Source organism: Perissodus microlepis, chromosome 6 (assembly GCF_051167445.1).
Source record: "Perissodus microlepis isolate ML-2025 ecotype Zambia chromosome 6, ASM5116744v1, whole genome shotgun sequence".
Classification (NCBI taxonomy): domain Eukaryota; kingdom Metazoa; phylum Chordata; class Actinopteri; order Cichliformes; family Cichlidae; genus Perissodus; species Perissodus microlepis.
Window position 1 is genome coordinate 1405204 of NC_140466.1, and position 143458 is coordinate 1548661.

The 143458-nt window shown below is 42.5% G+C and overlaps 7 protein-coding genes and 1 long non-coding RNA gene across 8 annotated transcripts in view; 5 read left to right on the plus strand and 3 right to left on the minus strand.

The window, feature by feature from the left end:
• Positions 1 to 20251: 20251 nt before the first annotated feature.
• Positions 20252 to 23520, plus strand: LOC146384769 (uncharacterized). The gene is made up of 4 exons (XM_084929846.1): positions 20252 to 20353; positions 20637 to 20752; positions 21019 to 21054; positions 21383 to 23520. The coding sequence occupies exons 1-4, from the start codon at positions 20285 to 20287 to the stop codon at positions 22131 to 22133; spliced, it is 972 nt and encodes a 323-aa protein (XP_084785972.1). The 5' UTR covers positions 20252 to 20284; the 3' UTR covers positions 22134 to 23520.
• A 6338-nt stretch (positions 23521 to 29858) lies between these two features.
• LOC146384770 (uncharacterized) lies at positions 29859 to 33736 on the plus strand (the record flags this gene model as incomplete). The annotated part of the gene is made up of 6 exons (XM_084929898.1): positions 29859 to 30180; positions 30350 to 30664; positions 30823 to 31140; positions 32095 to 32208; positions 32301 to 32356; positions 33671 to 33736. Coding segments are annotated over 6 exons (1191 nt in total), but the record flags the coding sequence as incomplete, so codon positions are not given.
• Positions 33737 to 36467: 2731 nt separating this feature from the next.
• On the plus strand, positions 36468 to 48500 carry LOC146384771 (NACHT, LRR and PYD domains-containing protein 12-like). Its single transcript, XM_084929760.1, has 14 exons — positions 36468 to 36522; positions 40286 to 42189; positions 43091 to 43267; positions 43445 to 43693; positions 43774 to 43944; positions 44054 to 44227; positions 44798 to 44847; positions 44917 to 45479; positions 45562 to 45617; positions 46521 to 46735; positions 46854 to 47113; positions 47241 to 47357; positions 47437 to 47578; positions 47717 to 48500. Exons 2-14 carry the CDS (start codon positions 40373 to 40375, stop codon positions 48034 to 48036), a joined length of 4311 nt encoding a protein of 1436 aa, XP_084785886.1. The 5' UTR covers positions 36468 to 36522; positions 40286 to 40372; the 3' UTR covers positions 48037 to 48500.
• Positions 48501 to 49093: 593 nt separating this feature from the next.
• LOC146384772 (NACHT, LRR and PYD domains-containing protein 12-like) lies at positions 49094 to 89803 on the plus strand. The gene is made up of 15 exons (XM_084929759.1): positions 49094 to 49435; positions 49801 to 49921; positions 58234 to 60137; positions 61158 to 61334; positions 61467 to 61715; positions 61799 to 61969; positions 70585 to 70758; positions 82112 to 82161; positions 82231 to 82796; positions 82903 to 82958; positions 84548 to 84762; positions 84881 to 85140; positions 85268 to 85384; positions 85464 to 85605; positions 87724 to 89803. Exons 3-15 carry the CDS (start codon positions 58315 to 58317, stop codon positions 88041 to 88043), a joined length of 4320 nt encoding a protein of 1439 aa, XP_084785885.1. The 5' UTR covers positions 49094 to 49435; positions 49801 to 49921; positions 58234 to 58314; the 3' UTR covers positions 88044 to 89803.
• Positions 89804 to 90819: 1016 nt separating this feature from the next.
• LOC146384773 (myosin-8-like) lies at positions 90820 to 99429 on the minus strand. The gene is made up of 15 exons (XM_084929899.1): positions 99229 to 99429; positions 98676 to 98819; positions 97362 to 97518; positions 97269 to 97296; positions 97065 to 97173; positions 96892 to 96984; positions 96740 to 96803; positions 96557 to 96655; positions 96375 to 96478; positions 96159 to 96297; positions 95955 to 96073; positions 95397 to 95546; positions 95140 to 95310; positions 94008 to 94296; positions 90820 to 90908 (listed from the first exon to the last, which is right to left on the minus strand). Exons 1-15 carry the CDS (start codon positions 99427 to 99429, stop codon positions 90820 to 90822), a joined length of 1956 nt encoding a protein of 651 aa, XP_084786025.1.
• Positions 99430 to 129467: 30038 nt separating this feature from the next.
• On the plus strand, positions 129468 to 132792 carry LOC146384774 (uncharacterized). The gene is made up of 2 exons (XM_084929870.1): positions 129468 to 132007; positions 132213 to 132792. The coding sequence occupies exons 1-2, from the start codon at positions 131968 to 131970 to the stop codon at positions 132767 to 132769; spliced, it is 597 nt and encodes a 198-aa protein (XP_084785996.1). The 5' UTR covers positions 129468 to 131967; the 3' UTR covers positions 132770 to 132792.
• A 206-nt stretch (positions 132793 to 132998) lies between these two features.
• On the minus strand, positions 132999 to 135425 carry LOC146384775 (uncharacterized). Its single transcript, XR_014800365.1, has 3 exons — positions 134901 to 135425; positions 134694 to 134813; positions 132999 to 134618 (listed from the first exon to the last, which is right to left on the minus strand). It is a non-coding gene; the product is annotated as an uncharacterized LOC146384775 (long non-coding RNA).
• Positions 135426 to 136083: 658 nt separating this feature from the next.
• The window catches only part of LOC146384776 (CD48 antigen-like), a 7672-nt gene continuing 297 nt past the window's right edge, over positions 136084 to 143458 (minus strand). The window contains exons 2-6 of the mRNA XM_084929853.1: positions 140456 to 140758; positions 138261 to 138554; positions 138063 to 138185; positions 137412 to 137461; positions 136084 to 137158 (exon numbers count right to left, since the gene is read on the minus strand). Of these exons, the coding sequence (XP_084785979.1) occupies positions 137075 to 137158; positions 137412 to 137461; positions 138063 to 138185; positions 138261 to 138554; positions 140456 to 140758 (854 nt within the window). The 3' untranslated portion in view covers positions 136084 to 137074. The remainder of the gene's footprint in view (positions 137159 to 137411; positions 137462 to 138062; positions 138186 to 138260; positions 138555 to 140455; positions 140759 to 143458) is intronic.

Genomic DNA, 143458 nt, shown 5'->3' on the forward strand with positions numbered 1-143458 from the left:
TTGTTGCTTTGTCTGTAAGTGGTCATGTGATTGTTTACCACGACTACTTTATTCTTCCTCAGCCAAACAGCAGCACTCGTGCAATTGTTTCGCCCCCTGAGCTCCAGGTGTTGTGCCAAAAAGTGATCATCAGGCAGAAAGTGATCACCGTCCGCGGGAGCGCGGAGCTGCTTAAAGCTGTAGCGCCCAGATTATTTACAGCTACTTCCGTGCAGCTGATATAAGATGCAGTAAGCTGAACACAGCTTCAACCGTCTTTGTTGAGAAATAGTAACGAAACGCATTTTCTTGTTAGTAACTGTAACGGCGTTGTAACGATAGGAATAGTAATTAGATTAATCGTTACTGAAAATAGTAACGCCGTTATTCCCATCACTGCTGACCAGGCATCCCTGGCACTGCATCTGCCAATTTTCTATGACGAGTCTAAAACTAAACATTTCTACACCAAAACAGCTGCAAGAATAAAAAGGTCACTGTCTGAGACAAAGTGGATAAAAGGAGCTGCAGTGTCAAAAGTCAAATGAAAAACTGGTCGTTTGTCTCCACTGCTCAGCTTAATCATTGAATCAGTACATTTGAATGCTTTTGGAGTTAAAAGGTAACAGATAAAGGTGCTTTAAATATGGCCTCATTCACCTGTTTCTCTTATCTCCTGAATTCAAATAATACTATTTCATATAAGACAAAAAATACTTTATTGTCCTTGTGTAATATATTCAAATTGCAGAACAGAAGCTAACTGTCATGGTCAAGGGCAGCTCCAGTGTCCTCCACCTTGGGCGGAGCCCTCATCTCATCACCTGTGCTACCCACCTGCGTCCTCATCTCTCCTTCGCCAGTTTGTCGCCTAACCACTAGGGGTGCAACGATACTCGTATCGATATTGAACCGTTCGATACAGTGCTTTTGGTTCGGTACGCATATGTATCGTACCGAACCGAACAATACAAAATTTTTAATTTATTTTATCAACTTTTCTTCTGACGATGCTGTCTGTGTTGAGCGCTCAGCGGATCTGTGTTCGACTACTCCGCCTAGGCTGCACTGTCGAGCACAGATCCACTGAGCGCAGCGCAAGCTAGCAAGACAGAAGCTAAGCTCGTTGCAACATGGCAAATTGAACCTCCCCCACCCTCATTCAGATCTGGCGTTTGGAACTATTTTGGTTTTCATGTGAAGTATGACCCTGAAGGTAAGCGCGTCATGGACAAAAGTAAAACAGTATGTTGGATGTGCCACGCAATGCTCAATTACATTGGTGGGAACTAGTGTGTTAGCGCAGTTAGCTCGTTAACGTGTTGGCCGTCCAGCCCCACGCACGGGGCGATCCGCGGTAGCTCGTTAACGGAGATTTGCCGTGTTGTGGCGTTAACGTCATTTCAGATTAACGCTGACAGCACTAGTGGGAACACAACGAATATGACTGCACATTTACTCCGACATCATCCTAGTGCAAAGACAAGTGGAAGCAGACAAAAACAACAAGCACGCATGCTACAAACTTTACCCGAGTCATTTAGACAGCCGTTAGCACAGGATTCTCCTTATGGGGACCTGATATGTTTAATATGCTGCTGAGAATATAGCCCAGAAGAAGCGTATAGTATAGCTTTTATTTTGGAAAGAGACATTTCTCTGTAATAAACTCTCTTTTCCAAAGATGAGGGATTCCTCAATCAGATAGATTTATTTATTTTCTATTACTTTGTTGTTTCAGCAACATTAAATTTAAAAACTGTACTTTTGAGTTAAAATATATATTTATAATTTTAATAAATGACAAATTAAAAAAGCATGAAAATTTTTTTGTATCGAAAAAATATCAAACCGTGACACCAAAGTATCGAACCGAACCGTGAATTTTGTGTATCGTTGCACCCCTACTAACCACATGTTAGTAACCGACTACCTAGCCTTGTGTTTGCTGTTTAAAGACCTGCACTTACCTGTTGTTCTATGTGAATCTAGTCTCCATGTCTCCCGTCATACCTCATCAATCTGAAGCTCAGGATTCAGGACGCTGGTCTCTACGCAGCCATCACTTGGCTGCGACCCACGTCTCTTCAGACACACGCTTCTCACCTTCTCCACCTGCCTGCCCTCCTGCCACCATCTCTCACGAGTCACTGAAAGGATAATGTTGGAAACGCTTCTCTCATTTCTCACTCTGGAGCTCATCTGACCGAAGCAGTCTCACCTCCCCCACCAAGTAAGATTTCCTCATCTCAATCCTCACATCATCCACCAAGTTACCTCTGCAAACCCACCTACCCTTTCCCTATTCCTCCCCCTGCAGTCACGACCTGCTCGTCAGGAAAAAAAAACACCTTTGTGTAGCCATCCAGTTGTGTGTAGCTGTGAAGAAAACTTTCCCTTGTGTAGTAACCAAATTCACTGGGCCTGTTATAAAATAAATCAAAGAAAATGGTAGACTACCACCAAATATGAACTCTGCAAATATCAGTCTCTTACTAAAACCAGGCAAAGATCCTGTATATCCCTCAAGCTATCGTCCAATATCCCTTATTAATATAGACCTTAAAATAATCTGCAAAGCTCTCTCAAAGAGATTAGAGAAAATAACCCCCCTTTTAATTCATCCTCACCAAACTGGTTTCATAAAAGGTAGGCACTCATCAACAAATACACGTAGATTACTTAATTTGATAGACTACTCATGCTGTAAAAACATTGAAACCATAATATTGTCTCTTGATGCAGAAAAGGCATTTGACAGAGTTAACTGGAAATTTCTATTTGCAACTTTACACAAATTTGGTTTTGGATCCTCTTTCATAAACTGGTTAAAAATATTATATAATTCCCCAACAGCTTGTGTCAGAACAAATGACCAAACATCCTCCATCTTCTGTCTCCTGAGGGGCACCAGACAGGGATGCCCACTCTCCCCTTCACTGTTTGCAATTTTTATCGAACCACTAGCAGCAGCAATTAGACAGGCTACAACAATTAAGGGCATAAAATGCAAGAACGTGGAACATAAAATCAGCCTTTATGCGGATGATGTGTTACTTTTTCTCCAAAACTCACAAACCAATATCTCTGGGGTGATTGAATTGATAAACTCTTTTGCAAGAATATCAGATTATTCAATTAACTGGTCAAAATCTACAGTCCTTCCGATTAATTGCTCCTTCCATAATTCCTCTTCTGCCCCACTACAATCTGGAAATATTAAATATTTAGGTATTAATGTCTCTCCTAAGCTTTCAGAATTAACTAAATTAAACCATATCCCACTTTTAAAGACAGTAGAAGGCGATCTGGCTAGATGGAAATCTTTACCCATATCACTCATGGGAAGGGTCGCCGCTATAAAAATGATGATCTTGCCAAAAATAAACAATTTATTTTCATTGATCCCAAATAAGCCATCACAAGATTGGTTCAGATCTCTAGACTCGTATATTTCAAAATTCCTTTGGAAAGATAAACCCCCACGTATCAGCTTAAAAACACTACAAAGGACCAAGGATAAAGGAGGATTAGATCTGCCTAACTTTAATCACTATTTTTTAGCCAACAGGCTTCAGTTCATCTCTAGATGGTTTAAACACACCCGCTTAGATGAACCTTGGATAGATGTAGAACAGGCACTATGTAATAACCTAGAAATTTCAGACCTACCATTTATCAGCTCAAACATCCAACGACATGAATGCTTTAAAAGCATCAATATTAGCTCTTCTCTGACAGCATGGTGGGAGTTTCTAAAATTGACGGAGTCTTCATTAATCCCATGCAAACGTACACCTATCTGGAACAATCCGGACATATTACAAAACAATAATATGATAAACTTTCCAGATTGGAGTTGCAAAGGAATCAAATACTTTGAACATATATTGGAAGGAACAGACTTTATTTCGTTTGACAGACTAGTTACACAATATGGGATCAACAAGAAACGATTTTTGGAATATCAACAAATTAAATCCATAGTAAAAAAGAAATTTAATCCCAGTGAAGCTGAATTACAAACACCACCAAGTGTGGTACAATTTTCTAATCTAAAACCCCCCAAATTATTGTCTAAAATATACAGAACACTTTCTAAAATAGATGAATCAATATCCCTTCCTATTGCAAAATGGGAAGCAGATTTATCGATCAGCTTAGACCAAAACCTTTGGTCTCAGATATGCTTAAAAACCTTTCAATGGATCAGAAATCCCAGTTTGCAATTAATACAATACAAAATATTACACAGAGTGCACTATACTGGTCATAGGATGTTCAAGATGGGCTATACGCCTTCCAACAACTGCTCACACTGCACAGCAAATACACCGGACAATTACATCCACGCTCTTTGGTTCTGTCCACCAGTTCAGAAATTTTGGCGTGAGATATGTGAAGACTTATCAAAGTGTCTGAAATGTAACATTCCAGCCTCCCCTTTAGTATGCTTGCTGGGCAACTTGGATGAGGTCACTGCAGAAATAAACACAACCCATGTTGTTTTTATGGCCCTATGCATTGCCAAGAAAACAGTCCTCATTAACTGGAAAAATAAAAATAATCTTAATTCTAACCAATATAAAAACCATCTAATAGATCACGTGGGGGGGTCATGGTTTGGTCCTGCCTTCGCTATTGTGGTTGATATGGGGGTAGGGACGGCCTTAGGGCGTCTGGGGAGTCCCTAGGGACGTTTCCCTAGAGGGCCTAACCTGGGGGATGTGGCCATGACCTGGTTAGGGGCTCTGGGGGCTCTTAGATGGTGTTTTCCTTGTGGCTGCGTACAGCGGAGATGGGGGAGGGTCTGTGCTGGCGGACGTTGATTACTGGCCTGGTAGCCTGGCTGCCCCTGGGTGGGTCCGGGACGGGCGTGGAGGCTTGGGGGTCTGGGGGTGCTCCGCCCCCCGGTCTGGGGTGCTGGCTGGGCCTTGGGGGCTTGGGTCCTGGCTGTTGTGTCGCCGGAGCTGTGGGCGAGTGGGTGCAGGGGGGCTCAGCCCCAGTGCAGGGGACCTCTGGTGCATCGGCCCAACTAGGGGGCTCTCTAACTGGTGGGGGGGTTGTTATATCTTTGCAGGTGGTCTCCTCACTACAGGAGCTCACTCTGCAGGTGGGGGGAGAGATATAGGAGAGGGGGAGAATGAACTCAACCTGGGTGTCTATTGTCTTGTGTAGTTTGGGAGATGATTGGATGATGGGGTGGGTGCAGTTTTCTCTGGGGTGGAGTCGGGTGGGCTGCCCCGGACTCTGTGGGGCTGGGCGGTGCTGCTGCTGCAGGCCCCGGTCCGGATGGGCCTGGGCCCCCTTGCCCTGGTGGGTTCCAGAGTGTGGGGGTGCCTACTGGGGTCAGCGGGGGAGCTGGCCCCAGGGAGGGGCCGCTTGCCCCTCCCTTTCTTCCCTCCCCATCCTCAGCTGCCTCCCTATTCCCGCTCTACCACACCCACCCACACATGCAGGGCTTGGGGTGCAGGTATGTCACCAGGGTGCAGGGGAGGCACTCCCCCTCTGTCCCCTTCTGGCCGCCTGTGCCTCAATTTTATTCTGCAACCTAGACATCCACATTACTCACACTCTCACATAACACATACATATAGGGCTTTGGGGGTGGGCACGTTTTACAGCATCCAGAGGATGGTCGTTGTACTCCAACCCACCTCTGGCGCTGGTGCCCTACCCTCAATTTTAAATGCATTTAGACACTGAGGGTTTTCGGGAGGAGCCGTGCTGCTCTCTGAGAGGAAGCTAGTACCATGCTCTCCTGAGTTTTAAATGCACTTTAGAACAGCACACAGCAACACTACATATGAGCGGGCGTAGGGAGGTTTGAGGTCTTCACTCACCCCGGTTCTGTTAGCCGTCAGGGCTGGGGGGCTGGGAGGAGGTGCTGGCTGTCAGACTGGGGTCTGGGATGCAGGGCCTCCCTGCTACTGCAGATAAGGAGGTGGTCCGCTTGCCTCCACCCCAGAGAGAAGGGTTACATCTCCTGGGTCTGGGTGCAGCTTGCCCCTCTGAGGGCGGGGGTACCTGGACCTGGGATATAGAGTATGTTTGGGGAGTGCGACTGTCTGTGCAGTGTCTATTTGTGTCTGTCTACACGTTGGGTGACTGCCGAGTATTTGGTTGTGTATATGGGGTGGGAATGCACGTCTGTGTCCGCGTGTGCCTGTTTGTCTGTGTCTATATGTCAGGTTGGGTCTTAGACTCAACCTCTCTGGGTACATCTCAGGCCCTCTAAAGTACGGAGGCCTATCTCCCCTCACCACACTCCCTGCCGGTGGCTGATGCCCTCAGACGTTGGTGTGTTGGTGGTTCTTGTCGACTGGGGCTGGGCGCTCATGCATGTACCGGCTCACTCCTGGTGGCCGATTGGCGGGGCCGGGCGCCTGCGGCCCGGCTGGGCTCCTTCCGGGGGGTGGGATGCCCTCAGGCCTCTGGCCTCTGGGCCTGAAGCTCGGTCCTCTCTGGCACAGCTGGCTGCCGGCAGAGCCCGTGGGCACGCCACTGCAACCCCCTCTGGCCTCTGCTCCGTGGCTGCTGGGTGACCTCTCATTTGGGGCTCTACTCAGCTCTTCCCAGGAGGGTGGCACGGTTCCCCCCCCTTTGGTGGTCCTCCTTGGGTCCTTGTACTCTAGGGCCTGGATCTCCTCCATACCTGCTTCATGCCCTGAGGGACGGGGCTATGGCTCCCTACACTCCCTAGCAGATCGTTACATGGAGAAACCTTTGGAATACAAGCGCGCTGATCCACACAGGTATGCACACAGGTGTACACACGGGTGTTCACAGACACAAACTACACCTTTCTTGGCTGCTACCTCAAAACACGCCGTCGATCTTGTGTGCTGCACAATATCGTTTATTATTTAGTATCTACTGTTATCTACTGCTAGCTAGTTTATTGTGATGGTGCTGTATTTATTATGTTGCTCTTTGTTGTTTGCTTTCTCTTCTGTTTTTTTTTCTCCATACAGGTGATCCAGGTGTTTTCTTTGTTTTTCTTTCTTTCTTCCCCCCTTTCTCACCGTCTCTTCTCCCCTCTGGTTTTCTTTCTCTCCCTCTCTTTCTTTCATTCTTTCTCCCTGTCCTATCCCCCAGTCCTGTCTGTCCTGTTTGTGGCAACCGAAAATAAAATAAAATAAATACATAATTATAATAAAGATCAATCAAATGGACCAATATGGCAAGGCCATGATGATCCACTTGGTAAAGTAAATCCGCTTGGCATCTTTCCTGGGTTTAAGACAACAATTCTGATGGCTAAAGATCCAAACGGGACAAAAAAAATAAAAAATAAAACACTTAAAAAGTATTATTGCCTTCCGTGTTGCATCTGCTCGTGTGTCCATATTCTCACACCAGCCTCCGGGCCACGAGCCACTAACATTTCATGTAATAAATCTAAGAGGTCGGTCTCACATAGCAGCATTGTGCATTTACAGTATGTCAATAGAAAATTGTACTTAGTAGTCAGTATAAACTTTTAATGATATAAGTTTGCATATGATAGAATACTGCATGTTGACCTTGATGACTTAGACCAGGCTTAGGCAACCTTTCTGATGGCAAGTGCCATTTAAAATTTCCTCAGAAGTCAATGTGCCATATGATTGCATTAGCAATAAATTTAATAATGCTCTTTATTAACAGTTACACACTATATAGAACCACTTTATAGAATTATATTTGTTTGCAGATGTTGGCAGCTATCAGCGAATAGTTATCAGCTATTTTGAAACAAAAAAAAGACACTTTTTATCCATAACAGCTAGGGCTGCCACGATTAGTCGACTAGTCACGATTACGTCGACTATCAAAATCGTCGACGATTGATTTAATAGTCGACGCGTCGTTTGAAGCTTTGTAAGATCACAAAAGGCGCAGGAATAAGTAGTAGGATTTAAGAGTGTAATAACGGACTGAAACAGAAGATGGCAGCACTGCATGTACAAGGATGCCAGCTGCCGTTAAACCCCGAAGAAGAAGAAGAAGCTGTGTCCCAGAATTCATAGCTCAGCGCAGCTCAGTTTACAACAATGGCGGCAGCTAGTTAGTTTTAATATTACTGTTATTATTCTTTCTGGGTCACAAAATAAACGTTTAACATATTTTCAGGCGAGAATGTAGCTGTGTAAACCTCAAATATCTGCTCAGTTTATCAAGACACCACATAATTTCAAAAGCGCTCCGACGTTTTCGGAGACGTCTGTTACCCACTAGCTCGATAGCTAGCTGGGGGCAAGGCTCACTAGAGCCGTGAGAACACCGGACTCCCGGCAAATAGTTTTCAAACCCACCGCCGTCTTTCTCAGGTTAAATATATATAAGCCACTTAGATAACTTCAAAATGTTATTGTTTGGCTTTTTTTTAGTATTTTATTTGTTCCTGAGTAAATCGGTTTGGCTGAGATTAAAGTTATAGTTTTTACACAGCTGAATAAACGTCAAGCAGACAACTGATTATCAGAAGTGTGAGATGCTGGAGAATATACTCCGGTGTCCCGTTATATTTTAGATAGCAAGGAGTTTATTAAACTTCACCGAAACAATCTGCAAATTTCATTAAAATTTAATAAACTATCATCTTGTCTTTATTTTTAGTTAGCACATACCGTAAACACTTAAAGCTGTAAGCTAATGATAGTTATATAAGAGCAGATGCTGCTGGTGCAATAAGCTGTACGCTGTACGTCCAATGGATGATGATCTGATTAGTCGACTAATCGCAAAAATAATCGGTGACTAGTCGACTATCAAAATAATCGTTGGTGGCAGCCCTAATAACAGCAAATACAGAAAATACAAATGCTATTTATGGTCTCCTCACAACAATGATAAGAAAAATAAACTAAGCCAATTTGGCATGTCTGTTAATACAGAGAAACACATGTTAATGTGATCTCTGGTCTCCCACTCAGAGACACAGGTCTCTGAGTGTCCAGCATTCAGAGGCTACCTGAGGACTCATGCGAGAGAAAATCTGCTCACACAGATATGTAGAGCCAAGTACTGTCAATAAGGCCTCTGCAATGTTCTGAAGACAGTTAAACTTGTCAGGTAGTGATGTCCAGCAGGTGAAAATGCAGCTCCATGAACACACACAGCTGTGGATTCCAGCTGCTTCGATGTTATATGTATGATTTCTATACATTTTACGTCAGATAAAAACTTTGGTTGTACGCTTCAGATAATTATTTAATAAAAGCGAGACATTTTAAATGAGATCAAGAAAGTATTTCCTCGTGCCCCCCTCTCCCTTTTAATGCCCTACCTGGCCCCCTGGCAACACTTTGCTAGACCCGCCCCTGCACAGTTACCAGCTGTCAGCTACTTAGAAAAGGATCCCGGTGTTATTTGTCTCTCAGAAACAGTTCATAACTTCCCTTCAACTCATCCATGGTAACAAGGTAAACCTGTTTCTCCATCACCTGTTCAGCTCTGATGATTCAGTAAGGACATCTCCTGGTTCCATCTTCATGTTTCCCTCTCACCAGATAACCAAACCGACATCATGACCAGCAGCTTTACAGCTGTGGCTCCAGCAAACATCAGCTGATGCTAGAAATTAATATTAAATAAATTCTAACAACAGCTGATCAAGCTTAAACGTGCTGCTGTTGTTTAACGCAACATCTGCTGGTTTCCTGTTTCTGGTGCAAAGTGGGCGATAAACAAGCAAGAGAGATAATCAGCTGATCATTGATCAGTTTCATGATTGAAGTAGCAACAGGAGAGGGAGGGGGAGAGAATGAGAGGAGAAGAGGCAGCTGCAGCGTAAAGACGCAGAATAAATCCAGCTTTGTCTTTTTCCATTCTAGCTGAAGTCCGGGACAAACTGTTCCTTTTCACCTCAATACGAAACGCGTAATATTTTCTCTCAATGCGGGACGATGCCGTTTGTACGGGACGGTTGGCAACTCTACTAACTAACCTTATGAACAAAATAAAGTTCACTATCAGTAACATCATAGCACCCACCCAGATGTATAGAAACTCCGTCATGCTAGCTAGCACGCAGTACGAGTTATTGTAACTGACTGTAAAAAGTCAGCACAACGAAAATAAACTCCACCTAAACTTGGTTTATATCTGACCAGATAGACTGCAGCTCATAACTTCTTACCTGAAGTTCAGTTCACCTGATACTCGGACCGGCGGCTGCCTCGGGTCTCTCCTCCTCCTGCCTCCCCTTTCCCTCATCCACCTGCTGGCCTCCACCACTTGCTAATGTTACTGAATCTGAGGAAGCTCCACCATAGTCACCACCAAACAACTGAGTTATTTTTACAATACAACACCTTTCATTGTTTATACCGTTACAAAGGGAAAAAAAAGTATCCGGGCCACCAAGCAAATGCCTGGTATGCCCGATGGCCAGTCCAGCTATGGTCGTGCCATCAGTTAACCCTTTGTGTGCCAACTGTGGCACCAAGAGAAGATAACACCATTATCTTCTCTTGTTCTTAACCTTTGCATAATTCAAAATTTGAATGTTCAGATAGGCTTGTGGGTCTGCTTACTGGGGGTTGGTCTAATTTTTCCCTTTAAAAATCTTCCTCCTGACTGTTCATTGCACTGGCACCTACAACCGGAACACACTGGGAGAACAACGGAGGACGGCAACAGTGTCCATCTGACATCAGTCACTACAGGTAAGAGTCACTTTAAAAATGATAATGGAAGTCTATTAAACACCATGGTTGGTTTTGTTCTGGTTCTAAGGCCACTGGCTTCTAGCAGAACACTGCAACATTGTCTACAGTATCTCTATTACACATTGTGATTTTGTGTGTGTATTTTATTAGAATAAATGCATTAAAGTCACACTTAAAGGAGGTTGTAGTTTTCTCAATCAGTAGATGTTTGCTAGTTTTATCCCCGCAATTTGAGTTAGAGGAGAAGTACAGACGAGGTCAGAAGGAGTTTCACTTTGTGGAGGCAGAGAATCAGAATCAGAAAGACTTTATCTATCCCCAAGGGGCAGTTAAGATACAGCAGAGCAGCATGACGTTGAAGATAAGGACAGGGCATAAACAGGCAGTAAGGATGAGATAATAAATACACAGAATATACAGAATATACACAGTTTTAGAATTAAAAGAACAAGAGAAAGAGAAAGCAGATAATGGTGGTGCTGAGAAGTCAGAAGTGGCAAAAGAAAGTATGTGAGGCTGGTATAGGACATGTCTGAGAACAGAGGTGAGCTGTGTGGTAGGAGTGACAGATGGATTCAAGGTGGGGGTGGGATTACATCAGGGATCAGTCTGAGCCCCTTCTTGTTTTGGAGCAGATGAGGTCACTACTCTATAGTGAGAGTAGGGAGCAGGTGAAGGTATGCTGTGGAGAGAAGAGGAATGAAAGTCAGTAGAAGCAAGACAGAATAGATGTGTGTGAATGAGTGGGAGACAGGAGCGACAGTTTGTCACAGAGCAAACACAGAGAGACAGACAACCATCCACACTCACATTCACACTTATGGGCAATTTAGAATCACGGTGCTAACCACTCTGTACTCTTGATGCACCCTTGATACTCTTCTCAATTGCCCCTTGGGGATAAATAAAGTCTTCTGAATCTGAATCTGTACCGTGCTGTTAACTACATCATGCTACTGACATTTGGTTTGGTTTTGCTCCAAACTGAAAGTTAGTTTACTTTTGCTTTGTATATTTTGTTTCTGAGTGATCAGACATCTCTGTCTACTAGTAGAAGTTGTACCTGTTGTGGTGGAGAAAGATCTGTAAGTGATGCTGGAGGCTCTGTTCAGTACGAGGTGCTGGTGCAGTGGATGTAGTTACAAGGAGGAGACATTTTTTATAGGCGGCAGGCTGATGATGGTCACACCCTGTGAATGGCTCCATGCCCTTATATGAACATGTCTTTACCACCGAATATAGAAGATTTGACCTGTATGCATTTTTGGTGAGTGATACTGGTTTGAAGTAAATATTACCAGGGTAAAATTCCCAGCTTGGCACTGGTGGATTTTCTCTCTTAACATTAAAGCTTTCAAATTCTCCACCACCATGCATAATATTTTCACGACAAAATAAAGAGCACTTTCTCCCCCTACACTAGCCAGCCCTCTATAATAATGTCTCCTTGTAACCACACCCACCTCAGCAGCACCTCATACTGAAAAGGAAACAGAGCCTCCAGCATCAGTCAGACTTTTACCAACTCAGCAGGTAACACAAATTTTACTTGGCTGAATGTAGATTACAACTTAGAATGAATCGGGTCGAGAGGTATTTTCTCCTCACAATCAAAAAATAAGAAAAATGATGGAAAATAATCATGATTTGGATTTTTAAGCATACTTGAAAAATTAAATAAAGATCTCCATTGAAAAAAGAAACGGTAACAATGTCTTTTTAATAAGACTGGGTCAATTTTTCATTCAAGGGCTAAAGTGTCCTTTAGTCGACTCAGTAACTACAAGGTGTCCAGATCATCAGCCCTCCACCACACTGCTGACACTTGATATGTTCACATTGTTTTTCTCCAAACATCTCCTCTTTGGTCCTGTCTGTCCAGAGGACATTGTTCCAAAAGTCTTGTGATTTGTTCAGATGCAACTTTGCATACCTAATCTGTGCTGTCCTGTTCTTTTAAGAGAGAAGGTGTGTTCTGCTGCAACATTTTCAAACAAAGCTTCAGTCTTTTTCTAATTGTAACGTCATGGACTTTAACAGTTCACATGCTAACAGAGTCCTGTCTGAAATCAAACTTGTTGCAGTTTCTCTGAGTACTGCATGATCTCAGCCTGGAATAAAATTGCTGGGATGTGCACTCTTGGGAAGCTTGTAGCTTTACACATGTGTATTACATCTGATGCTTAATTGAAACAATTAGGACTTTAATTTTCAGAGACATATTTAAGAACTGATGACGCCATGTAATATGTCACATATTGTGATAAGTGTTGGGCGTAATCACCTTACATTTTTCAGCAATGTAGCGTATCATGTTACTGTACTAAATTCAGTAATTATACAGTTACAAATATATAGTTAGTTGCATTACAAAGCTTTTTCAGTCATCTGCACACAAAAACTAAAACAATATAAAAATGTGTATTTCTGCTCACAATCAGCTGATTTCAATTCATGTGCAGAAGGAGGAGAATCTTGGAGAGGTGCAGTGATACAGCTTTTGAGGAGAGGCGATATGGACATTACTTTTATTTTTATTGCACAAACAAAATGAGAGTTTGGTGAACAATGTTCCCTCTAATGTTTCACGTGTCTGAGCGAACACACAAACTCCCTGAGCGTCCCTTGGACCACTGTGAGCGACAGCAGACGTGTGCACTGTGGTCACGCCAGCGTCGAATCCATCCAAGTTACATGTTTATTAAAATAATCAAATTACAGCATTTACATTTATGTTAGACTACTTTTAATTAACTGCTTTAGCCCACTTACAATGGAAATTAAAAAAAAACAATCTTGTTGATGACCTGTAGCATGTTAACACTATTGGAAGTAAAAATAACTTGAACTCCAATTTTGAAAACACAACGTTCTTTTTTTTTTTTTTTAAATAAAGCTCTGACTGTATTATGAGTCTGTGGTCTGGGAGAGAGTCTGTAACTCTGTCTGCAAAATACAGTAAATAAGACCAATGTTGGGCAATTAATTATTTAGTTACTTCTTCAAAAAAGTAACTGAGTTATGCAAACAACGGTTTACCTAAAAATGCAGCCAAGGCGTTTTTTAAATAAACATTTCAAACTATTTACAGAACAATCAGCTGTTCTGCATTAAATTTGATGCCACACAAATTATTTGTGCCACTCCAAAAAATAATTTCTGTCCACTATGAGATGAAGGAGAACAACAGCCTGATACCTGCAGGCCTGACAGCAGCAGATGTATCACTGCTGTAACACCTGTAACATTCAGGTTTCGTGCGTGTGCGCGTGCATGTTCAGGTGTGCTCGGGGTAAGCGAATTCACCTCTAAACAAGAACACCTCTAAACAAGGGGGTTAGTTTATAGGTTTTTTGTTTGTTTGTTTGTTTTGTGTTTTTTTTTTTTTTATCAGGCACAACCACCAGACTAAGTTAGTAGTCTCACCTACTAATATTATTTTATTATAGCACAATATTCAGCTTGGTTACTACTTTGACTTTCTTACTTTGAGCACATTTCTGAGCCCATACATTATCAAACTTTTACTCGAGTATTTCTGACACTAGCAGCTATACTTCTACTTAAGTAAAAAAAAAAAAATGCACTATCGGTATAAAGCTGTCTGTAATTCTTTAACAGTTCATGCAACAATTATAAATTAAACCTGCACCACAGCTAACTCTTTTTAATAACCAATAACAGGTGTATTTCTTAGATCTACTGATACAGCCAAAACACTCTGCTTGTATAATTCCATATTCTCTCCCAGCGTACCCTTGTCTCACAACAGGGGGATTCCCAAAGTACAACTCAATAAACAGAGACTCTAAAACCAGAACAGAAAGATGAAGTTGGAAGATCAAAGATTAAGGTTTGAGTTTTTATAGCACAAAGTAAACTGTCCCCTTGTCTTCTAGGCCTTGTTGTGCGTACCTTAGAAGTCAGATTATACATTAGTCATACTTCCAAAAACATTTTCGGTTCCATTTATAACTGAGATGTCAAGCTGATATCAGACATCTTATGCTCACCAGGAGCATGTATCCCCACCTTCAAAACCTTAAGGTGTCAAATTCACAAACCCAACATGGGCTCATTCAACACAGGGGCCATAAGTGCATGTCACCCTTTACTGACACACTGTAAATAAGTTCAATACAGGGCAACGCGGCTAACAGCCTTGGAAACTCTTTACATGAAATAAAACGTTTTAGAAAACCCTTTACAAGAATAAATGTGATGATCTGTTTTTCCTGAATCAAATGTATTACTTTGTTTACTTGAAATAAAACTTATTTTGGAAACCCTGTACATGAAGTAAAAAGTATCGTGTTGTAAGTTCTGGCTTTAATATTTCCAGCTGATAAGGAGACGTATTGCATTTCAAATGCTTCGTACAAAAGACTTTTTAAACATCCACTTTGTCTGTTATTACAGTATCAAGCTACAAAGCATTGTTTTTACTAAAATTCAACATTTTCAGATGGAAATTCTACTGCTTTAAAAAAAATAATTTTTTTTTACAGTAACAACCCCCTGAATGCCATTTGGGATGATATTCTTGGAGATTCCATATATATAGATATATGCTTTTGGAGTGAGGGTACCTAATACACAAGTCACTGTGTTTTGTACTACCAGCTGTGAGGGCTCATCTTTTACTTTGTCTCGTGAGTATGTATTTTTCAGAGGAGATCTTCATCAAGTTGATTTGGTACCGTAGTCTTGTTGACAAGATTAAAAGACGCGCGCATCAGAGTTCAGCAACATTTCAGTTTGATTAAAGTTTTTTTTAACTACACAGGGATTTATTTTCTCATCTGATATAGTTAGCATATTGAACATGTCAGTGATGAAAGCAAGAAAATAAAGTAAAAAATAGTAAACAGCTGTCTAATTAAACTGTTCCTGTGAACCTTAAGACCAAAACAGCCTTAAATCATCCTTTAATATGTTCGGTGTTACAAACGAAATGGTAATCAAAAATTAATCTAATTAGTTTTCAGCCTTCATTCATATTGAAATGTTGAAATCTTTCCTGCTAGACTAAATTGCAGCATTTGATACTGCTGACCATAACATTTTATTGCAGCTATTATTAAATGGAGAGTCCTCTTCACACACACTGAGGTTAATTATGAAGCTCCAAGGGCTTCTGTGCTAATACCAGTTCTGTTTACATTATACGTGCTTTAGAAGGCACAGCATACATTTTCACTGCTATGCAGATGATACCCACTTTTATTGGTTAAACAGCTGGGATATTTTAGATACATAATGAGCTTTAATTTTCTGCTTCTAAATTCAGATAAAACTGAGTTTTTGCTTCTTTCACACAACTGTGTTCTTAAATCAGTGGCCATCCCACAAACCCGATCAGCAATCGTTTATTAGTTTATTAGTTCCATTTCTGAAGCAATGCCCCAGCTCTGTCTACATGCGGCTTCAACCTTGTGTATGCTTTTTTTTTTTTTTTTTCTCGTTTGGCTCTCAGCGAAGGCGGTCGCACTTTTCTCCTCCTCCTCCTCCTCTCCCTTAGCTTCCCTGCTTAGCCTCTTGTGTCCTTGTCTTGTCTTGTGTTTTTACTTTTCCCTGGAACACTCTCTCACAGTCTGTTCTCTAAAACCTAAAAGAGGAATTATGGATTTGATCGACTGGTCCCTGAATGCAATTGACACCCTTTTCTCAATGAGAAGTCTGGGCTCGGGTGAGCCTGAGTGCTGAAGATATCTACCTATTCGGAACCATGGTAACAGGGTTCTTGCTGATCAGAGCTGGCTTGGCCCTGACTTATTGAAGAATTAAGGAAGCGGAACTGGCTGTTCAAACCCCCACAAGGCTGCCCGCTGGGATTGAAACGATGGGACGAGGCGCGACTTCTTGGAATGGGCTCATTGAGTGCAGCATGGTTAAGATCTTGGAGAAGCTTACAGCTGCCGTGAATACTCAGAATAAGATCTCTGAGCGCAAGTTGGATCACATCTTGGAGCAGCTCACTGTGGTCGTGAGTTCTCAGAGTCGGCTCTTTCAGCACAAGAATGACAACATCACGGAGCGTAAGGTTGATAACATCATGGAGAATCTCGCGGCTCTCCAACGGGAGATTGAGAGACCAGTGTGGACTGTTAGAACAGCTTTGAAATTCATATGAGTTGTTCGCATAAAAGAAAAACCACCATCATAATGCGGCTATCGCTTCGGCGCCAGCTGTGGGCTCAAGGCTGGAGCTGAACAACAACACCCTGATAACGACTGTGTTTAGTCTGTTCCTTCCCATTCCATGCAAGGCCACCTGGGTTGGCTGGAAGACTGTTTACTTAGCCTGGCAGGGCGAAGGACACTGTCTCAGCTGAACTCTGGACACACACACGCACACATATACACTGATACGCACACACTCATCCCCATTTCACTGCAAGGCAACCTGCATGTGACGAATAAAGCCTTGATTGATTGGATTGATTGATATTTCTCCTCAGGCTCACATTTGCCAAAATCTGCGTTTTGTCTGGACACAAGACATCACACACCTTCATCATGCAGCACAGAAACTCTCCCTCGGTAAATAGCCAGACTGATTTGGCTGATCTCCTCTGCTACAATAAAACTTGCTTTCACAACAGCTTCACTTTGTGATTTTGCTCTGGTGACAAACGTCTGCTGAAATGTCAGATTCTTCTTTAGCTCTTCTACTTTCTGTAGTTTCTGCTCTGCATTTAGGTTTTTCAGCTTATCCTGACGTTTTGTCTCGTAGTGCCGTCTTAAATTAAATTCCTTCATTACAGCCACATTAGCTCCACTAATAAGACACACGGGTTTACCAGCAATGTCTGTAAACAGATATTCAGTCACCCACTGGCGCTGAAAGGCTCTGCTTTCAGAATCAACTTTTCTCTCCACCATTGTGAGCGGCGAGCTTCGCAATAACAGAAGTTTGACTTGATTGACGCGGGAATGTTCCCAGGTAGCCTAGCGTTCAGCAAGGAGGCTGCAGCGCTGCATCATGGGATCTGTAGTTTGTATATTATTAGCGCCTCATATCGCCGGGCCATGCATGACAATAATAATACATCTATATAAAATGATCTCGCGGGCCGGATATAAATGTATGCCGGGCCAGATGTGGCCCGCGGGCCTTGACTTTGACATATGTGATATATGTGGATATGACATTTTAGGTTATTTAGACCAAAATACTTAATTTTTCTCTGCCGGATACACGATGGACGGGTGGCAGAACTGGAGGGTCATGTGCCTGGCGGGACTGTCGATCGAGGACGATGAAGATATCTACCTATTCAGAACCATGATAACAGGGTTCTGGCTGATCGGAGCTGGCTTGGCCCTGACTTATCGGAGAAATAAGAGAGCGGAACCGGCTGTTCAAACCCCCCCAAGGCTGCCCGCTGGAATCAAAGCGATGGGACGAGGCGCGACCTCTCACAACGAACGCAGCATGGTTAACACCTTGGAGACGCTTACAGCTGCTGTGAAGACTCAAAACAACACCATTGAGCGTATGGTGGGATACATCAGAGAGAGGCCTGCTCAAAATGAGACCCTTGAGCGAAAGTTGGATCACATCGCGGAACAGATCTCTGCAGTTGTGAGGTCTCAGAATCAAAAGAATGACAACACCACGGACCAGAAGTTTGATACCATCATGGGGAGTCTCGCGGCTCTCCAACGGGAGATTGAGAGACCAGCGTCAGAGTGTTAAAGAGCAGCTTGAAATTCTCCTGGCTGCTCGCATAAAAGAAAAATCAACAAAATCGACATCGTAATGCGGACACCACCACGACGCCAGCTGCAGGCCCAAGGCTGAAGCCAGACAAACACTCCCTGATAACGACTGTGTGATGACTATTCTTCCCATTCCATGCAAGGCCACCTGAATTGGCTGGAGGACTGTTTACTTAGCCTGATAGGGCAAAGGACACTGTCTCAGCTGAACTATGGACACGCACACACATACACTTACACTGATAAGCACTCACTCATCCCCCCTCCCCTTCCAATGCCTTCGATGCTTGTTGCCTCCTGGGAACACGAGGCGGGTCTGGGCCCGCGCTGGCGAGTCGGCGCAGTGGCAGGATGGCTGCTGTGTTGCCTGGGATTACTCCTCACCCCCCACCCAACCCTGTGGCTTGTCATGTCTTTCACAATGTTGTGCTGTGAACATTTATGTGCTTTTTTGTGCAGAGGAGTTTTTTTGTTTCCTGTTCTCGTGCTGTCCTACCATGGAAGCACAGCATGAGTAGAGGTCTCTTTTTTTCCTCTTGTACCTTCCCATTGTTGTGTACATTTCAGTGTTTTTCTGTAACGCTACTGATCTCCAACTTGTAACCCCATGTAATGTCTGTGTTATGTGTGTAAGGTCAGGGGGGTGTCTCATTTCACTGCGGGGCAACCTGCATGTGACAAATAAAGCTTTGATTGATTGATTGATTGACAAGGGCCTGATATCCCCTTACGAGGATATTATACAGCCACTGTTCTATCAAAATTTAAAACGAATGTCCTCATATGTGGATCTAATTTTTCTCAGAAACAAAAATTAGGTAAAGAAAAAAAACTTGGTAATTGTTTGTTTTTACATTCATCAGGTCCCAGTCAGCCCAAATAGCAAAGAAAAATTAAAAATGCATGCCATGAAAGAGTTCGGGTCTTAGGCGGTTAAGAAAACTAACGAGTAATCTGTAATATACTGCTTTCTTGAGTATAAACCCAACACTGGTAAGGACCAAATTACTTTTATCATGTCCCATAAAAGTTTGAAAGGACTTGAAAGACGCTCTACGCTCTTTGTACCATGACTGTATATACCACTTTTCAAAACATAGGCTGTATCCCAATTCAGGGTCTGCAGCCTTAAAGGCCGCATTTTAAGACCAATTACGTCACAGCGGCGCGCCGAAGGCTGTCCCAATTCGAAGGCTGCTCGAAATGCGGCCCTCAAATGCGTCCTTCATTTCCCTGAATTTTAAGGACGTGGCGGTGTAGACTTCGTGGCCCAACATATCCCAGAATGCATAGCGTGGCGGTGGGTGTGGATAATTTTGCCGAAAAAAACGGTGGATGAGGGGCGGCCGAAGAGTAAACTTTAAGTACTGAATATGACGTCACTTATTTATGTGCAAATGTTTAATAACTAAGAACATTAAAACATTACTGTTGGCCACATGTCGGCAAAGTTATGTGACAATAGTGACGTTTGTACTAACTTGGTTTTACAGCCTTTACTTTAAAATATACGCCGTTCAATAGCTGAGCTTAATCTTACCGAGAATGATCAAAGCTCATGTAGAAAGAAACAAACAAATGAACAAAAGATTTTCTTCTTCATTTCTGTCAAACAAAGCTGTATGAAACGTACAGCTGTTAGGATCATGGTTGCTAGGCAACCTGGGCAGCGCAACGGAGGCTAGACCGTCCCATTTCACAAGCCTCGCACTTCCGGCCTCAGCGGTCTTTAAGTGCGCGGCCCTTGAGGATCGTTGAGGCTGCGTACTTTAAGGCTGCAGACCCTGAATTGGGATACAGCCTTAGTTACTTTCAAAAGGCCTTTATGAAAAGCATGAATGATCCCAGCAACATAAACCTGTTTCAGTCCTCACACTGACTCACCCGAGTCAGTGTGAGGACTGAAAGTCAATGCTGAGAGAAATATGAGACAAATAACCTTTTATTTCTGTTGGTTTCAGGTCTCTTCTTCCTTTTGGGCAGCAGCTGTGAAGGTTTGTACTTGACTCTCGTCACACTGTTGTTTCATGAGTTTTTGGTGCACCTTCAGTTGGACTTTGAAGACCCTTGCTCCTCTCTAACATTGACTTTATTCAGTTATAAGTTGGTACTTAGGGTTTAGGGTTATTTACTGTTTATTCGGTAAATAAATTGGTGGAGCAGAGCTGATAATCTGGGAGAATTAGAGATAGTTTTGTTGAACAGATTACATTTGATGCTGTAATATATTCAGTCTTCTTATTGGTATTTTTGTCGCTGTTTGTTAAACCCACTCAGATGGCTGCTCCTTACTGGGTTTTTGTAGCGGTCGTTGTTTTGATGACTGTTACAAACGGTGAGACTGTGATTGAGCGACACCAGCTCGCACCAATTGTACAAGACATTCTGAACAGGTGAGTGAACTTTCTGTGAAATACAAAAGAAAACTGATGATGATGTTTACAGCAGCTGTTTTTAACAAAGACACTGTGAGCATCAGAGTAACATGTGGCTAATATGCTATTAAAAGTGTATCACACTGGACTCTAACACAGATCAGCCTCTGTTTAACTCTGTCGTTTCACAAACTCTCAGTGAAACAAACCAACATCGTTGTGGTTTCATGTAAATCTTTCCAAATGAAATCAACATCAGAACCTGTGTGTGTGTCTTTTGGCAGGTACACACCAGAATACACTAATAAAGCCGGCAACAGGTCAGTAACAAAGGTCACTTTAATCTGCAGCACAGTACTTACAGTGTACTTTATAGTAACGTGCCAGAAACAGAGATAAGTAGAACTACACGTAGAAGCAGAGACTGACAGAACAAATGCATCATTACAAACTCACTGTTATTTATAACTGGATGTTTAAGTTGTTCTCAATTTCAGGGCTTAAAAAAATCCAAAAAAAGAAATAGACTGATTTCCTCAGCAAAATGAGACTAAACTCACTTTGGCTGGTTTAACACTCTGGATACTTTTGTCTTCACGTTATAAAGAAAATGTTTTACAGGTGAATTTTCTCTGTTTGCTCTGACAGAATTCCCCCCATGTTCAGTGTGGCCGTGAGCGTCCCACGCAATAAGCAAACAAACATGTTTGATATGAGCAAAGTCCCTGATGATGGTGAAAAAGTGAGGAAGGATATTCTAAACTGTGATGTACACATAGGTGACAGAGTGGTGGCAGCCACAGTGCTGAGGTGGCCCAATGTTCTAACTCAGTGTCCTAAAGAACGTGTACAGTGGCCTGATGTCCTGAAAAGTTGTAAGAAAGATAAGGAAAAGGAGATAAAGACATGGGCTGATATTGAAACATTTTGTGAAATAGATTATAACATTCTGTATGCTCAGGCTGCTCATGCTGAGTTCCGAACCCTGAACTATTTCAAAGATAACGACAAAATTAGGAAAAATTCCAAAGATGATCTGATGGTTTTCTACGTCCGTGCCTCCCCATGTAATAAAACATGTACCAACCCAGACAACAATCGGAATATTCTCAGTAAAATACCAGCGATAACGAACTGGACGAATTATGTTGTTGTGTTTTCAGATGTATTTAGACCTGATGATAATAATAATAATAATGATCGTGTGAATGCACTGCGTGAATCACTTGAGAGGCTTGGGGACGCAATCGCAGAAAAAGGGACAAAGGACAAAGATAAAAGGTCAAATGGTCTTCAGCATATATTCCGATGCTACAGGCAGCAAGAAATGGATGAAATGAAGTGTCTTATCTGCAATACCAATGGTGCTGTTGCACATAAATGTATTTCAAATGTTTAGCAACCAAGGGGAGAAAGAGAATAAGACCAAGAGGAAGAGTAACATGCAGAGAGGAGGATCCATCCATGTCTAACTTTTAAATGTGTGTGTTCGTCACAGCAAGATTAACATGTGCTCCTCAAAATCACAGCTGCATCGTGCACTCTGGTCATTCTGTCGGCGCCTCTGATTGTGTGAACTGAAATACAAACAGTGTGTGGAGCGAGTGTAATCCATTTATAGCCTCTGATACTGTCTCTGATTAAAGCTTAATAGGTTGCATCAAAACATGTCACAGCTTTGTGGTGGATTTTTGTGTGATATGTATAACTATGTAACTATATACACTATATATCTATGTGAACTGAACATATATATTTTAACTTTTATGTAGAGTCTTAAGCGCAAGACATTTTGCTTCACCGAGGTTTATTAAGGTGGTACAGTAACAGGGCAGTTGATGCTGTTGAGAGTTCGCCTGAATAACTCACTCTCCAGCTCCGCTAACTAACCTCCCCTAATACACACTCAACGTCTTTCATGCAGCACAACCAAAACAGTAACATTGTAACAGAGATCCTGAACACATCACAATAAAATATCATACGATATAATCACACACACACATACTTTGAACCCACACTGAAGTGTTTTTATATATGAGAAAGCATGTAACCTATGTAGTTATAAGATTATATGTTATAAGATTGTGCCACTTGCTGTATAAGATTTAATAATTAGGATTAATGTGTGATGTTTGACCGTGTCATGACCTATTGTGATAAGCCAGAGCAAGGGGTAGTCGGAGTCCTGACTGGCCTTTGGCCAAGACCTTGGCCGCTACCTGACCCCTGCAGCTGTGTTTGGATGGGTGGGAAAGTTACCCAGCAGCAGGGGGCGGGGATACTGGTCCTTATATATTAGGGGACCAGAGGACACCCCCAGCTCTTTTTTCCCCTCTGCTGTTGCTCTCTGTCCATCTCTGTGTTGCTCTGCTGTCTGTGCTTAAGGCTGTACACCCCGGGGTTTTGCTTTGCTTGCTTTCTGCTATGTAATTCTCTTGCTAAATGTCTGTATGTATTTTTCCTGCTGTTCATATGATTCAGTGTATTAAACTCTGTTCCAAGAATTCTACTCTTTTCCAGAGCATCTTTTTGAGTGTCTTGATTTTAATTGGATCTAAAGAGGTTGGATCTCCACATCGTTGGTGGGAGAAGGTTATCGTGATGGCTTCAAAATTTGCGACCACAGCTTGGATCTGGTCTGTCCTTCTTTTAAAGCTTGATGTTGTATTTTCTGTTTCTATGATTGAATATGAAGTTTGAGGTAAAGATGCTGCAGGTTTTCTATTCACGGGTCACTCCACAGAAACTCTGGTCATACAAACTGTCGGCTCCCAAATTTTAAAGCCAACATGGTAACCTTCTCCAGCCAGTGGTGTGGAGATCCAGCTTTTTAGATCCAATTACAATCCAATCACTCAAAAGGATCCTCTGGAAACAGCAGAGTTATTGAAACAGAATAAACAGAATCAGATGAACACTGAAACAGTACAACACACAGAGCAGCAAGACAACACATAGCAAAGCAAGCTGAGCAAAGCCCGGGTGTAGAGCCTTAAACACAGACAGAAAAGAGCCCCGATGTCACCTCTGACCCTCCATAACTCCTGCAGCTGATGGGTAACTTCCCCTCCTTGTCATCCAGACAAAAACAACAGATGCAGGTCAGGAGTCGGGCCAGGCGCCATCTTCAGGTGGGCCACCTTTGCTTTGTCACAGTCGGCCATAACATGATTAAAGTTACACATCGGTCCTAATTATTAAACCTCACTACAAGCAGTGTACATCAACAGGTGGCATAAACCGATGATATATATGTGAATAATACTTGACCAAAGTTTATGCTTAACATGGTGATTCCAATCAAGGGCGTAGATTTGGTTTTGGCATTGGTGGGGACGGATGATTCAACCACTGAACCCTGCCCCGTTTCTTTTTTTCCCCTTTTTGTCTTTGCTTCTTGATAAAAGGAGAAATATACTTGCCTACATATGCTATTCTACGTGCTTTTAAACCATTTAAAATCACAATTCATATTTTTACATGTGAATTATATAATGTTAAATTACTATTAAACAAATGACTGATTAAGTATTTCAGGCTTTAGTTTACTTCAGCCATATTCCATATAAATCAGGTATCATACAAAAATAAAAATAGCTTCAAATACAGTGATGACAATAAAAGAATATGACTTTAAGGACTTAACAACATTACTTCAGTTATACTACACCAACATCTGTTATACATTAGCACTAAGGGAACACTGAATGACCTGGTGGGTTTTGTCCATAAAACTACTCATCTAAGATTACCACAAAGTAAAAGATCTCTCAGCAACATTATGCAACATTTTAGCCACACAATTGACCCTATCAGGTCAGTGAGCTGGGATGTTTTACTCTAAACATGAACTACTGTTACAGCAACAGACATGGACTACTGGTGTCCCACACAACAACTCAATGTCCACTATGTGAAGCAGCCAAACACATGCCTGCTCCTCTCGTTAATCACCAAATCATCAGTCAGTCACCTGTGACCTCGCCTCTTCACCTCTGTCTGAGCTACAACATGGCAGAGCCGCCTCTGTCACCTGATGAATAACAGTGAGACATTCCACATACATGCAGTCACACATGTGCTTCAAATACAGTCATGAACCAACAAGTCATCATCCAGTTTCACCTGTGATCTTGTGTCACCATTACTCTCTGAGATTTGTGTTGGTTCTTCTGTCACCTGACAAACAGGACATACATGACAATAAGAATAAAATGTGCAGCTGCTTCAGTGTTTCTGTCACTTTGTGCAGATCTTGACTCGTCAGTAATGTTTGTAGGCTGAGTGCATTTTTAAAACAATTTGTGCAAACTGCACTACAAGGTGGATATTTGCAAAATCATGACTACCTCATGATATTTTGTCTCAAAAATGAACCCTATGAATATGTCAGTGCCATTAGGATGAAATTATTGTGTCACCAACATTTTGACGTTAGACATATAATTCTAACAGCCTCTGTAAACTAATATCCTGGCTGCTCGAGGCTCCGTTTTCTGACAGTTTCAATCAAAATTAGAAATGCTGCTCTGAGACTGAGAGAACTAATAGTGCTGCATGTTGTGCAGTTAGTTTCCAAAACACGTTATTCATGGTTACATACAGTTTTAGATTGATGTGGGCCAAAGCCTAGCATAGCCTGTAACGTTATTGTGACGGACACATTTTATGAGTGAACTTGACTTTAAGTGACTGACAGGTTTCTTTGAAAAATACTTTCTTATATCCAGGTTCTTCCTCTTTGCTGCCGTCCTCCTCTCCTCCTCGCAGCGCAGGCTTGCCGCTGCTAAAAGTAAACAGAGCTCCCTGAAAGGCACAGCCAATCACACTGGCCATATTTGTCACATGATGTAGGACTCCAGCAGAGGACGTAATTTCTATCGGTTTTGTTTTTTTTTCCTCGAAGAGATCAAATTATTGGTGGGGACAATTCAATAATCGCTGGATATTGGTGGGGACATGTCCCTTCCGTCCATGCCAAATCTATGCCCTTGATTCCAATATATATAGTATAGTAGTGATGTGCGAAACGATACTGAAATATTGATTCCTCCGATACCAGTCATTTATGTTCTAGAATCCATCCATTCGCTTCCGCTTATCCTTTTCAGGGTCGCGGGGGGCGCTGGAGCCTATCCCAGCTGTCATAGGGCGAGAGGTGGGGTCCACCCTGAACAGGTCGCCAGTCTGTCGCAGGGCCAACACACAGGGACAGACAACCATTTGCACTCACATTCATTCGCACATTCACACCTAGTGGCAATTTGGATTATCCAATTAAACTATCCCCACAAGCTGCATGTCTTTGAACGGAAGCCGGAGTACCCGGAGGGAACCCACGCAAACACGGGGAGAACATGCAAACTCCACACAGAAAGACCCCGGCCTGATGGTGGAAATGAACTCAGGACCTTCTTGCTGTGCGGCAACAGTGCTAACCACCGCGCCACCGTGCTGTTCTAGAATCGATTCTCATATTAAAATGTCGATATCTTAGTAATTTAGGGTAGATTTGTAGTTTTTCATTAACAGGAACACAGTGGAAAGAAATGATATCATTCGGATTGTCTACATTGGAAGGAACTACACTCTCTTCCGCCTTTCATAGTAATGTGCGAAATACGGCTGTATAAATGTGTCCAGCCCCTGGCGTGCGCACTATATATATACTGTGCGTGTAGGGGTGCAACGATACACAAAATTCACGGTTCGGTTCGGTTCGATACTTTGGTGTCACAGTTTGATATTTTTTCAATACAAAAACATGTTCATCCCTTTTTAATTTGTCATTTATTAAAATTATAAATATATATTTTAACTCAAAAGTACAGTTTTTAAATTTAATGTTGCTGAAACAACAAAGTAATAAAAAAATAAATCTATCCTTCATCTTTGGAAAAGAGAGTTTATTACAGAGAAATGTCTCTTTCCAAAATAAAAGCTATACTATACGCTTCTTCTGGGCTATATTCTCAGCAGCATATTAAACATATCAGGTCCCCATAAGGAGAATCCTGTGCTAACGGCTGTCTAAATGACTCGGGTAAAGTTTGTAGCATGCGTGCTTGTTGTTTTTGTCTGCTTCCACTTGTCTTTGCACTAGGATGATGTCGGAGTAAATGTGCAGTCGTTGTGTTCCCACTAGTGCTGTCAGCGTTAATCTCGTTAAAATGACGTTAACGCCATAACGCCATAACGCCGCAAATCTCCATTAATGAGTTACCGTGCGTGGGGCTGCCACCAATAAAATTGAGCATTGCGTGGCACATCCGACACACTGTTTTACTTTTGTCCGTGACGCGCTTACCTTCAGGGTCATACGTCACATGAAAACCAAAATAGTTCCAAACGCCAGATCTGAATGAGGGTGGGGGAGGTTCAATTTGCCATGTTGCAAGGAGCTTAGCTTCTGTCGTGCTAGCTTGCGCTGCGCTCAGTGGATCTGCGCTCCACAGTGCAGCCTAGGCGGAGTAGTCGAACGCAGATCCACTGAGCGCTCAACACAGACAGCATCGTCAGAAGAAAAGTTGATAAAATAAATTAAAAATTTTGTATTGTTCATACATATGCGTACTGAACCGAAAGCACTGTATCGAACGGTTCAATATCGATACGAGTATCGTTGCACCCCTAATATATATATATATATATATATATATATATATATATATATATACTTACATACAACCCATTGTGTATATTTCTTATGGTTAGGGGTTGGATTAGTCAGAAGTCGCCGGCAAATTATTATTAAACGGGTAGGACAATTTGACAAAGTAGGACCGTTTCTCAGATCACCGGCACCTCCACTATTTTCCCGGAAACTGGAATTTCTTTTATGTTTACAGTAAGGTATAGACTCTAAGACACTCGTGGATTTAGCTGAAATTACACGAGGCTGAATAGCTCATTTAACCCTTTTACTTTATGGTAAATATTAGCTGCGTGCTAGTCAACATCTGTATTCCACCCATTTCTAGTCTTTTCAGTGGTTACAGCTGATGATGGCGACACCAGCAATTTGTGTTAAAAATCCAGATGCTCCTGCACATTGTCAGCAGGCCGGGTGAGAAGTATGGTCTTCACCAAACCTCCACAGGAGCTGCTCAGCCGAGTCTCTGCCTTCACTCACACACAGAGGGTATCCACACGCCTTCACGTCCGCAGTGCCCGGTGGTGCTTTCCGTGGCTTGTGTCTGTGAAGGTTCTCAGTCATCCAGGTCATCGTAGTCAAAGGAGCTTGCAAAGAAAAGCGTCTGGACTTCTTTAAGTTACTTGAAGACGTTTCACCTCTCATCCGAGAAGCTTCTTCAGTTCTAAGGTCAAATGGTGGAGAGTCCCAGATATAAACCTAGTGGGAGTTTCCCCCCACAGAGGGACAAAAGGACCCCCTGATGATCCTCTAATCGCCTGAGCCAAGGTGTGAAACTGGGTGTGGGTCCCAATCAGCCAGAGTTTCGGGTGTGTTCATTGTGAAACCTGGCCCCACCTTATCATGCGAATTCCTGAGGTCAGATGGCCCAGGATGTGAGTGGGCGTTAAGGCGTCTGGGAAGGGATCTCAAAACTGGATTATAGATGGCAGAGAGTTGGTGTCGTAAACCCCCGCCTCTGTTCAGAGATGGTCGCTCACAGTGGACATAGATGCTTCTTTCACTCCTCTTTCAAACCATCTGTCCTCTCTGTCCAAAATGTGAACATTGGCATCCGTGGCTTGTTACAAACAATGTGAGATATAAGAAGTAGTAAGTGCATCATATATTTAATATCATACTAGGCAGATTTACTGCACTTCCATTTACTACACATTTACCTGCGTATGTTGTCGTTGTAAACTTTCTTTAAGTGTGTAACATTGACATCCTGTTGATGGTAACGTGTATGAGTCCAGTGTACCTGACAGGCACTTTTGACTTTTTGTACACAGTTGATTTTGTAAAGCTCCTCGCACTGAATTCATAATCAAGTTCACTGATTGACTGCCCTGCAGTGCTGCTTTCCTGTATTCCTGTTTCATCTACTTTAATAAAGTGTCCTGTGTTACAGTAACTGAGTTGTGGATTTACTTAATGCCTAAGTTGGGCTTTAATCTGCCTTAGACTCACTGACCTTCTTTGAATCAGCATCACAATAATCCTAAGGGCACTGACAAAACATACAAGTATAAATAAATAAAATCTATAGAAAGAAACATGTTTTATATGTTTTCATTAAGTTACACACAAATAGCATTCTCTGCCAACAGGCTCAGAAGACACAAAAACATAACAGACCAAAACGAAAGAAGCAATGTGTACAAGCAGGTACAAAGAAAAGTTTTTGAAGTATTTGTACAACACATGCCTGAGCAACAGCTTCAGTGTTTCCTGGAATTGATTCTGAAACACTAATAGAGCTATTATCTATCTGTTATGTCAGTCAGATTTCCCGCAGATAGTCTCGGTTGAGGTCTAGTGACTGTGAAAGCCATGGTATATGATCACACCATCTTCATAATCAACTATTCAGTGAACCCTCTTGAAATACTTATTCACAGGACAAAGACAATCTCTCATAGCAACTTTGCATTGATTTTACGACTCCTTTCCCTGGACCCTAACAGGGCATCAAAGTGCAACAATGTCTCTCCATGCAGGGGCTCAAGAGTTCAGGGTATGCCTTTAATTTCTTCAACAATATAAAATTTTGCACAAAAGGAATTACTAATGTAAAAAAAGTGGTTTTATTTATGCGGTGGCCCCTAGAGACAAAACATGTACAAACTCCAAAACACATTTCTAGCATGAACTGAACTTCCAAAACAGAGCTACCTAGATCACTGAAATTACACAATTGAAAGCATGAAAGCATATGTGTATGTGTATTTATACACATGATGATGAGCTCGGGAAGATTCGGAGGGTGAAGGTAACAGTGATCCTGGTGGTAACTGGAGTGCTCAGTGACGTGACACCCCCCCAGTTAGATGTGTGGCTCCAGCAGATCCCAGGAACAACATCTGAGATGTCTGTGCAGGAGAGCGCAGACCTAGTAAAAGCTAAGCTCGATGAACAAAACAAAGACTTTCTGCACGACGAGAGGAAATTATTAGAAATGTTATTTAATTATTTTCTTTCTCCTCTTTAGGCTTTGTCCGTTCTGAAGAATCACAAATAATCGTGAAGGCTGGAGAGACTGTGACTTTACATGTTAATAAAACATGGCATCAAACTCAGGATTACCTTTGGCTCTATGGGCGACGTTCCCCAGAGACAATTACCATCGTCATCAGAGGAGACGTCACTCGTATCAATGGAACCAGATTTACAGACAGGCTCAACACAGACGTGAACACGGGATCGATCACCATCTCAAACCTCACCGTCCATGACACCGGAGTATTTTCAGCTCAGTTTTTTACACCAGACGGAGTCTTGAAAGAAGCGTTTGACCTCATCGTCCACGGTAAGTAATAAATAACTGTTTCCTGTCTCTGAATGTTTTAGAGTCAGTCGTTTGCTTTGAAAACTGTTTGCTTTGATTTTTGAGATTCTGGGATGTGTTGAAATTCTCAAATAATAACAAAATGACAATTTTCTTATTGCATTTTTTGTGATTTCTCTTTAAAATCCAGATAATACTATTGATGTTACTGATGTTGATGTTCTGGAGGGGAACGATGTCACTCTGGACCCTAAACTAAACAAGCGACTGAGAAACCCCAAGGTCAGATGGATGCAGGGTGAAAGCTGTAGAGAGGCCATAGTTGTGTTTGAGAATAATATGACCTCTATTACGGAAGGCTTGGAGGGTCTCCTGCTGCTGAACCCGTGCACTGCAGAGCTCACCTTCATCAGCATAACCAAAAACCTTTCTGGGAGTTACTGTGTCAGGATAGTGATAGAGGGGTTCTATAACAGAACGACAAAGTTTTTCATCACTGTCTATGGTGAGTAAATGTTCTTTGTGTCATCACTGAGAAGCATGATAACAGTGACTCTTGTTCTTGTTGAACCAGTAAAACCTGTTTTAAATGCTGACGTCACACATGTAATCTAATCATGTGAATGTTCAGGTACAATTCAACAGCAGCACTTTCCTTCTTAGATCCTGTTTCTGTTCCACACATCACTGAAGCCCAGCCAGATATTACAGCAAAGACCAGCATTGAAACCCAGTCAGCTGTCAGTGGGATCTGCTCTGCAAGATGTTGGGTAAAGAATTCAGACGATGTCACCCTGTCATGGTACAGAGGAAGTGAGATTATAATGAATACTAGTGACCCAGATGTCTCCAACAACCTAACCCTCACTCTGGAGATCCAGAGGCACAATGAATCCATCTACACCTGCAGGGCAGAAAACCCTGTCAGTAACAAGACTGCTGCCCTCAACTCCAGACTGTGGTGTTCAGCTCATGACACAGGTACAGTGTGTGTGTGTGTGTGTGTGTGTAATGTACTAACATAAACATTACATGCGGTTGTCTCTGAACACAGCGTGGTGGTTCAGTTACATGAGAAAAGGAGCAAAGGCTGAAGAAGAATCAATATGTTCCTGATTTTAAGAAGAACGTTTCTGTTGGGCAGCCTTTGTTGTGTGGAGCAGAAACGTGGCCGCCTGAAACACTGGAACCTGCTCTCACTGAAAAGGAAAGTTAATGTGCATCTTAAACTTTAAGCTTAGTTCTTGGATGAATAAAGCTCCGGTACTGTTGCAGAGCAGGCTGTCAGTACTCAGAGTGAGGACAGAGCCAGAGTACCAGTGCTGTGCTCACAGCCCTGAGCCGTCCATCCGTGCTAACCACCGTGCTGCTGGTTCCAAATAAATGAGCGCATCTTTCAGAAGTTATTGAAATATTGTCACTTTCTCAAACTAACAATGTTTGATTTTCGTAAACATATTTTTTCTGTATTTACTTTTGTTGGATGCCTTCAGTTCACTCTGCACTTACCCACTGATACAGAAGCATCCAGAGAGGGCGTGTCACAGAAGATCCATTCAGATACTCATATCAGTTCATTTATTTGGCTTATTTAAACCACGGGTGCATCGCAGGTGATTAAACATCCATTTGAAACTGATTTGAATAATCAAATGTCCAAAAGTATTAAATTATTTATTGATTTTTAAAATTTAAAATTAATCTTCTTCACAACTTTTGCACACATGCAGGGTTCAGTGATTGATTTTTGTTGTGCCTTCATCTTGTGACTTTATGAGAAACAGGTTTCCTGTTGTTGTGTAACTGAGTGTGTGAACGACATGAAAATCATCTCAGTTTAAAACTGAACTTTATTAAACTGAAACTAGTTTTAATCATATCTGTATCATTAACACCTTAAAGAAGAGTAAAACTAATATTTGAATTTGTTTACAGGTGACACAGGATGGATTCATGGAGTGATTGTAGGGGTGGGAGCGCCTGTTGTAATGGTCCTGGTGATTGTTGCTGTTGCTCTTTGCTACAGGCAAAGAAAGAGAAATTCAGGAAGTATGTGAATGTAAATCTTTGCTATTCATCATGATTATCTTTTACTTAAAAAATTCCCTGTTACACACATTTGTTCTTTATTTCTTATCTAGATAATAACTCTTGTTTTGAGATGCGAGAACAACCCACCAACAACCAAAACCTCCAGGTATCCGCCTCTGTTTCATATCATAAACTTGGCCAGTCTTTTCATTAAATGCACTTGTTTTCACACATGAACTTAACAATTTCAGGAAAATCATATTTTCCACAGTTGCTCTTTCTCACACAAAAATAAACTTCTTCAGACTAAATCTCAGTCCAGCAAATATTCTGGTTTAGAAAAAGAACGACACATGAAGTCCACCTGCTGTGGATTCACGGTACAAATGCAAGACTGTTGTTCGATGTGTCACAGGGACTTTGAGGGCATGTTCACCATCTACTGCCAGGTCAGCTGAGACGTAGCCTAGCAGACAGCTAGCAGCCACCTGTCAGTCAGAGAGGCCACGCCCCTGACGGTGATATTCAGTGAGCTATGTGCAGGGTGGGCTGATACTGCTGTGCCTCTTAGTGAACACAAAGGTGTTCAACTGTAAACTCTGCAAGACAACGACTAAAGCACAACACAACATGTAACCTGCTCTAAGTCCTGTAGACGAGTCCCTGTGTTGTTTCTGCTCTCTAAGAGTCTGCTGCAGCTTCTTTTGTGTGATATGAACTTCCTCTGTTCTTTGGTTGGCACGTTTAATTTAACAAACGTTCATCACTCACATGTTTTGGTGAAGGAAAAAACGTCTGTTACTTTAAATAAATCTGTGATAAATGTCCCACAGTTACATTTAGTTTGGTGACTGCAGGGCACTGAGAAATGAGCTCAGTGTCTCACGAGCACTTTGTTTTGGTGATTGTATTTATGTGATCTGGAGGGTGAGACGTGAAATGTGTAACGGGGACTTTATGTTCTTTTTCAGGGCAGTGATGAACCTCTGCTCGTAAACAGCAGAGAACGAAACTATCGAACGAGAAATGAGTGAGACGTCATCAAAGTAACAGCTCACAGACACCCGACGGTCCAAAATCAGGCTAAAGATCAGTTATATTACATTGTTAATGTGATGACTTATGCTCCAGTGTACCTTTGAGCACACTGCTAAATGATATTTTAAAACAGCCGGTGTCATTTTAACGATATGTCTAAGTGGACAAGTGTGTCCTGGTCTACAGCAGCAAACTCGTTGTATGACGGCTGCATTTGGTTTGTAGCAATATTTTTGTTTTTCAGTCTACGACCAACTGTTATGAACTATTTGTCTTACATACAGCAAACATGAGATTTTTCTTTTTCCACATTAACTTTGATAATAAGCCTTTTTTTTAAACCACCATCACTCCTGAGGTAACACTGTGAAAGCTGTCCTGTCTGCTTCCTCTGATGTTAGTTCACTTCATATGCAGACGTTCTGCTTCATTTCTGGTTTAGCAGCGCAGACTCCACACGAACACTGTCACCATCAACCCCATGATCCACGTCAAAGTGGAGAAATAGGGAACCTTCAGTAAGCAGATTTCAGGTTGCAATCAGGACCCTATCGATTTACAGCCATTTAGATTCACACTTTGAGGTAAAACTTACAAATGCTCACTGTCATGATTCATATTCCAAAGGGGGTCATAAGGTTCATCTGTGATACTGCATACAGAGATCATGCAGGATCCAATTTGGGGAACTGGGGTAAATTTAAAACATCCTCGTGTCCGTACGACACTAAAACGTTATTGCATCTCTTTATATGGAGTGAAGCTGTGGAACGGGCTGAGTGATGAACTGAAGCACTGTCCCAGCGTGACTCAGTTTAGAAAGCAAAACAGGGAGGAGGCGGGGCTTTAACCAGGCGCTCTCACCCACTATTTACACACTGTGTGTGTGTAAGTGTGTAATATATATCTGCTGATGTGTTACTGGGGTTATAAAACTAAATCCAGGTAACAAGTTGCAAGGAAAAATTTCTGAAAGCATACGACAAAAACAGGAAGAAAAGTGATGATCACTAAACAGTCGAAAAAGGGTGAGATTAAATATAAATTAAAGCCTGCACTTCTTCCTTTTTGCAGTTTTTAATTAAGATTAATTTTGTGCTTGTGTTTTGTTTTGTTTGTTGTTGTATTATGTTCACATGTTCAAATTAAAACCACATTACAATTACATACATAACAAATGGTGACTGTGCACACTTCATAATCTGATAGTTTTGCATGTGCACTTCTTTACTTTTTAACACTTGTTAGTGAATGAAGCCGTTCTCTTTGTGTATATAACGTGTACGAGCGTCTCTTTGTGTCATACTATTTTTATTCGGCTACATTTTTATTGCTTTATCTGGATGATGTTTGTATTTGTAAAGTCTTTTTGGAATATTGTTTAAAAATGTGTTATTAGCAAAGTTCTCTATAATAAAGTAAACAGTGACAGTTACTGTAGGACTGAGAGGCTGTACCAGGATAAAGAGACGTTTAGTTAGCTGCTCTTTATAAACTATGTTTCTGGTGCTAATACATAAATATAAAAACTCTTCAGGGCAAACTGAGTAACTCACACATTTTCTATTCTGTACCACTGACCCTGTCTGCTGCTGCAAACACAGCTGTGTTAGCTTCTCTGGTGCTTTCGATGCCTTCATGTCTTGCAAATTTTTTAAATATATTTTGGAATTTATGTGTGTTTTTAAATCCTCTTTTTTAACATGTATTTTTGAATTCTGTTGTATTATGGGATAGATACGCCTTCAATAAATTTCTATTATAATCAATGATCAGTGACTAATTCTTTATAAAGTCTTTTTATGAATCAGTCAGCACCGAGGCTGCATTTAAAAACAGCTTCAGTGTAACAAAGTAACAATGTAACAAAGTAATGTTACAAAGTAATGTAACAAAGTAATGTAACAAAGTAACAAAGTAACAAAGTAACAAAGTAACAATGTAACAATGTAACAAAGTAACAATGTAACAAAGTAATGTAACAAAGTAACAATGTATCAAAGTAACAATGTAACAAAGTAACAATGTAACAATGTAACAAAGTAATGTAACAGCAAAGTGAACGCTGAAAATTCCCCCTGGACATGTCTCAGTGACATCATGAGCATCCTGTGAAATTCATGAATATATCTGAAAATATCAGGTTTTTACAGCTTATAGAAGCCAAAGATTTCAGCCAGTTCTGCTCCAGTCACATGTGTAAAGATAATACATTCATCGTTTTAGTATAAAATGCTGTCACAGGTCAGACATTAGCGTATTGTTATAAAAACATCATAAAACATTAAAGTGTTTGTCTGCTCGCGATATGGCAGCCTCGCTTCTGTCAGTCTGCTCCAGGGCAGCTGTGGCTACAACTGTAGCTGCCTCCACCAGTGTGTGAGTGTGAGAGTGAATGAATAGTGGAATTGTAAAGCGCTTTGAGGGTCTCGAAAAGCGCTTTATAAATGCAATCCATTATTATTATTATTATTATTATTATTATTATTATTATTATTATTCTTCTTATTATTATTATTGCTCTTGCTTTAGTTTGTAACCTCTTTTTCTTTTCGAGAGCGTGTGAGAGTGCAGACGTAACTACATAAGTTCAAGACTCTATGTGTGTGTGTGTGTGTGTGTGTGTGTGTTCATTCATTTCATTCTCAACTACAGTGACAACAGCGCCACCTTGTGCCCAACCAGCAGAGCACTGTAAAGTTCTTCTACTGCCCAGTTTTAATGTGTTTTACTCTAAATATGTGTCATGTTTCTTTCTGCTTCTGTTTCATTATATACGTGATGCAACTGTTGTACTTTGTACTCCATGTATTTTATTTAGTTTTTCATATTTTATCATCATAAGTACTCAAACTAATCCGGTTCAAAGTTATTTCAGTGAGCTTAAAGAATTTAAAAAGATAAATCTAGATGTAAAAAATACACATTTGAATAAACTGAAGTTAAAAAGAAAGATAAAGATAAAAGTTAAAAAGAGATTAAACTTTATTATGAACTTCTATAAAATATAAATATACAGGAAACCTTTAGTCTTTGTATGTTTACACTGAGGAGTGTGTTGTAATATCTATTCTCATTCCTCGTTTTATTCCAACAATAAGAATCAAACTTTGACGTCACTTCCGTGCTCTACAGCTTTTTAAAAAATGTAAACTTTATTTTTCACACACTCACTTACAGAGGTGCAAAAACAAGGAAGTAGGATAGATTGGGTCAGCTGTGCAGTCCCGCCCAATCACAGCAGAGAGTGCTGTGTGGGAGAGAGGTGTGGAGTGACAGCAGCTGAGTGCAAAGGTAAGCTTGTTATATTTGTATATGGAAACAGCTGCTTTCAGTGTATTAAAGAGAAATCAGCACACAGACTCATGCGTGTGTCTGCTGTGTCATCTTTGCTGTTTCAGCTGTTATTGGACACAACCTGCAAACATGTCTGTGATAAAAACGAGTGAACATGGTCTCTGTTTGGGGAAGTAAAAGGTTTTTCATTTCCTCTGGTTTGGTGACGGGGACACAATCTTTTTATGTTCGTGGCCTCTCAAATCAAAATCAAATCAAATCAAAATGTATTTATATAGCACAGATTAAAACAACAATGTTGACCATAGTGCTTCACAGTCAGTAAAAGCATGAAACTCTAAGTAAGGCTGTCTCTGTGCTGTGGGGAGGTTTAAAACCAGACTGAAACTTTTCATTGATACCATTTGCATCTAAAAAGGCCTGAAGTTGTGACGTGGATCTGTCACAGACTGAATCTGCCAGAAAGTCATTTCAGGTCAGCCAGGAGCTTTTTAAAGCTTTACGCTTTGTTTTCAAATCAGTTTTGTCACAAGAGGAAGTTTGTAATTTCCTGCGTGTGGTCAGACACAATCCGGTCACTCAGCATGTTTTCTCAGTATCTCTCAAATCTAAGTATGTTCCACATTACAGAAGTCCTCATATAACAAAGCAGCAGCTCTGTGATTGTAACAGTGTTTAAATTCCTCCTCTCAGTCCTGCTGCAATGAGCCACAGGCTGGATTATCTGCATGTATCAAAATGTATAATAAACTTATGTAGCTGGAGAACTAGCTACTATTCTTATTTTAAAGAACATTTTAAAGCCTTTTTACACAAATTTTAATTAAATATTGTAAATATTATACGAGGCCAATGTTGTGACGTGTAAAACCTCACTGAGGATGAAAGAGCCAAATTATGTGGACATTTTTGCGTCTACTTTACTGTGTTTTATTAGATTATACTCGATGGTTTGGGCCCCAAGAAGACTAGCAGCCGCTATTGTGGAAGCTAATGGGCTTCCTTATATATAAGTAAACCAATAAATCAATCAATCAGTGGTCACTGCTGTGGTCCCTGTGAAATGCATTTGAGCGTGCATTGTGGAGGCGTGCACATTGAGCAGCTCATAATGACAACATAAAACCAGTACTATATAAATGAAGCAGGTGTGCCTGCAGGCAGGTGTCTGCTGTGTAGATTCTGGAAGGGTTGATGGCGACCTTTGACAGGCACCCAAGTTTAGTTTCGGATGTTCGACTGGGTTTAAGTCAGGGTCTCTGCGCTCCGCAGCACTCTATCATTTCAATGATAGAGTGAAGAATTACAACCAGTGGTTAGAATGAATAATGAGTGATGATTTCATCCCTTTGCTTCTTTTCCTTCAGTCTAGCCTAAAAGTGAAGTTTACACCTTCATCACCTCCAGCTGCATCAATACGTTTGTCCTCCATTTCTAAATGTCTGTTTGTGTCGAGAGAATCTGATGTGATTAGTTTTGATGATGCAGCACGAATAGAATAGTTTAACTTATGTAAACATGGATTCATCTGTATTCACTATGCGCGCTCAGGAAGCTTCACTTTGTTTAGTGTTGAAGCTCCTTTGGGGCCGAACCTTCAGCCCCGTCGGAGGTCTGAGAGCTGCAGGAAAAGTTCTCTTTGCAGGATCTTTGTTCTTTTCTCCTTTCAGCTGTTGGTCAGTTGTGGTTCTCTGCTGTGGTAGGTGCTGTCAGCTGTGGGACGTTATATAAACGGACGTATTGCTTTTTAAATCACGTTCAGTTGATTGAATTCACCACAAGTGGACCAACACATGTAGAAATGTCTTTAAGATGATTCAGATAAACTGTATTAGGCCTGTGAGCTAAATGTCAAGTGTCATAACAGAAGCCATGGAGAGTTTTTTTTATGACACTTTGACCTGATAGTTGTTGGTGTTGCTTTGGTTCCTCCTGCACCTCTGAAGCCCACAACCAGTGTTGGTCAAGTTACTTGAAAAAAGTAATTACTTACTAATTACTGATTACTTCTCCCAAAAAATCCTGTTACTTTACTGATTACTTTTTTAAAGTAATTAGTTACTTAGTTACTTAGTTTTCAAAAGCATGATACACAACCTGAATATGTAATAAAGCAACAGACCTTTCAGACCAATTCTATTTGTATGCATAATCTATCATATAAAATTTAATCAAATGGAAATCCTCTTTTTAAAACTGTTTCATTAGTTTTAATCTTTTAATTTTATGCAAAACTTTATGTAAATAAATAAATGACATGCAACAGTCTTTGACTTGAAAAAATTGTTGAACATTTAAACCTATTTCCTGCATATAAAATAAAATGTTTTGTGTTTACACTCACTCTTTAAAGCAATAAATAAATAAAATCAAAGATTCAGCAGCACTGAGTCCTGTCGCTTTTAAATCTATTTTTCAATTGAATTCAGTTGAGTTTTATTTATACAGCACCAAATCACAACAACAGTTTATATTGTACAGTAGATACAAAGAAAAACCCAACAATCATATGACCCCCTATGAGCAGCACTTTGGTGACAGTGGGAAGGAAAAACTCCCTTTTAACAGGAAGAAACCTCCGGCAGAACCAGGCTCAGGGAGGGGCGGGGCCATCTGCTGCCACCAGACCACAGATGAGTCCACTGTCAGAGGCCATAAGAAGATCATTTGTAACCTTCACTAAAGCTGTTTCTGTGCTGTGCTGAGCTCTAAAACCTGACTGAAACTCTTCAAATAAACCATTCCTCTGCAGATGAGGAAAGGCTTATTTGAAGAGTTTCACCTGTTTATCAGGAGTGGGGCGGGTGGAGGTTTGTCCACAGCGGTCATGTCAGTGGGGGGATCCGGGGGTTTCTCTGTGAATGTCACATTCCCGTGGCAGCGTGCTCGCTGCTCGCTCAGATTGGAAGTTTAATTTTTGCTGTAGAAAGAAGTTTTCTTCCCACGCAGAGTGTAGAGCGGACACTGATGTTTTTGTCACTTTTTATGGACTAAAACTTAAAGTAATGTGATTACTTCCAGGCTTTAAACGCTGCATGGTCATACTCTCTCCCGCACCATATTATCCATTGTTGATCTGAACACGTCTGTTGCTGCCAGTGGCGTCGCACGCTTGTACATTATTGTCATGAGACACTCTCACAATCAAAATCACAGTTTAGTAACTCAGCGTGCTTATAGGAAAGTAACAGTAATCTAATTACTTTTTTGCAATAATAATCCCTTATGTTACTCATTACTTGTAACTCTTTACTGCCCATCTCTGCCCACATCACTTTTGTGTTGCAGTGTGATGATGGGGATGACTGCATTCACTCCAATCCACAAAGTCCTTAATTGCTCCTCTGTACTCCTCCTCATGTCTAATAATTAAGCCAACTGTTACATCCTCCTGAAATATTCTGAGGATGTATCTGTCACCTAAATGGTTCCTTGTAGCACCGCTGTGAGTCTCAGGATTGTGTCAGAGACACTCATGCATGTGTTGAATGTAGAACGCTGTCAGTGCGCCGCAGGGAGGCTGTGGCTACAATGTAGCTGCCATCACCAGTGTGTGAATGTGTGGATGACTGGATTGTAAAGCGCTTTGGGGTCCTTAGGGACTAGTAAAGCGCTATACAAATACAGGCCATTTACCATTTAACTAACTATGGAGGGAAAATAAGTTTAAAGAAGTAAAGGCTGACTGATATGGCATGTGACTGATACGATTACACTGTGGTGCTCCAGGAAGTACATTTTATTTTCTCCTTGCTTTCAGGTTTTATATTCATTTTAGGATCCCAGAGACAAAAGGACAAGAGGAGACAGGAGCAGAAAGAAGTGTGGAGGAGACAGAGCTGCAAACATGGAGCAGGATAAAGTCGTGGAGCGTGTTAAACAAAAGCTTAAAGAGCATCTCCAGGAAAAGTTTACCTGGATAAATGAGGGCACATCGGATAGTCGGTCTCGACTTGACAGCGTCTACACAAAACTCTACATCACTCAGCAGGCTCAGGATTTTGGTTCCAGACCACATGAGATTCTTGATCACTTTAATGTCCCACATCTGCAGTCATGGTTTTCACCGGTGAATGATAAACAGATCGATTTCTTAAATATCTTTAAACTGGGAAGAATTCAAGAACAACCAACAAGAGACAAGACAGTCCAAAGAGTGATGACGAAAGGCATCGCTGGCATTGGAAAGACATTTGCTGTCCAAAACTTTGCTGTAAACTGGGCAGAAGGAAAATCTAACCAGCACATTGATTTCATCTTTGTGCTCCCCTTTAGAGAGCTGAACATGCTCAGAGATGCCGACTACAGTCTGCTGCAGCTTCTCCTTCACTTCTACCCTGAAATAAAACCCCTAGAAGGTACACAGCAGCTTGTTCACAAGCAAGTGCTGTTCATCTTTGATGGTTTGGATGAAAGCAGATTTCCACTGGACTTTGATGGAGCTGTGAGAATAAGTGAAATAGATCAAAGATCAACAGTCGATGTGCTGCTGACCAACCTCATCCAAGGCAACCTGCTGCCTCGCGCTCTGCTCTGGGTAACATCCAGACCTGCAGCTGCCAGTCAGATACCTTCTAAATACATTGACCAGATGACAGAAGTCCAAGGTTTCACTGAGCAACAAAAAGAGTCATACTTTAGGAAGAGATTCAGCACTGCTGATCAGGCAGAAGAAATCCTGTCTCGTCTTAGAGGAATGATCAGCTTCTATTTCATGGGCCATATCCCAGTGTTTTGCTGGATCATCGCTGAGGTGTTTAGGAAAGGATGGAGTGATGAGAGGAGCCGCGGCATCACAACGATGACAGAGCTGTACATTTATTACTTACTCATTCAAACACAAAGAGCAAGACAGAAATATGCAGGGAAAAGCTCCAAGAAGAGGTCCAAACAGAAGAAGTCTCAAGCCCAGAACTCTGCCATGCTTTTAAACTTGTCCAAGTTGGCATTTGAACAGCTGCAGAAAGGAAACATCATATTCTATGAAGAGGACCTCACAGAAAGTGGCATCGATGTTGATGAAGCGTCAGTGTTTTGTGGATTTTGCTCAGAGATTCTTAAGGAAGAACGAGGCCTGTACAAGAAAAAGATGTTCAGCTTTGTGCATTTAAGCTTTCAGGAGTTTCTTGCAGCTCTCTACATGCACCACTGCATCCTGACGGACAACTTCAGTACTTTGAAGTCTTTCCTGGGTGTCGACCCGACAGATCTGAGCTTTCTGGATTTGCAGAAAAAGGTTGTGGATAAAGCCTTGCAAAGTGAGAAAGGTCAGTTAGATCTGTTTCTGTGTTTCTTCCTTGGATTTTCTCTGGAGTCCAATCAAACAGTGCTGCAGGGTTTACTGCCACAGGTAAAGAGCAGCTCGGACACCACCGAAGAGATGAAGGGATACCTGAAGAATTTCCATGTCAAAGACATCCCACGAGAGAGGTACATGAATCTTTTCCTCTGCAAGTTTGAGCTGAAGGAAGAGAGATTTCAGGATGACATCAGAATGTATCTGGATTCAGGAGCGAGACTCTCGACCATCAGCTGTGCAGTACTGTCGACCATGATGCAGATATCAGGGGAAGTGCTCGAGGAACTTGATCTGACAAATTCTGTCACACCATTTATTGGGACTGAGAAACTTGTCCAACAAATGAAGAACTGCAAGAAGGCTGCGTAAGTAGTACAAATGATATTTAAAATAAAATATTTAATATGTTTAAACTGTCCTGAGTTCAGTTCCACCATCAGGGGTCTTTCTGTGTGGAGTTTGCATGTTCTCCGCGTGTTTGCGTGGGTTCTCTGTGGGTACCCCGGCTTCCTCCCACAGTCTGAAGACATGCAGTTAGTGGGACTAATGGGGAAAATCTAAATTGGTGTGAATGGTTGTCTGTCTCTGTGTGTTAGCCCTGTGGCAGACTGGCGACCTGTCCAGGGTCCACCCCGCCTCTCGCCCTAAGACAGCTGGGATTGGCTCCAGCGCCCAGCGACCCTGGAAAGGAGAAGTGGAAGAGAGACGATGGATGTTTGAATTTATTTCCATCAAACAGCCAAAACTAAGAGATCACATTAGCTTTGTGTCAAATGCAATCTCGCTGGTTTTGCAACAACTCTCCCTGACAAATTTCCAAACTTCCAGAAACACATTATTGCTCAGTGTCGCTTCTACTGTTTGGCTCAACGTTTTATTGATTAAATCTCACAGTTAATGTCATGTACAAAGATTTGAACCATCCAACTCAGTTTGATTTGTAGTCCATCAAAATTTTATGTGAATATTAAACAGTCAGGGACTGTGTCAAAAAATAAAGGAAACAAAAACATCGGAAAAATAATTTCAAATATTTGTGGAATTTTCAAGCAAACTTGTGACACCACAAAGACTGAAACAGAAATGATCCAGTTCCTGATGGAAGCTCTGTTAGATTTAAAGTAGAAATACATCAGGTGTGATACACATAAAACCACATTGTAGTACTTTCTATGATTATCTGGGCTTTTTATATTTATTTATTTTTGCAAATAAACCAATAACTGTAGGTGAATAAATATTTTTGCTTTTCTTCCGATTCTGCAGACTCAAGAACGATCAGTTAAGCAAAGGCTGCTTCGACGTGCTGCTGTCTGTTCTTCAGTCAGCGGACTCTTGTTTAACAGAGCTCAGCCTGGTGTATTTTTCTAACGTCAGTGATGGTTTTCCTTCTGATCTCTTTGCTGGACTGGAAGGTCCTGACTGTAAACTGGAGACACTGAGGTCAGTTTAAAAACTGTTTCTGCAGGTTAAAACTTCTTTAGTGAAATTCTTTCAAAATCTGAAATCTTTATGTAACTACAGTCATGTATCATACGACGACTAAACTACGGTAAATGACCTCAGTACATCTAAACAGTCGTCTCTACATTATTTCTAACTGGTGTGTGTTTTGCACAGGTTATCTGGGTTTTCTCTAGACTGTAGCGACTGTCACAGACTGGTTTCTGTCCTTCGATCAGACCTGTCACCTCTGACGGCACTTCATTTGATTAACTGCTTATGCAGTTATTCAGAGGATTACAGTGGATATTGTACAAATGACGTGAAGACCATTGGAAACCGTGGAGATTTCAGTGATGAGTCACACCTGCTGACTGTGATTCCTTCTGCTTTGATTGGTCCAGTCTGTAAACTGGAGCGGTTCAGGTACCTGCAGTTAGTGCAAGGATCATCTTTCATTTTCTCTCTGCAGGTTATGATGTGCAGATGTTTTTCTTTGTTTGCAGCATGCCTGGTTGTTTCCTGAAAAATAACTGCTGGCAGGTGTTTGCCTCCGTTCTCAGCTCCAACTCCCAGCTGAGAGAGCTTGACCTCAGCCGCAACGACCTGAAGGATTTAGGTGTGCAGCTGCTGTCTGTTGGACTTGGGAGTTCAAACTGTAGCCTGGAAACACTGAGGTACTGATGGCAGCTCGAGCTCCATGGAGTCCAAATACTCTGCAACATGTGTGGTAACAGTGAAGAGTAGCAAAGCCTTTTGCTTTAGTAAGAGCTATTTTCTCTCCAGGCTGTCATGTTGTGGGATCACAGAGGAAGGTTGTGTCTCTCTGGCCTCAGCTCTGAAGTCCAACCCCTCCCACCTGAGAGAGCTGGACCTGAGCTACAACCATCCTGGAGTGTCAGGAGTGAAACTGCTGTTGGAGCGACTGGAAGACCCAGAATGTAGACTGGAAACGCTCAAGTCGGTACACTGTGTAGTATATACAGGTTATATAAAGCTCCCTAAACTACGTTTTTTCTAATATGTGGGAAGTTATCCAGAAAATGTTGCTGTATAACTAGAACTGCTTAACCAGCTGATTGCAGACCTTCATCGACTGTCTTGGTTGTGTCAACAGTCTGTGGACTGATTTCTGTGTCAGGGACTCGAGACTAGTTTGACCCCAACATCCAAACCACATGGGGGTCCTCTTTGGTCTCAGTGCTTCTCTGATAAGTTCAAAACTAAGGTGAACATGTTGAACAACAGTCCAATGTGACCTGACTTCAGTCGCTGTTACCTCTGCAGCTATGAAGTTAAGTGATGCTACACTCAGTTAACCTGGGCTGTAGTAAGGAGCGAGGAGATTGTAGCAGGTCCTGGTGTCCCCATCAGCAGACCAGGCTGAGATCTACTTTATGTGAAACATTTTAAAACATGTGATCATGTTCCAAAGATTTTCTGTTCACATTCACATCACACATTCATGCTTTAAAGTTCACGTCTCTGTATTTGTTTCAAAGCTGAGACCTTTCTGCTCTTCTGCCTCAGTGTGGACCACAATGAAGAGCACTGGGTCGACCCACAGCTTCTGAACAAGTGTAAGCGTCACTGAGTTTCTCTATAACATCGACTGAGCTGAAGCTTAACTCACTGCATCTCTTTCATAGATGCCTGTGATCTCACATTCGACCCCAACACTGTGAATAAACAGCTGCTTCTGTCTCAGTGCAACAAGAACGTGAGCTACACTCATGAACAGCAGTCGTATCCTGATCATCCAGAGAGATTTGACCAAACCAGTCAGGTGCTGTGTCGAGAGGCTCTGACTGGGTGCTGCTACTGGGAGGTGGACTGGGAAGCGTTTGTGAATATTGGTGTTGCATATAAGAGCCTGCCGAGGAAGGGACACTGGGACATAGAAATTGACCGTAGTGACAGAAGCTGGTGTTTCAGCATCACCTCGGTGAAGGGTTACTCCTTCCGACACAACCTTAAGGAAACCTTTATACGGGTCCCACACGTTGACATCCAAGCCTTCCTGGTCACTCCAAAGAGACTGGGACTGTTTCTGGACTGGCCAGCCGGCACTCTGTCCTTCTACTTGGTGTCTGACGACACAAAAACTCTCATTCATACCTTCCACACCACGTTCAGCGAGCCTCTCTACCCAGCATTCACAGTTCGTTTAGGATCCTCTTTGACCCTGTGCAGGGTGGTGAAGATGGAAACTGTGAGTATTCTCGGTGCTCTCATGGTGTCACAAGTTTGTGTGACTGCAGAAAATATTTTACTTGCCTTCTCTGGATTTTTAGACTCGTTCAAGCTTCACACCTGAGATGAGCAAAGAAAGAACAGGCATTTCATACAGGTACGACACGCAAGCCTCGATGTTCCCACTCTACACTTTAAACTTGGATACAGAGTGCATTCAAAGAAAAGCATTAACAAAATGTGTGATCGTCAGATTGTGCTGGTCTTAAAGTGTGTTCAGACTCACTGTAGACCCTGTCAACGTGCCCTCAGTTGGAAAAGGTTCAGTCTTGCTTTCAGTGCTTATTAAATATTTTCAGAGCTTTACCTTCCCACCAGACCTGTAGTGAAAATGTATGATTTTATATTTATTTATGCTTCATGGTTTACCAATGCCTTACTAACAGTATCCTGACCCCGCCCTCAAAGAGCCGATGAACAGCTGAAACAGGAAACACTAGTTAATGTTGCTGCACAGTAGAAGTTTATCATCTCATCCATGTGGTGGCAGGTGTATCTACTCATAGTAAAGACGCTGGTTTGCTTGTTGTATGCATTAAGTGAATTGGTATAGCATTCACTCTCATGTTTATCCTAACCACACACTCACATGCTGTTCTGATCACACAGCTGAAAGTTCCTCCTGCGTTCTTCTGTGTTTGTTGTTTAACGCTGGCAGTTTTCAATCCCTGTTATCTGAAAATGTCCTCTTATTCCCAGGTTAATAGTAACTAATAGGAAGACATTTAGTCACCGCCATGACTACACCCAACCTTGTCTGATCTCCACCCAGTCACATGGGTAGCTGCACCTCCCTGAGCGGCCTTTCCTGTTAAAAGTTATTTCTTCTCATGATCACCAAGAGCATCATTTTATAATTTCAGTTCTCTCACTAATATTGTAGAGTTTTTACTTCGTAATTGAAAGCACATTAGAGACGAATAGCTATACAAACAGAAATTAGACTGACTTTAACAGCTACAGCAATGAGCTCCATATTGAACCGTTCTGTGTCGTTCAGGTTCCTGTTTCCCGGTCCAGGGTTGTTCCAGTGTTCTTTGACTGGTCTGGTCTTTGATGTGACTCGTGAGAGTGAGGTCACCTACAAGACTCTGATCTGGGATCCTCTGGTTCTCCAACCAGCGCACAAAGTGGCCGGAGGCCCGCTGTTCAGCATCGAGTGTCCTCAGGACTCCATACGTCAGCTGCACCTCCCACACTGTGAACCTGAGCCGGGTAAGGACGCCACTGAACCACCTGAAGGAGAATTAAACCTGCAGAAAATGCTTTGATTTGCTTTCCATGGAAAGTTTCTGGAGGCTGTTGCAGTGAATGAAGCTGTGTGTTTTCCCAGCACTGGTCTCTGACAGCATCTCTGTGGTCCACATCACGGATGATGGCATGAGCATCATACAGCCTCTGGAGATCACTGAGACTCACGTGGTCGTGGACGTCCCTCACCTCTCCGCCTTTGGCCTCGTCTGGGATCTCGTTGAGCGGTTTTTCAATTACATGACGAAACCCATTCGTGGCCAAGTCCTGCTCTTCCTGAGAAACAGGCCACGCCCCATCCTCAGTGCGATGCTGCTCCCAGGAAACGTCCCTCTGCACGACGTATGACTTTATCATGAAATCATTAAATGGCTTCTGCATGAATAAATCCTCTGATTGTTCTGTATCTGTTTGCTTTCAAGCTCTGAAACTATTCATGCACTAAGAAAATGTTGTGATGTCTCTGAAGGTGAAAGTGCAGCACGCTGCTTCAGAGTACATCGAAGCGCCGTCCTTCTGCTATTTCCACAAAGGTCAAAAGTACAGTCTGAGCAGCGCCCCGCACGACTTTAAAATACAGCCTGCAGTGAGTATCAGTCGCTGAGTGTCAGCAGACACTTTGTCCACAAAGCTGTTTTAAATTGTGCGTTTCCATTTCGCTTCAGCGTGCAGAGTTTTTTGAAAATTACGGACCAAATTACCACCCGACCTTTGAGATCATCCTGACAACGAACGCAGAGGAAGTGATGCTGATGGTGCAAGATCCCGAGGAGACACGAGTGTGGGAGCATGACCTTCATCTGCCCGGTGAGCCTTAACTCAGCACAAACTGAAACCTGACAGAGATCCAACCTGCTGTCCTGGTCAGAATCAGCGATCTGATTTGTAGAAATGTTGCTCTGAAATGTGCTCACTGTGTTTCTGACTCTAAACGTATTTTTTCAGCTTCATCCTCGGCTGATTCTCCAGGTGGAAGTCCTCTTCAGATGGGGAACGGCGCCTCAGCAGAGAAGCTGCGACTCGTTCGCACAAACTTCGTCGATAAAGTGTCGGATCCGGTTCTGAACAAGCTGCTGGACGAGCTGCAGCACGTCACCGTGCTAACTGATGCTGAGGGCGAAGCGGCCAGAGCCAAACCGAGAGGCGAGAAAGCTCGAGACCTGATCGACATGGTGCGAAAGAAAGGAGCTGAAGCAAGTTCAAAAATGATCGCCGTCTTTTGTGCCAACGATCCGTATCTGTGCAAAGAGCTCGGCTTAATGTGAAGCACAAATCTGTGATGATCACATGCACGTAGACATGAGGTTGGAGGCAAAAAAGATTTAGCTTCCAGTTCTGGAAAGAAGCTAATGTAAAAGTAGCTAAAAGTTTGTCTTCTCTGTTTCTAACACTTATTTTGGGGAGTTTGAGTCTTTATTGGAAACGACACTCGTCTTCAGCTCGCAGCATCATCACTGAGCATCATCACCTAACTGTGGCTGAGAAATAAAGTCAGCTGCTCACTGACGTCACCAAAGAACCGGCGCCGAGAACAACACCGACTCCACATAAGGATAGAAACTGGCACTGATGCGGGTCAGAGCATGACCTGTGATCAAGTGTGCCCTTTTTGCAATAAACTCGATTCCATCATGTTTTTACTTATTTAAATTTGTAATTATTTATATATTGTCCGTTTGATTATTTTTATTGAAGTTGAAACTAATACACAAACTTCCAATAAACAGAACTCCTGGATGTTTTTTGGCTCAATCATTTATTCCCTGTGTAGTGGCAATTCCTTTTGTTTGACCAACCAAACATCCCACAATTACAAGTCCACAAGCCACTGCTGCACTGAGATACTATTTTGTACGCAGGCAAAAGAAGTCCATTGTCCAAACTTGAAAGTTGCGTTTTTATGGTTTATTTTATCCAGTTTGGCAAGCAATAACAAGATCCATTTTTTTTGTTACTTCCTGCTGCTTCTCCTGCTCTGGTAAAAAACCATAGGCCCACCCCAGTGCATGCTGGTCCTATACCAGTCTCTTTATTTATAGAAACAAAAATGGCCCTACAGCTCTTACTGACTAATTTAACAAAGTAACATCAAACAAACAATGAAACAAAATATTAACCTACAAATAAACTTGTAAATAAATCCCAAAATATAAGTAAACTAACAACAAACGTTAACTAATTTCAAAATAATAAAAAATAAGAACAAATAGCTCCAACACCCTGCATTTAACTTGTCAGTTTCTACAAACACAGTATTATACTGTAATACAGACAGCAGACACAAGAGGGCGCTGTGCTGCCGGCTGACCTACTGTCAATACACTGAGCTGGAGGGATGAAGGTTGTAGACGCTGCAGGTTAATGAGTCAGTAACTGTAGTTTGGTTCTGTTTTTGTGGATCTGCACACATCCTACAGATGGATCTGAGCAGCGAGGCCCGCTGTGCTGCTTTATGGGTCGGTGAACTGTCACCTGTCAGAGGCAGCCTGGTTAAACATTAACGGGAACAACCGGATACAGGGGAGATCATTTTTCTGAATCCAGCCTTCCTTCCCTTCAACGGGAACATCGCTGCGCACATAGAAATAATGCATTAGATTGAATGGTTAGCTCAGTGGTCCACAGTGAGGAGCTGGCTCAGACAGGAAGTGCTTTTTGGATCAGGTATGATCTTTCTCTCATGTCTGATTATTCTTCTGTGCAGACAGGCATGTCTACAGTGTCGTTTGACCCTGACGCTACAATCCACACAGCTCCTGCACAAACTGTCTTCTTCAAAGTTACCTTACTGTAATTTACCTATTGTGCTGACAGCAGTTCTTTTATATAGTTACATCTGCTGGTTGGGATGTTTTTCTAGCGTGCATGTGTCGCTAAAATAAGTTATCTTATCTTCACTGTTGATTCAACAACAGTCACAGTAGCACTAACACCTGGCCACACCACAGAGCAGAGTAAAATTCTTCCATCGCCAAGTTTGAACGTAACTATAACATCACTTCCTGTTTCCACAACTTTATTTTCCACAGGCTCATACAGAGCTACAAAAACAAGGAAGTGGACTGTACTGCATCAGCTCAACCCAAACGCGGAGCAGCGTGGAGTTCATAATGACGAATCTGAGAGTTTGAAGAGTCTGTGAAAGCAAAGGTGAGCTTGTGATATTTCTGAATCACATGTAACTGCTGCTAAAAAGAAGCAACGCCAGATGCATAAAGTCATAAGTGCGCCTGCTGTCTAACTTTGCCCTGTGCAGGCTTTTATTTCAACAGCTTTACTAGTGCACAGGTCACAGTGACTAATGGTGGATAATCTGATCTCACCGGATAGTGTAGTGGAGCGACCTTTGGATCGGGTGTCACAAGTTCGATTCCCACCCGGTATCCAGTAAGGGTCCTGGCTCGACACCCCCCCCATGCTAAAAGAAAAACAAGCCCTTACGTGGCGCAGCTACGTCCGCAGCCTGTCCAAGCATTTCGTTATATCCGGTACTGTGTATGTGACAAATAACACTTGTATTGTATTACACACAGTCCTCCACAATTAGTGTGTTGGTGGTGAAAATGGCTCAGCCGGCTCACGGTTTGATCTCTCATTTAGAATTTTGCAGAAGTAAAAGATTTTTCATTTTCTCTGGTCTCGTGATGTGGACACAAACTCTTTTCTCCACAAAAATGGGCTGAAAGTTTTTAACTCGCCTCACAGATGTGGAGCTGATATAGTGTAAATTTGGCAGCAGGTTTTGTGGGAGCACGAGTTTTTATAGGAATACACTTTGTTTTAAAATGTATTTTATGATGAGGGGAAGCTTGTAATTTCCCACTGGTGGTCCTACAGAGAGATACAGTCACTGTCATGCAGAGGTGGTCGAGTGTCCAAAAATTGTACTCAAGTAAGAGTATCATTACTTTAAAATATTATTACTCAAGTAAAAGTGAAAAGTAGTCGTCAAAAAAGTTACTCGAGTAAGAGTAAAAAAGTACTTGGTGAAAAGGCTACTCAAGTACTGAGTAAGTAGCGAGTAACTGTTTGAAATGTCCGATTTATTTTATAAATAAATGCTATCAGACAAACAAAAATAAATAAATATACAAATTTTAGTATTTTCAAAAGGAATATATGTAAAAAGATCCAGAAAATAAGGCACAACAATTCTAATTTCAAGATTTCAGTTTTTCACAACGTAAAGCTTTTTCAAGCAAAACCCACAGTAAATATTCGCATTTACAGCAGCCTCAGAGAAAACATTAGAACGAGGCAACTTCAACATAACAGACTACAGCTGATGCGCCAGAATGTCATACTAGGTTCTTTTAAATACAAGGAGGGGTTAAGTAAATCAGAAACAAATGACACAGAGATGCAACAGGTATCATCAGGAAAAGTTTATTCCCAAGGCGGACAGCAGGAATTAAAAAAAAACAACAACAACAACAACAAAAAACCCCACAAACACATCTGTGCTAAATTTCCACAGGAACAGACATTCTAACAAAACTATAAAATGTTCTTTGTATACTAAAATACCCTGAAGTATAGACAGTGGATTAACACAATGTAATATGTAAAAATGTAAAAACTACACTCATAAATAAGCACTGAAATCAGAGTAAAACTAATTATAAAAGACAAATACAAATTTCCACTATGTGGATGTACATATGTGTATGGCTCACTTTACCATAAATCGTTTCTTCAGTCAGTGAAATGGTGGTTCAGCTTCAGCAGCAGTTGGCTCTCAAGGTTCTTGCTGTGAAGCTGTGACCGTTTGGCAGTGAACAGGAGGGGGGTTAGGGAGGAGTTAGGGTTAGGCAGGAGTCCTGCACGACTAAGAAGTCTTTCACAGGCTCCTGATGCAGGAAGAGCTGTATTGACTTTGATCGACAGCTTCTTGAGCTGAAGAAAGCCATGCAATAGAGCCACACCTCCAGTGAATGGACATGAAAGGTACCTCTCCAGTTCCTCTGCTTCTGGATTTCCTGACCCCATGGATCCATCATCTTCGTCAGTTAGGCTGCTGTTTGCGCTGGCCTCACCCAGCTCTGTGTCTAGGTGATGTCTGATGAAGAGGAGACCTGTGGAAAGATGTATGGTTTTCAAAAGAATTAGGTCTGGTCATTATAGTGCTGTATACACTGCCAAGCTGCAGATGTTTGTTTGGAGCTAGCCTTCAAAAGCTGCCCATACACTGTGCGATTTTTTTAGCCCATTTTGAGCCGATTTTTCAGTCGTGCAACCGTTTTGGGGATCTGCCCGAGTTTTGCCTTAATTGAGTGTGCATCGTGTAATATACATGGGGTAACGAAAAGCAGTTAACACCTCACGACCAGCTCCCAATCATCAATCGTATGGTCGCATGGTAATCAAACCAGTTTGAAATCCTGTCGCCTATCACACTGCGCACGCACAAACACAGAAATGAAAGAAAAGGTGGAGCAGCATGGCAGTGCAGCGTGTGATCTGGACACAAGAGATGGAGGCACAAGTTGTAGGATGAGGCAAGCTCATCCGAGTACGTAAGCGTAGAGCTGCCACCCAGGCAAAAGAAAAATTGAGTTATATCACGTTATAACGTAAAAAGTTTATTGTTCTAACAATATACTTTTCATGTTCATGCAATACGGAGATCGACAGACGGATTGGGGCTGCAGCTGCAGTAATGCGGACGCTGCACCGGTCCGTCATGGTGAAGAGGGAGCTGAGTGTTAAAGCGAAGCTCTCAATTTACCGGTCGATCTACGTCCCTACCCTCACCTGTGGCCACGAGCTGTGGGTAGTGACCGAAAGAACGAGATCGCGGATACAAGCGGCAGAAATGAGCTTCCTCCGAAGGGTGGCTGGCCTCTCCCTTAGAGATAGGGTGAGAAGTTCTGCCATCCGGGAGGGGCTCAGAGTAGAGCCGCTGCTGCTCCACATCGAAAGGAGCCAGCTGAGGTGGTTCGGGCATCTGACAAGGATGCCCCCTGGGCGCCTCCTGGGTGAGGTGTTCCGGGCATGTCCCACCGGGAGGAGGCCCCGGGGCAGACCCAGGACACGCTGGAGAGATTATATCTCTCGGCTGGCTGGGAACGCCTTGGTGTTCCCCCGGATAAGCTGGAGGAGGTGGCTGGGGAGAGGGAGGTCTGGGCCTCTCTGCTTAGGCTGCTGCCCCCGCGACCCGGCCTCAGATAAAGCGGATGAAGATGGATGGATGTTCGTGCAATATACCTTTCACGTTTGAACAATATGATATCACGTTCGTACAATATAATATTTATATTGTACGAACGTGATAATTATGTTGTATATTGTAATAACGTGATATTATATTGTTCAAACATGAAATGTATATTGTACAAACATTAAAAGTATATTGTTAGAACAATAAACCTTTCACGTTATAACGTGATATAGCTCTATTTTTCTTTTGCCTGGGTGGCAGCTCTACGCTTCCGTATCCGAGGCTTTTCAATGTGGCCTCACAAAATTATCACAACTACAACAACCATGAAAAGAGTTGGATGGACATTGCTGCTCAATGTTTTTCATTAGTAATTTAGCAAAGTTGGTGGTGTGTGTGTGTCTGTAAGACAGAGAGAGGGAGAGCGAGGGACAGATTTTGTATGATAAGCTTCATGTTATGGACGCACAGTTTGAGCACTCAGGTCGCATCAGAGCATCAGGCCGTATAGTGTGAGACCTGCATCGTGACCTATGAACTTCTAACCCCTGAGATTTAATTGTATAGTTTGAGCAGGAGCGGAATAACGCGACTGAAAAAAATCAGTGTTTGCCCAGCTTAATGCAGACTGTTTAAACTAAACAAGCTGCTGTTTCACATAATAAACCCTGTCAGCCGCAGTATTGCCTTCTGTTTTAACAGTTAAGCAGTAGAGACGAGCTGTTTGCATGTGCGTGGAACTCCAGCGTCATTAACCAGGCTAGCTGTTAGCTTATAGCTCACGCTAGCTAACCGGCTAGCAGTTAAAAAGACAGCTGAAGCTGCACAAAACACCCACAAACTTGTCTCACTACAACGTAGCGCCGAAAATATGACTCGCAGCTCGAGCTCGACACCGCTGCTGTAACATAAGACTGACATCCAGCTAACCACAGCTAAAAGATATTTAGAGAAAACTTACCGTTTCCTCAAGTTACACGAGCTGAGTTGTTTCACGCTGAAAAGTTGTTGTTTTGGCTCTCACTGAAGACAAAGCTGTTCTTTTGTGCTGCTTTTAAGCGAAACATTCTTTGTATGTGAGGCCAAAGGTGTTCATCCTCTTCAGCTCTAGCGTAGACTCTGCCATCATATTTCTTCTTTCCGTGTGTCGCTACTTTGAAACGCTTGGGCCGCTCGGCCCGCCACGGTCTCAAACTGGTCACGTGACTGCATGGCCACATCTTATTGGTAAAAAAGTTACCGGAAACTCCACCGGCGGCATGTTATCTAATGTGTTAAACTAATTTTTTTTAAGTAACGAGTCGAATTTTGCATATGTAGCGGAGTAAAAGTACCGTTTCTTCTTCATAAATGTACCCAAGTAAAAGTAAAAAGTATCGTGCAAAAAAGGTACTTAAAAAGTACATTTTTTTCAAAAACTTACTCAAGTAAATGTAACGGAGTAAATGTAGCTCGTTACTACCCACCTCTGCTGTCATGTTTGTTGGCAAATGCATTTTAACGTGTTTTGTTGTCTAAGTTTGCATAGTGGACCTATACTTAATATGCCACAATAACAAGGATAAAACAGAACTATACAAATGTTTGTAGTGTTATCATCTTTATCTGGGAGCAGCTGTAGCTGCAGTGGCACAGCTAACATACATGCCTTTCAGCTGTTAGGTTCTCTCGGTTCTCCCCAGATAGCAAAGTGACTCTGGACCAGATTTACCCGAGTGTGCACCACAGGCTCTATAACAGATCTGTTTACAGAGCCTGTGGTGCATCCAGGAGTCTGTCCTGTTCCAAATTTTCAGAAGGAATTCAGGAGAAATATCTGTCATTTAAAAAGATTTAATTTGCTTCAGCAGTTGAAATGACAAGTTTACAGCGCCGGACCCCAGTGTGACACAACAGCCTACAACAGTTTATATAATGTTACAGTAACATAAGATTATTATGGCTATCTTCTCCCAGAGCCAAACGTGGCAGTCTGCTGCAAATCCTCCCATCCGTTCACGTCCGATCTCTTATCTGCTCTCATTCCTGAAAACAAACAAACAAAAAACACACCCTGCATAGTCTTCATTATCTAATATTATCCTACTGCTGATTCTAAGGTCTAGTTCAGGACACTCTGTTCAGACTCCCTGACCCAGAGACCATTATCATGTGTATGTGTAAGCCTCTGCAAAACCCTCTGCACTCTGCGTCAGCTTCAATATTTCAAATCCAGACAGCAGCACTGGACGAAGCTTTTAACCCTCAAACACGGAGCGCCAGCACATTTATCAGCACATTTGCATTGTGCATAAATAAAATAATAAAACAGCTTATTTAATAATTTTATAAACAATGTAATAATTTTCAGCCCTAACAAGTTCCCTTGCATGGTTGAGTCCATTTGCATGACAGAACAGATCAGGATTATGGATTCAGAATATCCCAGACTTCATAGCGCGGCGGTGGGTGTGGATAATTTTGCCGAAAAAAACAGCGGAAGCGGAGCGGCCGAAGAGTAAACTTTTAAAAGTAAGTACTGAATATGATGTCACTTATTTATATGCAAATGTTATAAATGTTATAAATAATGAAGAACATTAAAACATTACTGTTGGCCACATGTTGGCAAAGTTATGTGACATTAGTGATGTTTGTACTTTCAGCGTTAACTTTGTTTTAAAGCCTGTACTTTAAAATATACGCCGTTCAATAGTCGACCTTAATCTTACAGAGAATGTGATGATTTCATGGATAATTAAAGTCAGTCATATATCCACAAACACAACAAGCTGAAAGTCAGTGATGCTGCTCGGTTTGCAGTCCTGAATATCACGGCACAAGCAGGATTCACTGCACTGCTAATGTTAGCTATGTTATATTGCTGCCTCTGCTCGGTGGTGTCGAGCCAAACGGACTTTAACGTGTGTTTGAACGAGCTGACGGTTCACTCGTTAAGCTGAAAGAAAGATGCTTTAATCACAGCAGTCACACATGTGTCCACTGGACCATCTGGGAACTCTTCTTGTTTAGCACTCGTAATAACACAAACACTAAATCCTCCTGTTTGTAGCAGTGTGTACACCTGAGACTGTCACCTGTCTGTCTGTCCTGCACTCTCTCTCTGTTTCTTTCTCTCTGATTGTGGAATAAAAGTATGAACATGTATTTATAAGTTACACTTGTGTTTGAATCCTGCAGCTTATCACACATTTGATTTCCATGTGTGACGACTGCAAGTGTCCAGAGTGAGGACAGACTGAGGGACCCACTGCTGCACATCATCTGTGAGGCTTTGCACCCCTGATGATCCACCAGGACAAACTCAGCAGTGTGTGAGGAAGAGGAGGAGGAAGAGCCAGCAGCAGCTGACAGATGGAGAGAATAGACAGACTGTTCCCTGTTTAAATTTCAATTGTCTTGTCAAAGGGTACAAACACTTGAGCTTGTGGTCATTTTTATGCATTAATAATAATTTAAATTATGTCTGAAAGTGTGAAGTGTTGAATGTGGATGTAAAAAAATGGAAAATCAATTTAAACAAAAATATTAAAAAAAGCAAAGCCTTCTGAATATCACTACATTATAGACTTTTTTTACACCAAGATTGAGAATCTTTACCAACACTTGCCCTCGTCCTGTGATATGGTCAATTGTTCTATCTGCATTTTTTGTCCTTCTCAGCTGTCATTCTCTCTATCCAGTTTTGAACTTCCCACAATAACTCAGCCATCTTCCATAATTACTAACTTAAAGTCATCATCGTGTAAACTTGATCCACTGCCGACAAATCTTGTTAAACTCATTCCCGTCTCTTGCCCCGCTGATTGCTAATATCGTACACTCCTCTCTTATATCTGGTTCTGTTCCTTCTTCTCTTAAAACTGCAATAATAACTCCAATACTGAAAAAGAACGGTTCAGATCCCTCCAATCTAAATAATTTCAGGCCAATTTCAAATCTCCCATTCCTAGCAAAAATTCTTGAAAAGATAGTGGCTGCACAGGTTCATCATCATCTTACTGGAAATAACTTGTACGAACAGTTTCAGTCCAGCTTCCGTTCATGTCACAGTACAGAAACATCTCTAGTAAAAATCACCAATGATCTTCTGCTTGCAGCTGATTCTGGACTTATATCCATCCTCACTCTCCTTGACCTTACAGCAGCTTTTGATACTATCTCCCACCGCATCCTCCTTCACAGGTTAGCATCTATTGGCATCAATGGTACAGCACTCGCCTGGTTTACTTCTTATCTCTCTGGCTGCTCACAGTTTGTTCAATTACTCCCTCACAGATCAGTATCTACTCCAGTTAATTCCGGTGTACCTCAAGGCTCTGTCCTGGGTCCTTTACTTTTTATCATCTATCTCCTACCCCTAGGTAATATTTTTAGGAAGCATAACATCCAGTTTCACTGCTACGCAGATGACACCCAGCTCTACCTATCCTCCAAACCCACAGCTACTCTCCCACCCACATCCATTTCTGACTGTTTAAGTGAAATCAAGGTCTGGTTTACTCACAACTTTCTTAAACTTAATGGCAATAAAACAGAATTTTAATAGGCTCCAGATCAAAACTGACTACAGTTCCAACCAGTCTTTCGTTATCCATTGATAACTCTGTTGTCACACCCTCCCCTCAGGTTAAGAGTCTTGGTGTCATCCTCGATAGCACTCTGTCCTTCACAGCACATATAAATAATATCACTCGGTCTTCCTACTTTCATCTCCGTAATATTAACCGTCTTCGTCCCTCGCTCACACCACACAGTACCGCCATACTTGTCAATGCTCTTGTTACATCTCGTCTGGATTACTGTAATTCTCTTCTCTATGGTCTACCTCATAAATCCCTCCATAAATTGCAATTAGTTCAAAATACAGCTGCTCGTAGTATTTCCAGAACTAGATCCACTGAACATATAATGGACTCAGAGCCTTTAGTTGTTCTGCCCCGAGACTTTGGATGCACTTCCACTTGCTCTACGGACCACACACTGTCTCACCACTTTTAAATCATGTCTCAAAACTCATCTATTTAGAATTGCATACATCTGATCTGTCTTAGGCCATTTTTACCTTGCTCAGTTTTTATATTTGCTTTTATACTTTTATCACTGTTTATGTCTAAATTTTATCTACCATGTTTGCTATATATACATTTTTCTTATGTTTTTTATGGTATGTTTACGTGTTACTGTAAGGTGACTTTGAGGGTCTGAAAGATGCCTATAAATAAAATGTATTATTATTATTATTATTATTACTCCATTATAATACTACAGGAAAAAGGACATTTTTTTTTCTTGCTTTCAGGTTTTTATATTCCCTTCAGGAGGATCCCACCAATAAAGTGACAGGAGCAGAAAGAAGTGTGGAGAAGACAGAGCTGCAAACATGGAGCAGGATAAAGTCGTGGAGCGTGTTAAACAAAAGCTTAAAGAGCATCTCCAGGAAAAGTTTACCTGGATAAATGAGGGCACATCGGATAATCGGTCTCGATTTAACAGCGTCTACACAAAACTCTATGTCACTCAGCAGGCTCAGGATTTTGGTTCCATATCACATGAGATTCTAGATCACTTTAATGTCCCAGATCTGCAGTCATCAATTTCACAGGTGTTTTATCAGCAGATCGATTTCTTAAATATCTTTAAACCAGGAAGAATTCATGTTCAGCAACAACCAGCAAAAGAAAAGACAGTCCAAAGAGTGATGACGAAAGGCATCGCTGGCATTGGAAAGACATTTGCTGTCCAAAACTTTGCCCTAAGCTGGGCAGAAGGAAAATCTAACCAGCACATTGATTTCATCTTTGTGCTCCCCTTTAGAGAGCTGAACATGCTCAGAGATGCCGACTACAGTCTGCTGCAGCTTCTCCTTCACTTCTACCCTGAAATAAAACCCCTAGAAGATACACAGCAGCTTGTTCACAAGCAAGTGCTGTTCATCTTTGATGGTTTGGATGAAAGCAGATTTCCACTGGACTTTGATGGAGCTGTGAGAATAAGTGAAATAGATCAAAGATCAACAGTCGATGTGCTGCTGACCAACCTCATCCAAGGCAACCTGCTGCCTCGCGCTCTGCTCTGGGTAACATCCAGACCTGCAGCTGCCAGTCAGATACCTTCTAAATACATTGACCAGATGACAGAAGTCCAAGGTTTCACTGAGCAACAAAAAGAGTCATACTTTAGGAAGAGATTCAGCACTGCTAATCAGGCAGAAGAAATCCTGTCTCGTCTTAGAGGAATGATCAGCTTCTATTTCATGGGCCATATCCCAGTGTTTTGCTGGATCATCGCTGAGGTGTTTAGGAAAGGATGGAGTGATGAGAGGAGCCGCGGCATCACAACGATGACAGAGCTGTACATTTATTACTTACTAATTCAAACACAAAGAGCAAGACAGAAATATGCAGGGAAAAGCTCCAAGAAGAGGTCCAAACAGAAGAAGTCTCAAGCCCAGAACTCTGCCATGCTTTTAAACTTGTCCAAGTTGGCATTTGAACAGCTGCAGAAAGGAAACATCATATTCTATGAAGAGGACCTCACAGAAAGTGGCATCGATGTTGATGAAGCGTCAGTGTTTTGTGGATTTTGCTCAGAGATTCTTAAGGAAGAACGAGGCCTGTACAAGAAAAAGATGTTCAGCTTTGTGCATTTAAGCTTTCAGGAGTTTCTTGCAGCTCTCTACATGCACCACTGCATCCTGACGGACAACTTCAGTACTTTGAAGTCTTTCCTGGGTGTCGACCCGACAGATCTGAGCTTTCTGGATTTGCAGAAAAAGGTTGTGGATAAAGCCTTGCAAAGTGAGAAAGGTCAGTTAGATCTGTTTCTGTGTTTCTTCCTTGGATTTTCTCTGGAGTCCAATCAAACAGTGCTGCAGGGTTTACTGCCACAGGTAAAGAGCAGCTCGGACACCACCGAAGAGATGAAGGGATACCTGAAGAATTTCCATGTCAAAGACATCCCACGAGAGAGGTACATGAACCTTTTCCTCTGCAAGTTTGAGCTGAAGGAAGAGAGATTTCAGGATGACATCAGAATGTATCTGGATTCAGGAGCGAGACTCTCACCTATTGACTGTGCAGTACTGTCGACCATGATGCAGATATCAGGGGAAGTGCTCGAGGAACTTGATCTGACAAATTCTGTCACACCGTTTATTGGGACTGAGAAACTTGTCCAGCAAATGAAGAACTGCAAGAAGGCTGCGTAAGTAGTACAAATATTCCGATTTAGTAGGTGAATAAAAGTTTGTTTAGATAGAATGGGAAGAAAATTCATTTAGCCAAATAGCCAAGATTAAGTGAGCCCAGCTGTGGATAACTGGTGAGTGATAGTACATATGAAGAACAAAACATAATCTAGTTGAAAGTTTCCGATTTTGATACATCAGAGACGCTATATGAAGTGTGCATGCAAATGTGCACCTGCAAGTAGTCACAATGGGATTTCTAGGGAACAGGGAGAGGATCTGGAAGATACTAGTGGCCTAATTAAAATCTGGTAAATTGTAATATACTCTGCTGACTCTGAACTTTTTAATGACTAAAGTGAATGAAGTATTTTGGATTATATAAATGTTTTGGAGATTATCTATCGGAATGTCAGGAGTGGGACCACGCCTCCAAACACTCTCCTTCCGGTTGTCATCTATATAGGTTCCCCCCGTTCTGCAAGCTGTTCATTCTCGTTTACGTGCCCCACCCTCCCTCCCTCCTTGTTCTCAATTTTCTAACTTCTTTATTTCTATTTAGTACATGAGGATCTGCCAGGCCCAGGAGCCATCGCCAGTCCCCTTCGAGGCCTTCCCCAAACCGCAGCTCAATTCATGTCAAAGCATCACTTTTGCCTACTAAAACGCTGTCAAACCTAAAATGAGGACGTGGGCCCAGCTAGTGAAATATACATTGTGTCAAAAACACAACAGTGCATGGTGTGAATTGTGCAAAGAACGTTTAGGCATTTCTGTTGATCTTAAGTCTGAGTATACCGACTGGATCATCCACTTCCTTTTCTGTCTTGTCCAGATTGGTGTGTTATACCTAAACCTATGTTAGTCCTGGTATGAAATTGAACAATAGTATTGGTTGCTGCATACATGTTATGATAACTATTATACAATAATGTTAGCTAATACAGTGTTCATTGCTACTTATGTTTTCTCATTGCCCAGGAAAATAAGAAACCCACCATGACATGCCATTCTCCACTTTTCTTCTGATTCAACAGACTTAAGAGTGAGCATATAAGCAATGATCGCCTGGGTGTACTACTGTCCATTCTTCAGTCAGCAGACTCTTGCTTAAGAGAGTTGTGCCTGGTGTGTTTCTCTAACGTCAGTGATGGTTTTCCTTATGATCTCATTGGTGTACTGGGATTTCCTGAGTGTAAACTGGAGATACTGAGGTCAGTGTAAATAACTGTTTCTCTAAGCTTTTTAGTTAAATTGTTAAAACATGAGATACAATATGTCCAGTAACTGAACTGCAGTAAATTATCCTTGGTATCCTTTGTTTATACCTGATATGTTTTGCACAGGTTATCTGGGTTTTCTCTAGACTTTAAGAATTGTCACATTCTGGCCTCAATCCTTCAATCAAAACAATCACCTCTGAAGGTCCTGAGCGTCACTAACTGCATGTACAGTTATCCAAAGGATTACAGTGGATATTATACAAGAGAGTTGAAAATAAATGAAAACTATGAAGATTTCATTGATGAATTAACTCTGTTGACTATGATTCCTTCTGCTTTGATCGGTCCAGTCTGCAGACTGGAGCAGTTCAGGTAAATACAATTAGTGATGGGACCATCTGCACATTTTGCTCTCTTGCATATATGATGTTCAGATGATTTTGTTCTCTCTGCAGCATGCCTGGCTGTTACCTGAAAAATAAGTGCTGTCAGGTGTTTGCTTCAGTTCTCAGCTCCAACTCCCAGTTGAGGCAGCTTGACCTCAGTTGCAATGACTTGCAGGATTCAGGTGTGCAACTGCTCTCTGTTGGACTTGGGAGTTCAAAATGTAGGCTGGAAACACTGAGGTACTGATACACCCTCTGGTCTCATAATGTAGTTCAGATATACAGGGAGTGCAGAATTATTAGGCAAGTTGTATTTTTGAGGAATAATTTTATTATTGAACAACAACCATGTTCTCAATGAACCCAAAAAACTCATTAATATCAAAGCTGAATGTTTTTGGAAGTAGTTTTTAGTTTGTTTTTAGTTTTAGCTATTTTAGGGGGATATCTGTGTGTGCAGGTGACTATTACTGTGCATAATTATTAGGCAACTTAACAAAAAACAAATATATACCCATTCCAATTATTTATTTTTACCAGTGAAACCAATATAACATCTCCACATTCACAAATATACATTTCTGACATTCAAAAACAAAACAAAAACAAATCAGCGACCAATATAGCCACCTTTCTTTGCAAGGACACTCAAAAGCCTGCCATCCATGGATTCTGTCAGTGTTTTGATCTGTTCACCATCAACATTGCGTGCAGCAGCAACCACAGCCTCCCAGACACTGTTCAGAGAGGTGTACTGTTTTCCCTCCTTGTAAATCTCACATTTGATGATGGACCACAGGTTCTCAATGGGGTTCAGATCAGGTGAACAAGGAGGCCATGTCATTAGTTTTTCTTCTTTTATACCCTTTCTTGCCAGCCACGCTGTGGAGTACTTGGACGCGTGTGATGGAGCATTGTCCTGCATGAAAATCATGTTTTTCTTGAAGGATGCAGACTTCTTCCTGTACCACTGCTTGAAGAAGGTGTCTTCCAGAAACTGGCAGTAGGACTGGGAGTTGAGCTTGACTCCATCCTCAACCCGAAAAGGCCCCACAAGCTCATCTTTGATGATACCAGCCCAAACCAGTACTCCACCTCCACCTTGCTGGCATCTGAGTCGGACTGGAGCTCTCTGCCCTTTACCAATCCAGCCACGGGCCCATCCATCTGGCCCATCAAGACTCACTCTCATTTCAGCAGTCCATAAAACCTTAGAAAAATCAGTCTTGAGATATTTCTTGGCCCAGTCTTGACGTTTCAGCTTGTGTGTCTTGTTCAGTGGTGGTCGTCTTTCAGCCTTTCTTACCTTGGCCATGTCTCTGAGTATTGCACACCTTGTGCTTTTGGGCACTCCAGTGATGTTGCAGCTCTGAAATATGGCCAAACTGGTGGCAAGTGGCATCTTGGCAGCTGCACGGTTGACTTTTCTCAGTTCATGGGCAGTTATTTTGCGCCTTGGTTTTTCCACACGCTTCTTGCGACCTTGTTGACTATTTTGAATGAAACGCTTGATTGTTCGATGATCACGCTTCAGAAGCTTTGCAATTTTGAGACTGCTGCATCCCTCTGCAAGATATCTCACTATTTTTGACTTTTCTGAGCCTGTCAAGTCCTTCTTTTGACCCATTTTGCCAAAGGAAAGGACGTTGCCTAATAATTATGCACACCTGATATAGGGTGTTGATGTCATTAGACCACACCTCTTCTCATTACAGAGATGCACATCACCTAATATGCTTAATTGGTAGTAGGCTTTCGAGCCTATACAGCTTGGAGTAAGACAACATGCATGCAGAGGATGATGTGGACAAAATACTCATTTGCCTAATAATTCTGCACTCCCTGTAGTCATGGTAAAAAAGAAAATGCGCACTCAATTCTTTGTACAGAGATATCCACAGGCAGGAATTATCGTTCAGTAGTGCATTTGGGTAATCTTAGACTCTCCCTAAATGTGCTCCTGTTACTGGCCAGCACGTCATGGTGGCAGGTATTGTTGCATTATTAATAATAAAAAAAACCAACCTGGATGAATAACACATGGCATATTACACTGTCCCATTTTTTTAATTGAACCAAAGTGCAGATGCAGTGTGTCAAAACTAAATGGGGCTTCATTCATTAGCTTGGAGAACCACTTTCAGCAGCAATAACGTTAGGTAACTATTTTCTGTATTAATTTATCATCTCTCACATCATTCTGAAGGAATTTTGGTACACCCTTCTTTACACCAATGCTTCAGTTCATTGAGGTTGGCAGGAATTTTTGTATGCACAGTTCTCTTAAGGACACGATACAGTATTTCAGTCTGACCATTGTAGCATCTTGATTATTTTCTTTTCAGTCATTCTGTTGTAGAATTTCTGGGGTGCAAAAGTTACAGAAAGCTGGCGTAAGAAGCAGTACCAGCAACCAGAGATTGATTTGGCTTGGGGTGTGGTTTTGGCTCAGCTGCCGAGGAGAGGTGGAGGGCGCATTCATTGGGCTAGTTGTATGGTTTGTACCATTGTGCCGAGTATTGCTGGCATTTCCGGGAGAGACAGATGGGGCATGGGAACCGCCTTTTGCTTATGCCAGCCAGCTCTTTGAAGTGGCAGCCCAGTGGTTGCAACCTAACCCCACTGGGCTGCCACTTCAAAGAGAGTTAAATTCTAAATCAAGGTGTAAAATCTAAAAGTAAGCAAATAATTCTTGATACAGCTTGTTCAGAAAAGCATAATACTCGTTTAGGTAAAGGTTTTTTTTAAATATCAGACCTTGTTGGCTTGTTTAAAGCCCCTTGTTATGACCTGGCTCGGAACGACCGTAACAAGAGGAGGGTGTCCTGCAACTCCCCATGCTCAAACAGACACAGCCATAGCATCGGGCTTTTTATAACAATTTATTTACATGAATGGCATTCAGAACAACGATAGAGGGAGTGTACGGCTTCAGGGTGAGCCAAGGCCAACACAACAAACAAAACCCAAATCTAAACTTCGGTCCCCCTTTGACCTCTTCAAGAAAGCAACAAAAGAAATGACAAAGTCTAACATCCCTGGTCTAACAACACAGGAGAAAACAAAACTTCCCATAATAATCGGCAGCTCACCTCTACTCACTCTGCAATTCACACACATGCCCGAATAACTAAATAGCACAGAGCCCACCGCCCGTTCCCTCATCAGAGTCATTACTGAAGTCCTGACGGTGTAATGTTTTGCCCAGTAGCTCCACCCAGGCATTGGGGATTTGCCGATGGAGCCAGGATTCCATTACAAACTTAAATGTGCTGTGGGCAACAGCTGGCACTGTCATCTCATTTGAGGGGCACTTTAGTGTTCAAGTAGTACAAAAAAAACAGCCAAACAAACAAAAAAACACACCCACAAATTTCTGAAATGGTGGAAGAGCATATGGGAACAGTTACCAGTAACCATCACAGTGGCAGACATCCATGAAAGGGTCTCGAGTATGAAGAGTTGGACAGCACCAGGCTCTGACATGGTTCACGCCTACTGGCTGAAGAAGCTGACTGCACTTCATGAGCGTCTGGCAGCACAAATGAACCAGCTGCTAGTCCACGAGAGATGGCTAACCAAAGCCAGACACTCCTGATCCTCAAGGACCGGTATGGTCCCATTCAACTACCAGCCAATAACCTGCCTGAGTATCACATGGAAGCTCCTGTCAGGCATCATAGCGGTTAAGATGGACAGGCATATAGCTCAATACAGGAGTGGGGCACAGAAAAGAATTGGCAAGAATACCAGAGGCGCAAAACACCAGCTATCTTTAGACTGAGCGGTTAGCTGAGACTGCAAGACTAGGCTGACCAACCTGTATTGACTACAAGAACGCCTATGACTCAGTGCCCCACACATGGATCCTGGTAATGCCTAGAACTAGTGGTGCAACGTATTACTGTTGATTCGTGATCCGAACCGATCCCACCCCACGGTTTGGCACAAACGTGATCCGAAGATTCGACAAAGAAAAAAAAAGTATGTTTATGGTGCGTGTGGTCAGTCTGTCAAGCGATAGTCATGGCCAGCATTAGCGGTCCAAGTTGAGGAGCAGAGGCGTTTGCGGCATTTAAGCAGCCCTTGCTGCCCAGTCTGACCGGGCTAAAGCCATTACAAAAGCTATTGGGGTGTTTATAGCTGCAGACATGAGGCTTATTCATATTCAGTTGTGCAAAACAAGGGGTTTAAACATATGATGAACGTGCTTGAGCCACTCTATGATATCCCATTGCGCATCCACTTCAGTGACAAGATTGTTCCAAGCATGTATGAGCAGGAATGTCATGCTCAGTGAATACCTCTGTCAGTGACCTGGGTCTGAGCGACCCAGGGTCCATGAACAGTTGCAGACTAATTTTATATTATGTGTTTTTCTGCACTGTGCTCCTGTTCTTGTGTCCATGCTTGTGTATGGGTGCAGCTGTGAAAGGCACCTTTAGGTCTGATGGGTGTGGCCCTGCCAGCTGGCTAGCCACACCTGAAGATCATCACACATACCTAGAGCGGATCAAGCCTCGTCGTCTGTGAAGGTTCTCAGTCATCCAGGTATTCGTAGTCTAAGGAGCTTGGAAAGAAAAGCGTCTGGACTTCTAAAAGTTGCTTGAAGACGTTTCACTTCTCATCCAAGAAGCTTCTTCATTTCTGTGAAACCTTTCCTGACCTCAGGAAATCACATGATAGGGTGGGGCTAGGTTTCACAATGAGCCCCCCGCTTCACTGCATGCTATAACCACACCACCATCACTTCACCTGTTGGTGCTGTATCATCGCCCAATCTACCGCCAGTGGCTGCTACACCACCATCACCATCAGCTCAACCGTCTGCAGCTGTGGCGCCACCGGAGGGACCCGCTCAGTCAGGTCCCTCTGGCGCCACTGGACCCATGGTTGGACACCAGAATTGCAGCGTCGACGCTGCCAGGTCCACAGTCCCCCACCTGAACCGTTTCACCACCACCGGATCCCTGGCCGCCCACCAGAGCTGCCATGTTGCTCCATCGGGCCCGTGGCAGGCCACCTGAACTGTTTTACCACTGTTACCACTCAACAGGGGGACTGTTTTGAAACCGCTGCTGGGCGTGCGGTCTGACTTTGAAATTTTTGGGATTCAGGCTCTATTTGCTTGGGGATTTGTGACAATCTCAGGCAGCAGAAACCCAACAAAGAGGAGGAAGAGGAGGAACCATAATAAAAGGGCAGGCCCCTGTATGGTATGTACCACCACATCTTGTGGTCCTCCATAAGGCAGAGCCTTCAGTTTTCAGGCCCCTCTTCTGTGGAACCAGCTTCTAGTTTGGAGACAGACACTATCTCTACTTTTAAGATTCAAACTTTCCTTTTTGCTAAAGCATATAGTTAGGGCTGGACCAGTTGACCCTGAATCCTCCCTTAGTTATGCTGCAATAGGCGTAGGCTGCCAGAGGATTCCCATGATGCGCTGAGTGTTTGTTCTTAACTCACTATGTGTTTATACACCTCTCTGCATTTACTCATTACTTATTATGAATCTCTGGCCCTCTTCCAGTGTGCCTTTGTCCTGTCACCCCTTTACCCTCTTAGATGGTCAAGAACATGTTCCAGAAGTCTTATGGTTTCAGACGCAACTTCTCAAAAATGTTAACTGAGCCTGTTGCATCTGAGGGGTAACTCAGATGCAAGCAATTTCTCAGAGCACTGCATGGCAGCTGTCTTCAGTGTCTTCCACTTGAGAATGATGGACTTCAGAACTGGCCTTTAACTTGTCCCAGACTGATAGGTGGAAACAGATCCTTGTTAAAGATAAATGCTGGTGTCTTTTCTCCATAGCACTGCATGAACATGCACCTAAATGCTCTAGACCAGGAAACTGACAAAACATTTGCTTTTGTAAATTGTGACATTTCCTGATGATCAGTTAATCAAGTGCATTTGATAATCAGTAGCTGGCTGCTACTTACCTTCTTAATTCTAATAGAAACAGTAAGGCTATACTTGATTTCCTCTTTCCTCTTTCTCTTTTGCTCTTGATGAAGGCGGTCACACTTTTCTCCTCCTCCTCCTCCTCTCCCTTAGCTTCCCTGCTTAGCCTCTTGTGTCCTTGTCTAGTCTCGTGTTTTTTGTATTACTTTTCCCTGAACACTCTCTCACAGTCTGTTCTCTAAAACCTAAAAGAGGAATTATGGATTTGATCAACTGGTCCCTGAATGCAATTGACACCCTTTTCTCAACGAGAAGTCTGGGCTCGGGTGAGCCTGAGTGCTGAAGATATCTACCTATTTGGAACCATGGTAACAGGGTTCTTGCTGATCGGAGCTGGCTTGGCCCTGACTTATCGAAGAATTAAGAAAGCGGAACCGGCTGTTCAAACCCCCACAAGGCTGCCCGCTGGGATTGAAACGATGGGACGAGGCGTGAGTTTCTCAAAATGGGCTCATTGAGTGCAGCACGGATAAGATCTTGAAGAAGCTTACGGCTGCAGTGAATACTCAGAATAAGACCTCTGAGTGCAAATTGGATCACATCTTGGAGAAGCTCACTGCGGTCGTGAGTTCTCCGAATCGGCTCTTTGAGCACAAGAATGACAACATCAAGGAGCGTAAGGTTGATAACATCATGGAGAATCTCACGGCTCTCCAACGGGAGATTGAGAGACCAGTGTGGACTGTTAGAACAGCTTTGAAATTCATATGAGTTGTTCGCACTAAAGTAAAAACCACCATCACTTATGCGGATACCCCCTCGGCGCCAGCTGCGGTCTCAAGGCCGGAGCTGAACAACAACACCCTGATAACGACTGTGTTTAGTCTGTTCCTTCCCATTCTATGCAAGGCCACCTGGGTTGGCTGGAAGACTGTTTACTTAGCCTAGCAGGGCGAAGGACACTGTTTCAGCTGAACTCTGGACATACACACACATGCACACACACACATATATATATATATATATATAATATACACACATGCAGATGTACACTCATCCCCCCTCCACCTCCAAACACCTTCGACGCTTATTCCCCTCCGATGCTGACGGTGGATCAAGGAGACCAGTGCATAGGCTGCAGGCCCGGATGTACTGTCTACATCGGCTGTCTCTCACCCTTTACCCACCCCTGCTGCTTGTCATGTGTTTCTTTGGTGTATTAAGAGTTTTTTCATGTACAGAGGTGTTTTTTTCTGTTCTCAAACTGATCTCCCTGTTGGAGCTCAGTCTGGGGGGGGAGTTATTTTTTTCTCCTTATCTTTCCTCATGTGGTGCTTTTTCCATGTTATACCTCTCTGACCTGTCTTCCCCATGTGATGTTTGTGTAATGTATGTATGGTCGGAAGGGTAAGATGGCGCTGGCATGGCTGGCAGCCTTAACCCAATTTCCCTCGGCATGAATAAAGTATGATCAATCAATCAATCAATTTTTCACACACTGCTTCTGCATTTTGCTTCATTTTTTTAAGTAAATAACAAATCAGTGTAATATGTCATGTTGTTCATCTGAGGTTGTATTTACTTCATTTTGACAGTTTCTAAGAATCAAATGTTTTATTCAGTTTTCAGTTTCAGTTTCAATAGAGGGACGAAGAAAATACAGTTATCAATTATGGAAAGGTTTCAGATAAGTGGCATGGCACAAACCTGAACCGGGTAAAAATTGTAAATCTAATTTGTTTCAACGGCTAGCTTAAACAGGTGGGTTTTTAATTGTGATTTGAAGGATTGAATGGATTCCGACGCACGGACATCAATCGGCAGGCAAAGTTTAGGTGCGGCAAAAGCAAAAGCACGATCCCCCCAGTCTTCCGTCGGGACATTTGTTGCACTAAGAGCCACTGATTAGAGGATCTAAGTGCTCTCTTGGGGATGTATAGGTCAAGGAGGTTAACTAAGTAGCTGGGCGCCAAGTTACTTAAAATTTTAAAATTGTACAAAAGGATTTTAAAAACGATGCGGTATTTGATGGGGAGCCAGTGAAGGTTAGCTAGGACAGGTGTAATATGATCATGTCTTCTGGTGCCGCTTAAAAGATGTGCTGCGGCATTTTGGACTAGTTGCAGGTGTTGGATGAGGGAAAGTTGGAGGCCTAGATAAAGAGAATTGCAATAGTCCAATCTCGAAGTAATAAGAGCATGGATGAGCTTTTCTAGGTCTGTACGTCGTATACAGGGCTTTGCCTTGGAAATTTGGCGTAATTGGTAAAAGCTGAATTTCACCACTGCAGCCACTTGCTTTTCTAATATGAGGGGAACTATCCAGCACTACTCCAAGGTTTCTAGCAGTAGAGGAAAAATGACTTGATTCCATTTGTCTCCAAGAAGGATTGTAATTGCTTAAGAAATATTTTTTCTAAGATTTCAGACATAAAAGGAAGTTTAGAGACCAGTCTGTAGTTTGAAAGGACATTAGGATCGAGATTACTTTTCTTGATAACAGGTTACACCATTGCATGTTTGAAAGCAGTAGGGACGCAGCCTGATAAGAGTGAGGAATTCATTAGAAGAAGATGCAGGCTCCAATAGTGTTCAGGGCATTATTGATAATGCGAGAGGGAAGCACATCATGATGAGAATTAGAGCTTTTCAGTTGGCCTATTATTTCCTTAAGTGTCAGAAAAGATACAAGTTCAAACTGTTGAAAGACCATTGAGGATACCCAACTCTATCTATCCATGAAGCCAGATAACACACACCAATTTGTTAAACTGCAGGACATTATTATTATTATTGTTATTATTATTATTATTATTATTATGCTCTTATGTTTAAACCAAAGAAAATAATAAGGATGTAGTTTATTTTTATCAATACTTGTTTTTGCATGTGCAAAACAAGTTCAAAGTTGCTTCAGCCGCTATGCTTTAGTAAGAGCTATTTTCTCTCCAGGCTGTCATGTTGTGGGATCACAGAGGAAGGTTGTGTCTCTCTGGCCTCAGCTCTGAAGTCCAACCCCTCCCACCTGAGAGAGCTGGACCTGAGCTACAACCATCCTGGAGTGTCAGGAGTGAAACTGCTGTTGGAGCGACTGAACGACCCAGAATGTAGACTGGAAACACTCAAGTCGGTACACTGTGTAGCTTCCACACTAAGTTATGAAAATGATTTCATAACTTCCCTATAAAGTTTTTTTTCATCTTGACCATCAAAATATTGAACTACAGAGCTAGAACTGCTTAACCTTTCTGAAAATGAACTAAATAGTGATTTTGATGTATTAAATGCTTTTAAATTGTCTTAAATAGTCTGAATTGTTTTGTAGTTTAACTCAAAAAATAGACTTTCTCTCACTTTCTTGGTTGTCTTTAACAGTCTGTCATGAGATTTATTCTAAAGACACTTCTTCAGCTGAGAGTCAGAGAGTAGAAACACACACGCTGCAGTTTTTACTTGCAAGGGCGGTCACAGAGTGCTCACACCAGAGTGGGGGCCCTGTGATGTGCGCTCTGTTCTTGCACTTGTCTTTATTTATATACAAAAGTAATACAATAGTGAATATGTCTGTTCATAGACAGAGGAATGTTAGTGCGTAGGTATGTGCGTATGCATGTGTGTGTGTGTGTATTGTGAGAATCTGAAGGACGCGGCCCCTCTTCTTGTTAGGGAGCGAAGATAAGAGTGTTCAGCTCTCCTCTTCCTGGTAGGGAGTGAAACTGCTTGTTCAGCTCTCATTATCGCTGTGGGAAGAAACTTACAAAACAGAACAGAACAAGTCTTGTAGTGAACAACAGTCTAAGTCATCAAAAGAAGATCCACATGCAGTATTCTATCATATGCAAACTTATATCATTAAAAGCTTGTACTGACTACTAAGTACAATTCTCCATTGACACAGTCCCATTGCTATTAACAGGACCCCTTTCTATGTCACTGGCTCAAGATTTTTTTTTTTCAAAAATCCAAAGGATGCAAAGTTTCTCTCTTTCTGGCACCCTTCGTCTGTTATGCAGCAATGTTAACAAAGAACAGTAGCTAAGCGTCTCTACAAATGTTTGAATAACAAAAATGTTTAATAATGTTACCATGTTAGCGAGTTCAATACAATTGCTTCATAAGGATAAAAAAGGGAAAAAAGACTCCGGCATCTAGAGATAACTTTAACAATATGGCGCACTAAAGTCAACCAGCTGGCTGCTATATTGAATAGTTAGCAAGTTCTCCATAAATGACCGATGTCAGCACAAATAGATTGACATCAGTAGTACATTTAATTGATGGAGGGACCTTTCTTCTATTTGAGAATTAAAACTTACCTCAAGCTCTTTCTTTTGGCACTTAGCAAAAACTAATCTGCTGCTATGGCTGAACTGCAACCTACTAAATGGTGCAAAATAAAGGATGTATCAAAAATAATTATCTGATTTCAAAATGCTTCAATTCTGCAGCCTTTCTTGGTAGGAATTGAAACACATACTGTTAGTAAGACAGGATTTGTGAGTTTCATAACAACAGTAGTGGCAGTAGATTCACACAGCTCAGCAAACTCAGCTGAACTTAATTAGCCATTTGTTTGTTTGTCTTTATACTAATATTACAGGACCTGCTGATCAGTCAGACAGTGTTTCATCAGTGGTTTGGGTGAGCAAAGAGACATGAAACGCTACACATATAAAGGCTAATTTAACGCACTGAGGACTGCTTTCACAAATAAGAGCTTAAAGTCAAAATTTTGAAAACATGTTTAGCGCTGTCTTCTGTCATATGGTTACGTCATATGGTTGGTTGGCTGTGGCTAATAGACTTACATTAGTTTATGTTAGCTAACTAGTGGCAGGATCTATAACTCAGAGGAAAATAAGGAGATTAAAACTAAAAAACAATGTAAGGGGATCACGTCAGTGCTGCAACAATGACTTTATGTTAAACTGAGGATATACTGTCCACTTCACTGTCTGTCTCTTTAGCAGAAAGTGGCTGTTCGCTGTTTGGCAAGCTGCAGTCAAACAGGCAAATTAGCGGTTAGCCCTAATGTTAAGGTTTGTAAAGCACTTTACAAATGAGGACTGTGTGGATAGTCTATTTGAGCCAGGTGACAGGTGGCTCACCGGACCAACAGAAACCCTCTGACCGGGGGTACCGAGCAGCACTATTTTATGCAATAAAATAATCTTTCTGTTCCCAAACACACTCAGACAGTTTACAACATACTATGGCAAACTTAAGCACAGTAGGAGACAGAGATTTCTATTTTGACCTGCAGTTCCTGTGTTCCATACATCGCTTAACTACAGGAATGCAGCTTAGAGATCTCCCTTAGAGATACGGTAAGAAGTTTGGCCATCCAGGAGGGGCTCAGAGTAGAGCCGCTGCTCCTCCACACCGAAAGGAGCCAGTTGAGGTGGTTCGGGCATCTGACAAGGATGCCTCCTGGGAGCCTCTTGAGTGAGGTATTCTGGGCATGTCCCAGGGAGGAGGCCCCGGGGCAGACCCAGGACACACTTGAGAGATTATATCTCTCAGCTGGCCTGGGAGCACCTTGTTGTTCAACTGGACAAGCTGGAGAAGGTGGCTGGTGATAGGGAGGTCTGGGCTTCTCTGCTTAGGCTGCTGCCCCCCCGACCCTGCTCCAGATAAGTGGAAGAAGATGGATGAGTGGATGAACCCCCGAACAGAACAGTCGTCAGAGGTCATTAACGAGTACAGCAGTCTCAGTCATGGTGCCCATTGCTGGCCACACTCAATACAGAACAAACAGCTGCAATAACGTTATACATGAACAATAACAATGATAGATTAGTGCAAGATAACTGTAAATTAATACATGAATGTCAAGTGAACAGGCCCATGAGTCTTTCGTCTAGTGGCTCCTTCCCTTAGCCTGCTACATAGACCCCACCTGAAGGGGTTAGTCATCCCCAACAACCCCCTCACCCCACACAAAGTCTTTCAAATTTCCAGGGGTCTGCCCTAGGCCCATTGAAGCCAGCTGGGGGAGAGTAATTCTGTTCAGGACAGGGTGTACAGCTGGCACCCCCTTCTCATACAGTAGGTGAGGTGAGTGGGTGATATGGTGAGACTCTCCTGGTGCAACACTACCATGTGCCTCCGGCGCCTCAGATAACAGTGTCATGACTTCTGCAGTCCCTTGCCAGTGACTGCAGAGCTTCGGGGAGACACCTTTACTGCAGACAGGGCAATATACCCAGACCTTATCCCCTGGCACAAAGGCTCTCTCCTGGCACTTGGTGTTGTAGGCCCTCTCCTGTCGTACTTCCACGTTGGCCTGGACCTGGCGAGTGTAATCATGGACCACCTGCAGCCACTCCCTCAGCCTCCTGAAGTAGTCCATTTCTTGCCCATCAGCAATCTCAGGCTTAGGTCGGGCTCCAAACACCAAGTCCACTGGTGTTCAGAGCAATCTCCAACCTTCCTTTCATATCAAACATCCTTGAAAGAGTAGTTGTCAAACAGCTAACAGATCATCTGCAGAGGAATGGCTTATTTGAAGAGTTTCAGTCAGGTTTCAGAGCTCATCACAGCACAGAAACAGCTTTAGTGAAGGTTACAAATGATCTTCTTATGGCCTCTGACAGTGGACTCATCTCTGTGCTTGTCCTGCTAGACCTCAGTGCAGCGTTCGATACTGTCGACCATAATATCCTATTAGAGCGATTAGAACATGCTGTAGGTATTACAGGTACTGCACTGCAGTGGTTTGTATCATATCTATCTAATAGACTCCAGTTTGTGCATGTAAATGGAGAGTCCTCTTCACACACTGAGGTTAATTATGGAGTTCCACAGGGTTCAGTGCTAGGACCAATTCTGTTTACATTATACATGCTTCCCTTAGGCAGCATCATTAGAAGACATAGCATACATTTACACTGCTATGCAGATGACACCCAGCTCTATCTGTCCATGAAGCCAGATAACACACACCAATGAGTTAAACTGCAGGAATGTCTTAAAGACATAAAGACCTGGATGGCCGCTAACTTTCTGCTTCTTAATTCAGATCAAACTGAGGTTATTGTACTCGGCCCTGAAAATCTTAGAAATATGGTATCTAAGCAGATTCTTCCTCTGGATGGCATTACCTTGGCCTCCAGTAACACTGTGAGGAACCTTGGAGTCATTTTTGACCAGGACATGTCCTTCAACGCACATATTAAACAAATATGTAAGACTGCTTTCTTCCATTTGCGCAACATCTCTAAAATTAGCTTGGGCTGGATCTCAAAGTCGTATCCTTGGAGGACTTCCAACCAGCGGGCCAACTGGCCTCCTGGGTGCTTGAAGTTTAAGAGCCAGGTTAGGGATCCATTGTCAGTGCGAAGGAGGAAGTGGCAGCCATGCAAGTATGGGCAAAAATGCTGTACTGCCAGAACTATAGCAAGCAGCTTGCATCGAGTAACACAGTAGTTTTTTTTCAGCTTGACCCAGTGCAGGGCTGAAATAAGCCACAACATGTTCTCCATCACCATTTGCTGGGACAGGACAGCCCCAACACCTACATGTTGGGGCTACGTGTTGAGAGGGGCAGTTTGTGGGGACGCAGGCAAATGGGCTGAGCAGAGCCGGTGTCAATGGTGTGTTGGACAAGCCCTGTCTGTCTGCTGCCTTTGTCAGTGGCAGCAAAGATGTCTATGCTGTTCTCCAGGAGGCACATTAACCGGTGGCGCTGGTCAGTGTTGAGGCTTGCACTACAGCGCTGCCATACGTCATGGACAGTTTGGGTTGTTTCAGTCGAGGGAAGGTTGTCAGACCTGACAAGCTGGGGTGACCAGTGGTGATATAGGGTCACTGGTGGTAGTTGGTGTGGCACCAGTGTCCGATGTCTGTTGGGCGGCAGCTGCCTGGAGACTGGCTTGTCTGTCTTTGGCCCTCTCCTTTTTCTTTCTCTGGCTCGCAGTGGAGAGCCAAAGTCTCTGTACCAAGGGTGATGGCTGGCTTCAATGTGTCAACGCTTCCCCAGCAGGTCAGCAGATCAAGGCCAATGATGCACTGGTCCTGGATGTTGGCGAGCCAGAAGCCATGCACCAGCTCCATGTCACTCACTCAGATTCACAGTGGTTTCCCTCCTCACATGTCAGTCTTCTCTTCGGTCACTGTCATCAGCTGGGTGTTGGTGTGACCAGCCTACTGCAAGTGGGCCAAATGGACCTGGGAGTACACCAGGTCATATCAGGGAAATGGTGGATCATGTGTCTACCAGGGCCCGATAGCAGCAAAAATTTCTGGCACAACTTCACCTACTCCTGCTTTGTTAGGATGAGAAACTAACAAAGCAGGAACTCCAGCAACATTTAAAAGTAAAAACTTTATTAACTGACTAACACGTTTCGGCTTGTGACCTTCATCAGGGTCTGGCAAGGCCAGTCATCACCAATTCCGCCCATTCATCCTCATGGAGGGCCTCACGGAGGGACCGAGGCATGGCAAGGCGGAGATGTTGGTGCAGCAATTCTGGAGAAAGCCCTTGCAGGAAGGCATGTAGACTGAGCTCCTCCTGGGCAGCTGGGGGAAACTCTCAGTAACCATATCGGGCATGCAACTGCACATCCTCTGCAAAGGTGTGTAAGGACAAGAAATACATTGTGGACAAAACAGGACACCCCCCATAATCTTTAGTTACAATATTATAGTTAGTTAAATGGTCTGATTGTTCAAATATGTATTTTCTTTGATTGTTGTAAAATAATGTGTGCCCCAGTCTCCAAAAATGACATAGTGCAGGAAGGGTAGTTATTCCTCTGTTACACCACAAGAGGGAGTATCCCCTAAAATGAGCAGCTCTAGCGGGAATAAATAAGCCCAGCCACTACCCATAAGGCAGTGCGCCTATAAGAGTTGTGTGAGACTGCAAAAGTGTGTAACGTTGTGCTATGTCTACATATATATTTGCAGGTAAGCAGATACAAGATGGTAAATAACTTAAAATGTATCTACAGATGAGTCCACGGGGTTGCAGAGAATGTGGGAAAGTTGGCCGTAAATCCCCATTATGTGTCATTAGTATATAAGTTATTGGTAGCGATGTGAATTAGCCGTGATGCTAACGATTAGCAGCTAGAGATAATTCATTAGTTTGTATGGAAACCTCGTGGTGCTTTTGTGGATTTATACCTGTACCGGGCTGTGATCACAGCAGATATAGACTGGTGGATCACACTATCTTTTGTTTATGTTTATTTCATTGTTGTACTGTAAGAAGTATTAGTGTTTTGAGTTTAAAAACTAACCATAAGGCAGTGCGCCTATAAGAGTTGTGTGAGACTGCAAAAGTGTGTAACGTTGTGCTATGTCAATATATATATTTGCAGATACAGTAAAGGCGAACTCACAAAGCCATGGTTTCAATTCATTTTAATCCAAGTGTGCAACAGGTGCCCAGGCTCTCTCCTTCCAGACAACTTTTGGCCAGCTGCTCCCTGCTCTGGTCAGTGGAACACCGCTGCCCACCGTAGCCTCTCCAGTGCTATGGTGAGGGCCTGGAGCTTCCACTTCTCTGCTGGGGCTAGGTCGAGAAGTACTTGCAATGCATTTCCCTCCAATGCCAGGGCCAGGTATGTGGCAGCTTCTTTGTCACTCCAGCCACTGTGCCTCGCTGCCAGCTGGACTTCTGAGAGATAGGCCTCTAGTGGTGTCCACCCATTATAATTTGGTACCTTGGCTGGCATTTTAGGCATCGCTGCAGGCTGCTGTGAGCTCATTATGGGGGCCAGTGGAGGTGGCTTGTTGATCAAAGAAACTGCACCATGAGCATCAGCATCTGTTGCGTGCAGCAGGTGTTCACTTGTCCTCCCTCTTACGGTATGATGGCGCCTGTGTTTGGCTTTGCCGCTGCCGGCTGCAGTTTTTCTCGCTCTGTTTTAGTGTTGTTTTTTTTTTCGGCCTTTTTGCTCTCCCTTTTTGTCACTGATATGTTGGCTGCCTTAGTCTATGATCGCCTGACGCTGCTATCTATTCGATCACCTATGGTGGGTCTGGATACCTGGTATTGTCCATCCTCTGCTGTCTGGATCGCCGTCAGGCTTCGCCAATGGTACCTTCCTGGGTCCGTGCAAATCGCGGAGGAGGAGAGGAAAAAGAGCTGGTGTCCAGGTGAAACTTAGACTGTTCTGCAAGCGGGGACTAGCTGGTAAGCAACAATTTCTGGTCACCTGTGCTCAGACAGTTTTTATGGAGGTGAACTTTTCTTCCGTGTCCCTGCTTGAATATGCAGGGCCTGGACCTATCAGACTGTGTTAGCTCAGGAGTGTTCATCCAGACTCTCCGGTTGTTTGGCCTTCCATCCCTGCAGTGAGTGGAATTTATGAGCGTCGCAGATCAAATCCTAAGTTTTTACATCCTCTAAATCGGGCCATTTCTGTTAATGATTTGACTTCTACCTCGCTGAGCATGGTGCTTTTTAATGCCCGATCAATAACAAATAAAATGTTCTTGTTGAACGATTTTATTCTTTCCCAAAAACTGGATTTCTTATTTCCAATTGAAACCTGGCAGCACGATGATCACTATTCATCCTTCATCTAACTTTGCCCAGGTGGGTACTCCCACATCAGCCAGCCTCGGATGTCCAGTCGAGCAGAAGGTATTGCTCTGATGTTTGGAAGCCAGTTTCACTGTTGTTCAGTAATGGTCGGACATTTTTCAGCATTTGAAATACTGTCACAACGGGACTGAACGGACTCACGCGCAGGCTCTAGGTCTTGAAAGCACAAGAGTCTTTATTACAATACACCAGGTGATCTATTTACAAAGGTGAGGGGAAAGCCGAGGGTCCACACACGAACGGGAAAGACGCCAAAAGTCACACACACACTCTGTCCACTCCTCACGCTCCTCTTCACACTCCAATCACTCAGGTAACCCAGGGGTTGGTCCAGGGAATCTGTACACAGAGACACGAAGGGATTATAAAGGCAAATCGCTGAGAAAACACTCTAGAGGTAACTGAGCTGGGGTTACACTGACGAGGGTCAGCAACGGTCCAGCGACAAGAAACACAGAGCTGCCATCTTATAAAGGAGCTGGAACACTCTCGTGATGAGCCACAGGTGCGTGATCGCAACCAGGTGCGTGGGCCAAGGGCAGGAGCCCACAGGTGAGCTCCGCCCAGGCAGAGGGAGGAGGGGGAGAGGGGAAGGGAGAGAGCAGGAACAAAAAAAGAAAATAAAAACATATGTAGCCATACTGAGCCGACCGGGTAGGCACAGGGACCCTGACAAATACAGCTTGTTAGATCTCCAAAAGTTGATTCTGTTCATCTGGACGTAGCGTTTTGTGGGAGAAACGTTTCGTCATCATCAGGTGACTTCTTCAGTCTCACCTGACTGCAGGTTTCAATCTTATAAACAGTACATTTGCATAATGACTGAAACCAGCCCACTGAAGGAACAATGGGCTGGGAGGTCAGTTCCTTAATCATAATTATGTAAATTCTCATGACCATTGATCAACAACCACTGACCAATGACCATGAGTCCCATTCACAGGGGAATGGCTGCAATTACAGGACTGTAAGATGGCGAAAGATGATGAGAGATACAGCTTGTTAGAGTTGGAAATAAAGATCCGTTATATTGTGCTGTAGTGTATGGTCCACCTAGCCTAAATGGTCAGTTTTTAAAGGAGTTCAGTGACTTTTTATCCTCCACCTTGAAGCTGTCCAGACTGGTTATAGTCTGGAATTTTAATATACACACTGACGATGACTCTGACCTCTTTGCCAGAGGTTTCCTTAGCGTCATGGATTCTTTTCATTTTACACAGCATGTGTCTGGTCCCACTCACAGCAAAGGACACACACTGGACCTTGTTTTTACTTTAGGTTTAAACATTGATTTTATTGGTTCTGGGGACATTTTTATCATCATTGTATTCTTTTTAACCTGTCTTTCCATCTTTCTCTCTCTCGTATTCGACATGTGGTTAGCTCTCGCATTTTAAATTCCTCTACTGCTGCTAAATATTCTGATGTTTTTAATTTAGTTTTACCTTCCAATAACGATATTGATTTATTAGCAAATCTTTTTAATAATCATTGTGTTTCTATCTTAGACAGTGTTTGTCCTGTCAAAACCGGACTAGCTCCTGTTTCAAAGTCGTCCCCCTGGATAAATGACAGCATTCGCTATGTTCCTGACGTAAAGATGAGCAATTGTGGAGGAAAACTCGTTTGCATGTCCATCTCTTTCATTTAAAGGACCTTTTAGTTTCTTTTAACACTTTAGTTCAAGATGCGAGGGCGGCCTATTTCTCAGACCTGGTGTCTAAGAGCAGAGGTAAACCCAAGGTACTATTCGACACCATTAGTGATATTGTTGCTCCAGCTACAGCTGCTGTCCCAATTTCATCGAATGAAGATTGTGAAAATGTTCTTTCTTTCTTTGTTGAAAATGTTAGCAATGTGAGGAACAATATCTCCCCTTCTGTGTCTCTGTTGTCTGCTCCAACTCAAGCTAGGCCTGTTATTTTAGAAAGGTTTTTACCTGTGTCCTGACCTGAGCTGGTCAAATTAGTTAATTCGATGAAATCATCCTCCTGCTCTCTTGATTGCTATAACACATTGCTTTAACACAAGATAAGTAATATGTATTATTGTAGGGTCTACCCTACAATATAAAGCACCTTGAGGTGACTGTTGTTGTGATTTAGCGCTGTATAAATAAAATTGAATTGAATTGAATAACTGGAATAGCTGTCTTAACGCTGTAACTTAACACGTGAATGTCAGGTGAATAGTCCCATGAGTCTTTAGGCTAGTGGCTTCTCCCCTTAGCCCGTTACAATACATAACTACACCACACCACAATCAGAACTGTGTTTCTTACTGATGCACGATCGGGAATCCCATCAGAACCTCTGCAGGGAAACTAGGGCAATATGACGGTATATATCGTGTGGACGATAGAAAAGTGTCTATCGTGCCATTTGTCTTCTATTGTTTCTATCGTTTCTAACCTAATTTTATAAATTATTACATAAAATATATCATTAGGGCGATCGTGGCTCAAGAGTTGGCAGTTCTCATCATCACATCTGTCAACCGTGGATATTTATTATTTGGTGATTTGTATATATTGTGCTATTTCTTATGTTTTAACATATAGTACTGTCAAATAGTCTAGTCTGTTTTTGTTAATGTTACTGTGTTGGAGCAACTGTAACCCACATAATTTCCCTAGGGATTAATAAAGTATGCTGATTCTGATTCTTTGCCAGCTGATTACACGATTTGGCCTGATGAGGAAAAGCTGGGGTGTCGGACTCCAGTTTGTTGGTCTGGTGACTCAAACAGACTCTCCTCCACACAGTCCTCGTTTATAAAGTGCTTTACAAACCCCACCATCACGGCTAACAGCTGGATTTGCCCGTTTGAGTGCAGCTAGCCAAATACCGAACAGTCACTTCCTGCTAAAGACAGACAGTAAGGTGGACAGTACATCCTGAGTTTAACATAAACTCATTGTTGCAGCACTAAAGTGATCCTCTTACACTGATGTTTAGTTTCAGTGTCCTTATTTTCCTCTGAGGTATTGATCTTGTCACTAGTTGGCTAACATAAACTAATGTAAGTGCCAACCAACCACATGACATCACGCTTGTACTGACAGAAGTTGGCGCTAAACCTGTTTTTAAAATGTTGACTTTAATCATTTATTCCTTAAATCCAGCTTCACAGATAGAGTTACAGGGTTACAGGGCTCCATGATGTAAAATAGCCTTTATACGTGTAGTGTTTCAGGTCCCGGTTAAACATGAGCAACAGAGTGCTGACTGCAGTTCAGTCAGTAAGTGTTATAAATAACAGTGGTTAATGGGATTTTACATAGAAAGATTTAAAATCTTAGGCTGTTGTTTTTTTAATACCTGTACCTGAAGGCAACATTACCGACTCCAGTGGCTAACAGCTCCTCAGCTCTAAAACTGTGAAGTCAAACTAAATAACCCTGGGTTCTGTAGATAACAAACATTATGAGAACATTGTAATCTCTTTGTCCCAATGACCAGGTCAAAGTGAGATTTGAGAAATGTACCTCACAGCAGTGCTAAAAGCTGAAATCCATGATTGGATACAGAAACAAACTTCTTTTCCTGTTAGAAATGTTTGGCTTTATCAGTGTTTACCTGCTCCTATAAATGCTTATCTGGAGTAAAGTTTGACAACACTACTCGATGAAAGAAGACCGAATCCTTCTCCACCCAGATCAAAGCCACAGGATGGAGCATGTCTCTGAGTGCTGCTTCACCTTTGTTGTTTCATATCAGGTGGTCATTACTTGTCCTCTGACCATTTTTTATTGAGTTTCGTATCTCTGATAAGGTTGTTTTCTCTCCATCTGTGAACTAATTTTATTAACTCAAGGCAATAATTTCCTGTCACGGTGCCTTGACAAAACATGTTTATCATATTAGATTATTTCATGTTTATTTACTAATAATAACAGCCTGACCTCTTCTGCCTCAGTGTGGACCACAATGAAGAGCACTGGGTCGACCCACAGCTTCTGAACAAGTGTAAGCGTCACTGAGTTTCTCTATAACATCGACTGAGCTGAAGCTTAACTCACTGCATCTCTTTCATAGATGCCTGTGATCTCACATTCGACCCCAACACTGTGAATGAAAACCTCGTCCTGTCTGAATGTGACAGGAAAGTGAGCTACACTGAGGAAAAGCAGTCGTATCCTGATCATCCAGAGAGATTTGACCAAGTGAATCAGGTGCTGTGTCGAGAGGCTCTGACTGGGCGCTGCTACTGGGAGGTGGACTGGGAAGCATCTGTGAATATTGGTGTTGCATATAAGAGCCTGCCGAGGAAGGGATACTGGGACATAGAAATTGACAGGACTGACAAGAGCTGGTGTTTCAGTATCACCTCTTCAAACGGTTACTCCTTCCGACACGGGTTGAGGGAAACTTTTATACCGGTCCCACACTTCGACGTCCAAGCATTCCTGGCCAGACGCAGGAGACTGGGACTGTTTCTGGACTGGCCAGCTGGCATTCTGTCCTTTTATTCACTTTCTGGTGACAAAAAAACTCTCATTCATACCTTCCACACCACTTTCAGCGAGCCTCTCTGCCCAGCATTCACAGTTGATCACGGAACTTTGACCCTGTGCAGGGTGGTGAAGCTGCAAATGGAAACTGTGAGTATTTAATAATAGTAGATCTACTAATAGTTCTCTCATGGTGTCACATTACAAGTTTGTGTGACTAAAAAAAATATTTCATTTGCCCTCTCTGGATTTTTAGGCTCGATCAAGCTTCGCACCTGAGATGAGAAAAGAAAGAACAGGCATTTCATACAGGTACGACACGCAAGCCTCGATGTTCCCACTGTGAGATTATGTCCTCTGCAAACACAGAGGTGCTCAGAGTGCTTTACATATGCAAAGAAGAATGTGGGGGAAAAAAAATGTTTTTAACAAATGTGTGATTGGTTGAGTCTGAATGTCAGATTGTGTATGACAGTAGATGGTGGTCACCAATTGATGGAGTATTGGGAGCCAATTAATATACTGCTGTTTACAAGGTTGAATGTCACTTTGAGTGTTTGTTTTATATTCAATTCAATTCAATTCAATTTTATTTATATAGCGCCAAATCACAACAAAAGTCGCCTCAAGTCGCTTCATAGATACAGAGAAAAACCCAACAATCATATGACCCCCTATGAGCAGCACTTTGGCGACAGTGGGAAGGAAAAACTCCCTTTTAACAGGAAGAAACCTCCGGCAGAACCAGGCTCAGGGAGGGGCGGGGCCATCTGCTGCGACCGGTTGGGGTGAGAGAAGGAAGACAGGATAAAAGACATGCTGTGGAAGAGAGACAGAGGTTAATAACAGATATGATTCAATGCAGAGAGGTCTATTAATACATAGTGAGTGAGAAAGGTGACTGGAAAGGAAAAACTCAATGCATCATGGGAATCCCCCGGCAGCCTACGTCTATTGCAGCATAACTAAGGGAGGATCCAGGGTCACCTGGTCCAGCCCTAACTATATGCTTTAGCAAAAAGGAAAGTTTTAAGCCTAATCTTAAAAGTAGAGATAGTTTCTGTCTCCCGAATCCAAACTGGAAGCTGGTTCCACAGAAGAGGGGCCTGAAAACTGAAGGCTCTGCCTCCCATTCTACTTTTAAATACTCTAGGAACAACAAGTAGGCCTGCAGAGCGAGAACGAAGTGCTCTAATAGGGTGATATGGTACTACAAGGTCATTAAGATAAGATGGGGCCTGATTATTTAAGACCTTGTATGTGAGGAGCAGGATTTTGAATTCAATTCTGGACTTAACAGGAAGCCAATGAAGGGAAGCCAAAACAGGAGAAATATGCTCTCTCCTTCTAGTCCCTGTCAGGACTCTTGCTGCAGCATTTTGGATTAGCTGAAGGCTTTTCAGTGAGTTTTTTGGACATCCTAATAATAATGAATTACAGTCGTCCAGCCTGGAAGTAATAAATGCATGAACTAGTTTTATTTTATATGTTATATTTTTGCAACTTCCCAACACACACATTTGTTACAATGTTGCTTTAGACTTTAACAATGCCTTGGTTAGTTATACCTTAACTGGTTCAAATACCAAAGTCATGGTCAATAGAGGCAGTGGCAGACCATCAACTCCTACACACGAGTAAGTAAAGTTGCAGTTTTAATTAAAAGAGAAGGATGTGATCATCTAACTGTCATCTGATGGAAACGTTGAAGAAGGCTGTTGCCATAGATGTTTCTTCCTCTTTTAGGATTCTCTCACTAGTAATAATAACATCAAGTCTTGGATTTTACTTTACAGTATGAATTCTATTGTGATGACAGTCTTGCACCATATAAATTAAATTAGACACAATTTAACAGCTACAGCAATGAGCTCCATATTGAACCGTTCTGTGTCGTTCAGGTTCCTGTTTCCCAGTCCAGGGTTGTTCCAGTGTTCTTTGACTGGTCTGGTCTTTGATGTGACTCGTGAGAGTGAGGTCACCTACAAGACTCTGATCTGGGATCCTCTGGTTCTCCAACCAGCGCACAAAGTGGCCGGAGGCCCGCTGTTCAGCATCGAGTGTCCTCAGGACTCCATACGTCAGCTGCACCTCCCACACTGTGAACCTGAGCCGGGTAAGGACGCCACTGAACCACCTGAAGGAGAATTAAACCTGCAGAAAATGCTTTGATTTGCTTTCTATGGAAAGTTTCTGGAGGCTGTTGCAGTGAATGAAGCTGTGTGTTTTCCCAGCACTGGTCTCTGACAGCATCTCTGTGGTCCACATCACGGATGATGGCATGAGCATCATACAGCCTCTGGAGATCACTGAGACTCACGTGGTCGTGGACGTCCCTCACCTCTCCGCCTTTGGCCTCGTCTGGGATCTCGTTGAGCGGTTTTTCAATTACATGACGAAACCCATTCGTGGCCAAGTCCTGCTCTTCCTGAGAAACAGGCCACGCCCCATCCTCAGTGCGATGCTGCTCCCAGGAAACGTCCCTCTGCACGACGTATGACTTTATCATGAAATCATTAAATGGCTTCTGCATGAATAAATCCTCTGATTGTTCTGTATCTGTTTGCTTTGAAGCTCTGAAACTATTCATGCACTAAGAAAATGTTGTGATGTCTCTGAAGGTGAAAGTGCAGCACGCTGCTTCAGAGTACATCGAAGCGCCGTCCTTCTGCTATTTCCACAAAGGTCAAAAGTACAGTCTGAGCAGCGCCCCGCACGACTTTAAAATACAGCCTGCAGTGAGTATCAGTCGCTGAGTGTCAGCAGACACTTTGTCCACAAAGCTGTTTTAAATTGTGAGTTTCCATTTCGCTTCAGCGTGCAGAGTTTTTTGAAAATTACGGACCAAATTACCACCCGACCTTTGAGATCATCCTGACAACGAACGCAGAGGAAGTGATGCTGATGGTGCAAGATCCCGAGGAGACACGAGTGTGGGAGCATGACCTTCATCTGCCCGGTGAGCCTTAACTCAGCACAAACTGAAACCTGACAGAGATCCAACCTGCACATAAAAGAGAAACTAGCTTAATTCTCTGAAATCTCCGTCCTCGTTTCACTGTTAAATAAATGTAAAATGATAATAAGTTTATTACGTTTACACCGCTGTGTGTCTGCCTGATTCAGTCTGCGCTCTGAATTTCATCCACAGTCAGTTTAGTTCTAAGCACATCTAACAGCAGCACACATTAACCAAAGTGCTGCACAGCTAAATGCAATAAAAGCCTCGAGGCTGAACAAATTACTTTGCTGATGACGCAAAAAGTCTTCGTCCAGATGAACAGAATCAACTTTCTGGGATTTTTTAAAAAAGATTACTTGGAGGTGAAACACCCCGTCTCATTAATACTGTAAACCAGTGTGTCACACAAAGCCAGGAAGGACTAAACAGGATTATCCCACAGGAAGGAAACAGCCTGGTACATACACACAGCATTCAGGTGCAGTCAAAGGAAATCCTGCTTCTACTAAAGGCACCTAACAATGCCTTCAGATCAGGTGACGCTCAGGCCTGCAGTACGTCCAGGGCAGACCTGAAGAGGGGCATCAAGAAGGCCGAGCACAGCTACAAGCTGGAGGAACACTTTGTCAACTGGGACCCACGATGCCTGTGGCTGGGCATTCACACCATGAATGTTTCCTCCTTCAATGAGCTTCTACGCTCATTTTGACAAGGACGACAAGGAAAAGTCTGCCAGAACCCTGCCCTCTGATGACTGCCATAACCTTCTCTTACCACCATAGATGTCCATAACGCACTGAGCAGTATCAACGCTCACCAGGCTGCTGGCCCTGACGGCATTCCTGGACATGAGCCTCCAGCATGTGCTGAGCAGCTTGCAGGAGTCTTCACAGACATCTTTAACACGTCGCTTGCCCAGGCAGTAGTACCAGCGTGTTTCAAGACCACCTTCATCGTGCCAGTGCCGAAACGCTCATCACCAGCATGCCTGAACGACTTCAGGTGGGAGAGGACAGACACCCATGTCCCCATCTACATAAATGGCACAGCTGTTGAACGAGTCTCCAGCTTCAAGTTCTTGGGGACCCACATCTCTGAGAATCTGACCTGGTCAACTGACACCTCCAGCCTGGTCAAGAAGGCCCATCAGTGCCTCTTTTTCTTGAGGACACTGAAGAAGAATCACCTGTCTTATGACATACTGGCTAACTTTTACTGGTGTGCGATGGAGAGCATCCTGACCAACTGTGTCCCAGTCTGGGAACTGTTACCGAACGCTAGGCACTGCGGTGAAAACCGCCCAACGCATCACAGGGACTTCACTTCCTGCTGTTGAGGATGTCCACAAGAAGACATGTCTACGCATCATTCTCAGGGACTCCTCTCATCCTGCCAATAAACTCTTCCAGCTCCTCCCCTCCAGAAGGCGCTACAGGAGCCTTCAGACTAAAACCAGCAGGTTTAGGAACAGCTTCTTCCCCACAACTGTCACCGAAATGAACTCACCCCCCCGCTGAACATTTCCATCCACACTCACTTAACTCCTACACCCCTCCTCCCCCCATCCCTCCCAGTGACCATGATCATGACTGTCATTCATTCTCAACGTTCACCACATGCTCACATTGGTTACTGCTGTAGTTTAGGACACTGACATAGTCTCTGTTATAGTGCGTCCACTGTTCAGAGAGCTACGCTTCCACGGCTGTAGATATATTCATAGTGCTGTTTACCACGCATCATACATCTGTATCGATGTAGCACATCTGTACATTTGGTCTCTGTATAGCAATATAAACATCTGTATATTTACTTACTATTTGTACATAATCTGTCCATAACTGTTCCCACCTTTTATCCAACGCTAATCTGTATCTAATCTGCTCCTATTGCACTTCTGATTAGATGCAAACTGTATTTCTTACCCTGTATTCAAACACGTGTAATGACAATAAAGTTGAATCCTAATCCTACAAAGTGATATGGTTTCCAAAAGAGACTCAGGCGCAGGCCAGGGTATTCCTTTAAGCGAAGAACAGTGCGTTTATTCACAGTGTAGAAATGTTGCTCTGAAATGTGCTCACTGTGTTTCTGACTCTGAACTTATTTTTTCAGCTTCATCCTCGGCTGATTCTCCAGGTGGAAGTCCTCTTCAGATGGGGAACAGCGCCTCAGCAGAGAAGCTGCGACTCGCTCGCACAAACTTCGTCGATAAAGTGTCGGATCCGGTTCTGAACAAGCTGCTGGACGAGCTGCAGCACGTCACCGTGCTAACTGATGCTGAGGGCGAAGCGGCCAGAGCCAAACTGAGAGGCGAGAAAGCTCGAGACCTGATCGACATGGTGCGAAAGAAAGGAGCTGAAGCAAGTTCAAAAATGATCGCCGTCTTTTATGCCAACGATCCGTATCTGTGCAAAGAGCTCGGCTTAATGTGAAGCACAAATCTGTGACACGAACAAAGCCAAACATCAACTAACTTGACCAGCTCTGGTAAGGACACAGGTAAAATACAGGCCTAGCTTGAGTTGGAGCAGACAAGAGAACACAGAAGGAGAGATATTGTTCCTCACGTTACTGACTTTTTCAATGAAGAAAGTAAGAACAACAACAACAACAAAACATAAATAAAACAAACATTAGGTCCAGTGTAAACTCTGCCATAACTTTGTACAGATCAGTAATGTTGGTGAAAACACTGAAGTCAAAGCTGATTATTCCTTTCACACCAGACATTTGTGGGATTATAAGAACAAAAAGCTGTTTTTATTCTGAAGTGATGATATGACCAAACTAATGAGGAACATACAGACTGAGGTCACATATGAAGCTGGGATGTTGCACAAAAATATACCAGAATAAATATGAGACTTTCCGTACACTGTGAGCTTATATGATGATTTCCTGTTTCCTTTTCCTGTTTTAGAGTCGACAGTATAAATCCCTGAGTCGTTCCTCTGCAGCTCTGTGAGTGTAAAGAGTCCAGAGTTTCTGTCCCACTGAAGTCTGTTCTTATAAATGTCCTCTGATATGTCAAATATCCCGCCTTTCACATCAGCAATAACCTTTCCTCCATATAACAGAAATGCTACGTCTTCCTCCTGCACAGAGTCAGGTAGAGTGATGTTTCCTCCCACAGTGCCCGTCAGGTTCTTCTTCACTTCCTCAGAAGCAGAAAATCTCATCACTGTAAAATATGAAGAGATCAACAGTCAGTGAGGACTTTAATGAAAGTGATCAGAGATCTTACAAAGAGCCACAGAAAGTAAGTGAGGATTAAATCCAGGCAACATGAAGCACGAGGAGGGTGAAGCTGATACATGTGAGCTGCATCAGTGACAGGAGGAACTCAGCCTCACACATTTTACACAAATCACAACAAGTTCTTACTTTTTGATCTGGTTGTGACAAACTAAACATTATTATATATATATATAACTTCTGTCTTGCTAGCTTGCGCTGCGCTCAGTGGATCTGCGCTCGACAGTGCAGCCTAGGCGGAGTAGTCGAACGCAGATCCACTGAGACTCGTTGAACTAAAATTTCCTTTCTTTCTTCTCAAAATCACGATTATGTTTCCACTGATCACACTTCTTAGAAAGGAGATGAGCTTAGACGTGAGGGGAGACGTCCAGTAAATATCCATAAAAGAGAAATTCAATTTCCAGTTCTGAGAAGAAAATTCTGCAAAAAATGTCTGAAATGTATTTTAGAAATGTTAGTGTTTGTTAGACAGGAGGACAGAGAAAGTAGAAAGACTGAGACACACCTGCACTGGGGAATGATGTGAGCTGGACTCAGATCAGTGAAGCCAGCAGAGCTCTCCTCCTGTGGTCGTGAACCATGTTTATAGAAATACAACACAAAGGTTAATAAAATGCAGCGAATGCCTGCAGTGATGAGTGTAACGTGTTATACTTGTGTTATAAAGGTTCTTCAGTTATTTGTGCAGCAGGTGGATGAAAAGAAAAAACCATCAGCTGAGTTTTTGGGACTTTCAGTCTGAATGAACAGGACGATGCAGGAAGTGTGTTTTTCATCGTGTTTATCATTGAAGTATTAAGACTCGTAACACTATATATGCAAATGTTTCTATACCTGTGAGCTGTGCTCTGTAAACTGACGCAATAACAGAATCCAGACATTTCATATGAACACTTAAACACACGAGTTCCAATAAAAATGCTTTTAGATTATGTTTGTTTGCTTTCTGTTTCTGTGGTTTAAGCGTTTATTTCCTGCAGGTTGATGTTAGACGCTGGGATGTTCTGTTCTCGATGTCATGGCAAAAACTTCAGCTTTATGAAGCAGAAGAAGCCACATGTTTATCACACGCTGCAGCTTGTGTCTATTTTTTAAAGGCTTGTTTTTTACTTATTGCTGAGCTTCAGGACAGGTGAGTTTCCTTCCCTCACCTCCTCTCCCCTCATCTTAGACCCTCCCCCTTAAGATCCAAACAGAGGAGGCGAGGAAGAGGCAGGAGGAGAGAGGAGTCAAGGCAGCAGGTAGGAGACAGAGGAGTCGTTGCTCTGAAACCATCATTCTAATGAACAAACACTTAAAACATGATATGTAACGGTAATCAGTTACATGTAACTGTAATCAGTTACAGTTACTGAGGAAGAACATGCAGTTAAATCTGAATGTTTGCTTTTTAGTCTCCTTTAAATTTGAACTGGAAAATCATTTGAAAGGTTTCCAAACCACTGAGCAGCTCAGGTGGAGCTCAGCAGTCAGGTCAGCTGGTCTGAAGTCAGTTTTTCTTCTGAGCTTTATGCTCTCAGTCACTGCTTTCCACTGCAGCTGTGCGCTCACTCAGGACAACCTGAACATCTGGCTCAGCCATCCTTCCTCCTGCCCCATGTTTTTGGTGTTAATATGACTTTTATTTTTATTTGTTCTCTCAATAGCTTCAAAACATTCATAATGTAGCTCAAATCACTAGAAGTGATTAGCTAATTATAACCTTCTGATCCACTAGTTTGTGGGATGTTTATTCATATTCTGGTCAAACATGGCTTCAGTGGTTTTTTCTACGGTCCAGATGCGGATCCAGGTGACAGGAAGTCAAAATGAAACAGGAACTAAACTTACTGAAGAGCTAAACAGGAAATGCTTTTAATTTGAAGCACTGATGATGATGAACACCTCACATCACTCTTACCTTTGCAGGCTCAGCATCCATCAGCCACACCCACTAACAGCAGCTTCCCTCTACATCACTGCTCTTGGAAAACTACTGGAATTGGTGGCCTGGAAAATTGGGCCCTGGCGATCTGTTACCCTCAGAAGGCCGGAGTAACCTGTAAGAGCCGTTTATACTCATGTAGATTAATACTCAGGTTTTTACCTTTTTTGTTTCACGAAGCGTTAAAAAGGGAAAATCCCCAACTTAGACATTAGTCACAGGATATTTTATTAAAGCAGCTTAGCAACGGTACAACAAAAAACTCTTCTTTGATTAATAATAAAGAGGATTTATTTTTAGCAAAGGCACACGTAGATAAACTCTGGTATAGTACTCTTCATCATTTCAAACATAAAAGGCTGGAGGTTGACCTTTAACCTCTCAGGTGTGATTAGAGATGAGCTGAGGGGACTTCAGTCCACCTCCCTCCCACTTCTCCTTTAAACACGATGGAGGTGAGAGCAGCAGAGAGATACTGAGCTCCCAGACACACAGGGCCTTAAAAACCAACCACTAAACTAACTGGAAACCTGATGTGATGATCTCAGTGCAGCTCGTAGACGGATTCCCATTTTAAACTCAAACTCCGGAGCTGAAGCAGAGTCTGCTGCTGTTTTGTGATTCCTGTGAGCAGTGAGTTACAATCATCCAGGATCAGAAGCATGCAGCATTTCATGCACAATCACTGATGGTAAAAACAGGTTTTAACTATGCTGCTTATATGAGAATGATGCCTGTGATCAAGTTTCAAATCTGTGCAACAATTCAGAATAACATTTGTTCCTTTGCTTTAGCTCCAATAATCAGCAGATCTGTAACAATTTTAACTGCAGAACGATTTTATGCATCCAGCTGGAGTTAACCTTCATACTGTGTGACAGTCTGTGAGCTGTGTTTAAATCACTGAGGGGTATAACTGCGTGTAGTCAGAGAGGTAATGGTAATAAGATTTATGTTGGGAAAACCTGCATGAAATAAAAAATTTGGAGCTAAAATCCGAGAGATGCTCTAAAAAACAGGTGTCGAACTCCAGGCCTCGAGGGCCGGAGTCCTGCAGGTTTAGATGTGTCCTTGATCCAACACAGCTGATCTAAACGGCTAAATTACCTCCTCAATATGTCTTGAAGTTCTGCAGAAGCCTGTTAATGAACTGATCATCTGATTCAGGTGCAAAATCTGTAGCTTGGAAACATCTTGGGGCTTAAAGGAGATATATAACTGAATATCATCTGCGAAATGTCCATAAAAGTGCTCAATAAGTGTTGAAGAGGAAGTAAATACAGCAAGAACAATAAAGGCCCCAAAACTGAACCTTGTGGCACACCATAGGCAAGAAAAGTAGAAGAGGACCTGTACTTAGAGGTAGCCACAGAAAAGGATCGTTCATGCAAATAGGATTCAAACCAGTCCAAAGCAGCCCCTGATATACCCACCCAGTGTCTCAGCCTATCTAGCAGAAGGCGGAGGTCAGGTCCAACATCAACAGAACGGAGCGTTCTCCTGCATCACATCTCATCAAAATGTCGTTGGAGACTCTAATAAGTGCAGTTTCAGTAGAGTGAGCTCTACGAAAGCCAGGTTGGAATTTATCCAGAACGCTGTTTTCATCTAGAACAGCTATAAGCTGCTTAGCCACAACCTTTTCTAAAATCTTAGCAATGAACAGTCATTTTGAAATCGGTCTGTAGCTACTGAGAAGAGAAGCATCAAGCTTGGGTTTTTTTAACAGTGGGTGAATAACAGCATTCTTACAATTCAATTCAATTCAATTCAATTCAATTTTATTTATATAGCGCCAAATCACAACAAAAGTCGCCTCAAGGCGCTTCATAGATACAGAGAAAAACCCAACAATCATATGACCCCCTATGAGCAAGCACTTTGGCGACAGTGGGAAGGAAAAACTCCCTTTTAACAGGAAGAAACCTCCGGCAGAACCAGGCTCAGGGAGGGGCGGGGCCATCTGCTGCGACCGGTTGGGGTGAGAGAAGGAAGACAGGATAAAAGACATGCTGTGGAAGAGAGACAGAGGTTAATAACAGATATGATTCAATGCAGAGAGGTCTATTAATACATAGTGAGTGAGAAAGGTGACTGGAAAGGAAAAACTCAATGCATCTTGGGAATCCCCCGGCAGCCTACGTCTATTGCAGCATAACTAAGGGAGGATTCAGGGTCACCTGGTCCAGCCCTAACTATATGCTTTAGCAAAAAGGAAAGTTTTAAGCCTAATCTTGAAAGTAGAGATAGTTTCTGTCTCCCGAATCCAAACTGGAAGCTGGTTCCACAGAAGAGGGGCCTGAAAACTGAAGGCTCTGCCTCCCATTCTACTTTTAAATACTCTAGGAACAACAAGTAGGCCTGCAGAGCGAGAGCGAAGTGCTCTAATAGGGTGATATGGTACTACAAGGTCATTAAGATAAGATGGGGCCTGATTATTTAAGACCTTGTATGTGAGGAGCAGGATTTTGAATTCAATTCTGGATTTAACAGGAAGCCAATGAAGGGAAGCCAAAACAGGAGAAATATGCTCTCTCCTTCTAGTCCCTGTCAGTACTCTTGCTGCAGCATTTTGGATTAGCTGAAGGCTTTTCAGTGAGTTTTTTGGACATCCTAATAATAATGAATTACAGTAGTCCAGCCTGGAAGTAATAAATGTAAATGTAAATAATAAATGTATAAACAATAAACAGGGACCTGACCAGAAACCAGTGAGGTATTGATAATTGTGAGCACACAGGGACCAATAGACTGAAGGACATTTTTAAACAAAGATCCAGGTAAAATAACAAGAGAGGATGCTCATCGAATCAACTCACTTGACCAGCTCTGGTAAGGACACAGGTAAAATACAGGCCTAGCTTGAGTTGGAGCAGACAAGAGAACACAGAAGGAGAGATATTGTTCCTCACGTTACTGACTTTTTCAATGAAGAAAGTAAGAACAACAACAACAACAAAACATAAATAAAACAAACATTAGGTCCAGTGTAAACTCTGCCATAACTTTGTACAGATCAGTAATGTTGGTGAAAACACTGAAGTCAAAGCTGATTATTCCTTTCACACCAGACATTTGTGGGATTATAAGAACAAAAAGCTGTTTTTATTCTGAAGTGATGATATGACCAAACTAATGAGGAACATACAGACTGAGGTCACATATGAAGCTGGGATGTTGCACAAAAATATACCAGAATAAATATGAGACTTACCGTACACTGTGAGCTTATATGATGATTTCCTGTTTCCTTTTCCTGTTTTAGAGTCGACAGTATAAATCCCTGAGTCGTTCCTCTGCAGCTCTGTGAGTGTAAAGAGTCCAGAGTTTCTGTCCCACTGAAGTCTGTTCTTATAAATGTCCTCTGATATGTCAAATATCCCGCCTTTCACATCAGCAATAACCTTTCCTCCATATAACAGAAATGCTACGTCTTCCTCCTGCACAGAGTCAGGTAGAGTGATGTTTCCTCCCACAGTGCCCGTCAGGTTCTTCTTCACTTCCTCAGAAGCAGAAAATCTCATCACTGTAAAATATGAAGAGATCAACAGTCAGTGAGGACTTTAATGAAAGTGATCAGAGATCTTACAAAGAGCCACAGAAAGTAAGTGAGGATTAAATCCAGGCAACATGAAGCATGAGGAGGGTGAAGCTGATACATGTGAGCTGCATCAGTGACAGGAGGAACTCAGCCTCACACATTTTACACAAATCACAACAAGTTCTTACTTTTTGATCTGGTTGTGACAAACTAAACATTATTATATATATATATAACTTCTGTCTTGCTAGCTTGCGCTGCGCTCAGTGGATCTGCACTCGACAGTGCAGCCTAGGCGGAGTAGTCGAACGCAGATCCACTGAGCTCTCAACACAGACAGAAAAGTTGATAAAATAAATTCAATATTTTCAGAGGTGGAAAGTAACGAATTACATTTACTTGCGTTACTGTAATTGAGTAGTTTTTTTGTGTATTTGTACTTTTTAAAGTCATTTTTCAAGTCTGTAATTTTACTTTTACTTAAGTATATTTTTTAAAAAGTATTGTAGTTCGCTACGTTTTCAATCACACCCGTTACTGAGTAAATTAAAAATAAAAAAAAACATTGCGCTTTGGAAATACTGCAGTGATGATGGGTAGTAGAACAAATTGGCACTAAGGTCACGTTAAAGATGGAGTCTGACATCGGTGTTACGGATCCAGTGAAAAAAGAAGCCCCGTCAAATTCTGCTGACCCTGAACTCGAAGAAACGGATGTGAACCAAAATTCTTGTTAATAACATTCTCGCATTTGAGACATTAAGTTTCTTGTTTCTTATTTTTTAAATCATACTGCATATAATACCTTTTCAATGAGCTCAATGCAGGCTGCCAGGTCCATGCCAAAGTCAATGAACTCCCAGTCAATCCCTTCTTTTTTGTATTCTTCTTGTTCCAGCACAAACATGTGATGGTTGAAAAACTGTTGCAGCTTCTCGTTGGTGAAGTTAATGCAGAGCTGCTCCATGCTGTTGTGCTAAACACATAAAATATGTTATTCAAGTAAATAAACAAATTTCTGTGAGATTCTGAGGAATGTACAGATATATTTTAAACACCCACATCAAAGATCTCGAAGCCGGCGATATCGAGAACTCCAATGAAATGTTGTCTGGATTGCTTCGTATCGAGCTGCTGGTTGATTTTTGCGACCATCCAAAAAAACATCTTCTCGTAGACTGATTTTGCAAGGGCGCCAATAGAGGTGTACACCTGGAAAGATGGTGAATTATCTTCATACATTGCTGCACAAAAGACATCTATGTAGTTCTTTGTATGATGTGACCTTGCGTGTCATTTTAAAGACTAAGCTGAGGAGGATGCAGCATAACGGGATAGATAGCCTCGCATCTTGGCCTCATTTCAGTATTATTGTTGTACAGATTAACAGTTGCTGTTGTTTGGAGACAGGTTGCTTCCCTACAGGCGACTTGTGCAATTGCAACCTCTGGATGCCAAGAGACTGAGGATGTTGGCCAAACAAATGTCAGAAAAAAGGAAATCAATCACCGTAGCAACTGCTGATTGTTTTACATAGTTGCAAAGAGGTTTCCATCTTGTTTTTACTCTGGTGTGACTGAGCTGTTATCAGGATGAAACGCTTTTAGATTCTGAGCTTATCTGCTGAACATTTTGCCCTTTGGTGACGCACTCATTTCCAACCTTCACTCTGGGATAGCAGAGGCTTTTCAGCAGATCTGCCGAGTTCAGGCCCATCAGATATGCTGCTTTATCAGCCACTGCAGGGAAAACAGAAGAATATAGATATGTGACCTCATTCATAGCTCTTTCTTTTGTTTGTTTATTTGTTTGTATCGCCCTCACCTTCAGTGCCCTCTGGCTCAGCCTGCTCCTCCCGCTGTTTCTGCTTGAACTTCATGTTCCCATAATGCATCACAGCGCTAGTGAGCTTATAGATGGATGCTTTCTCTTCAGAGGAGAAGCCCAGAACATCAAAAGCTTCCTGTATTTAAAATAAAAGAGGCCAAATCAGATTTGAATGAGCTGTAACTCAGCTCAGCGAGATCTGAGTCCACTCACGTCTGTAGCCATTAGCTCTTCAGCGTCATTGATGCTTTTCACACTGATTTCTCCCTGACTGATGAAGGCAAAGTTGTAGGGGTTGGTGGTGATGAGAAGTAGATCTGAAGGGAAAGAAATGAGGTTTATGCAAATGAGCATTGAGATCATCAAAGAAGTTCAAAAACAATTCATCAGCTCACCTATCAGTTCAGGCTTCTTGTTGCAAGTAAGCTGATAAAAGATGTGGTAGCTTCTCTCAGCCCGCAGCTGAAATGTCACCCTCAACTTCTCCAGCAGATCTTTCAGAAAGAAAAAACATTTTACTCTTTGTGGAAAGATAATTTACCTCATTCTTTATCCAAACTTAGTGAGTATAAACCTACACGTCTCAATATCTGCAGATGCCAGTTTACCAGTCGCACCAAAGTGGATTCGGATGAATTTACCCTGTTCAACACAAAAAAAGGGGGCATCTCATTTCTCACAACCATCTGGGAAATTAAATCAAACTGTAAAGTCCCTGAGGCTCACTCACAAAGCGAGATGAGTTGTCATTCCTCACAGTCTTAGCATTCCCAAAAGCTTCCAGCAGAGGGTTGGCCTGGATGATTTGATCCTCCAGAGTCCCCTGATGAAGAGCGGACCTTCACGTAAATCTGATGCCCACTGCACTCTGAAACACTGACTCATGACCGCTGATGAACTTACCTTCATTTTGTTAATTGCCTCTTTTTTCTTGTCTGAAGACACTGCAATTGTTGCAAAGTACTGAATGACACGCTTGGTGTTGACAGTCTTTCCTGCACCAGATTCTCCACTGAGGAACAAAAGAAATGAAAAAGCCAACATTTCACCCTACAAGTCATTCGATGCAAAGTCCTGGTGAAGTGAAACGGTCTCTGTTAAACTTACGTGATTAGTATAGACTGATTTTCACGGTCTGAGGACAGAAGTTAGACAAAAAATGTAAAGATTCCTTTTGCAGAGACGTTTCTGCTTTGGCACCTGTGAGCATGAACTGATAGGCGTTGTCAGACAGGGCGAAGATGTGAGGGGGGACTTCCATCCTTTTCTTTCCCCTGTAGGCCTGGACCACCTCTGGGTTGTAGACTGGCAGCCATTTGTAAGGGTTCACAGTCACACAGAAGAGTCCAGAGTAGGTCTGCGTGGGAAACACGGAGGCTTTCAGGTTTTCGATTGCAACATCAGGTGGCTCATTGCAGTAATTCAGCCTTCAAATCTGCATCACAGCAAAAGTTATATTGACCACATGTGGAACATTAGTCTGCTTCATTAAAACAGACTATTTCATTAACTTGGTTTTGGGTTTTTCTGTCCTTTCTTCGGGGGCTGAACATTGAGCTAATGTAGAAGTGCCCAAAACTGCAGTTCCTCTAATCTCCACACAAGGCAGACTCAAGTCCCCACAGACTGTCACGTTAACATGCCAAACTTCACAAGATTTAAAGTTTGTTTCAAATATGTTTCCCGCTTTAAAAGACTTTTATTGAGGGGTATTTTTTATTTATTTATTTTTGTGTTTTATTTGTTTTTATAGCTCATCCATTTAGATGTTGATAAAGCTTAAAGTTAGGCCTGCAGCTGCTTTGATTGACGGGTGTGCCGACACAGGTACCTGTAGCCATTTGCTATCGATTAGGCCTCCTAATGAGTGAATGAATGGGACCTTTTGGAGAACGTGTCATGCTGTGAGTTTTTAAAAGGCCTAGCAAGTTTGTGCTTCATTTACAGAAAATTCTAGCACTTTCTTACTATGTTGCTGAACAACAGTTCACAGGTATCTGTGTGTGTGAGGTGAATCTATTCAGAAATAGATGGTGAAACTTATTTCTCATTGTGCACATGTCTAAGGAGCTAAATTACTGTATAAATATGAAAATTGTAGCACAACTATCAAATTAGTTATACTGTATGAAAATGGACAATTTCTCACTTTTGTCTTTTATAGTACAGATGAAGTATAATGTATTTTTTAATGTAAAAAAAAAAACATCTCAAATTGGATTTTAGCAAATTTTTAACATTATGGATCCACTCTAATAAAGTAAAGTATATTCCTAGTTATAAAATTATAACCTTTAGTATTTTTTACAAAAATAATTCATAAAAAACGACAGTAACTCCTAGTTTAAGTTTGCATTTTTACTTATATAACTTATGAAGCCCAAAGTGAAGTCATCTGTTTCTAAACAATCACACTGCAGCTTCTGAATAATCAGAAAATCTGGTTTCCCATTTTTAACGCCTCGCTGTTTTAATTAACTCTGCGCGCAGCTTCATATTTTATGTTTGACTTACGTAGATCATCCAAGCTGCATATCTCTCCTTGAGGTTGTACAGCACAGCAGGCTCGTGGAGGTGTGTCATCATCACCATGTCCTCAATCTTATCAAACTTCGGGGGGTTCATGGGAAACACTTGGTCCTCTCTGACAGCTAAAGTCTGAAAAAAGATGAATATTGGAACATGATGCCCAAAGTTAAGGGGAAAAAAGGTCTTTCAAAGGCCAAATTCCTGCAGGATAATTACTGCCTTTACACATTTTAATAATGTGGAATCACATTTTCATTCAAATTATTACTTTTGTGGAAACTGAAGCAGCATTTAGGGCTTCAGGCAAGATTAAATGTCTCAGTTGAAAGCCAGAATAATAAAGTTCAGGAGGTTCTTTATTGCAGATTTTATGACAGCTGTATAAAATCCTTCTAAAATATTAGAAAGAATAATGTCCTTGTGAGACATCTCATATACAGAAAGCTCTTTTTTTCCCAGGCTGTGTTCAGTTGTCACCAAAGCAGTTTATTAGAGCAACACTTCAGTCCACCCACTCTGTCATCCGCCGTCTTCACACTGACTTTGCCGTCTGCACACTGACTTTGCCGTCTGCCCTTTCCTGGATCTCAGCCTTGACATACATCTCTTTCTCATCGCTCACAAAGCACGCCGTCTTGCTGTCAAACGGCCGTGCCTGAGCCTCCGTCCTCTCCTTCTCGGACTTGCGCAGGTACTGGGCAGCCACCCCAAAAATTGTCATTTCCCCATCGGTGCTCATTTTCTCCTAAATCAAAGATTTAAAAACACACCAATCATCTCATGAATTAAAAATTATGTCAACATAACACTTAAAAAATGCATCCTGAACATTATCATACTCACCCACTTTGCTACACAAGTACAGGGACAGAAACACTGAACAGTTTGTTTGTGATCAGGTCCAAACACAAAATGTCTTAGCTTTTCCAAAACTCCAGCACAGAAGCTGTTAAATGGGATTGTTACCCTGCGGTTTTACCAGTGGCACTGTCCCTTTTTATATCACACCATTGTCCTTGGTGTGAAGCCTTCTTCCTTTACATGGGCATGCACCGATAGAGTTACACAAACCTGCTGCCCATCGCGGATGAGGATGGATCATGGATTAAACACAAGGTGCAAGCTACAGTTCTATTTAGATCCAGACACCTTAAAATGTCCCAAATGGAGAATAGTACACTGGGACAAACAGAATATTTAATGTAAACTGTAAGATTTGCAACACATGAAAACACAAAAGTTTGGCACACATGAAGCTGGCAAAGTAAAAGAAAAGTGGACTAACCGTTTAAACAGTTGAATAAAAAAATAACATGATGGAACAGAAATAAAACACAAATGTATTGGGCATGTATTTACACAAATTGTACTTCTGGTTTTATATCAGATCAAAGACAGAGCTCTTAGGGACTGAAGCTCCACCCACCCACCCACTTTGTTACCATGAGACAACCAGTCAGAGGAAAATTGTCTGAAAGGGAGAGGAGCTAAAAAAGAAAGAAAGAATGAATAAGACAAAGAAGGATTATTTTGAACTATGAAAATGTAAATCATGCAAAGCTACTGTAGAAAATTCCTAAAATAGTAATATGGAGGTATGAATGAACATACCAGGTCCAAAAACAAGTAATTCGGTGAACCTTGACCTTTTTATCCTCATTTTGTTTACAAGAAAAATAATTTGTAAAGTCACCATTTAAAAGTATTAGTATTATTTAAACTGGGAAAGCCACAGGAGTACTCTCTTGAGTGCCCTAATTACAATACAGTAAAACCATAAAATGAAAAAAGCATACATAAAACCAGTACAAAGGTATTCAGTGAACTTGTAAATACTGAGAAAAGACCCTTGATTTTAGAGAAAATCTGACAGAAAAGCCATTTGAAGTCATGTCATCATTGGCCAGTATTTATGCCATGTTGTAATCGTTGTTTTGGGACACTGTAACGGTTATATACTTACTCGTGTTTTCAGACATTTTCTGGCTACACTGCACTGACATCCAAAGTAAACTGTGGTTCTTTTGGTCAAGCCTTCTTCTGTTTAATGCTTCCAAATAAACAATCATAAACACAAATTTTCATCCAAATCCTGCATAATAAAAAAAGCTCAACCCCTACATTACAGAGGTGACATGCTGCAGGTTATTTATACTATCTCCATGGGAAATAAGCTCAATGTGTCCCCTGATTAGCCAGCATGTTTTAGGGGTTTTAAACTTCTATTTTGGTGGATAAAGCAGAAAGCGATGATTAATATCCGGACACGAGCAGGCAGACAACCTTAAAAGTGGATTTGAAGAGGATTGATTATATTCCTTTTACAGGATTATTGCAGGCAGCTGGTGAGGAAATAAAGGCCATCAAAGCCTGAGTAGGATACTGTTGTTTTAACAATGAGCCGTGGCAGTGCTCCAAAATAAACAGTCAGGTGCGAGAAGTGCATTGTTGCTCATGTGAGCGGACGCTCGGTGATCTTCAGTGTGGACGAGAGCTGCTGCCAGTTGTTTGTGGCTAACGTTTCAGGAGAAGCTTTTGCTAAAGGTTATAAAATCAAAAGCAAGGTGAAGTAAGGGACGGGATTTTAACCTCTGGTTCCACTTTGATTGCAGTTCTCTTTGAACTGTCTCTCTGTAATGTTCCAAAATGGTTACAAAATCACACAACACCAGCAGATAAATAGACCTTTTAAAGCATTAGAGGTTTTGTTGAGCACATAAAAAATCCATTAAATCTGAAGGATGAACCAAGGATGTTTTTTTATTCAGCAACAGCTTGAAAGGTACCGAGAAGGAGACGAGAAGCCTGGTCGTTGGGTAACATACTTTTTTTTTAATCTGGTGAATAAATCGCTTGTCCACGATTGTGAAACCTTTAGATGTGGTGGACATTTTGACATTTGAGTCTCCACTCTGTTAAAGAAACTTCAGCTCCTTTATAAAGATTCCTGCTGGGAACCCCGGATCCTGGACCAAAGATGGTGGAAAGCAGTAACCATTACCAGCCAATAACCATGATTCTGGAATATTAACCTCCTAGGACCTGCGTCCACATATGTGGACATCACATTTTGGGTTATTTAGACCAAAATACTCAATTTTGCTCTATAAGGGCCTGATATCCACTTACAAGGACATTATACTGCTACTGTTCTATCGAAATTTAAAACGAAAATCCTCATATGTGGCTCTCATTTTTGTTAGAAACAAAAATTAGGTAAAAAAAATCTGCTAATTCTTTGTTTTTACATTCATCAGGTCCCAATCAGCCCAAATATCAAAGAGAAATTAAAAATGCTGCCGTGGAAGAGTTCGGGTCTTAGGAGGTTAAACCAACATGACACTGATCTTTCCATCAAGTTTAAAGAAGTATGTCACTGTCATGCGTCACATCCCCACATTTTAAGGTTCTTGCTTTAGATTTTTCAGACATCATACAACCTTAAACAACCAGCACTAACAAGGAAAATGTGTTTTTACAGTTTATTGTCAGGCGTGTACGAGATTGTTCCCCTCGACTCGTCTCAAAACAGCTCGTTAGTGTCTTGATGATGTAAAAGACATTAATATTAGATCTCTTTGGATCGTTTCCTTTCCAATGAGACAGCCAAGTTCTTTTGATCTACACTAAGAAAAATGACAACCGGCTTCATCACCTAGTGGGGGTGGGGGGTCATGGTTTGGTCCTGCCTTCGCTATTGTGGTTGATGTGGGGGTAGGGACGGCCTTAGGGCGTCTGGGGAGTCCCTAGGGACGTTTCCCTGGAGGGCCTAACCTGGGGGCTGTGGCCATGACCTGGTTAGAAGCTCTGGGGCTCTTGGATGGTGTTTTCCTTGTGGCTGCGTACAGCGGAGATGGGGGAGGGTCTGTGCTGGCGGACGTTGGTTACTGGCCTGGTAGCCTGGCTGCCCCTGGGAGGGTCCGGGACGGGCGTGGAGGCTTGGGGGTCTGGGGGTGCTCCGCCACCCGGTCTGGGGTGCTGGCCGGGCCTTGGGGGCTTGGGTCCTGGCTGTTGTGTCGTCGGAGCAGTGGGCGGGTGGGTGCGGGGGGGCTCAGCCCCAGTGCAGGGGACCTCTGGTGCATCGGCCCAACTAGGGGGCTCTCTAACTGGTGGGGAGGTTGTTACATCTTTGCAGGTGGTCTCCTCACTACAGGAGCTCACTCTGCAGGTGGGGGGAGAGATATAGGAGAGATATAGGAGAGTCTTGTGTAGTTTGGGAGATGATTGGATGATGGGGTGGGTGCAGTTTTCTCTGGGGTGGAGTCGGGTGGGCTGCCCCGGACTCTGTGGGGCTGGGCAGTGCTGCTGCTGCGGGCCCCGGTCCAGATGGGCCTGGGCCTCCTTGCCCTGGTGGGTTCCAGAGCGTGGGGGTGCCTACTGGGGTCAGCGGGGGAGCTGGCCCCAGGGAGGGGCTGCTTGCCCCTCCCTTTCTTCCCTCCCCATCCTCAGCTGCCTCCCTATTCCCGCTCTACCACACCCACCCACACGCAGGGCTTGGGGTGCAGGTATGTCACCAGGGTGCAGGGGAGGCACTCCCCCTCTGTCCCCTTCTGGCCGCCTGTGCCTCAATTTTATTCTGTAACCTAGACATCCACATTACTCACACTCTCACATAACACATACATATAGGGCCTTGGGGGTGGGCACGTTTTACAGCATCCAGAGGATGGTCGTTGTACTCCAACCCACCTCTGGCGCTGGTGCCCTACCCTCAATTTTAAATGCATTTAGACACTGAGGGTTTTCAGGAGGAGCCGTGCTGCTCTCTGAGAGGAAGCTAGTACCATGCTCTCCTGAGTTTTAAATGCACTTTAGAACAGCACACAACAACATTACATATGAGCGGGCGTAGGGAGGTTTGAGGTCTTCACTCACCCCGGTTCTGTTAGCCGTCAGGGCTGGGGGGCTGGGAGGAGGTGCTGGCCGTCAGACTGGGGTCTGGGATGCGGGGCCTCCCTGCTACTGCAGATAAGGAGGTGGTCCGCTTGCCTCCACCCCAGAGAGAAGGGTTACATCTCCTGGGTCTAGGTGCGGCTTGCCCCTCTGGGGGCGGGGGTACCTGGACCTGGGATATAGAGTATGTTTGGGGAGTGCGACTGTCTGTGCAGTGTCTATTTGTGTCTGTCTACACGTTGGGTGAGTGCCGAGTATTTGGTTGTGCATATGGGGGTGGGAATGCACGTCTGTGTCCGCGTGTGCCTGTTTGTCTGTGTCTATATGTCAGGTTGGGTCTTAGACTCAACCTCTCTGGGTACATCTCAGGGCCTCTAAAGTACGGAGGCCTATCTCCCCTCACCACACTCCCTGCCGGTGGCTGATGCCCTTAGACGTTGGTGTGTTGGTGGTCCTTGTCATCTGGGGCTGGGCGCTCATGCATGTACCGGCTCACTCCTGGTGGCCGATTGGCGGGGCCGGGCGCCTGTGGCCCGGCTGGGCTCCTTCCGGGGGGTGGGATGCCCTCAGGCCTCTGGCCTCTGGGCCTGAAGCTCGGTCCTCTCTGGCACAGCTGGCTGCCGGCGGAGCCCGCGGGCACGCCACTGCAACCCCCTCTGGCCTCTGCTCCGTAGCTGCGGGGTGACCTCTCGTTTGGGGCTCTACTCAGCTCTTCCCAGGAGGGTGGCACGGTTCCCCCCCCCTTTGGTGGTCCTCCTCAGGTCCTTGTACTCTGGGGCCTCTGGATATCTGGGGCCTGGATCTCCTCCATACCTGCTTCATACCCTGGTGGACGGGGCTATGGCTCCCCACACTCCCTAGCAGATCGTTACATGGAGAAACCTTTGGAATACAAGCATGCTGATCCACACAGGTATGCACACAGGTGTACACACGGGTGTTCACAGACGCGGACTACACCTTTCTTGGCTGCTGCCTCAAAGCACATTGTGCGCTGTCTATCTTGCGTGCTGCACAATATCGTTTATTATTTAGTATCTACTGTTATCTACTGCTAGCTAGTTTATTGTGATGGTGCTGTTTTTATTATGTTTTTCTTTGTTGTTTGCTTTCTCTTCTGTTTTTTTTCTCCATACAGGTGATCCAGGCGTTTTGTTTGTTTGTTTGTTTGTTTTTTCCTTTCTTCCCCCCGTTCTCACCGTCTCTTCTCCCCTTTGGTTTTCTTTCTCTCCCTCTCTTTCTTTCATTCTTTCTCCCTGTCCTATCCCCCAGTCACGTCTGTCCCGTTTGTAGCAACCGAAAATAAAATAAATACATAATTATAATAAAGGTCAATCAAATGGACCAATATGGCAAGGCCATGATGATCCACTTGGTAAAATAAATCCGCTTGGCATCTTTCTTGGCCTTAAGACAACAATTCTGATGGCTAAAGATCCAAACTGGACACAAAAAAAAAAAAAAAAAAAGAAAAAAAAAAAAGAAAAATGACAACCTAACAAAAATGACCTAGTTTTCTGTTTTTTTCTCTTTATTTTGAACTTTTAGACCAAGCAGCTGTGTACTCCAGTGACAGAATGAGGAGAAGACGTAGAACATTAGTCAAACATGGAAATTATATTTCGATTAATTTAATAAACTCATTTTGCCTAGAAACATAAAATAAAAATGTCAGTTTATGGATCAGTAAATGCAGTGTTTATATTTATATCACTTTATGCTTTCTGTATCCACACTAAACTCCAAACTTAACACACAGCGAGCTTTTCTTTCTCTTTGAATACTGTGAATTACAAATCAATGTTTTATTGTTTTGTCACTGATGGATGAAATACAGAGAAAACATGGAATATTAAAACACATTAACACTGAATTTGATTTCACAGTAATGTGTCAGGGCTGGGTTGGTGGCCCAGTGTTTTGAATTATTTTATATTGTTGATTTCTTATGTTGATATAATGTTAAATTCATGTGTTATTCTTAAGTTAAGGGGGTAGGTGAGTTGTTTTGTATTTGGGATTACTTATGAGATAATGTTACGTTCTTTTATTATTATTATTATTATTAGTTTGTCTAGGTTCAACCTTTAGTCTGGTTTATGTTTCTTCTATGCCATCTTGTCTATGTAGGTTCCCCTTGTGTCTCTCGTCTCTCACTCCCTCTCTGTCTCTTGTGTCAAGCTTGTGTTACCATGGCTATGTCCTGTTTTATTTTGAAAGTCTCGTGTGCCCATGTTCAGTGTTTTTAGTTTTTCCTCCCCTGTGGTGTTCAGGTTCTTTTGTGTCAGCTGTGTTTCCCAGGTGTTTCCTCTTCCCTCGTTACCCTTCTGTGTATTTAAGCCACTGTCTCCTTCAGTTCGTTGTCAGTGCATCTGTTTTCCTCTCTCCACGTCACATCAAGCGTTCAGGTACTTCATGATTCTGTTCAGGTCACGTTTCATGTTTTTTTTCATAGCTTCTCGCGTGCTCCTGCCCAGACTCATCTTCATGTCCTTCTGTCATAGTTATCACAGTCTAGTTTTCTGAGTTTAGTTTTCGCCCCTTTTCACTTTTGCCTTATTTTGTATTTGTTGGGTTTTTTTGGCCAAGTAAACGACTCGCCTCTTGTTAAAGTTCTGTCTCTTCCGTGTCCGGATCATAAACAGACCGGCTTCGCAGCCATGACATTAATGTGTCGTTATTGTGTTTTCAAATTGCGAACACTGAGTTTAAATGTAAAAAAAAATCACTGTTGTTTGTTTTGCTAGTCAGTATGTCAGCAAGGCTTTTATAGCTAACAGTAATATAAAAAATATTTTAGTCGACTCAAATAAGAAAAAACTCACCTTTGGGGGGTGAAAATGAAGAAATAACTGAAGCAATATTTCGTGACTATGTCTAACTGGTCAAATTTGCAAACGCAGAGCTTAAAGGAGGCACTGGGATGTCTACACGACTGTTTTAAACTTAATAAAATAAATTAAAATGAAAGAAAACAAAGCATTTTTAAACCTAAACTAAAAACTAATGAAATTGTATCATTCTGTATGTCATATTTGTTCATAACTAGTTTTTCTTTTTGATACAGTATGCATATACATACATGTATTAATACAGCTTTACTGTATTTAAATTCTTCACCGGCTTTAATTTTTGCCTTAAAATCTGCTCTCGTGCACGTTCATGCACATCTGCACAGTGCAAATTCATATCTGTGAAATCCTGCAGGGCCGGAGGTGCAGCCACAAGCATCTTTATTCTCTGAGAGAGAGACAGACCTCGTCTGTCCGAGCATGAGCAGTCTGACACTCAATACATGCAGAGCTAATTCAGTTTAACAGAAGAGAACAAGCCGGCGAGACAGAAAAGTTCCTGTTGTCCCCCTCCCGCACATCACAGCTCCGTCTGACAGTGTCCGCTTTTGTGTTTCCCAAAAACAGACTGACAACCACTGGCCTTCTCTGCTCGACAAAGCTTCATAGAAAATGTCCCGCATTGATCACAACCAAAGCATGCCTCTCTGCCAGGGCTTTCATTTGGTACAAGCAGGGAAAAAAGCCTCTTAATGAAAAAGATATTCAGTGTCTCTGCTCCCTCTGTGTCTTGAGCTGTGACCCTGGAGAGACGTTGGATCATTTTGGACAGTAATGAGCTCTAATAATCCTTTCAGTCTCTTCATTCGTTTCCACTGGCTGGATGACTGACTGCTCCTCAGCTTAACAGCATGGTAGGAACTTTATTTTAATTGCCTTATGTGATTTAAAAAAAGGAGTAGCATCAAATGGACTCTAATTATTAAAAGGAGATACTGCAACTGTGTGAAACCTTGTATTTAGTTTAGCTTTTTTACATGTAAATGAAGCAGAAATGGACACATGTAGCAAATCTTTATGATTCTAAGAAAATTGATTTAAGTTGAGGTGAATATTCAAAGCACAGCAACTCTGGCAACGACTGCTCTTTGGCTCAAGCACAAACACACAAACAGACACACAGAGCAGAAAACAATAACCCAAAAGCTATTTTTACATTCAGAAGCCATGTGCGGCAGCAGTCTCTTTTCATTTGTTAGTTTGCTGTTGTTTCACGTGTGAATATGAAGCTTCAAAACAGCTGCCACCAGGATGCCAGCGTACATCGTTGTGTTTATTAGGAAGCTGCTTGTTGTTTTCAGCCAGTGTCATTTACTGTAATAGAGGAGGTGCACGAAGGAGGATCAGCTGAAATCTTTCCATTTAGAATGAAAACGACGGAATTTGAATGAAAACAACAGAATTTGAATGAACACAATGGAAGTTTAAAACAAACAACAGAATTAGAATGAACAGAAAAGAATTTGAATCAAAACAATGGAAATAGAATGAAAACGACGGAATTTGAATGAAAACAACGGAATTAGGATGTATAGAACAGTTTGAATGAAAGCAACAGAATTCTAAAACAAACAATTGAATTTGAATAAAAAGAGTAGAATTAGAATGAAAACAACAGCATTTGAGAACAAACAACGGAATTTCAATGAAATGAACGGAATTTCAATGAAATGAACGGAATTTCAATGAAATGAACGGAATTAGAATGAACAGACCAGAATTTGAATCAAAACAATGGAATTAGAATGAAAAGAACAGAATTTGATCAAAAACAACAGAATTTGAATGAAAACAACATAACTTGGACGGGCGACTCGGGCCCTCCAGCTGGTGACACTTGAGGCCGGACGGGCGACTCGGGCCCTCCAGCTGGAGCAGATGCAGGACCAGAGGCCATTGGGACCCCTGGCTGCATAGGTAGCTGAATTGGTGCTTGCACTAATTGCTGAGTTACCGGCTGGGCGGTTGACTGAAACAGAAGTTGTAGTGGTGGTCGTGATGATGGTCGTGCTGGGTGTAGTGATGGTTGTTGAACTTGCAACAGAGCGGCTAACCGACTCTCAGCAACTCTTCTCCGGGGAACAGGGACGGGTACTGGGCCTGGCCGAACATCAGCCATCCCCACCTGAAGAACAGATACAGGTCCAGGGAAGAGCTGTGTTCTGGCTGCCTTACCCCTGGGGGCCGGTGTGGGTGCAGGAGCTAGCTGGACCGCCGCTGCTCCCACCCGAGGAGCTGAAACAGGTGCAGGAGTCAGCGGGGTCTCAGTTGCCCCCACCCAGGGAACCAGAACAGGCACAGGCAACAACCGGGCGCGCCGTGGAGCAGATACGGGTGCAGGGATGAACGGAGCCATAGTCTGCCTGGGAACTGGAACTGGATGCAGAGAGCAGAGCAGAGGAGCTGTAACAGTCACAGGGAAAACCAAGTTTATGGTACCAGACATGGTTCTAGAAAACCGAGACTTATGGCAGGCTGACCTTGGTAAAACTGCTATTCTTAAGTTGTCCAGGTTGACATTAGCAGTCTTAGAAAAGACGAGTTCAGGGGCAGTCACAGGTGCTGGAGAAATCATACAAGCGGTATCTGAAGAAACTGGGTGTGAAGCAACATAAAACACAGTCTTACAAAACGCAGCCTGGGAAGTTGCACACACAGTGTCCAGGGCTACTGGCTGAAAAGCATGGCGCACAGAGTCATACAAACATGATCGTGGAACCGAAACTTTAACTTGAGCAACCACTTCTGCAGTGTTCAAACCAAGTATTTTTGCCAGCTTGGTAACAGCAGATGACACCTGGTTGGTCTTAACCTGGACAGTCACAGAACGCATAGTCTTGAAGAGTTCACAATGAGCAACACAAACAGTCTTTGAATAAGCATACTCTAGGCTTGTGAAATTTAACTCAGGGGAGGTTATGGAAACATGAGGTTTATCATAGGAAGCCTCAGAATGAACTGGCTGGTGAGCCGCGTAACACATGGGTGAAGCAACACCAACAACAGTCTCATGAGGTGTAGCCTGCACAGCATAGATGAAATTTGGCTGGGAAATTGAACTGTCCCTGTTTAGTTTAGCAGTAGGAGAAATAGTCTTTTGAGCTGCATCTTTAATGTCCTGAGTGAGATCATGATTGTCCAAGTCAGAAATTTTCATAACGGATTCACATATATAATCTACATCTGAAAGCTCACTATTAACTGATCCAAAAACAGGTGGCTCGGAATCAACATAACCTGCCTGAGAAGCGAAAACAGAAACGCCAGTCTTTTCAGAATGAAACCCAGAAACACCACTCTCAGTTACAGGACACAAAACCTCTTTTGACTCTGAAATAAGGTCATCTGATTCCTGAATCTTCTCAAACTTTGAAGAAACAAAAGAGGGAAAATTAGAATGCTCAGAGTCCCGAAAGACAGCCTCAGAGTCAGCCATCTTGGGATCATCAGTTTCTGTCTTTGCAGACCCTGAGTTAACAGTCAAAAAGTTAACCGACTCCGAATTCACTGGCTCAGAGCTAAAAATTCCCAGCGTGGAAGAAGCCGGGTGACAACTGTTCTGTTCACTCACCACGTCCAGCAGTTCAGAGCAGGAACTGGACTCGGGTTGCGGTGAGGGACGGCGACGACGAGAACGCCGCTTTCTCTTGGAAACCGGAGCGACAGAAAAAACGGAGGGTGTCGGAGCAACAGTCACTGGTCCCTCATCCTCCGACCACATTCCTGCCAGGCATGAACCAGACGTGAGGGAGGAAGGAGTCCGATGCTGCGACTTTAGCTGCTGCAGTGGGGCTATAGAATGCTCCGTCCGCTGCGGCAGCGTGAGAGGGCTTGCTCGCTGTGACTGAGGCGGTGTGGATGAGGAGATGAGGGTGAATTGGGCCAGCTCCCGGGCTTTGACTGCCTCCTTAGCCTGGGTCAGCGAACGGCTGAACTCCGAGGCAATAGACAGCTGGCGCAGTTGAGGATTTCTGTCAAATATGGTTTATATTGCATTCAACCCAACTGAGAATGTCTGCAAATCTGGGGCGTGGCTAATGCGAGTCATCAGTCCGAGGATGCGAGCAAGGTCCACCTCTCTCTCAAGGTGAGCTGAGTCCGCTGGGTCCATGTTATGGTTGCGTCCTTCTGTCACGATGAGTTGTGTGGCTGTCAGTGGCTGGACCCACGTGCAGGACTCGGAGACAAAACATTAACTTAAACGACAGCTTTATTTGCTGGTGAGTCACCCTTGGCGATACATAAACAACAACTTAAACTAACTAGACTGGAGATGCTGAAGGTAGACGACAATGAATACACACACAACAAACGTGGAGGACGCAACAACTGGCAGGGAAAAACACAGGGCTTAAATACATACTGAGGTGATTAGGGAATGTGAAACAGGAGGAGAGCACAGCTGGGACTCATCAGACATGACAAGACAAGGGGAGGCAAAACGCAACACATTGACATAGTACACAGACTTTCAAAGTAAAACAGGAAACTGAACAGACGTGGACTAAACTAGGGGATACAGTGACAGAACAAGAGACACACTGACAGAAATGACTGTATACTAACAGAAGTAACACAGAACCACGACCTAAGAAGGACCTAGGGCATAGGTGTCAAACTCTGGCCCGCGGGCCAAATTTGGCCTGCAGCCTAATTACATTTGGCCCGCGAAGCCATACCAAATTACTATTAGAGCTGGCCTACTGGTATTATACAGCTAATATATATATATTGTTTAGTATTAAGCTTTGCTTGTTCCATATTCAGTTTTCCAGCAAAATTTATTTGAGTCCATAAGAAAGATTCATTCTTATATCTGGAGGAAGATTTTTTTTTCAATGAATATTAATGTTAGCCCGCGACCTTGTTCCAGTTTTGAATTTTGGCCCACTGTGTATTTGAGTTTGACACCCCTGACCTAGGGAGTTAGGAATACTAGCGACAGAAATCAAACCCAAGACAATCAAAACACATCATGAAATCAAAGATAACTAATACAAACAGAAAAACACTGAGTCCACAGACTCAGGACCGCGACACTTACAAAGTCTAATTTTTCTAATTATGTTAGAATATTGGAAGACAACCAACTTTTAGTGTTTTCTGCATATTAATTATTCTGAAATAGAGACGTGACTCTAACTGTACAGAAGCACTAAACAGCTGACAATCTAACACACATCATTGGCCCGAGCCGTCATGCACAGTGAGTCTGATCCTTTGCTGTGAGAGTCTGACAAGCATGTTTCTGGTCAGTTTGGAAGAAATAATATCACAATGTTGATCTTTTTTTCAATATTCCTTCTCTTTTACAACATAAACTGTGATCAAAGCTACTTATGTTCACAGCATGTAGTAATGCTGACAGTCCAGGGCACTGTGGTCTGTTGAGCTAGGGTTAGGGTTTCAGACATATGTAATCAATATTACTCTTGCTGGATATAACAAACACCCAGGAATTCGTATTATAATTCGATTTTCATGACATATTCAGTATCAGTCCTTTTATATTATAACCACGTATCCACCCAGGCTCATGGTGGGGCAGGGCTCTGTCCTGGGATGCTTGAGTGAAAGGTAATGTACACCTGACCAGGTATCCAGTCTGTCACAGTTGTTTTCAATATTTGGTTAAAAATGAGTGGAAACAAAAGTCCAACTAGGATTCTTGCATATGATGAATGAAGTCTGTCTTTGACTGTATTGTCCAGCTGATCCATCAAACCCCCAGCAGGTGAACCTTATTCATGACATGGTAACAATGTAAAACATTAAACAGCAACAGCTAATAACAGGAATCGGACGCGCGGTCCACCCTAGTCCACAGCAACCGCCATAGAAACCGCCTAGCATGACCTTAAAAACATATTCTTTATTCATAACTATCAAAAACGTGAAATGATTTGCAAAGCGTGAAAGTGTTACAGCTGCAGAGAGCTATGGCGGCATCTTTGGAAGCTGTTTACATAGCTAATAATATACGATGTAACCATGGAGACAGTCAGTCACGTGAGCTAGCGGTGCACGTTTACTACAGTGAATAAGGTGAGTGTGTGCACAGCGTCCACACGCTGCACAGGGTAAAGACATTACTTCAATATTATTTTATATTTATATATATTTGCCTTCTGTTGACCATCACCTCAGGTTCACCATCACAGTTTCAGCAGACAGATACACACTGTCTAAATATGAACACACTCAAAAAATCATGTCTCAGAAACAAGCACAGCTGTTCATGTTTGTCATTATAGTTTTATTTGTAAGAAAATTGTGAACTTCATATTGATCAAAGAACATTTGACAAGTCTGAGTCATTCATTTGCCCTACGAGAGCTGGAATAAATATATATCCTGACAGTTACAGTTGAAACAGTAGAGACAGGTAGAAATGGGATCAGATTAATCTTTGCTTAGTCAGACACCTCCTGTGTTCAGTCCATCGTATTAAAAAACAAACAACAGCACGATCCGTGTGATTTTGCATCCACTTTAAAATCGTAGTCAAGCAGCCCAGTCTCATAAACAGGTAACAGAAATGTCTCTAATGTCGACGTGTACAGTGTAGTGTAAGCATTAAAAGAGCATAAAGGAAACACTAACATTTATGTGAAACTAACTGTAATAAAAAATGAGCAGGTGCTTTATAGATTTAGAAGAAAGAATCTGAAAACAACACTTTTTTGGTCTAAGTGGTCAAAATAGAAAACAGAACTGATGTTCAAGAACAAACCGTAGCTGCACTGCGGTACACACAGAGGTGGGTAGTAACGAGTTACATTTACTCCGTTACATTTACTTGAGTAAGTTTTTGAAAAAAATGTACTTTTAAAGTATCTTTTTTGCACGATACTTTTTACTTTTACTTGAGTACATTTGTGAAGAAGAAATGGTACTTTTACTCCGCTACATTTGCAAAATTCGACTCGTTACTTTTTAAAAAAATAATTAGTTTAACACATTAGATAACATTCCGCCGGTGGAGTTTCAGGTAGCTTTTTTTACCAATGAGATGTGGCCATGCAGTCACATGACCAGTTTGAAACTGTGGCGGGCCGAGCGGCCCAAGCGTTTCAAAGTAGCGACACACGGAAAGAAGAAACATTAAAAACATGGCAGAGCCAGTCGTCTACGCTAGAGCTGAAGAGGATGAACACCTTTGGCCTCACATGCAAAGGATGTTTCGCTTAAAAGCAGCACAAAAGAACAGCTTTGTCTTCAGTGTCTTCAGTGAGAGCCAAAACAACAACTTTTCAGCGTGAAAAAACTCAGCTCGTGTAACTTGAGGAAACGGTAAGTTTTCTCTAAATATCTTTTAGCTGTGGTTAGCTGGATGTCAGTCTTATGTTACAGCAGCTGTGTCGAGCTCGAGCTGCGAGTCATATTTTCGGCGCTACGTTGTAGTGAGACAAGTTTGTGGGTGTTTTGTGCAGCTTCGGCTGTCTTTTTAACTGCTAGCTGGTTAGCTAGCGTGAGCTATAAGCTAACAGCTAGCCTGGTTAATGACGCTAGAGTTCCACGCACATGCAAACAGCTCGTCTCTCTCTTTTTTTTTTTTTTTTTTTTTTGTGTCCCGTTTGGATCTTTAGCCATCAGAATTGTTGTCTTAAGGCCAAGAAAGATGCCAAGTGGATTTATTTTACCAAGTGGATCATCATGGCCTTGCCATATTGGTCCATTTGATTGACCTTTATTATAATTATGTATTTATTTTATTTTCGGTTGCTACAAACGGGACCGACGTGACTGGGGGATAGGACAGGGAGAAAGAATGAAAGAAAGAGAGGGAGAGAAAGAAAACCAAAGGGGAGAAGAGACGGTGAGAAGGGGGGGAAGAAAGGAAAAAACAAACAAACAAACAAAGAAACAAACAAAACACCTGGATCACCTGTATGGAGAAAAAAAACAGAAGAGAAAGCAAACAACAAAGAGCAACATAATAAAAACAGCACCATCACAATAAACTAGCTAGCAGCAGATAACAGTAGATACTAAATAATAAACGATATTGTGCAGCACGCAAGATAGACAGCGCACAATGTGCTTTGAGGCAGCAGCCAAGAAAGGTGTAGTCCGCGTCTGTGAACACCCGTGTGTACACCTGTGTGCATACCTGTGTGGATCAGCATGCTTGTATTCCAAAGGTTTCTCCATGTAACGATCTGCTAGGGGGTGTGGGGAGCCATAGCCCCGTCCACCAGGGTATGAAGCAGGTATGGAGGAGATCCAGGCCCCAGATATCCAGAGGCCCCAGAGTACAAGGACCCGAGGAGGACCACCAAAGGGGGGGGGAACCGTGCCACCCTCCTGGGAAGAGCTGAGTAGAGCCCCAAAGGAGAGGTCACCCCGCAGCTACGGAGCAGAGGCCAGAGGGGGTTGCAGTGGCGTGCCCGCGGGCTCTGCCGGCAGCCAGCTGTGCCAGAGAGGACCGAGCTTCAGGCCCAGAGGCCAGAGGCCTGAGGGCATCCCACCCCCCGGAAGGAGCCCAGCCGGGCCACAGGCGCCCGGCCCCGCCAATCGGCCACCAGGAGTGAGCCGGTACATGCATGAGCGCCCAGCCCCAGACGACAAGGACCACCAACACACCAACGTCTGAGGGCATCAGCCACCGGCAGGGAGTGTGGTGAGGGGAGATAGGCCTCCGTACTTTAGAGGGCCTGAGATGTACCCAGAGAGGTTGAGTCTAAGACCCAACCTGACATATAGACACAGACGAACAGGCACACGCGGACACAGACGTGCATTCCCACCCCCATATGCACAACCAAATACTCGGCACTCACCCAACGTGTAGACAGACACAAATAGACACTGCACAGACAGTCGCACTCCCCAAACATACACTATATCCCAGGTCCAGGTACCCCCGCCCCCAGAGGGGCAAGCCGCACCTAGACCCAGGAGATGTAACCCTTCTCTCTGGGGTGGAGGCAAGCGGACCACCTCCTTATCTGCAGTAGCAGGGAGGCCCCGCATCCCAGACCCCAGTCTGACGGCCAGCACCTCCTCCCAGCCCCCCAGCCCTGACGGCTAACAGAACCGGGGTGAGCGAAGACCTCAAACCTCCCTACGCCCGCTCATATGTAGTGTTGCTGTGTGCTGTTCTAAAGTGCATTTAAAACTCAGGAGAGCATGGTACTAGCTTCCTCTCAGAGAGCAGCACGGCTCCTCCCGAAAACCCTTAGTGTCTAAATGCATTTAAAATTGAGGGTAGGGCACCAGTGCCAGAGGTGGGTTGGAGTACACCGACCATCCTCTGGATGCTGTAAAACGTGCCCACCCCCAAGGCCCTATATGTATGTGTTATGTGAGAGTGTGAGTAATGTGGATGTCTAGGTTGCAGAATAAAATTGAGGCACAGGCGGCCAGAAGGGGACAGAGGGGGAGTGCCTCCCCTGCACCCTGGTGACATACCTGCACCCCAAGCCCTGCGTGTGTGGGTGGGTGTGGTAGAGCGGGAATAGGGAGGCAGCTGAGGATGGGGAGGGAAGAAAGGGAGGGGTAAGCGGCCCCTCCCTGGGGCCAGCTCCCCCGCTGACCCCAGTAGGCACCCCCACACTCTGGAACCCACCAGGGCAAGGGGGCCGAGGCCCATCCGGACCGGGGCCCGCAGCAGCAGCACCGCCCAGCCCCACAGAGTCTGGGGCAGCCCACCCGACTCCACCCCAGAGAAAACTGCACCCACCCCATCATCCAATCATCTCCCAAACTACACAAGACAATAGACACCCAGGTTGAGTTCATTCTCCCCCTCTCCTATATCTCTCCCCCCACCTGCAGAGTGAGCTCCTGCAAACAGCTCGTCTCTACTGCTTTAACTGTTAAAACAGAAGGCAATATTGCGGCTGACAGGGTTTATTATGTGAAACAGCAGCTTGTTTAGTTTAAACAGTCTGCATTAAGCTGGGCAAACACTGCGATTTTTTTCAGTCGCGTTATTCAGCTCCTGCTCAAACTGTACAATTAAATCTCAGGGGTTAGAAGTTCATAGGTCACGATGCAGGGTCTCACACTATACGGCCTGATGCTCTGATGCGACCTGAGTGCTCAGACTGTGCATCCATAACATGAAGCTTATCATACAAAATCTGTCCCTCGCTCTCCCTCTCTCTGTCTTACAGACACACACACACCACCAACTTTGCTAAATTACTAATGAAAAACATTGACCAGGCAGCTGTGATTGAGCAGCAATGTCCATCCAACTCTTTTCATGGTTGTTGTAGTTGTGATAATTTTGTGAGGCCACATTGAAAAGCCTCGGATACGGAAGCGTAGAGCTGCCACCCAGGCAAAAGAAAAATAGAGCTATATCACGTTATAACGTGAAAAGTATATTTTTCTAACAATATACTCTTCATGTTTGTACAATATAAATATTATATTGTACAAACGTGATATTATATTTTTGGATACTCGACCAGAGGCGGAGGCAGACATTTGAAACACTTCTCCAACAGCGCACTTGCAGGCAGCAGCTGCCCCTGCCCCCTCGCTCAGTCGCTTAGTGCTTGAGCTCGGATCATACCAATATTAGGGGGGATTTACGCATAGTCATAAATTCCTACAGCGTGCACTATGTGCTTCGAATATTGTGTGTAGTTTTTTTGTTTTATACAGTTGTCATCCAGGCATCTAACTATGAAAAAATTACACTCCAAAAGACCCCGGGCTTCTGAAAAAACAACCCGGGCTTAAGCCCAGTAAGCCACCCCCCCCGCTCCGCCACTGTACTCGACCCACCTCTGGGCACCACCCAGCAAAGATGAAACTTCATTCGTGGTCACACCAGAGCAGATGATGCCACCAATCAACCGGTGCTTTGAAAGGCTCTCTGAAGTTCAGTGGGGCGTGATAGAAAATGGCACGTGCGACTCGGGCGTCCAAGCGGTGCTCGCGGATATGATTTCTGAAATCATTCAGGTCGCCTCTGTCAGAATCCTTGAAACAAACCTTCCTGTTATTCAGGATCAAATGACAAAGGAAGATCCGGAGCCTTTAGGTGCGGGGAAAATAAGCCCGTCCCTCGGAGACTCGATCTCAGCCGCCATCGCCAGCGCTCTTAACGTCCCGGAACAGCAACATGAGAGCGCTGACGAGCTGACACGGATGGTTGAGGAAGAGATCTCCGAAAAGGTCAGCTCAACAGTTGCCCTGATCGCAGAAAGCCCTGATTTGCCGTAAGACCCCGCCGTTTATGTTAGCGGCAAATTTAGTAATATTAAAAAGCTGCGCCGCATGGTTTGCCACACTGCCTCGTGCCTTAAAAGGCACGCACGTATGCTGCGCTGCCGGTGCGTGTCAAGGGGGTCTGATTCCGGTTCAGAAAGCACGGATTCAAATGTGTCAGTGCAATCAGCAATCACAGAGATTTCTGTGATTCTGTCATCAAGGAGCTCAGATGGAGAGATGACAGAAGAAGATAAAGGTTCAGATGATGAGGAGAAAGAAATTGAGCTCCCAGACCAATCAGCTGTAACAGAACAAGGCGAAATAAAACCCACTGCAGAGAGCCACAGTATCCGAGCTGCAACCCCAGTAGAACAGGTTGCAGCTGACATTGTAAATGAGATACTTGGAAACGTGAGTTCAAGCAGTGAAGAGCTCTGTGACGGCTGTAGCTTACTCAAAGCTGCCTTTAATGCAGAATTCATTATCGACAAGGTGAGAGACTTCTTTTCCAAATGTGTGCCGTCCACCTCTGACTCCGGGCTCAAAGCACGCAAACATCGCTTTTCCATGTTTGCGAAAAAACAATTTGAAAATATGAAAAACAAGCTGAGACAAGAAATAAAGACAAACAGCAAATATTTTGTTTGTCTAAAAAACGTTTGCAAGCAGCCCAAGAGTGACACGGTGCCCTCCGATGAAAGCATAGCTGTCAGCCTCTCAGGGTCAGAGCCTCATAGTCCTCGTCCCCAGAGCGCAAACCAAGCCCCTTCCCACAATATGCTTCTACGGTACATTCGTTTTTCTCCAATCGACTTTGGCGCCATTAGATCCCACGTCAATCGGTTGTTTGACAAACTCACTAAGAAAGAAGAGCTCTCCATTGAAAAAACCTTGGAAAACTTTAGAAATAGTGGGGCAACCAGAGACTTTGCTGTGGAGTTAACGGCAAAAGTGTTTGATCTACTGATGACGGATCGAATGAATGAAATCCCCGAACCTCTAATGGGTAGATCCCTCTCAGATACCGTCATCTCCAGGACTCCACGACAAACACAAGGCTCAAAGCGTCCCTATTCTGCTGAAGTCCTCTATGTCCTCGTAGAAGACGCAGTAGAAAGGTTTCTACAGAAGCTCTTACTCTGGCTGGACGACGAAGATCAAGTGATTCAAATGGACAAGGTGTCTGGGGCTGTGAATGACATCCAAAACTTTATTAAAAGAACACAGACCCCAAAGCAGGAAACAAGCACAGATTCAGCGAGCAGTGGTGAGGAATCTGTACCATCACCTCCAACGTCAAAACCTGGGAGCGTTTCTCCAGAAAAATGCTCTCTGGCATCTGAAATGTCACCTCCAAGGCCAAAATCTGGGAGCATTTCTCCAGAGAAATGCTCTCTGGCAACTGAAAAGTCACCTGCAACGCCAAAATCTGGCATTGCACCTGCAGAGCATCCAGAAAAATGCTCTGCAGGTGTTTCCTCTAAAATGTCAGAGAATGGTTCTGTGTCAGTGCCATCTTCCGAGGTTGAGAAAACGTCTGATGACCTCGCCTTGTTCCTCTTCGCGAGCGTTCTTAGAAAATCTAAATCTAAGACCAAACAGTCCGTGTCTCTGTCAGCAGAACTAGACATGGCCATCAACCGTCTGAGAGACCTGATCAAGCCTGAACTCAGCAGCACAGAGTCCACCACGAGTCTCATCAATGACCACAAACAGTTCATGAAGAAAATAGCCAAATCCCTCATCAGGGAGTTTGGCTCTCCAGAACGCGTCTTACATGCTGCGATGGAAAGTAATTCATCTTTTGATGAGGCTGTGATAAGGCATCTAAAAATCAGCCTGGGAGTCATCCCCAGTCCTCCAAAGAAATCCAAAATTTCCAGGTTCTTTTCAGCGGTGGGAAAAGCTCTGCGAAAGCCCTTTAATCAATCAATCAAGGCTTTATTCGCCAAGTGCAGGCCAATTTAGTTGTCTTGCATGTATTTGTGGCAGAATGTGTGGATCCTGTTTGACAGTTTTGTCTTAATGCTTTGGTTGTTGGTGTTTGTGCTCATTTTGCTTCTAGATGTAGACCTGCTATCTGAAAATCAGCAGCTCGCCCACTTGGATCATTTGCTTTTGGTCCAGGGGTTAGCACCTTTGTTCTTTCACTGACCTTGTGGAGTAACATGAAAACAAGCACAAAGCAGTAAAAGCATCGTCAGTTTCATTGACCTGTAGACCCTTCTGCCCCCGCTCTTTTATTGCCAACATGAATTTATGTAAACTTTTCTCACTTAGTGGAACAAATGATTTAAAAGCACTGACTGAGCTCTTCAAACTGTAGTCACATTTATTAAAGTCGGTGTAACTGCACTGGTCATGGATCGACTTTTTGTTGATGACTTACTTGGCATTTGTGTATCAGTGAAGATGATATTAGCCAAAGCTTTCACTGGAAGTCAGCTGCTGGTGTCCAGCGTTAGACATGTTCTCACTGTGTGCGTGCGCAGTGTGCTACTTTGAACAGGTAAAGGAAACCAGCATTAATGAAATACTAGTCAGATGTTCTACAAGTTTACACAACGAGACATTGAGACCTGAATTCAAACTAAAAGCCACCTTTGAGTGTATGAAGCTTGGAGATGAACAAACACTATTTAATCCATAAGAACAACTAATGACAAACAACATTTCACAGCTTCTACTGAGGGAGGCGCTACATAATCAGCCCACTGGATTACTAAGAACCTGTGAGACAGGCCACAGCATGTGAGACTGGGCAGAGCTCGCTCTGATGTGATGATGTGCAGTACAGGAGGATCTGTTAGATCACAGGAAAGAGAAACGAGAGAGCTGAGATGTTTGTGTGTAGATGGAGAAGCCTTCATGAACAGCTCACTTAACAGAGGTCTCAAACCTAAATGAGCTGTAGGCCACTCTTTGGGGAAACACTTTAGTCCAAATCATCATTAAAACAAAAATACACTACTTGTTGTAATTTCTCATTGTACAAACAAAAAAAAGAATCTAATCTAAAGGCATTTTTCTTCTTTGACAACCGAATTTGTGCACATCTGAAATTATAAGTAAACATGTTTTTCGAGAGATAATTTAATATCTTTTTATTGTGTGTGTGTGTGTGTGTGTGTGTGTGTGTTTGGGGTCAATTCATTCCAATATGAACCCGCTCGTGGCAATAAGAAACGCTTCGAGCAGAGGCTTCAGCCATCCATTTACTCCAATAATAACCCCGTCACGGCGAAACATGGCACTGTAAAGCACAATCTAACTGAAGAACCGGGGACCCTCTCCCCCGACGTGTTTTTCTCCCTAATTTAATGCTTTCTTTTAATGACATCGTTAACATTTCTCAACAAAAACACATGAAAGTATCACTGATAATTCAACAATAAAATCACTTCATGTTGTGGCCATCACACAGTGTTTTCCAAAGTGATTCACGATCTGAAAGTGCGCACATTTAACGCACATAATCCTTGGTTAGGTTTATTATTTTTATTTCACATGTAAAACACATTTATAGTTTTATTCACCACTCCTGTTAGTTTTGGATGCACTCGGCTCCAACCAATCAGACGCAACCTGTGTAAGCAAAGGATGATGGGAGAACGGAGAGACCCGTTTATAAGAATAAGAAAAAGAGGCGGAATTAATTGATTCTAATGCAGGTATGTAAAAAATAACTGACTACTTAGTAGTCATATATTTAAAGTAATAGCTTGATGTGTGTTTCAAAGTTTGTTTTTCATAAAAGCTTCAAACAAACAGAGGTGACTGATCTCGGGAACGGTTTAAAGTGGTGCTTCTGAACTGGCAGTGGGTGTGAATGTCTTTCTGTGTTGTCTGCAGGGACTTTGCATTGGATAAGAGGTAGTAGTGATGGGATTTCCGGCTCTTTTTAGAGAACCGAAAGAGCCGGTTCTCTTATACAGAGCCAACTCTTTTGCCTCCGAACTGGCTCTTCAGGTTGTTTTGTTGCTTTAATTAATTTATTATTAACAACAATATAAAATTATGCACAAAAGGAATTAATAATGTAAAAGAACTGTTTTTATTTATATATGTTTATATATAAATATATACGGTGGCCCCTAAAGACAAAACATGTACAAACTCCAAAACACATTTCTAGCATGAACTGAACTTCCAAAACAGAGCTACCTAGATCACTGAAATTACACAGTTGAAAGCATGAAAGCATATGTATATTGTTTGTGTATTTATACACAAGCACTCATATATATTCAAATAATTTAAAAAAAAAAAATGTTCATTTACCTTTTACTACCACACACCAAATCCAGTTGTTGGTACTTACTGGCTTGTGTAGCCACTAGTGATGGGTCGGTCCCCAACGAAATGGCTCTTAGAGCCGGGTCTTTGACGTGAACGACGCGAGCCGGCTCCTTATCACGAGCCGTGTTTTTTTTTTTCTTTCTCTCACCTTTCTCTCACTCGCTCTTTTTTTCCGCTTCACTCAGCATGCGAGCCTTGTGCTTTACGCTGGGATGAGGGGGGAGGGGCGGTAGTTACGCTCAGGCTACGTCCACACGTACACGGGTATTTTGAAAACAAAAATTTTCTGTTTTCGTTTATAAAAAAAATCCCGTCCACACATAAAAGCCAAAAACGAAGGAAAACGCTGCTAGGAACATGCCAAAGCAGCAGGTGGCGCTATATTCCTATCCGTGTAGAAATGTTGGCCAATCAGAAGTCAATAAGCCTGGGTGGGAAAGGGTAAACAAAGATGGCGCATAGAAGCAGAACTGAGTCGTATGTGTGGAGGGACAGTAACTGTGTGTATATGTAAGCATTTAAACACTGCAGAGAGTAAAATTAACAGTAACGTATTTTGTCTACGTCCGCCATTGTAGGAATTCATTTCACCGAAACAATAACGTGGCGCACAGTGTGACGTCAAAAAATGCGCACACCTTTGACGCTGCGTTTTCTCTGTTTACCTCGTCCACACGTAAACGCAAAAGCAGAGTTTTTGAAAATATCCACCCTGATAGGAGTTTTTAAAAATCTCCGTTTTCAGTGACCAAAAACGCCGTTTACGTGTGGACGAAAGGTGCAAACGCATAGAAAAATCTGCGTTTTCAAAAATACCCATGTACGTGTGGACGTAGCCTCAGTAGCACAGGAACAGAGCAGGAGGGAGAGACAGAGAAAGAGCCAGGGACAACAAGGTCACATTACAAAGGTATAGTAATCATCCACAACTATTTTCAGTTGCAGATGATAAAGGATTCAGAAAGTTTATTCATGCAGGCCCATATGACAGAGAATATGCATCTTCTTTTTGTTTTCATATTTTAATTTATATTTAATTGTGTTGTGGTTAGCAGTGTTTTGTGTTGTTTCACTTTAAATTTGTTTAAAAGGAAAAAGCAGAAAATTTAAATAGTTAGAAGCTGAAATGTGAATAGTTGGTTTTTGTATTATATGATTTATTTATTACATTTTATGTGGAGTGAATAAATAAAAGTATATTTACGGTGGCCCCGAGGGACAAAGCACGTACAAACTTCAAATCACGTAAAAACTCCGAAGCACGTACAAACTCCAAAACACGTAAAAACTGAGAAGCACATAAAAACTCAAAACACGTACAAAACACAACAGAAGTGCTCCAGGATGCTAGGGCGCAGTGTTGAGCTTTTGTTACCTAGTGGCTACACAAGCCAGCAAGTACCAACGACCGGATTTGGTGTGTGGTAGTAACAAGTAAATGAACTTTTTTTTTTTTAATTATTTGACTATATATGAATGCTTGTGTATAAATACACAAACAATACACATATGCTTTCATGCTTTCAATTGTGTAATTTAAGTGATCTAGTAGCAACAAAACAACCTGAAGAGCCGGTTCTCTAAAAAGAGCCGGAAATCCCATCACTAGTAGCCACTAAAGCTCAACACTGCCCCCTAGCATCCTGGAGCACTTCTGTCGTGTTTTGTATGTGTTTTGAGTTTTTACTTGTTTTTAGTGTTTGTACGTGCTTTGTCTCTAGGGGCCACCGTAAATATACTTTTATTTATTCACTCCACATAAAATGTAATAAATAAATCATATAATACAAAAACCAACTATTTACATTTCAGCTTCTAACTATTTAAATTTTCAGCTTTTTCCTTTTACAAATTTAAAGTGAAACAACACAAAACACTGCAAACCACAACACAATTAAATATAAATTAAAATGTGAAAACAAAAAGAAGATGCACATTCTCTGTCATATGGGCCTGCATGAATCAACTTTCTGAATCCTTTATCATCTGCAACTGAAAGTAGTTGTGGATGATTACTATATCTTTCTAATGTGACGTTGTTGTCCCTGGCTCTCTTTCTCTCTCTCCCTCCCGCTCTGTTCCTGTGCTACTGACTGTAACTTCCGCCACTCCCCCCTCTGCCCAGCGCAAAGCACAAGGCTCGCGTGCGGAGTGACGCGGGAAAAAAGTGCGAGAGAGAGAGAGAGAGTTTACAGTATGTTTTAATATTCAGTATAAAGGAAGAAAGAAATGTTGTTATATATATATATATATATATATTTTTTTTTTTATCTTGGACTAGATTAAAGCCTCAATGTTAAATGGTGAATTGTTCAGTTATGATAAAAAGAAAGCATCTCCTATTTTAAATGTAAGGTCATAAAAAATTTGTATGATCCTTAGCAGGTCTTAAAATGATTTAAAAACAACCTCAGATGAACTACAGAATACTACATTACACCATGTCATTATTTATTCAACAAACATTAAGCCAAAATGCAAATGCATTGTAAACCCAAGAGCTCGAACTCTACAGGCCTCTGTTAAAATGTCAAAAGTGAAAGTTTGTGATTGAAAAATTTGGAAAAGAATGAACACGTTGGCTTTTTTGCTAAAAAGAAAATAGCAGCATGTCTTAGGGTCGCAGAGTTGAATAACACAACTTCTGGAATAAGGTCCTTTGTATAGACAAGACAAAATACAGTGGCACATTTGGTGAAATTCACACACAGCATATTAGCGCAAACGTCGCACACCAATGGCAGTGGCAGAAGGATGATGATTTGTGATTGTAATGCAGTGTAGCCAGCTCCGCTGAAATTGGGTCATGTAACAGGTCAAATATCCCGAGCACAGCAGCAAATCTACAGAGTGGCTTAAAAAGAAAAGAATTAAAGTCAAAGTTCTGACCTCAGCCTGACTGAAATGCTGTCCTCAAAACTGAGTGTAAACAAATACACACAAATCCCAGAAAATTGAGGTTTATACATGGTTATTTATTTTGAAAACGTAGTTTAACATTTATTTTGTTTTTTAAATCCCGTTCACACATGCAGTTTTTAAAAAATACCTTCGTCCACATGTAAAGTCAAAAGTGTCAAGAACATGCCAAATCCTAACCATGTAGAAATCTTGGCCAATTGGAAGTCTAGAACAGCGGTCTCCAACCTTTTTTGCGCCACGGACCGGTTTATGCCCGACAATATTTTCACGGACCGGCCTTCAAGGTGTCGCGGATAAATACAGCAAAATAAAACTAGTACCGGTACCAAAAAAAAGAAGATTTATTGATAACACATGTGAAAAGACCCAGGAAAACAGAGTTAACGATAAAAACGATAACAAAATAACGCTGAAAACCGATAAATACCCTGAAAAGCATACATTTCACACCTGAGCCTCAACTCTCGCGGCCCGGTACCAAACAACTCACGGACCGGTCCGAGGCCCGGGGGTTGGGGACCGCTGGTCTAGAAGACTAGGAGGGAAAGAGTAAACAGGGTTTTTTTGCCCTCACAAAACCTTAAGTACTTCTGAAAAGTTTTTCCAAAAAGGCAGCTAATTTTTAGTTACTTTCAACTGCCTTAATCATTTCAAATGTTAATACCTAAATACAGCATTTTGGCTGGTGTACATTCACAACTTGAACAAAATGCACACAGCATACGTAATTTAATTTTTATTTTTTTTTAAGTATTCAAAACATACATAGGGATTTGGGTTGAATGCAGAAGCCACGTCCGAAGTTCGCTCTGACGCCTCAGTCTATAAATGAAAGGACAGTAACTGCATGTGTATATTTAAGTGTGTAAAAACTGCAGATAAACTGTTAGAAGTAAGATTAAGAGCAACAGTATTTTTTTTATTGTAGAAATTTATCCCATATAAACAATACCACCGTGCACAGCGTGACATAAAAAAAACGACAATGTTAGTGACTAAGGCTACGTCCACACGTACACGGGTATTTTTGAAAGAGGAGATTTTCCGTTTTTGTTTTTAAAAAAAATCCTGTCCACACGTAAAACGCGAGAATTGAAGGAAAACGCTGCTAGGAACATGCCAAAGCAACAGGTGGCGATATATTCCTAACCGTGTAGAAATGTTGGCCAATCAGAGTTCTAGAAGCCTGGGTGGGAAAGAGCGTCACGGTCGGTGATGGCCAACCGTGGGGAAGTGAGGAAGGAGGACCCAGGCGCGGTGCTCTGTGTGTAAACAGTGCATTTATTTACAGTGGAGCTAAACAACAATAAATCCCCGTGTTTTCCCTAGACTCCCGTGTCGTGTCCTCCCTGTGCTCTCTGCTCCCGTGTGTCTGTACTCCCGGTGCTCGCTGCCCTTCAGGCCTCCCACGCTCCTCCTGCAGGAAACGATAGCGGCAGCTGTCAGGACACTTAACAATAGTGATGTGCGATACCACTGATTTCCTTTCCGATCCGATACCAAGTAATATTCAGGGTGGTATCGATGATACTGATCCGATACCGATACTTTGTACAAAAAGGTATTTTATTTATTGTATCTCAAATTATAGCGTCATAATGATTACAGGACATCAGATTACTTGTTCTTATCACTTAGTAATGCAGAGTTCATCATATAGAAATAAAAAAACTGAAGTTGTGCGCTATTTGAACACCTTGCCTGCCTGCAGCACTAAAGGACTCCGTGAGAGACGTCTGTCTCGCCCTAGCAGCACCTGTCCCTGTCCTTCTCTTCAGTTCGTCTCAACATATGCTCGTCATATTCTGTGATATGATTTACTCTGAGGTGTTTGACAAGGTTAGTGATGTTGACACAACCATACATGCCAACCCTCACGATTTTTCCGGGAGAATACCAAATTTCAGTGCCCCTCCCGAAAATCTCCCGGAGCCACCATTCTCCCGAATTTCTCCCGATTTTCCACCCGGACAACAAAATTGAAAAACCATATCGCAGAATTCATAGCGCGGCCCAGCCAATTCCAGTTTCCAACAATGATGGCAGCTACTTAGTTTTAATATTACTCTTATTTCTCTTTCTGGGTCGCAAAAAAACTTTTAACATATTTTCAGGTGAGAATGTAGCTGTGTAAACTTCAAATACCTGAGCCGACACATCGTCTTCAAACCCTGCGGTCTTTCGCTACTCGGGTTAAACATGATATATAAGTCACTTTGATAACTTAAAAATGTTATTGTTTGGCTTTTTCAGTGTTTTCTTTGTTTGTGAGTAAATCGGTTTGGCTGAGATTAAAGTTATTAGATTAGATTAAATTAAATATAACTTTATTAATCCCTCGGGAAGGTTCCTCCGGGGTTTTCACACAGCTGAACGTCAAACAGAAAACTGATTAAACAGAAGTGTGAGACGGTCGAGAGTTTACGCCAGCGCCCGGTTATATTTTAGATAGCAAGGAGGGGACGGCAGTTTCAATCCACCGAGGGAGCCTGTGACGTACTGGCCGGCTTTCTTTAGACCGCGAAGGCCGGGTCCTCAGGTGGAAGCAGCCTCTGAATTTGGACACCCCTGCTGTATTTTATCCGATAAATCAACACTGTAAAATGTATGTAGTTCCTTTGAATGTAGATAATCCGAATGTTATAGTTTCTTTCCACCGTGTTCCTGTTAATGATAAACTACAAAATTACCCTAAATTACTAAAATATCGATATTTTAATGTGAGAATCGATTCTAGAACATAAACTGGATGACTAACGTGGAGTCTCACGCAATGATCCCGCGACGAGGTCTGATCAGCTGCAGGTGTGTCACGGACTTCAGGTGTGGCCAATCACCTGCCAGGGCCACACACACACACCTACATACACACATATCTACAAGCAGGCAGAACGAGGGACAGCAATAACAAAATACATATATTATCATACAAGTCCATAACTGCTCAGGGAGCGACCCAGGACCCTCACAAAGAGTAAACAAAGATGGTGCATAGAGGCAGGACTGAGTCCTGTGTGTGGAGGGACAGTAACTGTGTGTGTGTATATGTAAGCATTTAAACACTGCAGAGAGTAAAATTAATACAGGGAGTGCAGAATTATTAGGCAAGTTGTATTTTTGAGGAATAATGTTATTATTGAACAACAACCATGTTCTCAATGAACCCAAAAAACTCATTAATATCAAAGCTGAATGTTTTTGGAAGTAGTTTTTAGTTTGTTTTCAGTTTTAGCTATTTTAGGGGGATATCTGTGTGTGCAGGTGACTATTACTGTGCATAATTATTAGGCAACTTAACAAAAAACAAATATATACCCATTTCAATGATTTATTTTTACCAGTGAAACCAATATAACATCTCCACATTCACAAATATACATTTCTGACATTCAAAAACAAAACAAAAACAAATCAGCGACCAATATAGCCACCTTTCTTTGCAAGGACACTCAAAAGCCTGCCATCCATGGATTCTGTCAGTGTTTTGATCTGTTCACCATCAACATTGCGTGCAGCAGCAACCACAGCCTCCCAGACACTGTTCAGAGAGGTGTACTGTTTTCCCTCCTTGTAAATCTCACATTTGATGATGGACCACAGGTTCTCAATGGGGTTCAGATCAGGTGAACAAGGAGGCCATGTCATTAGTTTTTCTTCTTTTATACCCTTTCTTGCCAGCCACGCTGTGGAGTACTTGGACGCGTGTGATGGAGCATTGTCCTGCATGAAAATCATGTTTTTCTTGAAGGATGCAGACTTCTTCCTGTACCACTGCTTGAAGAAGGTGTCTTCCAGAAACTGGCAGTAGGACTGGGAGTTGAGCTTGACTCCATCCTCAACCCGAAAAGGCCCCACAAGCTCATCTTTGATGATACCAGCCCAAACCAGTACTCCACCTCCACCTTGCTGGCGTCTGAGTCGGACTGGAGCTCTCTGCCCTTTACCAATCCAGCCACGGGCCCATCCATCTGGCCCATCAAGACTCACTCTCATTTCATCAGTCCATAAAACCTTAGAAAAACCAGTCTTGAGATATTTCTTGGCCCAGTCTTGACGTTTCAGCTTGTGTGTCTTGTTCAGTGGTGGTCGTCTTTCAGCCTTTCTTACCTTGGCCATGTCTCTGAGTATTGCACACCTTGTGCTTTTGGGCACTCCAGTGATGTTGCAGCTCTGAAATATGGCCAAACTGGTGGCAAGTGGCATCTTGGCAGCTGCACGCTTGACTTTTCTCAGTTCATGGGCAGTTATTTTGCGCCTTGGTTTTTCCACACACTTCTTGCGACCCTGTTGACTATTTTGAATGAAACGCTTGATTGTTCGATGATCACGCTTCAGAAGCTTTGCAATTTTGAGACTGCTGCATCCCTCTGCAAGATATCTCACTATTTTTGACTTTTCTGAGCCTGTCAAGTCCTTCTTTTGACTCATTTTGCCAAAGGAAAGGACGTTGCCTAATAATTATGCACACCTGATATAGGGTGTTGATGTCATTAGACCACACCCCTTCTCATTACAGAGATGCGCATCACCTAATATGCTTAATTGGTAGTAGGCTTTCGAGCCTATACAGCTTGGAGTAAGACAACATGCATGCAGAGGATGGTGTGGACAAAATACTCATTTGCCTAATAATTCTGCACTCCCTGTAGTTTGTCTAAGTCCGCCATTGTAGAAATTGATTTCACCGAAACAATAACGTGGCGCACAGTGTGACATCAAAATATGCGCACACCTTTGACGCTGCGTTTTCTCCGTTTTCCTCGTCCACACGTGAATGCAAAAACTGAGTTTTCAAAAATCTCCACCCTGGCAGGAGTGTCTAAAAATCCCAGTTTTCAGTGATCAAAAACGCTGTTTTCGTGTGGACAAAAGGCCCAGACGCATAGAAAAATCTCCATTTTCAAAAATACCCGTGTACGTGTGGGTGTAGCCTGAATCGATATTGTAAATCTGAGGCTACGTTCACACTGCAGGCGAAAGCGCATCAAATCTGATTTTTTTGACCCTATGCGACCATCTATCCGATCATGGTGTGACAGTGTGAACGGCACAAATCCGATATTTTCAAATCCGATCTGGGTCACTTTCGTATGTGGTACTGAATCCGATACATATCTGATGTTTTAGAAAGCGACTGCTGTTTGATGGTCATGTCGCATTAAATCCGTCTTTTACGTCACCGACACAAGACAGACGCCGATTATCAGCGCCGGAGAAGAAATCGCGAACGCTTCCTGGACATCCAGTGAAACTGTTGAGAAGACAACGTTGGAGAAACGTGAACATTTTATTTGTACTGTATTTGAGCGTTCACACTAGAGCGCGTTTGCTGTCGCATTTTATTTGTAGTGTGAACGAGCAGACAAAAAAATCGGATTTGATCAAAATATCAGAATTGAGCATTAAGACCTGCAGTGTGAACGTAGCCTAAATTTCTCCACAATGATGCAAGCCTTAGTTAAGTGAAGTTATTCCTGCTAAAGGTAATCCCAAAAGAGGTTGAATCATGAAGTGTACTTCATTTTTCACACATTGCTTTTGCATTTTGACTTAGTGTTTGTTAAATAAATAATAACACTGTGAAATAAGTCACGCTGTTGTTCATCTAGGATTGCATTTACATAATATTAACACCTGATAAGGACTAGATACATTTTTTTATTATGTCCTGTTATGTAAGACGCAGATGTGGGGATGGTTCCCATCTTCAAATATCTTGGGGTACACCTCAGCACTCCCCTTAACCTGCGTGACCACCTGAGCATCATTAAGAAGGTCCATCAACACTTGTAAGCTAAATTTGAGTTAGTAGAACACAGTATACATTTTAAATTGCTGCACTTTTTGATTGACTTATTGATTAACCCATTATTATTTTAATAGGTCATTTATTTAAAAGTTCATTACTTACATTAGCACCCAGACCTGAGTGACTGCATCTCAGTCTGTCAGTTTTTCTTTTCACCAACTCAAAAAAACTGTAATTCCACTAAAAATCTCAAACTTAACTTAATTACTTGAATTACATTTTTTGCAGTTTTGCAGTCTGGCTCCCCTTCTGATGTTTTGGTGCATGTGTAGGTGCATGTTTTTTGAGTTGTCTTATGTACCAGGAGATGGAGCTGACACCAATTATCCTTTTATACGTCAATCATATAAAAGGATGCGCATATCTCCGTGTGATGTGACACATATGTGCTCTACCATGTACCTCTGTGAAGACATTGTGTTTTGAACACTGAATCTGATTTGTTATGAACTGTGTAATAAAAATGAGAGAAAGGTGTGAATTAACATGAGGAGTCATTACCAGTCTGTTCTGCCTAGCCAGCATATGTGTGACACAGTGCCTCCATATGCAGAGCGTGAGGAGAATTTGGTGGTAACTTTATTTTTTGCGTCAAAGAAATAATGGCTGTGGATTTAAAAAATACATTGTATTTTATCTGGAGTTGAGTAGAAATGTACATTATGTACATTTTCATTCAAATGAGTCAATGCAAACGCCACCAGAACAATCAGCAAGCACTCAAATGTCCTTACCTGTGTTGCAGCATCTTTTATTTTTCATCCTGTAAAAAAAGTTGAGACAGTAGGAAGAAGGAGAGGTGTGTCTTCTGAATGTGTGAATACTGCCCATTGGGTATAAATCAATGACTGTAGAAAAGATGGACGACGCGACCCCGCCTCCTACCATTGTGCAAAAATGAAGCCAAAATATCCGCGTGTGGAGGCTGCCATCTTGCAAATTTGGAGCCAGAGTCTGCGCAGTAGTAACTATGGGTGGAGCCGTGGCATGGAACTCCCGCCCACAGACATACGTCGGTACACCCCCCCTCTTAACTTTTACGTAGCATGTCTGTTTTTCCGCTGCTTGCGCTACGCAAATTTTCCCGAAAGAGAAGGACCCGTTAAAACAAGGTAATTACAACAAATTCATAGTTAGAAATCCCCCCAAGTAAGTTTTAAAAATCAGTAACAACATAGCTGTTAAAACATGGTGAATAGCTACATTATCAGTATATTTTACGGTTAGGACCATCGTGTCTCAACATGCTAGCAATTGGCAATTAATACACCGCTGCTTTTGCAAATGTATATTGAATTATTTTATTCTGCTGTTAGACCAGGAATCAAAAATGGAGACCTCAATGTCAGCGTCTTCTGCCCAAGCAAAGAGTAAGTGCCATATTATGGCTTGTTATTTCAACTTCTTAAAGATCTAAGTGTGTTTAAATGTTTAAATTTAAAAAATCTATTATAAAGTGACACTACAGCTTTGTTAATTACAAAAACAGTGAATATTACTTTTACCAAAAAGAAATGTAAAAAAAATCAGCAACTCATTTTATACGAAATTGTTTATTAATTTCACAATCAACAGAACCTATGATCTCCATCATTGGGGACAGCTACATCTGCCGTGGGGAAGCACGAGCGAGGGAGACCATCGGGACCAACCTAGGTCTGGATGCGCAGGTCCAGTGGTTTGGCAGGGGTGAGATGGTTTGGCAAAACCTGATCCCTTTTCTCTTCCAATGCCTTCGAGGAAGAGTGATACCTGATGTCCTGTTGATCCACTGTGGTGGAAATGACCTTGGCAATGTCAAAAGCGTCAGGCTTGTGGCTGCAATCAAGCAGGACTTGCGTGATCTCCACCAGCAGTTCCCGCAGATGAAAATGATTTTCTCTGCCATCACCCAGCGATGCCAGTGGAGGCGCGTTAATCCAAAGAAGGTGGAGAAGGCTCGACGCTTTGTAAACAGTGTGATGACTACTTTTATTCTGTCTGTTTGTGGTTGCATTGTACATCATCCACAGATAAAGCATAGAAATCCTGACCAGTTTTTGCCTGATGGAGTTCATTTCACCCCTTTGGGAAATGATGTATTTTTAAATAATATTGCCTTGTGGTCTGAAAGACCAAATCCAGTAGGGTGATGCTGGCTTTGGACTTTCCACGAACCTTTTGGCAGCAAAATCTGAATCAGGAATTTTATTCTTTATGCTGTTTTTTTCCCTTTAAACTCGTTTGTTAATTTTTCTTTAAATGCCAGAGGAGCCATCACACTTTTCAGTGACTTCACAATTATCCCCCCTGTTCTTTCTTTTGCTGTCATTCTCTTCTACATTTGTTACTGCTGAATGTTCTTGTAATAAATACTTTTTTTTAAATCATCTCTGACATGCATGATTTTGATTTAATATTGCATTTTACATTCAGCAAATTTTCAGACTGTTTAGAAACACCATTGCTTTTCATTACACTGTTTTATTGAATGCTGTTAAAGACAACATGCAAGAAAATTGCATCTACACCTTTCATAAAATAAAAGAGAAGCTGCAGTCTACGATTAACACGTTTAGAACTTAAATACATGGCTCTTTATGCTAGGAAAGTGAAATAACAGCAAAAGCTGCATGTAAGTTCTATCATTACTAGGATAACAATTTTAAGAGAAGCCAATTATATGTATATTGAGACAGTGACTGTTGTCCTCAACATATTACTGTTCCATGAGGTTGCATGTTTCTCTTAAGAAACATAATGTGGTGTTTTAGCCTTTGTATTTTTGAAATTCATTGTTATTCTATTAATTACTAAAGAATGACTTATATTGCTAATTCAGGAAGTACAGCAGGTCATCTTCTGATTGGAAGGTTGGTCTACATTCCAAATATATTTTTAAAAAAATAAGTCAGTATTTCAAATAGATGGCATGTCCATCATGTCATTAACTGCCACTGAGGTCTCAATCTGAAGACGGCTCCTAAAAATCACAAACAGAGGAGAGAATAATTAAAATCAGTTTGTTAAGAAGTTTATGCCTCAACCCATAAGTCCTTATTTTCTCTGCTTTCTTGTTAAGTGTATGACATTTAGCACATTTTGTTACACAATTCTACTAAGCTGATAATTGGCAAGGATTAATTAGTGTGTCTGTGAAGTTTCTCAGTCCACCAGGTCATCGTAGTCTAAGGAGCTTGGAAGGAAAAGCATCTGGACTTCTTTAGCTAAACTCAGAAACATCCTGTTTCATAGTGATGCTGATCATAAACTAGTGTCTGTGTAACCCTGACGTCTGTGTGTCCATGAAGATGCTGTTCCTCTGCTGTGTGAACGTCACTCACTGTGGGAGCTTACAGGTATTTATCAAAGTCCACCAAACCACCTCACATCTAGTGATGGGTAGATGAGGCCTCGTGAAGCGTTTCAGCACATTCCCCAAACTGTATCGACACTGTGTCGACACAGTTTTGCTGTTTTGCTCCATACTGACACCTGCTGGACCTTAAATATCATTGCAGGCAACTTACTTGAGACTCAAGAGATTCAATGACCTAGTCATACTTATATACACTGTATACACTGTAAGGTATTGTACTTTCCATGGAATCATTTTATATCTTCTATATTACAAATATTGTAGACATCTTTAAAATATATTATGAATGACATTAAGTGAAAATTAAAATGAAAGTATTGTGAATGTAATATTACCCACTTGACTCAGAGTTTATTATAATTTTCTATTCAGAAAAATAGGTTTATCCAATGTTTTTGCATTCAGTCTATTGCGTTTTTTTTTTTTACACCATTTCCCCAGCTTTGGAAAACTCACAGGTACAGATGAAGCTGGGGTACACAAAAGCTGTAAAGCCAGGTGGAAAAGGTTCTGATAAGATGTCTTCCTATTCCCTCAGTACGTTACACTCTCTCTCCACAATACTAAGGGGTTGGCAGTCCTTTATAATAAAATCCAGGACTGCCTGGTCCAGAGCAGTCTTCCTAGATGAAAATAATAAAACACATATTAATTTAAAAAAATGATGATAAAGATTTTCAGTGTCTATATAGGCCGACCTGTGTTCATTCTCGGTGTGTTTGTCTCCTCATTTTCATGTTTGGCTCTGTAGTGCCTAAACACTGAGGAGGTGCTTTTGTTTCTGTAAGAAGCTCCGCAGAACAGATGCGACATTTAACCTGCATAAAATGAAATAAATAATTTACACATTGCTGTTTTTCCTGTTCTGATAGATTACACTGAAACAAAGACAGACAAACAGTTACCTTATTTGCAGTTAAAAGATCAAAATGATCCCACACAGCAGAAACATTTCTTTTTCTTTCGGGCTCCATTTTCTTATGGAGAGATGTGTATTATTATTTTTTTTAATCTTTGCGAGAGTAGTTTTGTGTTTTTTTGGTGGCGACTCATTCCGTTGGCAGATGCGGATGCGGTACCTTTTAAACACAGTTTGGCGCGTTGGCAATGAGCGATACAGCAGCTGTATCGATCACGTGACTTTTTCTTAAAGGGACGCACGCACCGATACAGGCATCGCTAGGTGAGCTTGATACGTGCGTCGGTGCGTCAGTGTTGCTGGACCCATCACTACTCACATCCAATCATTGATGGTTCTACCTGGAACCAATCACAAGAACATGACTGAATATGATGGAGAACATCACGTGAAAGGTTCTACGTCCGTGTCTGCGTCCTCCACGAAGCACCGACACGATTCACTCAGTAACAGCTCTGCTCACGTTTACTCACTGAAACCACGCCCACACTGAACCTTTAATAATCTGAGAGCACAAAACATCACACACGTCCACAAATAGTTACCCATGATGAAGACGAAGGTCCTCAGGTGGAGCTCCGTGCTTCTGTTTGACGGTCAGAGCTCAGAAAGCGTCAGGAAACCCGTTCACGAGGCCTCTGAGTGCAGCTTAAAGCTTCACATCATCTGCAGCTCCACACATCAGCAGCACACACTTTCTCTTGGACAACGTTGAAGCTTCTTCCCCACTTTCACCAAGTGCTGTTAAAAGGACATTTCTGATCCCTGCTGCTTAGTCAGGTCTTTACCTTATAATGAAAAAGTCACGTGTTGTCATATAAATCAAACTGAATTGTCATTTAATCTTCTTTTCCATGAAGTCGTCATGTTTGTGGTCACGTGACCAGTGAGAATAACATCCAATCAGAGCATCGTCTCAATCAGACAAACAGGTGATGAACCATCTATAAGTGATACATATTATCTTTACATGAGAGAAAGACGAGCGCCCACAAAGACAAACAGGAAGACAGAACGAGTAAATGAAGGAGTCTCCACAGAGCCGGCGACACACAGAAGGTTCACATCATGTCTGAGACAATATTTAACAATAAAATGTTTGATCCAGCTTCATGTAGTTTCATCTGATGGACAGCAGCTGTGCTCCAAACGTCACTAAGCAGCTCTGCAGTGTGTGAACCGTTAGCTCTTTGCTGTGGTCATTTTGATCCACGTGGAGCTGAGGATGTGTGTGGATGTTTCCTGTTTGTGGTTTGGAAGTCAAAGAGTAGGAAGAGAAACACTCACAAAGCTTCTGTTATTTATTTCATGTATTTGCAGCAACAGTCGGGAAGATGAGAATAAATGACATCAAATCTAATTTGTGAACAGCTTGTCAGTGACCACAAGGGGGCGCCCTGTGAGCTGACGGAGGCAGCGATGAGCTCTGTGAGCTGCTGGAGTTTGAACTGTGGACAAAAGTGTGAAATTAAAGGTGTGAATTAAAAGCAGAGAAATAAATCAGAGCTCAGTGAAGCTTTCAGTCCTCAGAGCAGCAGTAAGGCTTGTCCTGGAGATCTACATGCACTCACATCACAAATAAACCTTTGAAGGAATATTGATCAGAATCAAATGTGATTCAGTCTCTGCTCCTTTCTTCCAAGCCCAGCTGCTCCTCCTCACACACAGACCTGGTCCTACTAGTCCCAGACCTACTACGAGGCCTTCAGAGTCCATGAAGGTCAAACCATGAAGAGGAGACGTGAAGGTTCACCTCAGATCCTTCCAAAGTTTCCTTCCCTCACCTCCTCTCCCCTCGTCCTAGACCCTCCCTCTGAGGATGCAAACAGAGGAGGCGAGGAAGAGACGCGAGGAGAGAGGAGTCAAGGCAGCAGGTAGGTGACAGAGAGAGAAGTCTTTGCTTTGTTGGATCATTTGAATGATTTGACAGGTAAACATGATGTAGAGCTGCGTCCTCTGTCCATTGTCTGGATACAGTCTTTTATGACCAGTGTCAGAGGAGCAGGTCAGAGGTCATGATGACGTAGGTGGAAACTCTTCTGTGGCACATTCACACTGTAAAAATACACTTTATTCATAATCAATCCAAATCATCAATACCAAAGGAAAACTTCTTTCCAGAGTCCAGCTTTCCTCGGATGTTCCAGCCAGTCACACCTCTCATGTGACGAGCACCAGTTTATAAGACACTGCTGTCAGACTGGAGCCATCACTGGTTCCTGATACAGCCGCTAAAATCCCACCCTGGAGAAGGAAAAACACGGGAATAAGCAACGCAGTGAAACGTGGAAGTGGGAGACGGCTGCTTCTCCTGGTGGAGAGCAGCCAGAGGGAGAATGTGATCTGTGTGGAAGTTCATGTTCCAGCAGAAGAACTGTGACTCCAACACACTCCTGACTTTAGTGTTTCATGTGTTTGTTGTGTGTCTGCATGTAGTCAGCTTCCACTGAGCTGCATGAACATGAACTCTGAGCTGCCGGTGTGAGCAGGTACCCACCTGTCTGCTGTCACCTGTGTCAGTATAAAGGACCACTTCATCCACAGGAGCTGTGAAAACACAAAGTTCATGGAAGCTTCAGGTTAGACATGTGACACCTACTCTGTCCACGTCTTCATGATACTCTGCAGGTCAGGAGTAACTAGTTACTACTGTAATCAGTTACAGTTGGTGAATGTTGGAGCTGAGTAAATGTAGAAAACAGCTTTGTGTGTCTCTTGTTTCAGCTTGTTTAAAGACAGCCATCACAGCTGGATCAGCTGGAACACATGTGACAGGAAATGACCTCCAAGCAGCAGACAGGTGACTCTCACCTGGCAGCACTTTCACACTTTCAGCTTCAAAGGATTTTTGGCTCATTTGTTGCGTCTGTCAGAACCAGGTGGACCTGAGCTTCAAACCTGAAACTTGCCTCAGAGTCGGTCCAGTGAAAATACTCGGATTACTTCTTACATTTGTAGTAACTAATAATCTGTCATGTGTTGGTGGTCTGCTCACAGCTGTTTCTGTGCTGGAGGACCGCTTTGGTTTGGTGGTTTGGTCATGGGGGGGTTTGTTGCTGCACTTCCTCCATAAACATGTTTTACACTTTGATCTTCACGTCTCAGAACAAGATTACAAATATGAAAAGAAATATTCAAGAACACAAACCTCTGCCTGCAGCTTGTAGGAGTTTAAACTTGTCTTGGACAGGATGCTTCCTCTTCATGATGATGACGATGATGATGATGATGAGGGTAGCACTCAGGACACAGATTATAATGAGGATGTTATCTGTCAAACAGGAAATCAGATGTCAGCAAACACAGTGAACAACATGTTTAAAATCACAGTTGGAAATAATCTCACAGTTTCTTGGTTCAGTCGAGCTGTTGGTGTCGTTGTTGTTGGTGTCTCCACAGGTGGTTCTCACACGGACAGGAAGAGTTTTATCCTCTGCAGGGTTTGCAGCCACACATCTGTAAGAGGAGCTGAAGTCCTGTTTGTGCACAGTGAGAGGCAGAGAGAGCGCAGAGCTGCTCTGGTTCAGCATCTGCTGGTCTTTAAACCACAGCAGTGTGGTCTGTCTGTCCACCCAACACAGTAAGGAGCAGCTCTCAGAGCTGGAGTTCAGCTTAGTCACATTAGGTGTTGGTACAGGATCTGGAGGTGAAAAGTGATGGAGAATAAAAATTAACATCAGAAAAATGTTTTTAACTTTCTGCTTTTTGTTAGTGAACATCATCAGGACAGCAGAGCTCTGGTTATTGCTGCTTTAATGCAGTCAGTGAACATTAATATGAAACTGCTCATTTCAACTGTCTGAAAACAAACCACAGGACAGACAGCAGACTGCCAAACCACCATTATATCCATTTGAATCTCATTATAAAGGTTTCTGAGGGATTTCTCAGGTTTCCTGTCAAACTAGCATCACTATCAGCAGAAGGTGCTGAAGAGGACACAGAAGAAATAAACGCTCTGATTCAAATCCTCATGAAAGGAAGAAAAAGCCCATTAACAACAACAAAAAGCTTTAAACAGGTTAAACTCCTGAGGCTCCTGCTGTGCACCACAGCTCATCCATGATGCTTTGTCCACATTCGTCTAGTTTCACTTTGATTCTGATGTGAAAAGATGATAAAAATCCAAATTTCATGTGAAGAAGACACAGGACGGGGAACTTATTGAACTGGAGGAGCCATCAGAGCATCACCAAAGAAGTAGTAATTATTTATAATTTTATTATAAATCAGGATTTAAAATCCAGGCTATAAATGTTTAATTCAACCTTCACGTCTCTGCAAAGATATGAAGTCGTGCATTTTTCTCAGGAAGTGACTGAACTGCAAACAAACATGCAGCTACAGCTCAGCATGTTTGTTTGAGCTCATCTCAAAGTGATGGAGCTGCAAAGGTGAGTTTGATGTTTCTGACAAATCACTTTCATGAAGAAGTCTCAGCTGTACGATGAAGCTGAACGACACCATCAGTGATATGAAACTTCAGGAAGCTGCTGAGGACAAACAGCCTGAGTCAGACTTAAGGAGGTTGATAGTTTTCACAGGTTTATGAAACAGGATGTTGGGAGTTTGTGAGGATCTAAAGATGCCAGCGTGTGGTTTCCTTCACCTCAGGCAGGTCATTGAGCAGCAGCATCTTCAGCTTCAGTGCTGAGCTCCATCAGTCTGATCCATTTATTTGGACATTTTTAAGGTTTCCTGTTCCACAGACTCACAGCAGGAAACACAAAGACATTATTCTGTGTGTGGGTGCGTTCCCATAACTACATGACTGTCATTGGTTTTCTACGACACAGACAGCAGCTTTGTAGTCAGACACAAACATTACAGCACAATGTGTTGCTTCATGAGTGGAAACCACAGCTTGTGTTTTGTAATGTGTTCCTCTCACAGCAGCAGCCACAGGAAGTCACCATCAACAACAAACCCGTCAAAATAAAAGTGTCTGTTCTGCTTTTTAGGCAGTGTAACACTGTAGGCCATACAAGACTGACAGGTGGCAGCTGGGCTGTTCAAATATACATGTTTCACTGTAAGAAGTAACTGTTAATGCTTCATAAAGAAGTTCAATACCTTAGAAACTCACAGGGTGCTGTGCTGAGCTGTGATTGGGCGATAGTTAGGCACTAGTGGGAACATGGCCAATGAGGCTTTGTGTTACTTCTCTGTGGATTAAGGTGACCATGAAATGGGAAACACGTTCAAGTAAACAGGAAGTTTTGTGTTTTGGTTAAAAAAAGCTGTTAAATAAAAACGTGTTAATTTCAGTTGTTCTGCAGGATTTTCTAAGAACAGTGTTTAAAGTTTCTGCTTTGTCCTGTTCTTTCATTCACTTTGTACAGATCAGTAATGTTGGTGAAAACACTGAAGTCAAAGCTGATTATTCCTTTCACACCAGACATTTGTGGGATTATAAGAACAAAAAGCTGTTTTTATTCTGAAGTGATGATATGACCAAACTAATGAGGAACATACAGACTGAGGTCACATATGAAGCTGGGATGTTGCACAAAAATATACCAGAATAAATATGAGACTTACCGTACACTGTGAGCTTATATGATGATGTGAAACCTTTTCCTGTTTTAGAGTCGACAGTATAAATCCCTGAGTCGTTCCTCTGCAGCTCTGTGAGTGTAAAGAGTCCAGAGTTTCTGTCCCACTGAAGTCTGTTCTTATAAATTTCCTCTGATATGTCAAATTCCCCCTTAATCACATCAGCAATAATCTTTCTTCCATATGACAGATATCCTTTCTCCTGCACAGAGTCAGGTAGAGTGATGTTTCCTCCCACAGTGCCCGTCAGGTTCTTCTTCACTTCCTCAGAAGCAGAAAATCTCATCACTGTAAAATATGAAGAGATCCAACAGTCAGTGAGAACTTTAATGAAAGTGATCAGAGATCTTACAAAGAGCCACAGAAAGTAAGTGAGGATTAAATCCAGGCAACATGAAGCACGAGGAGGGTGAAGCTGATACATGTGAGCTGCATCAGTGACAGGAGGAACTCAGCCTCACACATTTTACACCAATCACAACAAGTTCTTACTTTTTGATCTGGTTGTGACAAACTAAACATTTACAGCTGCAAAAAGGTCGTTGGTGTCAAATAATGTTCAAATGTCATGAAGCCATATTTTATTCACAACAGAAGATAGAAAACATTTCACATGTTTAAACTGAGAGAGCTCATTTTTAATCTGATGGTCCAACACGTCTGTAAACGCTGGACGGGGTCATGTTTCCTCTGCAGACGTGCAGACTGATCAACTTATTTCTGAGAAACTCGGCCTCTCGAAGACTCTTTGTACCCGATCATGTCACTGACCTGAGATCTGCTGCCATCAAACACAAAATGATCTCATGAAACAGTGAAATATCTCAGTTTAATACAACAGAGATTCAACATGATTTTATTCAACAAACCTCAGAGTTTCTTCAACATTTAGTCCAAGTTTCAAATTAAAGCACGAAGAAAGAAAAAACAGTTTGAAAGGATCGACGACCAAACATGTGCAGTAAGTTTGATATCTGAGGTTTACAATAGTGAAATAAAACAATGGACAAATCTTAAGTAGAAAGAAAAAATAGACTTGAAGAAAACAGAAGTTATCTAACGTCAAATGAAACTAACATCTGTGAACAACCAGCTGGAGGAAGTTCACAGTAAAAAACGATGATGACTGTGAGCTGTTGTCACGTCTGTGGAGGCAGACGGTTTGGAGAAGAGAGAGTGTGGACCCAACAGCAGACGATGGAGGCAGGTGATGAACAACAAGCGAGACTCTAACTGCCTGAACTAAACTACAAACAACAGCAAAGGAAGACTGAGAGAAACAAACATCTGAACTGGGGTGAGCTAAACATAAAAGACTACCTGAGACAAGATGCCTGAACCCTCGAACTAGAAACCTGGAAACACAGAAGGAGAAGAGCAGACGAACCAACAGGCAGAGGACAGAGGACTAAATACACCAAGCAGTAACCAGGGGATGAGGACCAGAGGGGGAAACAGCTGGGACTAATCACACACACAGGAGACAGGAAGGAAGCAACCAGAATGACACAGGATATGAGACTGTCAAAGTAAAACAGGAAATAGAAAATGTACAGTCATTGATTACACAGCAGTGGAGAGTAGACTTCATCACAGTAGACGTCTTTCTGAAAGCGCTGTAACTAAGTTTAAGAATATAATCCACCCACTGTTATCATCTTCAATGCCCTGTACCAACACAGAGCAGAGCAGCTATCTGAACGCTACCCCAACAGAGGTCGATCATCTTGTTAATAATTTTACCTCCTCACTACGTACGACTCTGGATACTGTAGCTCCTGTGAAAACTAAGGTCTCTAATCAGAAGTACCTGACTCCGTGGTATGATTCTCAAACACGTACCCTAAAGCAGATGACTCGTAAGCTGGAGAGGAAATGGCGTGTCACAAATTTAGAGGATCATCATTTAGCCTGGAGAAATAGTTTGCTGCTTTATAAGAAAGCCCTCCACAAAGCCAGAACATCTTACTATTCATCACTGATTGAAGAAAATAAGAACAACCCCAGGTTTCTCTGCAGCTCTGTAGCCAGGCTGACAAACAGTCAGAGCTCTGTGGAGCCAACCATCCCTTTAACGTTAACTAGTAATGACTTCATGAACTTCACAAATAACATTTTTATCATTAGAGAAAAAATTACCAATAATCATCCCACAGATGTAATATTATCTACAGCTACTCTCAGTACCATTGATGTTAAGTTAGACTCTTTTTCTCACGGTCTGTTGGAGGCAGAACGAGTAGAGAAAGAGTGGAGCACCCAAATCTAGACGCTGATGAGACAGAATAAACTTAACAAAAGTCTTTATTTGTGGCTGAAGCTTGAACTTACAAAAATAAAGCAAAAGTCTGAGATCAACTAAGAAAACGATGAACACTGATTATGAAACATGAAGGGTCACTATGAAGTCTAAAACTGGACAAACATAGAAACCATGGAAACAATGATGAATAATGGCTGCCTTTAAGCTCAACTGAAGCTAAAGAAGAATAACACATGAACTATAATCACAAATCTAAGATTAGACGAATACAAAAATAAACTCAGAGTCCCAGCCTGTGACACCAACGGTCTTTCTGAGTTAACTTCAATAATTACTTCCTCCAAACCATCAACGTGTCTTTTAGACCCCATTCCTACAAAACTGCTCAAAGACGTCCTGCCATTAATTAATTCTTCGATCTTAAATATGATCAGCCTATCTCTAATAATCAGCTATGTACCACAGGCCTTCAAGCTGGCTGTAGTTACACCTTTACTCAAAAAGCATCTCTAGACCCAGCAGCCTTAGCTCATTATAGGCCAATCTCCAACCTTCCTTTATATCAAAATAATGTGATGTCTGTGAGATCATTATGATCACACTGTTCTTCAGACTTTGTCATAAAGCTGATTTCTGCTCTTGTTATGAAGCCTGGAAGGATCCAAAGACAAACTTTATCCTCCACATCTGGCAGACCAAACATCTGCTGACAGATGCAGTGAAGC

What these genes read in the sequence shown, in the direction of transcription:
- LOC146384769 (XM_084929846.1), top strand. Translation starts at nt 20,285, where the DNA reads ATGAGACAAATAACCTTTTATTTCTGTTGGTTTCAGGTCTCTTCTTCC. An exon ending in GTACAAGACATTCTGAACAG is followed by an intron (nt 20,753 to 21,018) that starts GTGAGTGAACTT and finishes GTCTTTTGGCAG; the next exon opens with GTACACACCAGAATACACTA. An exon ending in ACTAATAAAGCCGGCAACAG is followed by an intron (nt 21,055 to 21,382) that starts GTCAGTAACAAA and finishes TTGCTCTGACAG; the next exon opens with AATTCCCCCCATGTTCAGTG.
- LOC146384771 (XM_084929760.1), top strand. Translation starts at nt 40,373, where the DNA reads ATGGAGCAGGATAAAGTCGTGGAGCGTGTTAAACAAAAGCTTAAAGAG. An exon ending in TGTAGACTGGAAACGCTCAA is followed by an intron (nt 44,228 to 44,797) that starts GTCGGTACACTG and finishes CTTCTGCCTCAG; the next exon opens with TGTGGACCACAATGAAGAGC. An exon ending in GAAACGTCCCTCTGCACGAC is followed by an intron (nt 47,114 to 47,240) that starts GTATGACTTTAT and finishes ATGTCTCTGAAG; the next exon opens with GTGAAAGTGCAGCACGCTGC.
- LOC146384773 (XM_084929899.1), bottom strand. Translation starts at nt 99,429, where the DNA reads ATGAGCACCGATGGGGAAATGACAATTTTTGGGGTGGCTGCCCAGTAC. An exon ending in ATGACAACTCATCTCGCTTT is followed by an intron (nt 96,804 to 96,891) that starts GTGAGTGAGCCT and finishes TGTGTTGAACAG; the next exon opens with GGTAAATTCATCCGAATCCA. An exon ending in ATCTGCAGATATTGAGACGT is followed by an intron (nt 96,656 to 96,739) that starts GTAGGTTTATAC and finishes TCTTTCTGAAAG; the next exon opens with ATCTGCTGGAGAAGTTGAGG.
- LOC146384774 (XM_084929870.1), top strand. Translation starts at nt 131,968, where the DNA reads ATGGAGACCTCAATGTCAGCGTCTTCTGCCCAAGCAAAGA. An exon ending in GTCTTCTGCCCAAGCAAAGA is followed by an intron (nt 132,008 to 132,212) that starts GTAAGTGCCATA and finishes CACAATCAACAG; the next exon opens with AACCTATGATCTCCATCATT.
- LOC146384772 (XM_084929759.1), top strand. Translation starts at nt 58,315, where the DNA reads ATGGAGCAGGATAAAGTCGTGGAGCGTGTTAAACAAAAGCTTAAAGAG. An exon ending in TGTAAACTGGAGATACTGAG is followed by an intron (nt 61,335 to 61,466) that starts GTCAGTGTAAAT and finishes TGTTTTGCACAG; the next exon opens with GTTATCTGGGTTTTCTCTAG. An exon ending in GCATGACCTTCATCTGCCCG is followed by an intron (nt 85,606 to 87,723) that starts GTGAGCCTTAAC and finishes TTATTTTTTCAG; the next exon opens with CTTCATCCTCGGCTGATTCT.